This window comes from Xenopus laevis, chromosome 5L (genome assembly GCF_017654675.1).
Source record: "Xenopus laevis strain J_2021 chromosome 5L, Xenopus_laevis_v10.1, whole genome shotgun sequence".
In the NCBI taxonomy this organism is placed as follows: Eukaryota; Metazoa; Chordata; class Amphibia; order Anura; family Pipidae; genus Xenopus; species Xenopus laevis.
The window spans coordinates 41,329,467-41,451,362 of record NC_054379.1 but is presented as its reverse complement, the minus strand read 5'-3'; the positions used below and the strand labels follow the sequence as shown (position 1 = coordinate 41,451,362).

At 38.5% G+C, this 121,896-nt stretch overlaps 2 protein-coding genes across 3 annotated transcripts; both read right to left on the bottom strand.

Annotated features, from left to right (window-relative positions):
* Nucleotides 1-1,266: 1,266 nt before the first annotated feature.
* On the bottom strand, nt 1,267-17,529 carry LOC108716644 (centromere protein H). The gene is made up of 10 exons (XM_018262927.2): nt 17,440-17,529; nt 14,764-14,904; nt 11,753-11,808; nt 10,916-10,958; nt 7,417-7,488; nt 6,023-6,079; nt 3,686-3,749; nt 3,539-3,590; nt 2,148-2,305; nt 1,267-1,442 (listed from the first exon to the last, which is right to left on the bottom strand). Exons 1-10 carry the CDS (start codon nt 17,475-17,477, stop codon nt 1,353-1,355), a joined length of 771 nt encoding a protein of 256 aa, XP_018118416.1. The 5' UTR covers nt 17,478-17,529; the 3' UTR covers nt 1,267-1,352.
* Nucleotides 17,530-27,602: 10,073 nt separating this feature from the next.
* On the bottom strand, nt 27,603-73,643 carry actn2.L (actinin alpha 2 L homeolog). Of its 2 annotated transcripts, XR_005961219.1 has the most exons (22): nt 73,292-73,643; nt 61,187-61,301; nt 59,355-59,474; nt 58,754-58,840; nt 56,935-57,022; nt 55,306-55,384; nt 52,245-52,326; nt 50,634-50,719; nt 49,259-49,351; nt 48,846-49,076; nt 47,959-48,106; nt 47,064-47,214; nt 46,525-46,633; nt 45,196-45,336; nt 42,702-42,884; nt 34,919-35,053; nt 32,908-33,087; nt 31,818-31,964; nt 30,743-30,808; nt 29,861-30,019; nt 27,916-28,140; nt 27,603-27,755 (listed from the first exon to the last, which is right to left on the bottom strand). XR_005961219.1 is itself a non-coding variant. In XM_018261958.2 (21 exons), exons 1-21 carry the CDS (start codon nt 73,415-73,417, stop codon nt 27,982-27,984), a joined length of 2,685 nt encoding a protein of 894 aa, XP_018117447.1. In that variant the 5' UTR covers nt 73,418-73,643; the 3' UTR covers nt 27,818-27,981. The 2 variants fall into 2 exon arrangements, 1 of the variants encoding a protein (XP_018117447.1); XM_018261958.2 differs by lacking the exon at nt 27,603-27,755 and having other exon boundaries at nt 27,818-28,140.
* Nucleotides 73,644-121,896: the final 48,253 nt, after the last annotated feature.

Genomic DNA, 121,896 nt, shown 5'->3' with positions numbered 1-121,896 from the left:
TTACTGAGCTTAGGGACTGACTCACAATATACAGTCCACATAGAATATAAATGTAACTATATAAGGCTGATTAGTAATTAATAGATAGTTACTATATGGCAGCACAGAAACCAGTGCAATTAGCATCAGACTTTAATTAGCCCTGTTGCATCAGTTTATTTTAAAGGCCAACCTCATTTTCTGCTTGATAGTTTGTGACAACCCCTAAGCTTAGCTTCTCAACAGCTGCTCAGAGCCCACTGAGCATGTGACTGTCGCAGACACTTTCCAAGATGGTGACCCCCTGTGACAAGTCTGGACCATTGCTGCTACTGAGAAGCTGAAATTTTAGTCACAAAAGGAGGCGAACACCAATTTGTGTTTTTTTTATTTATTTTTTTAATCCCCTGGCCACCAATGTATTTTAATATCCTATAGGCCCCTGCCACCAATGTTTATTTAAAAAAAATTCTTTGGGGCCCAATTTTTCTTTTTTGCCTGTAAGGGGTGTCCCTGGCACAATTTTTTTTTTTTTTGTTAAATATTCTTTGGGGCCCCAGTTTTTTTAACTTGTAAGGGGCACCAATGGTTTTTTTAAAAAAATTATTCAGTTTTTTTTTTTTAACTTATAAGGGGGCCCTGACCATCAATAGCTTTTTATAACGTGTGTGTGTGTTGCCTTTTTTAGCACTGATGTCTGTGTGATCTTTTAACTGTTGTATGGAGTGGGCGGGATCTGGGGTGGAGCTTGGGGGCTGGGCAGGGCCCCTTTATTTCTAATGGCGGCCCTGATAATGACAGCTCTGTGCTTCTTCCTTGGAAGTTTGTTCCTTGCACTACCAATATATGTTAGGGACAGGGGTCTTTACCCTCATGACTCCAACAAGGATATCATTTTCTCTGGGAATACAAGCAGTGAAACTCAAGGACAGAAAGATCTCAGAAGGGAGATCCTCATCTCTCAGCCCTGGTTGACTGCGGGAGATGGAGTACATTGCACTTAATCCCAAATAAAATATAATTGATCTTTATTGGAGGCAAAACAGTTCTGGGTTTAATTACGGTTTAAATTATTTGTTTTTTGAAAGAGAAATGACGGCACAGTCAATGGCTCTCATAATTCAAAGCTTTTTGGATAACCAATCCCATACCTGTATTAAATTCACTCTGAAGTTAATGGAGCTGTTTCAACACAACTGGCGCATATACAGTTTTGTGGTTTGCCGGAACTTCCAACCCACAAGAGGGTTTCATTGCAACATTTCAGTCACATAACAACAAAGCACAATCACTTTATACTTTTATTCGTTTCCAATAGTTCAGAGTTTACAGACAAAAATATTGTAGAAAAATATTTCAATATATACAGCTGGTCACTGAAAAGGAGACTCCTTCATCTTCAACAGCAGACATGTTAGATGTGGGTCTTGTGACCAATCTATGTGTGCGCTCAGAATGCACCTCTGCCAACCAAAACAGATATTACTGATGAATGCGGTGATATAGAGGTGACATCACCTGTAATTAAATTGGAAATCTCTACCTGGAAATACTTGCATGTTTAGATATGTGCCCATTCTAGGAGCAGGGATTCTAAACACTGGGGAGTGCCCAACATTTGGGCGACTGCTTAGGCGATCGAAGGGGTTGTTCACCCTTGAGCTAACTTTTAGTATGAGGTAGAGCCTGATATTCTGAGTCAACTAGCAATTGATTTTGTATTATTTGTGGTTTGAGTTATTTCATTTTATTCAGTCGCTCTACAGTTTGCCATTTCAGCTGTTTGCTAGGGTCCCAATTACCCTAGCAACCATGCATTTATTTGAGTAAGACACTGGAATAGGAGAGGGCCTGAATAGAAAGAGGAATAATCAGAAGTAGCAATAACAAATGTGACCCCCATTTGAATGCTGGAAAGTCAGAAGAAGACAGCAAATAATTATTAAAAAAATAAATAAATAAATAAATTGTTGCCTAAAACTGGCAATACTAGAATATACTAAATGTTAACTTAAAAAGTAAACCACCCCTTAAGGTGGTTAGGGAGAACTGGAAAGTGGGAGGGGCATGAATAATGGAAATAAAATCAAAAAAGCTCCAGGCAAGAGCAGCACTAGCCAGGCCTCACATTTCTGTAGCCGTTGTATTTTGGCTTGCTATATTCATACCTGGAAAATCTCTTGAATTATGATCACTTTGTTGGCAATGGTATCCATGTTTTCCTTTCCCACAACTTGGGTCTTCATTTCTATCTCTTGCAGTTTATTTTTCCTTTCTTCAGTTACTTTCACTTTTTTAAAGAGCTCTTGTTGCAAAACTCGTGTTTCTGTAAGCGGAGAAATCAGAACACAATTCGATTTCTAAGGCAACTGATTTTTAAGCAACCGAGTTCAAGGCACAATCATGGTGGTCTCTGTTGCAAATGCTCACACTCTGTATCAAAAATACAATTTGAAGGTCAACTGCCCCTTTAGCCATGTTTAGTCTGTATTTAATCTCCTCGGGTGAGGTATGCGGCCTGATCTTGCTGCATGTGAAGATCTGGCACTAGCTTGAGTCTCTTGCAACACAGGAAAGTTGGCTAGATTATGTCAAAACTGCGTTGCCATAAAAGAGAGCCAGGTCAAAGCAATACAACTTGGCCTGGTGCACAGGTCCGGACTGAGAATCAAAATAGGCCCTGGCATTTCAGGTACACAGAGGCCCAATCAGCCCATTAAATACCGACTTTGTATGGCAGCTTATAGCAGCCCCTCTGGCATTTGCCAGAACCCACAGTTCGGGCCTGCTGGTGCAGCACCAGCCTGCCTTTAGAACCCACAAATATCCCTCATAATAAAGATAGACCTCTCAGTCACCCACTTACTTTACTTCCCAGTCACTCACAATGAACTTGCGAAATTCGACCATCGAATTGAAATACTACGAATTCGAAGTTTGTTCACCGAATTTGGCAATCGTACGATCGAATTAACGGTTCGAACGATTTAAGCGTACCATCGAAGGGTTTTTATTAGATGTGTGAAGACTTTAAAAAGATTTGTAGAAGGTCCCCATAGGCTAACATAGCATTTCGGCAGGTTTAATTTGGCATAGTATTGAAGTCGAAGTTTTTGTAAAGACAGACTACTTAGATTATCGAACATTCGAACGATTTTTACTTCAAATCGAAGTTGAAGTAAATTTGAAGTTGGGGTATCCTATTCGATGGTCGAAGTATCCAAAAAATGACTTCGACCCTTAATAAATCTGCCTCTTAGTATGTTATAAGAAAGGCCAACTCTACAACAACTTTTCAATTGCTCTTTTCAATTCAATAGTTTTTAAATTATTTGCCTTCTTTTTCTGACTCTTTCAAGTTTTCAAATGGAGGTCACTGACCCCATCTGTAAAACAAAAGCTTTGTAAGGTTACATACATGTAAGGTAAATCTGACGTTTTGGTCCTTGAGTCAGATCTGGCACTAGCTTGCGTCCTTGAGAAAGGTCCTAATAAGAATACATGCAGAGGGCCTTGCCTTTGTCTAGCTGGGAGATGTAAAGAAATGGAGAATGCTTACCCATTCTGCTTCTGCGAACATCAGACAGCTTTTCCGCCAACATCCTGTTATTCTGAGAGGCAAGACACAATTATTACTAATCAGCTTCTGCTACATGACAAAGTAGAGCATATACATAGAGGATATTTAGTATTAGTAGTCACTTACTGACTGCACAGCCTGAATCGTCTTACAAACATCAACTGTATGACTGATCACTGCCAGTATGGAACTGAAAAAAAACAAAAAACTCTAGCCGAAACATCAGTTCTTTTCAATAAATAACCTTTTCATTCTTCAAGACCTAAGAGTGCGGACATTGTTATTTGATTATTCTATTTTTTTAGGACCGCACTCCGGAAAAGTAATTTGGTCAAAACAAAAATCACTTTGCATGGCGGAAGAAGAACACCTGCTACCTACTGTCAAATTTGGTGGAGGTTCCATCATGCTGTGGGGCTGTGTGGCTAGTTCAGGGACTGGGGCCCTTGTTAAAGTCGAGGGTCAGATGAATTCAACCCAATATCAACAAATTCTTCAGGATAATGTTCAAGCATCAGTCACAAAGTTGAAGTTACGCAGGGGTTGGATATTCCAACAAGACAATGACCCTAAACACACTTCGAAATCTACAAAAGCATTTATGCAGAGGGAGAAGTACAATATTGTGGAATGGCCGTCACGGTCCCCAGACTTGAATATCATCGAAACTCTATGGGATGATTTAAAGCAGACTGTCCATGCTCAGCAGCCATCAAATTTAACTGAACTGGAGAGATTTTGTATGGACATATGGTCAATAATACCACCATCCAGAATCCAGACACTCATCAAAGGCTATAGGAGGCGTCTAGAAGCTGTTACATTTGCAAAAGGAGGCTCAACTAAGTATTGATGTAATATCTCTGTTGGGGTTCCCAAATTTATGCACCTGTCTAATTTTGTTATGATGCATATTGCATATTTTCTGTTAAGCCAATAAACGATGTCACTGCTGAAATACTACTGTTTCCATAAGGCATGTTATATATTAAAAGGAAGCTCAGCCAATGATAAACATATATATATATACACACACACACACACAGTACATAGATATACACACAGAAACAGAAAGCCTATTTAAAACCAACAGAACATACTCATCTGAAGCAAAGTCTTAAATATGTACACAGTTATGTAGCCTAGCAGTTGCTTTCTTCCTCATAGAGCCTCCATGAAGGCGAATTTGTTGAATACCCCAATCGTCATCCAATGTAATGGATGTCTGCTACGCAACAATTCTGACAGAACATGCACCTTACAAAGGGTTTTGCTGGGCCCATTCTGGCAAAGATGAACTAGAGCTTCAACACTTCATTTTTGCTTCTGCTTCCTCTAGTAGCCATTAGTGAAAGCTAAATAACCTGAATAGTAGCCTGGTCCTTTTTTATAATTTCATCTGATCTGACACAATTCCTGTCAATAGTAGGAATGTGTTCATCATTTAATCATTTTTAACGTGTTTTTTTTTTTTTTAAAGTTTTCTTTTATTCAGCAAAAGGCAAATTGACATATCAGTACAAATCAAGTAGACACGTGTGATCAAAAATATACAGTCCACATATTATATGCCAGCAGGTATACCAATAAAACAGTACAGTCATCAAGGACAGGTTTGAAATAAAGCAATCACTGAACATTGGGGTTAGGATATACCTCAAGCCATCTCTCCCAGATTTTCTCAAATTTAGTTGAGGAGCCACGCGCTTCATAAGTGAGTTTAATAAGTGGTAAGGTGCGGTTGACCAAGGCAATCCAATACTGGACTGAGGGAGGTGCAGGCTGAAGCCAATGAAGTATGACGGCTTTTTTAGCATAGAACAGCAAAGTACGATACAAAATTCTAACGTGATTTTGTGGAACCATATCCTCCACTACTTCCAAAAGACAGGCTTCAGGAGAGAGGACTTGAGGCAGCTCCATGTCATCACTCAAACATTTAACCACCGCACGCCAAAACCGAGCAATCTTGGGGCAGGACCACAAAATATGTAAAAAATCTGCGGATTGGTCTTGGCATCTGGGACAGGCTGGAGATTTGTCGGGGAATATATTATGCAATCTGAGGGGTGTAAAATAATAGAGGTGGAGAACTTTAAAATTAATTAACCTATCCCTAGTAGAAATAAGAAAACTATAGCTAGAAGCAGTGGCTTCCTCCCAAATATCATCATTAATCACAGGTAGTATTGATTGCCATTTACGGCAGGCACATTTTTAACGTGTTTAATCTGTAGATAGATAACAGAATGAAACTCTCATAGCTAGGAGGGGGAGGGGTGCTAAATTAATGACAGGGCTGCCAATGGAAACCCTCCCGATTCTCTACAATCCTGTACAAGAAGATTAATTAAGCCCCTGCTGAATTTTTAGCATCTGTAGAACTGGCAAATCATTTGATGGAAAAAAGAAAAGCATACATGTAACAGTATAAGAAGTTCATGAGGTTGGCTATCCACTTACCTATTTTGTTCATGATCCTGTTGCAGGGAATTCAGTACAGCATTGAACGACTGCATTCTGGACAACAGAAATGGATAACATGAATTACAATAGATCAACACAAACCATTTGAATTCTAGAACCACTGGCAAGAGTAGAAATTAATTCTTCATTTACTAGAACTTTTTTGGTTTACAAAAATAGTTAAATAGAATATATTACAAGGGAAGCACAGTGATATTTAAATTTTTTAAAAATATGTTTTATGAAGGCATTGTTTAAATAGTAGAGTCCAGGCCTTCCCACAAATCCAGGCTTGATTCTTAAAAGTATAAAACACCCTATCACTGGCTATTCAAAGGAACTTCACTAATTCTTAGGCTGACTCTAAGCCAGAATTTTCAACCAATTCAAACCTTAAAATTTCGTAGGGATTATACTATGCAGCCCACTGGTGTAACTACCATACAGAAGACCCAGTGGCTGCGGGGAGGACCCAGGGAATAAGGGATTCTGCTGTATGGAATAACCTTCTTCAAGCCCCTTCTGCCTCCTAATTTTCCTAATTTTCACAAGCACAGGCAGTGGACAGCTTGGCGGGAGGTGCTGACACAGAGCACCAGGGCCGGGATTCTAAAGTTTTTTCTCGTGGGGGTGGCCCGGTTATGCCACTGATGCAGCCTATAGGTCTATCCTGCAAAACCTTGTACCAGACGTGTACATAGGGGTCTATTTATCACGCCGTGTAAAAAGTGGAGTGAAGCATTACCGGTGATGCCTGGAGCAACCAATGAGGACTTTGCTTTGCTGTTAAAATAAAATTGCTGATTGGTTGCTCTGGAACCTCACCAGTAATGCTTCTCTCACTTTTTAGACCCCCTAAACTACGCTGGACCCCCCAATAAAAAGATTTTTTCAGAAAATGATATATCTATCTACGGTCTGCTTTTCCTCCCCCCGTTACTAACACACTCTCACTGCGTCTGGACCCCCTGCAACCTTTGGGTCCGCTTCCTCTATAGTTTGCCCAAAGAAATGCTGCATCTTTGTATCTGGCTTGTATTTCCCGCTGTGCCCACAAATATAAATTATGACTTATGAAGGGTCAAACTATCCACAGTGCATCCAGTATAGTGTTTTTGGAGGCCATGTGAAATGTGTTTCCTTCTGAACGTTGGAGAAGTAGTTCATGCCGCCTTACAGGCCCTGATTTTGGGCTTGGGTGCCCCTAGGTCCTAGCACCTGGTTGCCTGACGAGTGCACAACCCCCCCTTCCCGCGTGCCGGATTGCTGGGGATTACGCATATAGGAGTATGCGTCCCCAGTGCTGCTTAGGTTGTGGCTGGGTGGCATGTCATCCCCTAAGATCTTGCCACCCTAGGCCCGGGCATTTCAAGAAACAAGGAATCGCTTACCGTGCAATGGCAATTTCCTTATTTTTCATGGAACAGATTTCAGCTTCTAAGGGCTGGAAGGCCATGCTTAGGCTAAAGAAAAGAAAGTAAGGTTTAACAGCCAACATATACTATTTTTTTTAGGAGTAATTTGCATCCATCGACTGTGGAGCACTATACCATATTAAATACAGGGTGAAAAGTGCGGTTACATTAGTCTGATCAGCTAATTATTAGACACAACTGGGTGTATTAACAAAAAAAAATGTGGATGATTTAAGTACAAGTCTAAACCACTGGAAACTGATGTTTAACTGTTAGCACTGTGCACGTGGTCCAGAAAATATATACAAACAACACTAAAACGAAATTCCAAAAAAAACTCGAATTGCTTGAGTTTTTGGGCAAACCCCTCCTAAAAATATACTTGATTACAAAGGCTATTAACATCTTCAAATGTTCAAGGGACCTCTGCCATTGACTCCTACATGATCTTGACAGGTTTTAGATGGTGCATTTTTGGATTCGAGCTACAGAATTTCCAGGGTCGGGGTATAATAAATTTTAGTGTTTTTTGTTAAAGGACAAGGAAAGGCAATTATAAAATCCCATTTTTACTTTCTTTAATGAAAAAGAAACCTATCTCCAATATACTTTAATTAAAAAATGTGTACCATTTTTATAAAAAACCTGACTGTATGAGTGAAATTCTCCCTTCATTTACTGCTGTGGATAGGAATTGTCAGATGGTCCCTAACTACTGAGCAGGGAAGCAGCCCAGACCACATTGAGCATGTGCGGGGTCAGGAAAAGATGTTTAACAAAGTTACAAGATGACAGCCCCCTGTGGCAAACTTTAAAAGCATAAATCATTTGTTTGATTAGGCTTGTGGTGCAGTAAGTTCATGCTTATGTTTAGTATACAAAATACAGCATTTCTAGCCTTATTCTATTTTAGACTTTCCTTGTCCTTTAATCCAATTTTTTACTCCAAAATAACCTTGAAAACTCAAAATATTTTCATGGAAAACAACTCTAACCTTAATAAATTTGCCCCTAATTGTACACATAACATACCAATTCAAAACAATAGGTAAGTCAAATTTAAGTATGGTTGTCCATTCAAATTAATTGACTCTTGATACCATTGTAGCTTAACAATGGGCAGATTTATCAAGGGTCAAAGTGAAAGAGAATTTTGAATTGTTTTAGTTTTTTATGGCCAAAACTGTCAGAATAGGGAATTAAAATCCAATTCAAGTTTTTTTTAAATTAGATTTGAGATTTATCATACACTGGGCCTTTAAGAACTATTCGCCACCTAAAACCTGACGAATTGCTGTTTTAGTCAATGGAAGACACCTAGGAACAATTTGGAGTGGTTTACAGCCTTCATGACTTTCAAAAAACTCGAATCGAGTTTTTAAAATATGAATTGAATTCTATCCATGTTTTCGGGTTGATCCTATTCACCCAAGTTTTGAAAATTCAATTTATTTTTAAATAAAATATCGATTGGTTGAATTCAGAGTTCATGGGAGTTTGAAAAAAAAAAAAAAAAACTACTCCCATGAATTCGAAATTTGACCCTTGATAAATATTCCCCCAAGTGTTTGTAGTAGCCCTTTCCCTGCTGAAGACCGGAGAAAGGCAACATGCTTTTGCTGAAGGGCACTTAACCTGGCAAAACACTAGCAGGTAAAGCTTTTAAGCAACAGAAAGCGGAGAGAGGAACATTTTAAAGGTAGAACCTCAATCTAAAGCAATTCTAAAATAGTCCTGCAGCACAAGAGTCAATGCCAAGAAAAAAAATAAATAAATAAAAAAAGGAATTAAAAAAAAAAAAAAAGTGGTGAGAAAATCGTGTATCATGGTAGTTATTCATATTTACCAGACCTTGTCAGTCAGCTCAACAAAAATTGTAATTGGTTATGGAAATGTGTGTGGCAGGTCCGGACTGGGAATCAAAATAGGCCTTGGCATTTCAGGTACACAGAGGCCCAATCAGCCCACACAGAGGCCCAAACAGCCCCCACCAACCCACTAAATACTGACTTTCTATGGCACCTTATAGCAGCCCCTCTAGCATTTCCCAGAACCCACAGATTGCCAGTCCAGCCCTGTGTGTGCCCTATCAAGACTTTAACAGCAGCCCCCACCAAGACCACCACCAGAAATCACAGGGCCCTGTATGACAACATTTTCTGGGCCTCCTGGGCCCTACCCACCCCACCAGACAAGAGCGTTAAAAACCCATTGGTGGCCAGGGTCCCCCTACAAGGTTAAAATAAATAAACTGTATAAAACTATATTTAGTTAGGCAAAAATGTAATGTATAAAGGCTGGAGTGACTGGATGTATAACATAATAGCAAGAACACTACTTCCTGCTTTGCAGCTCTCTTGGTTACCAGGCAGTAACTGATCAGGGACTTGAGGGGGGGGGCACATGGGTCATATCTGTTGCTTTTGAATCTGAGCTGAATACTGAGGATCAGTTGCAAACTTACTGAACAGTTATGTCCCATGTGGCCCCCCCCCTTCAAGTCGCTGACTAACTCAGAGTTATAGAGCTGAAAAGCAGGAAGTAGTGTCCTGGCTATTATGTTAGACATCCAGTCACTCCAGCCTTTATACATTACATTTTTGCCTAACTTACTATATTTTATGCACAGCCTATTTACCCAGTTTTTATTTTTACACTGAACGGTTCCTTAAAGTTCAGCATGTGATCTTCATTATCCTCAGCGATGGCAGCTTCTTTGGCGGCTTTGGTTCCTTTGGCGATGCCTTGCTTTAATTCAAGGGGGTCCCCTGGCTAATCCAGGAAGTGCAGCACAGCAAGGCCCCATTTAAAATTAAATCTGCCAGGCCCAGGCTGACTGTCGGCCCTGCTCCTCGCTACATATTAACTATTTTATATTATTACTTTATATAGGGAATAAAGTTCCCCTAATGTATGTTTCATGAACACATAATAAAGGGTTGCATCAACATTTCAATGCTATTCAAATACTAGTTAATGAAAATTTGGCGGAAGGGGGTTGAGTGCCTCTATGCTGGTTATTAATCTCAGACTACTAATATCCATATCTTTTACAATAGGGGCCCCCCTTTTTAATAACAATAATAATTAATAAGCGAGTTTCACAAATTAGATCACTAAAAACAAATGATAATTTAACAAACACCATATAGAAGGATCTACACTGCAGGATATTTTTGTCTCTTGTGTATTATATAAACTATATTAGAGCTTCTGCACAGACTTTTTTTAAAAAATTTTATTAGTGCAGGGAATAGTACATTTTAAATGTAAAGAAACCCCTTTCGTTGTGTTAGTGGCCTTCAAATACCCATCCTGTATAGCTTATTTGGATATACGATAATGCAGACTGAACTGGGCAGCTGTTATGTTTTGGTAGCCGAGGATGAGTAGAGTATAACAGTGCTTTATTAGGAGGTTCATGCAGCCATTAGACAACAGACAGCTATGTTTATTTTTAAGCAATGTGACTTACCTTATATTGAGAGGACCATCAGCAATTTCTTTGGGGAGTCCTCCTAAATACACAAAAAATTAGGTAGATCGTACAAGATGCATTAATATACTCTCACATTAACACTATATAATCATTTTGTAACATTATATGATATATTACATGATATATTATACAAGTATGGGACCAAGTATCCAGAACACTGAGGACCTGGTGTTTTCCAGATAAGGGGTCTTTCTGTAGTTTGGATTTCCATAACTTAGTCTACAAAAAAAAAAAAATCTAAGCATTAATTATATATATCATCATTTTTAGATCTTCATTGGGATCAATCGATTTTATAATTACAGGTAAATGAATTTCAACATTTTGAATTATTAGATTATAATGGAGTCCATGGGAGATGACTTCTCGTAATGCAGGACTTTCTGGATAACAGGATAATGGATCCCATACCTGTAAGCAGTTTGTAATGCATACTACTTTACTGTGCACACGGGTAAGGTATTGAGCAACTTTCAATCATGAATTCAGTTAAAATTTTAAATATTTTATGAATATGTTTTTTTAAGTTATTTGTAAAGGTAAGTGCTATTTAAAGTATCAGTCTGTTTATATTCTATGCTCTCCGGTGGCACACTGGAGCTGTGCTTGGGGAGAACCAACTTCTGCTGTTTGTTTCAAGAGTCAGAAACCGAAAACAGAAGAAATAAGCAAATATGGTTTGCAACTGTAATAACATTTTACAACTTGAAAACCATTAAAAAATACTAACCTACTGTGCATTGGAAAGTTGCTTATTAGCATTTTTTTCATTATGAAGAAACCCATACTATCCCCACAATAAGAACAACATACTTATTTGCAGATCTGTCTTCATATCAGTTAATTGCTGTTTGATCTGGTTTCTTAAACTGCAAAGGAAGGAAAAAGATAAACAATGCAAAAATGTTTCATTATTGTAGCCTGTGATTAAAGTAGAAGGAAAGTCATCTTGCACTTAGGGGTGCAAAATGTTTGGCACCCCCAAGTGTTGTATTTACTCCTATCAGGCGAAAACTGCACTGGCCCGGGGTTATACCAGTGAGCACCACAGAGCGATCCTCTTCCGGCTTCTTCTTTCTTCAAATTTCCCGGGGCAAGCGCATGCGCAGTTGAACGAAATAACCGACTTTTTAGTTCAGCTTTTTGTTCTACTGCGCAGCAAGAGGAAGCCCGGAGAGGATCGCTCTGTGGTGCTCACTGGGCTAGTGCAGTTTTCTGCCGGGGTTTCAGGTAAGTAAATATATTCACTTGGGGGAGCCCAACATTTGGCACACCCAACTGCACGAAGACTTTCCTTCTCCTTTAAAGGGGGGTTCACCCAACTTTTAGCAAGTTATACAATGACTAATTCTTCATTTTTTTTTTTTATAGTCTTAATCTAAATGTGAACAACCCCTTTAATCTCCAGTAGCATAATTACAGATCATAAGTGCTAGTTACGGTTTAAAAGCGGTGGAATTTGACCATTAGTAATGTGGCCATAAAGAACGTGCACCCTTTATCCACTCTAGAGAGTTTGGCTTAAGGTCTACAGATAAGTCAGTTCCTGAAACATTACTACTCCTTTATTGGTATGCTCTTTGCAACTGGTCGCACTTTAAAGAAGAATGTATTTTTTCGAAAAGGTCCACTCTCTGTATAAACTCAGTAAGCTAGGCCAACAAACGTCTAAATAGTTAAATTGCAGCACATTTCTCCACAGAAGCAGACAAATCCTAGGAATTGGAGAGTGAGTTCTGTTAGCTCTGCACAATCAGTGGGGAGAAGCAAATTTTATAGGATAGAGAGCTTTTAATATAATAAATTAGCAATCCCTGTTATGCAGTCTTAACGTTTCAGGATGCACCAAAAATTCATCAGTTAGTGAATTGGATCAGCTATAAATCCTTGGTAATCACGGGTTGACTTTGGTTACTCCAACATTGGTCGTTATGCACCAGGTCAAGTGACAATCCAGTATCACTTAAAAACCAAGAATGTTGCATTTTCCAGCAAAACAAGCTTGTCAATACAGTGCATAATGTTTATTCCCTTGGATTTTGAATGGACGAATATCTAAAAAAAAAAAAAAAAAAAAAATTCTGCGTCCCAGAGAGCAAGAAAGCCTTAAAGGGGTGGTTCACATTTAAGGTAACTTTTATTATGTTATAGAATGGCCAATTATAAGCAACTTTTCAATTGGTTTTCATTATCTATTTTTTATTTTTAGTTATTTGCCTTTTGCTTCTGACTCTTTGCAGCTTTCAAATGGGCGTCGCTGACCCGTTCTTCAAAGCAAACGCTCTGTACGGCTACAAATGTATTGTTACTTTTTATTACTCATCTTTCCCCGAGTACCTTTCTGATTTTGCAATACCTACAATGTGCTTCCCGTTGAAACAATTATCCGAAACCAGAATTTATCTGTACATTGTAAAATCATCCTATAAATAAGTGCAAATCAAAATCTTTGTTTAATCCTACAGGACTCAAGGACCTCAGTCTGTGTATCCACTGTTCCTCTCCCTTTTTTCAAAATCATAGTCCGATCCCCTCCTGTACGAGGTTGTGGAATATGTTGTATATGTCTATAACAGGACCGCCAAAGGTATTACCTGTCAAGACATAACATTGTGCACAACCCCTACAACAGAACATTCCATCCCAGGGGGGACCAAAGAAGGAGTATTGTCTTGGAGAGGGATTGATGTCTGCCCGTACCAGTTTTTTGCCTACAGTGCACCCCTTTCTATAAGACATCGTGGGCGGTTGCTTGAAATCTTCCACTGTAGGATATGCATCTTTCAATAAATGCCAGTGTTTTGCATAACATATGTCAAAACTTTTTCACTTTGAGCATAATATTGGCCTACAAATTTATACGTTGTTTCTCACTTTTATTTCCAAGTTTGTTTGTATCTTATGTTGTGTTATATACGATATATGACAGCCACTATACTATATATTGTAAGGTCCATAATAATGCTTGTATACAAATATTTGTGATTTGCCAATAGATTATCTGCCAACCGACAAAATGGCTTTTAGCCCATGTAGTACATGGAAGTCTCCATGTTGCTGACGTCTAAGACAGAATGACGTTATCTGCATCACGCGGTCAGTCATTGATGACGTTGACTCGGCCGTATGTAGATGCACAACAACGAGATAATTTCTCTGCACAGATGAGTATATACCCAATCTGTTTGCGGACATCTTTTACAAAGCAACAGTAAATGCTACTTTGCTGGATTGGATATAAAATTAAGTATATATATATATATATATATATATATATATATATATATATATATATATATATATATATATATATATATATATATATATATAGTGAATAAAGTACCCCCTCTTGTAAAATATAAGGATATTATAAGTTACCAAGGTTATTATTATAAGTTACCATATTAAAACATGAGGCCAAAGGCCAGTCATGGAACTCCAAGGTAACTACTAATATCCTCATATTTTGCAACTGGGGGTACTTTATTTACTGTAATACACAAGTTTCAGTGACAGAAATAATATCAGAACCCACCGTTTATAACGGATGACATCAGAACTCACCGTTTATAAGGATATAATTTACAGCATTCATGGCATAATATTATATATATATATATATATATATATATATATATATATATATATATATATATATATATATATATATATATATATATATATATATACACACACACACACTCATCTGTACAGAGAAAGTATCTCATGGTTGTATAATTTACACAGATATTGGGATAAAGGAGCACTAACCAAACAAGCAATTTTAGTGAATGAGAGCAATACTACATTTTATAGAACCTAACTCGATTATCTGCCCACAGGTACTGATTGGTGCGATAGAGTCATGTGTTTCTTCTTTGTCTTCATGTGCATTGCTTATAGTGCTTTGCAAACAGTTTGCACTTAAATCCCGAAGCCTTGTGAATATGCGAGGAGGCCCCTCCCTGCAAATAATAAATCAAACCTTTATTATGTACAGACACTAAAATAATTGCTAATCTGTAATTCTTAAAAAATTAACATTCATAATCAGTATAAGCAGGCATTGTTTTGAAAAAAACAGGGGTTGTTCACTTTGAGATAACTTAATATGATTTAGACAGAATGATATTTTGAGGCAGTTTGCAATTAATTTTCAATTAATTAAGGTTTTTCAGAGTCTGGGAGTGGGTCTAGAACATGCAGTTACCCACAAAAAAGCAGGTAAGATTTGAAGATGCGGGTCTGGGGTTAAGCATCTTACCTATATTCTTATCTCTATTCTACTGCCCCCGCCCACTTCTGATGACATCACTTCCAGTTTGCAGCAACAGCACTTCCTTTTTAATGGTGGTCAGCAGTGTCAGACTGGCCCACCGTGATATCAGGAAAACTCCCGGTGGGCCTAGGTGTCAGTGGGCCCTTCTGCTTCTAAAGATTTGGCCTATTTCATTGCAATTAACCGTTTCTATGAGAACAATGAGGCTAAATAGATGGAAAAATAGATTCTAGTATGTACAAACGCAGGTTGAGACGCAACATGCTGCATATTTCCTGCGTTCATCGCCTACACGCGCCTGTGCGAGTACAGCCCCATTGAAAAGAACTTAATGCGTCTATTCCAGCGCTCCCCTGCGGCTGAACGCAGAAAAACGGAACGCAGGAGAGCGGAGCTTCAACCGCTCGTCAGTAAGAGCCCTTAGAACTTTATTTTCTTTCATTATACAAAACAGTTTTGGGTAAAGGTCCCCTTTAATTAAGACAACATTTCCTTACCCATATACGGCTTATTAAAATGAAGAAATGATTCCAATATTTAAAAAGGAGTTGTTCACCTTTCAGTTAACTTATTATGACGTAGAAAGAGGATGGTAAATGTATAGTAATAGATTTGTAGCCTTACAGAACATTTGTTTTCAGATGGGGTCAGTGACCCCCATTTGAAAGAGTCAGACAACAAATTAAAAAAAAATAAAAAAAATAATGAAGGCAAAATGAAAAAGTTGCTTAGAATTGGCCATTCTAGAACATACTAAAAGGTAACTTACAGGCAAACCACTGCTTTAAATTTAGGGATGCACCGAATCCAGGATTCGGTTCGGGATTCGGCCAGGATTTGGCCTTTTTCAGCAGGATTCGGATTCGGCCGAATCCTTCTGCCAGGCCGAACCGAATCCTAATTTGCATATGCAAATTAGGGGCAGGGAGGGAAATCACTTGACTTTTTGTCAGAAAACAAGGAAGTAAAACATTTTCCCCCTTCCCATCCCTAATTTGCATATGCAAATTAGGGTTCGGTATTCGGCCGAATCTTTCACGAATGATTCGGGAGTTCGGCCGAATCCAATATAGTGGATTCGGTGCATCCCTATTTAAATTTCTTATCAAACTGTTTAAGGGAATGAGTGCTGCATCAGTAATTAAAAAGCATTAGTTTAATGTCACACACGGGCCAGTCCCCCATCCCGATCATACTAAAAGAAAAAAAGTTTTTTTTATGTGCTGTGCAGCGCCATTTGCGCATGGCACCTTTTACTGAGGAGCGGCGCCTACACGCAGGCGCACCGAGCAGCGCCTTCGTGCAAGCGTGCTCGGTGCGTCATAGTAGGGAGGCAGGGGGGTCGGAGGGGGCCCTGGACATTAGTCTTGGTAGGCCCTGGGCTCCCCAGTCCGACCCCATTTACCCGGCCTATTTTTCTACTCTTAAAGGAAAACTATACTCCCAAAATGAATACTTATGCAACAGATAGTTTACGTCATATTAAAGAATCTTACCAAATTGAAATATATATTTTAATAAATCTTGCCCCTTTCCATCTCTTGCCTTGAACCACCATTTTATGATGGTCTGTGTGCTGCCTCAGAGATCACCTGATCAGAAATACTGCAGCTCTAACTGTAACAGAAATACTGCAGCTCTAATTAACAGGAAGAAGTGTGGAAGCAAAAGACAATGCGGTCTGTTAATTGGCTCATGTGACCTAACAAGTATAGTTTGTTGGTATGTTTGTGTGCACAGTGAATCATATGATCCCAGGAGGCGGCCCTTATATTTTAAAATGGCAATTTTCTATTTTGGATTACCCAATGGCACATCCTACTAAAAAAGTATATTATAAAAATGTTTATTTACATGAAGCAGGGGTTTACATGAGCCGTTTTTTTTTTTTTATAGAGAACTACATTGTTTGGGGAGTATAGTTTTCCTTTAACATTTGGGAGTAACTTCCTTGAATTCCTCCCTCAGTTTCTTCAAAAACAAACTCAGACTATTTGGAGCACTTGCATTCCCACCCACTTAGATTGCAAGCTCTACAGACAGATGGCAAACCCTAAATCTAAAGAATGATCATATAAAATTAAAGAAAATAAAGCCTTAAGCAATTCTGCTTGGAAGTTTCAGATAATCGTCATTGAACAAAGCATGGATTTGGAAAACCAAATGAAACAAATCCAAATGGACTCTTGAACACACCCCTGACAATCTAATCCCTGCTGACCTTTCCTTTCTTTGGGATGCCTTTTTCCTAGACGTCATGGTGAAAGCAAGTAAACCACGACTCTGTCTGCACCAGTGCACTTTATACACACACAGCCCATCCTACCCAATAAAATCAAGCTTGCTTGTTACCAACAGGTATTTAGCCAATTATCATGTTAAATGTGTTATTGGGACGACTACACATGGTAAATAAATTATACTTTGACATGTTCTTAAACAAATAAACTAAGGGACCTATGGCAATTACCAAAGTGAATAGCTCATTACAAATTATTTGATGTCAGTAATCCATGGCTGTATAGAAATCAGTGTAGTCTGCAGCATCAAATCAACTGCAAATTAGCCTTGCAAGATGTGCAAGGATGTATATAGCAAACCATTTAGGACTCTAAGGGCTCTTACACACGGGCGTTCCGACCTGCGCTCCCCTGCGTTCCGTTTTTTGGCGTTCAGCCGCAGGGGAGCGCAGGAATAGACGCAAGTCATTATTTGAAATGGGGCTGTACTCACTCAGGCGCGTGTAGGCGCCGAACGCAGGTTCAGACGCAACATGCTGCATTTTTCCTGTGTTCGGCGCCTACACGCGCCTGTGTGAGTACAGCCCCATTGAAAAAAATTGAATGCGTCTACTCCTGCGCTCCCCTGCGGCTGAACACATAAAAACCGAATGCTCATCTGTAAGAGCCCTAATATGAGCCTTTTTAACCTGAAATACAATCCCCAGCAGGGTCAGAATTTGGCTACATAGCAATCTGTGCAAAAATGTAATTTAGGGAACCCCCCAAAACACAGTCAATGACATTAGTATTGCTGCTGTTTTTACCAAGCTGGTGGCGGCTAATGCTGTAGCCTTTAGCCAGGTACAACTCTCATGGCAGGAGGGTGATAATGATCTCATCTGGGCAGTTTTGATACCTTATTTCATTTTGGAGTGTGAATGAATGGGGTTTATCATTATCATCCTAATAACATGAGATTATCTGACATCTATGGTTGTCTCATTTGCATTTGCCAGTTTCTGCCATTCCCCATGGTGCCATTAGGGGTTGCAGATCTGGATATGAAAACACCAGACAATTACTTAAAGGGGTGGTTCAGCTTTAAGTTAACTTTAAGTATGTTATAGAATGGCTAATTCTAAGCAACTTTTCAAGTGGCCTTCTTATAGTTTTTGAATTATTTACTTTCTTCTTTGGAAATGGGGCTCACTGACCCCATCTAAAAACAAATGCTCTGCAAGACTACAAAGCAAGGATAGAACTCCACGGACTATTTTACCTGCGATACCTTCCATTCCGACGCGATGCGACTAATCTCAGGCGTCTAGTCGGATGCGCCGAATCAAATGTGAGTAATACAAATGTCACACGTAGAAGCTGATTGCATTTGACATGACACGTCGGATGCGAACGCTGCATTTTGCGTCTTCATCCGACAGTCATGTCGGATGCAATCAGCTTCTAGTTGCGGCATTTGTATTACTCACATTTGATTCAGTGCATCCGATGTGACGCTGCGATTAGTCTTATTGCATCGGAACAGAAGGTATCTCAGGTAAAATCGTCCGTGGAGTTCAACCCTTAGGTTATTACTTCTTTTTATTATTCATCCTTCTATTCGGGTCCTCTCCTAGTCTCTCATTCAAATCATTGCCTGGTTGCTAGGGTAATTTGGGCCCTAGCTACCAGATTGCTGAAATTGCTGCTGAATAAAAAACTAAATAGCTCAAGAATCACAAATAAAGAAACAATTGTAAATGGTCTCAGATAGAATATCACTCTCTACATCATACTAAAAGTTAATTTAAAGAACGGACAACCCCTTTATTTGAACAGACATTCAGCCTTGCTTCTACAGCTTTGTATCAGCCACTGTTATGACCATTATAATATGTTATTAGTGGCCCCCTGCTCTGAATGTGCATTAATGCTTGTGCTGATACTAGAGTGTCTTTGTGAGTGTCACTGTTTATCTGTGTGTGCAACAGAGTGTTCATATGTCTCTAAGTGTGTATGTTGCACTGCCTTTATGTAACTGTATATACCATGTGTATGCACCATATCTGATTGTCAGTACTGGTATAGGACCTGTTATCCAGAATGCTCGGGACTTGTGGCTTTCTGGATAACGGATCTTTTCATAATTTGGATCTTTATACCTTAAGGGCTGAAATACACAGTGCACCTTCTTCAGATCCGACACGATGAGTGGAAGCACATGAGACTAGACGGATGCACCGAATATAATGTAATTCATAAAAAATGTTAGACCTACAAGCTGCATGCATCCATCACGACGCGACTGTCGGGTGCCAACGCCGCACGCTGCGTCTGCATCCGACAGTCGTGTCGGATGCATGCAGCTTGTAGGTCTAACATTTTTTATTACTTATATTATATTTGGCGCATCTGTCTCATCACATGCACTTCCTCTCGTCGTGTCGGATCTGAAGAAGGTGCACTGTGTATTTCAGCCCTTAGCCTACTAGAAAATTATTTAAACATTAAATAACCCCAATAAGCTGGTTTTTACTCCAATAAGGATGAATTATATCTTAGTTTGGATCAAGTACAAGGTACTGTTTTATTATTACAGAGAAAAAGAAATGATTATTTGTCCATAAAATGGAGTCTATGGGAGACAGAATTTAGTTAATTCAGAGCTTTCTGGATAACAGGGTTTTCGGGTAACAGATCCTATACCTGTACTGCATTGGTTATTATCCTGCACACCCATGTTGGACAATGGTCTCAATATACACAATCTTCATTGCTGGCTGCTAAACTGCTACTGCATGCAGCTGTGTTGTGCAGCAGGCTTATCACTTTGGTCACTGAGCAGTGGATAATATATGATAATAACTGTGCTAATATGAACTGGCTAAAAGCACTAGGGGGTTATATGGAAATAGTTTTTTTTTAACTTGTTGGTACTTTACCCCACCACTAGCCACAGAAAGATTATATGAGTCAGAGGGCAAGTGTAGTGCTGAAAATTGTTTTATAGTGATAATACATTTCTAACAGCTCCCATGCCTGTACTTATATTAATGTTCTATTTTGTGCATAGGTGTCTTCAAATGGAGGAAACATACTTGTTAACAAACACAGGATCAGTCTAGGAAAAGTTGATACTTTGGGCATATCTGGTAAAGTGAAGATTAATACAATTGGATTGTTAACTCAACCAGTAAATATGAATTTTTATATTTGTAGCACATGGATCCAGTACCTTGGTCCTTTCTTACTAGTATTACTTACATAGCAGCTAATACATGCAGGCCACAAGTCTAAAGCCCCGCAGTGGTTGAAATTAAGGTGTTTACCTTGTTTATTAACAGAACGTGAATGCACATAATGTTTTTTAGTGGCTCATGGCTTCCTGAGAGCATGCAGTAGCCACCAGTAATCCAATTTTCTTTCATTATAGACACTTATAGGCTCACAGCCAACATCTCTTGCAGGAAACAGCATAAAAGGAAATAAGATAAAATATTTTAGACATTAGAATAAAAGACAGGGTGTAACGTAAGGTATCCCAAACCCAGAGCTAACTCCAAGGTTCTGGTCACGTCCCACTCTTCTGCTGCCTTTGGCTTTGGGTGGAGCCCTCCGCAACTCAGATTCCGCCAGGATTTATTTTGGGAGAACCAGGGAGAGAGTTCTGGGCAAGTACCGGAACCGAACGTAAGCGGATAGGATGTGGGATTAGTCAGCAAGGGGTGAACAGGCAGGGTCAATACCAGACAGGTAATGTGGTACCAAACGGATATCAGGAGCAAGGTCGGGGTCACAGGTCAAGGTCATTCACAGAGAGTAGCGTAGTACCAATCAGGCAGAGGTCAGTTCAGGCAGCAGGAAGGCAGAGTCAGGGACAGGTAAGGGTCAAACACAAAATCTTAAACAGACTAGAGCACCCAGGAACCAGAAATGAACCTTTATGTTGGGCCATGTAAAAAAAGGCAGATGTGGCTTTAAATATTTGATTTTTTACACCAACCGCGATGACATCACGCAGAGCTCCGAATAAGCGCAAAAATAGCCAAGTGACCCGGTAGCAGCTATTCAATGCAGCGACGAGAAGGCGTTGATCGTCCCTGCAGTGAGTGCAGCAGGTGTCCACGCCGCCCCACTAGACCACCAGGTACCCTTACATAGGGATTCACAAGTTCTTATATCTCTCTTATATCTCTTATCGTTTCTTCTGTTTTTATTTACAAACAGGGAGGATCTGAAAAAAACAGCGGAACTTTGTTTTGCTCTTTTGAGCAAGAAAATAACACGGGAAGGAGTAATGAACTCAAGCCATAAAAAATATATATATATATTTAAATATTTCCAGCTTGCAAAATCCACAATCAGAAATACCATTAGGGAATGGAAGTTGAAGGGACAGTATAACCTCCTTTTCATAATGATTGTAATGAATAGGGATTGTGCTGAATATACTTTTTGACTATTGTTGTGATCGTAAAAACTGTATGGTTTTGGTTATCTGTGTTTTTTTGAAGTAACCAGAAATGAAAGCTTCTCCATGTTAATCCATGTGTGGTAGATACTTAGATATACCAGTGCATTTCTATTCCTTCTGCATCAGTGTCGGACTGAGATGCCAGGGGCCCACCAGAAAACTTTAGACCATGGGCCACTTTCAAAACTATTATTCCTCCTCTCCTCGCTCAACCTCTTTATTCTCCTAGTCTTTTATCTCTACATACTATACTCTGTTCTTCCCATATTAAGTCTCTTAAAGAAATAGGGAATGGCCATGAAATAGGCCAAATGGTTAGAATCAAGAGGGGCCACTGACACCTGGGCCCACGGGAGTTTTTCGTTCCCGGTGGGCGTGTCCGCCCTGCATAAAAGGCTTATTTTTAACTGTGTGCTGGCAATCTAATGATTTACTTCGCAAGGACCAAACATGTAACTTCAGATTAGCTGTTTAGCCAAGTGCAACTATAAGGAAGTGCAAGGAATGTGTTTGGACACAAGTACCATTGATTAAGGCAGTTATTATGTCTGTTTTTGCTCAACAGCATTTGTGGCTCATTGTAAAGAATCTTTTATATGTAACTCAACATTTATATTATGTAATCCAGCTGCTGTGGTTTCATAACTGTAAAAGTCAGTCAGGGGCACATTTACTAAGGGTCGAAGTGAATTTTAAAGTAATTTTTGGGTACTGCGACCATCGAATAGGCTGAAATTCGATTTGAATTGGAAAAACTTTGAATATTCGACCATTCGAAAATCGAGGTACTGTCTCTTTAAAAAACTTCGACTTCGACACTTCGCCACCTTAAACCTGCCGAATTGCTATGTTAGCCTATGGGGACTTCCTAGAACCTATAGCCAGTATTTGGCTAAGTTTTTAGAAGTCAAAGTTTTTTCTTTGAAAATTGTTTGATCGAACGATTTGAATCCGATTGAAAACGGCTAAATTCACTCCAAAAAGACCTTCGACTTTCAAATTTCTACAATTCGATGGTCGAATTTTGAAGTTCTACCACTTCGAAATTCGACCCTTAGTAAATGTGCCGCTAAATGTGCAGAAATCAATACAACATGTAACTTCTTATTTGACCAGTGGTGATTAGTGCAAGGGATACCCGTGATGGCTCGTTTTTATAGTAACTCTCTGTACTGACTGTGAGCAAACATAGGAGGCAGTTCCTGCTGTATCAGAATAAATTATTACCTGCCTTGTTTGGCTATGTATGTGTCTTATCGTGAAAATTTGTATTCAAAATCTTTACTGTTTCAAAATGATTAATACAAAATATAAACTAAAACAAAAAACGAGAGACGAATGCTTTAAATGCTTAAAGGGGAACTATTGCGAAAATGAAAATTTAATATAAGCTTCAACATAATGAAATAAGAAACGTTCAAATACAAACAATTTAAAATTCTGCCCTGTTTCTGAAATAATCAAGTTTATCTTCACTATCCCTCTCTCAGCATCTGTTTCTCTTCATTATGTCTTCATGCAAGAGTTGGGTGTCAGATATTCATTGACAGTTAGATCCAATATATCTTATAGGGGGGGGGGCTCCTTTTGCCTAAAAGATGTATTAGAGCTCATTCTATTGAAATCACCAGAAATGTTCACGATAGTTCCCCTTTAAAGAGGAGCCCTGCTTTTTAGATGTTAGGATTTTTAAAATATCAACAGTAAATATAACTGACCGGCAGTGGCGTAACTAGATATTACTGGGCCCCACAGCAAAATGTTTAGCAGTTGATAGATTTACCAATATTTATTGAAATTGTATATTAATAAAGGCCTCATGGGGCCCCTATACCTCCTGGGCCCCCTGCTTCTGCTTCCTCTATAGTTACACTCCTGCTGACGTGCGTAAGAGATGGATTTGTGCATGTTTATGTAAAGGGACAGTTCTAACAAACAGTCAACCTTACATTTTCTCTTCTCTTATTTTTTGAACTATTCCTTAGGGTAGAACTAGGCGAGCGTGCTCCACGCGATTCTGTCGCATCCGACACGCTGTGCCAAAATGCAGGCCTCAAGTCGGATACGACGGAAAATAAGGTAAGAAATAGAAATGTCGCAGCATTGATCAGGCGCGACACGACTGTGGGATGCATATTGCAATTGCAGCTGAAGAAAAATTCTGATATACATGAAATGTATATTCTTAGCTGTGAATCACACACACAGGGGCGTAACTAGAGGAAGCAGACCCTGCGGCTGCAGGGGGGCCCAGGAGGTATAGGGGCCCCATGAGGCTTTAGTTCATATACAATTTCAATAAATATTAGTAAAAAAGGACAATCTCTGGATATGTTGTGGACCCTATAATTAATTTGCTGTGAGGCCCACTAACATCTAATTACGCCACTGATAACATAGATCATTTTTTTCCTTTAGATGCCCACAGAATAGTGCTCCTTGTCAGATTTATAATACTGCTGTAACTAGGGATACATCAATCCAGGGTTCGGCTTATTTTTTATTTCTCAGCAGGATATGGCCAAATCCAAGTGCCTGGCTGAATAGAATCCTTAAAATCATGTGACTTTTCAGCACACAAACAAGGAAATTGCAAATACATTTCAACCTACATTGAACCCCGGATCATCCACAAATTTCTTATAATAAATTGAAAAACAGAGAGAGCATTAAAGGAAACTTTATTAAATCAATTTTTTCACAAACCTCTAATCTCTGTATTTCTGTAAAACGAGAAAAAAAATCTAGATTTATTAAGTGTAAAAACCACGAAAAACTCTAATACAAAACTTTGCCAGGTAAAAGTTGTCGAGGTCCTATAGGAATCAACGGGAGCTGCGCTGACCCTATTGGACCCTTTCAGGTTTTTATTTGTATTATTTTTTTTGTGCTTTTTAAATTTTGTCTTTTAAATAAATTTTATGACATTTGTGGTTTTAAAGAATGTGAGTTTAGAAATGGTTTCAAAAACCTCTAAAATGAGACTGTTGATAAATAGGCCTCTAAATTAGGGATGGGTGAATTTTTTCGCCGAAAAAATGACGCCCATAGACTTGTATGGCAGAGTGCGTCCAAAAAAAAATTCGTCCATCCCTACTCACCATACATAAGGATGGAGAACAGGTACGGCTCCTTTTCCATAATCACAATCGACAGTGTTTTTTGCAGCCAACCTTGAACACGTAGAATTGTTCATTTCAATAGTGCAACCTAAATCATTAACTACTCACCCCTTATTCTGACTGGAGAACACAATACACCCAATAAAAAAAAAGAACACCAATACCTTTGTTTGCTGCAAATCAGGGTGTTCCCAATATTTATTCCATGGTGCTACAGACACTCAGCAAGGATCAAACGCAGGCCTGGACTGGCAATCTGTGGGTTCTGGCAAATGCCAGAGGGGCTGCTATAAGGTCCCATAGAAAGTCAGTATTTAGTGGGCTGGTGGGGGCTGTTTGGGCCTCTGTGTGGGCTGAGTGGGCCTTTGTGTACCTGAAATGTCAGGGCCTATTTTAATTCTCAGTCCGGACCTGATCAAACGTTTCTGGACCACATGGCCCTTCCTCAATTATTCCCTAAACTGAACATTGTGCATTATAGGAACATAATACACCACCACCTACGGAGGCTCTCCTGAAGGCTTCTGCTTTCTAAGATTTTGGTATAATTGAAACAAAACCGCAGGATACTTGAGCAGGTCCTCTAATTCAACTCAATACATTTAGAGCAGGTATAGCTGTAAGAGAAAGCTGTGTTTAATACTGTGATCATTGCTTGTTTGCTCTTGTCCTGTCTTTTGATTTTAATTTGAAGTCAGTTTTTTACCTTTATTACTTCTGCAAAACCAGTGCATTCTGAGGACATTTGATTTTTTTCCCACCTTCCCCAAAGCTCTGCCTGTTTTTGTGCTATTTTGGGATATATTAGGCTGCATTTTCACACTTAGCAAAGGAGGAAGTTAATAACAATTCAGGTGCAGATTGCAGGGCTCAGGTGCCAACGTTTTTGACTGGATGAATTAAAAATAAGGTGGTTGTCAAAGAATTTGTATACGTTACTATGCAACATATCATGTCTTTGTGGAGAGATGTTGGGAGGCAAAAAAACATCCACAGCACATATATACTGTGGAAGTTGCTCCTGGCCACAGCAATAAACATATAGGGGCAAATATACTAAAGGGCGAACCCGGCAAAATGACTAACGCTGGCGAAAATTCGCCAGCGTGACGTCATTTTTACTAACGGGCGATGGTGTAACTTCGCTAGCGAAGGAGATAGACTCTAGCGGTACTTCGCACCCTAACACCAGGCAAGTTGTGCTCTGGCGAACGAACATAACTACGGAAATTCACTAAGATGCGGATTTTACTGAACGTTTTCTCTTGTGCCAGACTTGCCTTCGCCAGCTCAGACCAGGCGAAGTGCAATAGAGTAGATAGGACTTCCTCAAAAAAATTTTCTATGTCCCAAAAACCAGTATAAACCACTTAAAGGGGTTGTTCACCTTTAAAATAACTTACTAACGTTAAACCTATATTACGTAGTTGAAGTGCTATTCTTAGACAATTTGCAATTTGTTTTACTTTTTTATTATTTGTGGCTTTGCGTTATTTAACTTTTTATTCAACAGCTCTCTAGTTTGCAATTTCAGCAATCTAGTTGCTAAGGTCCAAGTTACCCTAGCAATCATGCATTGATCTGAATAAGAGACTAGACAGAAATACGAATAGGAGAGGGCCTGAATAGAAAGATTTGTAACAATGCAGATACAGCATTTGTTTTTTTTAGATGGGGTCAGTGACCCCCATTTGAAAGCTGGAAAGGGTCAGAAGTAAAAGGCAAATAATTCAATTATTAAGAAAGAAGGCCAATTAAAAAGTTGCTTAACATGAGCCAGTCTATAACATACTAAAAGTTAAAGAAACAGTAATACCAACAAATTAAAGTGTTTTAAAATAATGAAAATATAATGCAGTGTTGCCCTACACTGGTAAAACTGGCGTTTTTGCTTTAGAAACACTACTACAGTTTATCTAAACACACTGCTGTGTAGCCATGTGGGCAGCCATTCAAGCACAGGACACATAGTAGATAACAGATAAGCTATATAGAATCCCATTGTATACTATAGTGTTTATCTGCAAAGTGATCTGTTCCTTTTCTCCTTTTTCAGCTTGAATGGCTGCCCCATTGCTACACAGCAACTTGATTATATAAACTATAGTAGTGTTTCTGAAGCAAATACACCAGTGCAGGGCAACACTACATTATATTTGAATTGCTTTAAAACACTTACATTTTTTGCTGTTAATGTTCCTTTAACTTTAAATTGAACCACCTATTTAATGGTTAATTTTCTGCTGTGTAATCTAAAGAGATAATCATGTTAACACAAGATTACCCATGGCGGGCTGTGTCTACTTTCCTGCATATTAAAAGCTTATTTAGATAGACGGCAAAAAAGAAAACACCAACAAAAGTTTTAAAAAAAAAAAATTTAAAAAAATTTAAAAATACATGTATGAGAACTGTTATCCAGAACGCTCGGGACCTCAGGTTTTCTGGATAATTGATCATTCTGTAATTTGGATCTTCATACCTTATGTCTACTAGAAAATCATGTAAGCATTAAATAAACCCAAAAGACTGGTTTTGTTTCCAAGGATTAATTATATCTTAGTTTGGATCAGGTACAAGATGCAGTTTTATTATTACAGAGAAAAAGGAAATCATTTTAAAAAATTTGGATTATTTGGATAAAATGGAGTCTATGGGAGATGGCCTTTGCGTAATTCGGAGCTTTCTGGTTAATGGGTTTTCCGGGTAACAGATCCCATACCTGTAATAAATAAAAACCATGTTAAAGAAAATCATAAATAAAAACAATGATACTCCTTTAGATAGTGATTCTTTCAGATATAAATTTAATGAAAGAATGTCACAGCACCTCTAAGTTCTAATATTTGTAAAGCAGGTCTCAGGCAGAGCTCAATACATGCCTGTAAGCTTTATTTTGTATTCTTCATTAATACTGTTTTTTTTTCAAGTGTGCAAATCAAAAGCAGCTACAGATCACTTTCTCCATATAAAGCTGAGGAAAAACACGTAAAGTCGAGTGCTCCGGGGACGGCACCAGGGCCGGTGTAAGTGGGCATTTTGGATATGCAGTATTGAGCTTGTTCCGGAGGCAGTTCTCTGCGGAGTTCTTCTGCTAATATATAAGGCTGAGGAAACAAACAAAATCATGAGTATTTTACAGGATGCTATAAGAGAATTTATGAGAAAAATCTTGAATGTTGAAAAAGTGGCAGAAGTTTCCTCTGTAGATTTACAGCAGAGCGCAATACTTATGCCAACAGGTGTGTACTGGGTGAACAAAGATTTGTGTGCCATCAAAGTGATGCCAATCTATCAACAATTGTGAACACATGCCCACCATTAGTATCAACCAAAGAGAGGGGTTCCAAGTAGGGACGCACCGAATCCAGAATTCGGTTCGGGATTCGGCCAGTATTCAGCGTTTTTCAGCAGGATTTGGCTGAATCCTTTTGCCCAGCTGAATCCTTTTGCCCAGCTGAACCCGTATCCGAATTTGCATATGCAAATTAGGGCAGGGAGGGAAATCGTTGGACTTTTTGTCAGAAAACAAGGAAGTAAAAAATGTTTTCCCCTTCCCACCCCTAATTTGCATATGCAAATTAGGGTTCAGTTCTCACCCAAATCTTTCGAAAAGGATTTCGGGGGTTCGGCCGAATCCAAAACGGTGCATCCCTAGTTCCAAGCATGACTCTGATTTAAAAAGGTAAATGATAAGTGCATTTTTAAAAGCAGGATTAATCACAGGATTCATTTTGAACTTCTAGATCACAAAATAGGTTTCGTGCTGACAAAAAAAATATGGTGACTTCAAAATTATTTTTGTATGTACAGAATGAATTTTGTGCTACCATAATATAATTTGTGGCTGTGGAATGTATGCTGTAAAAAAATAATATGAATAATTCTGCAGTCACATCAATCATATGATAGCATTGGCGTATTTATGAATTACCGGGCCCCCAGCAAAAAAAAACCCTTCACTCCCAATCCATGCCCAATAATTGGACAATGGAGCGACAGGCAGCTGAGCAACAAATTTCACTGCACTGGTGTGTGGGGACTACCACACAGCAGACCCCACAGCCATAGAATCTGCTGTATAAGAAAGAAGCCAGGTTGTGTGTAAAACTGTGGTTTCCTGTGTAGGTAAATGGGCAGAGGGGTTATTTTGTATCTGTCTGTAATTTCAATTAAATTAGTGGTTCACCTTTAAGTTAACTTTTAGTATGTTATAGAATGGCCAATTCTAAGCAACTTTTCAATTGGCCTTCATTTTCCCCCCAGATTTCAAATGGGCCATTGACCCCATCTAAGAAAACAAATGCTCTGTAAGGCTACACATTTATTGTTATTGCTGCTTTTTATTACTCCTCTTTCTATTTGGGGCATCGTCTATTCATATTCCAGCATCTTATTCAAATCAATGCATGGCTGCTAGGGTAATTTGAACCCTAGCAACCAGATTGCTGAAATTGTAAACTGAAGAGCTGCGGAATAAAAAGCTAAAAACCACAGTAATAAAAATTAAAGCCTAGAGCAAATTGTCTCAGGATATAACTTTGTACTAAAAGTTAATTTAAAGGTGAAAAATTCCTTTAAGGCTAATGCAACACAGGGCTGGTTCTTGGCCTGCATTGGCCACGATCTCCTGTGTCCCCACCCTGAGTTACTGCATCAGAATGGGTGCAGATACAAGCAGAGGATTTCAGCAGTATACAGTGGTGTAACTAGATGTTACTGGGCCCCACAGCAACAGACCTATATTACTTCCTTTTTTTCATTTTGTAATTTCAAAATATGCAACTCTTTTGTACATTTTACATGGTATCCCTTTATACTACGAACCTTGTCAGCAGCTAGGATCCTGAATGCAGCAATCACTTGTTCTGATGTGTCTGTTTCTGCAGTCTCCCTGGTCATGAAATCAATAAAAGACTGGAAAGAGATTGTTCCTGTTCCAGTGGGATCTACAAGGGCCATAATCCGAGCAAATTCTGCTTCTCCCTTTAAAATACAATAGAAAACGAGTAGATTACATCAAGTTCTCCTTTTCCTCCCCAAATAAATAATGTATTGTGCAAAACAAGTTTTTATATTGTTCAAAAGACAATATAAAAGGGGTGGCTCACGTTTATATATTATATATTCTATATATTATAGAATGGCTAATTCTAAGCAACTTTTCAACTGGACTTCTAATTTTTATTTTTAATACTTTTTGAACTATTTGTCTTCTTCTTCTGACTCTTTCCGGCTTTCAAATGGGGGGTCACTGACCCCATCTTAAAAAGCAAAAGCTCTGTAAGGCTACACATTGTTTTTGCTACTTTTTTATTACTCATCTTGTAAACCGGAGAGTTATTGATCCTCTGCCCTTCCCAGCTACATGAAGGGGTTACAGGAATGACATAACATTTCTTCTTTGAATATTGGACTTTTTCAGTTTAGCTCCCTATATGTAGTCTAAAATTTGGCCAGGGCTCCCTTTACCACATAACAAGGTTAAGTACAGTTAAAGACAATGTAGCTTTAGCCATCCTGCTTTAGTTTCAAGAATATCTAGGACAACAACCAAAGTGGACCTAATACAGAACCCTGCAGCAACCCCTCTAAGAACCCTTTTATACATAGAGAATTACCATTGACAGTTACCCCCTTTATGTGATCCTACACTTTCTCCCATTAGTTGTAAAGATTAATATACGTCCATGTACTCTGAATTCTTACCAGATCATAACCCATTGAAATTAAACAAGCCCTGAAGTCATCGTGTTCCATCAGCCTGTTCTTCTTCTGTCAAGACAATTTGTATATACGGAATAAGTTCCATGTTACATCCCGACAGGAAAGCACGACATGAAGAAAAAAAAAATGAAAGTTGTTAGAAAGTGAAAAAAATTAAAGTTGTGTCCAGAAAAAAGAACCACTCACCTTCATGTTGGTTGGAATTGGGGACTGCAGTGTATTTTGCTTATTGGAAAGCCCAAATTAATTGGGCTTATGCTGAACATAGTTTTTGCCTATTGTTTTAATCAAATAGATTTACAAAAAAATCTGTAAAAAAATGTATAGAAAAATCTGTGGTTTATGTTATTTCCTGTGCTTGATAGAGCAACTAGAGAAGTTGGATGTTGCTACATATTTATGCCTTGCAACGTAGATTATCAATATGAAAGACTCTCCCTTCACCCTCTGTTGTTTCTGTTTTGTCAGCAGCATTATGCTGGGGCCACCATCGGCCACATAAATATAATCTTTCCCAGACTAACTTACATAGTCATAGGGGTAAGTTTTGAGGCATCAGAAGGCGCAGCCTGCACCGGGGGCCTGTGTTTACCTCCCCACCCTGTTTGGAAAGGAATATATGTAAAATGTTGTTTTATTCAGGTTTTGTGCTGACTTTGAATGATGTATAAAGGCATGGTAAACTTTGTAGTTTACTAAAGAGGTTGTTGAATGCAGATGTGTCTATTCCACAGTTAAAATAATTAGATCAAAATGTGGTAGTAATCTTCTCTGGCTAAACTTTCCATTATTTACATGATTTTTAATAATACTGGGAACAAAGAGAAATTATTTGTCACAAGAGTTTACTAATTCACACACCAAAAGATTTTATTATTTGTCCCCTTTGTAGTCCTCAAATTTTAGCCAACTGAAGCAGGCAAAATATTTCAATTGTATGTTATGGGTCAAGCTACACAGTCTACAAATTACAGCATAGTAGTACCGACCGCATTTGCATTCTCAAAGTGTCTGCTTTAAAATAAATCTATGACCAGTGTTAAAGCAGTTTATTTACCTTATCAAAGTGGTTAAACGAAGAACGAAATTCGTTGATTTGCTCCTGGGTGATCCCTTTTGCATCCCGTGTAAGAATTTGGGTTTCAACCTCATTGATGGTTCTAGCTACTGTAGTTAGCATTAGCTCCCAACCAACGCGGATGTGCTGCAAAGAAACAAGGGAGTCATGTTACCCCCACACTAAGGGGCAGATTTAGCAAGGGTTGAATTTCAAAGTACAAAAAACTTTGAAATTCGACCATCGAATTAAAAATCGTCGAATTCGAATATCGAACTCAACTTTTTTTCAGCAAATTTGGAAATCCTGCGGTCGAATAAAAATTGTTTGATCGCACGTTTTTAGCGTACGATCAAACGATTTTTATTCGTTTATTATTTTTATTTAGAAAAATGTTGTAGAAGGTCCCCATAGGCTAACATAGCACTTTGGCAGGTTTAATTTGGCGAAGTATTGAAGTTGAAGTTTTTTAAGAGACAGTACTTCGATTATCGAATGGTCAAATATTCAAACGATTTTTACTTCGAGTCAAAGTAAATTTGAAGTCGTAGTATCTTATTCGATAGTCGAAGTATCCAAAAAATTACTTCGAATTTTTTTACTTCGAAAATTCCCTCGAATTCACTTCGACCCTTGATAAATCTGCCCCTAAGAAAACTCCAGGCAATAGTTCCAACATTCATTTTCCATCCAGAGGTGGATATTTCTAGGGACCTGGATAAAGCCTAACCTAATCACTACACTGAACTAAACTTGGATCCAGTAATACAGCAATTCAAAAAGAGTCTAGATATCTGAATTTCCCCACTTATGTTCTGGCGGTATTTATTTTTATATTAAGTGATCAGTTACAGGGATTGTCTAATGATCCATTAACAACAACACACAGAACATATTTAACCCGAAATTTTCCTTTTTTTACTTCTTGTACCCAATCATTGTTCAAATTATAAAATATCCCTACACTCTTTTTTTACAGATGGTAAAAAAAAGATTTTATGTCTTTATCTTTTCTGGTTGTTATACAGAAGTCTAAAGCTTTGTGCTTCAACTTTGTGCATCACCAGTAAAATACTACAGCTATTCATACCTCCATTGAATAACTTGTGTGCTTGTTATCAAATATGAGGGATTCCTGAATCATCTGGTGATCACCTTCCAGCTTGTCCACATTGTGCTTGTAATTAACAATGTTGTGTTCAAGCATCTTCAGACTGTTCATCTGATCTTCCAGGGTGCCTGTAGAGTCAAGGCAGCTGCGTCCAATTTCCTGGGCAACACATGTTATTGTAAGACAAGGCAAGCAGCGATAAAAGACAACCATCCATGTCACCACACATTGCACCACAGTTAATTCCAAAACACCACAACCACTTAGGCTTACATATATAGTAACTTGAGTTAAAAGGAGCACTTGCCTTTTAAGTCAAACCTATCATCAAAGAGTTTATATTTAGTTTCCAAATGATCCAAAAAATGCAGATGAAACCTCCTTCCTTCTAACTAAAAGGGATGAACAATCTCCATCCTGACACTATCCACAAACAGTTTCAGCTGATATATTCTGCTTTATTTACTGGCAGTTCCCCTTCTTTGGACTCCCTAGTTACATGATTACTTTTCTATGTAGACAATACAGTGTATATTTTGTACTGTAGCAAGTTCATTTCATGTTGTAGTGATTCCCATGTGTAAGGTGGAGGTGGACACTCAATTATGATCATGAATCATGCCACAACTAAAGGTATCTCAAGATACTGCAAACTGAGTTAAGTCTATTATATACTATTGTTTCTTGGTGCTTTGCCATCAAGAATTCCCCTAATTTAATATTAAACAATTTTTTCACACTGCCCAACCATCTGGACATGTAGGTAGGAGCGAAAGAATTATTCCTTGAGCCCTGGCTGTGCCTCACTACCCTCATATCCAAACCATATCCCTTCTCTGGCTTAGCCACCCCATCCACAACTAATGGAACTAGGCCTCCAAGTAATTATAAACCCACCATCAGCTACAGCTCCTCTTCACTTACTGTACAGGCAGATATGATTGAATGGATCAACATATTTAAGCCATCCCTTTAATTAATTTATTGGGCACCTTAAAGGAGAAACAAACCCTTGCTAAAAAAAGCCCTACCCCCTTCCCTACATAGACCCCCCTCTCTCCTCCCCCCCAGCCTAACTGCCCCCCAAGCAAATGCCCCTAACTTTTTTACTTACCCCTCCGTGCAGATTTTGTCCAGTGGAGTTCACGGGCGCCATCTTCAGCTGCTTTGATAATATTCGGAATGAGACGCGCTTTGGCAATTTACGTGAGTTTCAGCGCATGCGCAGTTGTCGTGAAACACAAAATTTCTCCAACTGCGCATGCGCCTCTTCGCCAGTTACCGAAGAGAAAAAGATGACGCCTGTGAACTCTGATGGACAGAATCTGCATGGAGGGGTAAGTAAAGAGTTAGGGGCATTTGCCCGGGGGGCAGCTAGGCTGGGGGGGAGGAGGGAGGGGGGTCTATGTAGGGTAGTGGGGTAGGGGTTTCTTTTATTAAGGGTTTGTTTCTCCTTTAAAGGGACAGCCACTGTATGATCAACTTCAGAAGATACAGTTACCATTGGTCACCAATGAAAAAGCCTATTTTACCACAGAAAGCTGCTGACACAAAAAAAAAGTTCTAATACTTTTACCAGACTTTTGACATAAATAAAGGAAAGAATTTTATTCCTAAGGCACTCAGCTAAGAATTTGGGGACCATAGGCAGAGTTCCCCACAGAAAAAAATGGGCAGGGTGAGAAAGAAAAATAAATAAATAGCTACACTGCTCCCTGCCCTCTACTGCTCTAAAATGCTTCACAAATACCTACTGGCTTCTATATTAAAATTTCTGTTTTGTGTGCAATGTAGCAGCGGAGCAGGGACAGAGTGGAGCTGGGTGGCAGCAGAAACGGCCTGGGGAGAGCACTGGACATGCTACATATTAGATTTCCCTCCTGGTCAACAGGATTACATTTTGATGAAGAAAAAAAACGAGAAATTAATAAATAATTACTGTGTATCCACACAAAGGAATAAAGTGGGTCAGTAAGTCAGTGAGTTGTACCTCCATCCTGCTTTGTATCCAAGGGCCTATAACATTTGCTTGTGCAGCAAACTGTCGGCGCAAACGTTCATTATTTTGCTGGCGAGCCAACTCTTCTTGTAACGTCTGATCTCTCATGGGCACCAATTGTTTCACCTAAGGCAGACAAGAGTCAGGAATATTTTTAATATCCAGCTAAAAACCAGAGTGGCACCAATAGTTTTTAAGAAAACTAAAGTTGATAAGGCGTATATGGAACCCTTGGGAGAAACATAATTAGGCCACATCTACTGCCCAACTTCCTATTTACTGTCCTTCAGAAAACCATGATGATGATAGAGAGATTTTTGTACTTACCGTTAAATCTTTTTCTCTTGTCCTATATTGGGGGACACAGGCACCATGGGGATGAAGATCCTGCAGCTGGAGATGGACACTATGTTGCAAAAAATGACTCCGCCTCCTGCTCTGGGCTTCATCCCCTGCCTCCTCCTATTACCCTCAGTTTCAACCGAAGAAGGAGCAAAACAGCCCAAAACAGAAGAGAAGTTCAATAGAAAAAACACCCTCTAACAACCATTCAAAAACATGAATGAGAGAACAACTGAAGAAAAAACCGGCACAACGGTGCGAGAAAAAACAGTATCAGAATAGGGAGGGAAGGCCTGTGTCCCCCAATATAGGACAAGAGAAAAAGATTTAACGGTAAGTACAAAAATCTCTCTTTCTCTTGCCTAATTGGGGGACACAGGCACCATGGGGATGTCCCAAAGCACCCCCAAGGGTGGGATACTGGCCACTACGGTGCCTAGCATGGCTGCCCGGAGCACCTTCCTCCCGAAAGCAGCATCGGCTGAAGCGTGCGTGTGGAGCCTGTAGAAGCGAGTGAAAGTATGGAGGGATGCCCACGTGGCCGCCCTACATATTTGGTCTGCAGAAGCTTGGTGTCGGAATGCCCACGAAGTACTGAGTGAACGTGTAGAATGGGCATTCATCTTGAGCGGTGGAACTTGCCCCCTGATAGAGTAGGCTCTGGAAATGACGGACCTGATCCACTTGGATAACGTCGTCGTGGCTGCCGTGGTTCCCCGTTTGGCCCCGGTAGGGATAATGAAAAGGGCAGCCGTTTTCCGAATAGATGCAGTGGCTTTTAAGTAGCATGATATTGCCCTGACGATATCTAGGTTGTGCAGCTTGCGCTCGATGGGATGCTAGGGATCCGGGCAGAGGGAAGGTACAACGATGTCCTGGTGCAGATGGAATTCTGAGACAACTTCTGGCAGAAAGTCGGGTGTGGGTCGAAGGACGACCTTGTCCATGTGAATAACTGTGAATGGAGAGTTGCAAGAAACAGCCGCAAGTGCAGAACTCTCCGGGCTGAAGTGATGGCTAAAAGGAAGACCACCTTTGCATGAAGGGTTGACAGAGGGATCTGTTCCGGTGGTTCAAAAGGGTCTTCCTGAAGGACAGAAAGCACGAGATTGAGGTCCCACGGAGGTACGGGGCAACGATACGGTGGAATTAAGCGGGTCACCCTTTGTAGGAAGGTTCTGATGTTGGGACCCAGTGCAGCTTCGTCTGGAGGAGAATGGACAGGGCTGAGACTTGGACCTGCAATGAGCTCAAGGCCAATCCTTTCGTAAGGCCGTCTTGCAAAAAAGAGAAGATCTCCCTTTCCCGGTCTGGGGGTTCACACCCCGGTGTTCGCACCACGTTATGAAGGCGTTCCAGACCCTGTGGTATATCTTAGCCGAAACAGGTTTCCGTGCGCGAAGCATGGTAGGAATCGCATCCCGTGGTGCTCCTGAGCTCCGTAGAATCAAGGCTTCAAGAGCCACGCCGTTAAAGCCCATAGACGAGAATTCGGGTGGGCTATGGGAACCTGTGTGAGGTCTGGTCGGTGAGGAAGATGAAACGGGTCCTCTGCCGCCATGGTCACTACGTCGGCGAACTACGGCCGCCGAGGCCAAAATGGTGCCACCAGGATGGTCAGAGTTCCTTCTCTCTGTATTGACTTGACGACCTTTGGAAGAAGGGCGAGAGGTGGAAAGATGTAAACCCCGGAGAGTGCCCGGGGATCACTAGCGCGTCTACTGCGTGAGACAGGGGGTCCAGGCTTCTTGAGATGAATCCTTGAACACGTCTGTTGTTCCTGGACGCCATGAGATCAATGTTCGGTACTCCCCACTTGTCCGCGACGAGTTGGAACACCTCTTGGTGGAGACACCAGTCCCCGTGATCGACAGTCACCCTGCTCAGATAGTCCGGCTATCCAGTTGTCTACTCCGGGTAAGTGGACCGCGGAGATTGCCGGAACGTTGCTCTCTGCCCAAGTTGGGATCTCTTGGGCTTCCTTGAGGGCCGCAAGACTTCTGGTTCCTCCCTGATGATTTATGTAGGCTACCGCCGTCACATTGTCGGACTGGATCCGTACAGGCTGTCCCCGTAAGAGAGGTGCCGTGCTTTCGAGGGAGTAGCGTATGGCCCTGAGCTCCAGAAGGTTGATGGGAAGAGTCCGTTCCTCCTGAGTCCACAGGTCCTGTACTGTGGTTTGGCCCAGGACGCCGCCCCACCCCCTAGGCTGGCGTCCGTGGTCAGGACCCTCCAGTGATGGGATGGCAAGGGATTTTCCCCCGGCAGTCCGAAGCGGGTGGAGCCACCAGCGTAAAGAGTGGAGCACTCGACTCGGAATGGATATCAGGCGATCGAGGTTGTGCGATCTCTGCGTTGGTGCAGAAGAATGAGGTGCTGGAGGGATCTGGTGTGGGATAGTGCATAGGGAATGGCCGGAAAGGAGCTACCATTGTGCCCAGCGTCTGCATGGCCGACCGAAGTGGGACGGTGGAAGAAGACATGAGTGAGCGAATTCGACGCTGCAGAACCGTGGTCGTCTCTGGTGGCAGGAAGGCTCTCCCGCGTTCTGAGTCCAGCACCAGGCCGAGGTACTCTATAGTTGAGTCGGATGCAGGTGCGACTTGTTGAAGTTGATTGTCCACCCCAGGTCGGTCAGAGTCTTCAGGACCAGGGTGGTGAGGAGTAGGCTGGCGTCCGTGGTCAGGACCCTCCAGTGATGGGATGGCAAGGGATTTTCCCCCGGCAGTCCGAAGCGGGTGGAGCCACCAGCGTAAAGAGTGGAGCACTCGACTCGGAATGGATATCAGGCGATCGAGGTTGTGCGATCTCTGCGTTGGTGCAGAAGAATGAGGTGCTGGAGGGATCTGGTGTGGGATAGTGCATAGGGAATGGCCGGAAAGGAGCTACCATTGTGCCCAGCGTCTGCATGGCCGACCGAAGTGGGACGGTGGAAGAAGACATGAGTGAGCGAATTCGACGCTGCAGAACCGTGGTCGTCTCTGGTGGCAGGAAGGCTCTCCCGCGTTCTGAGTCCAGCACCAGGCCGAGGTACTCTATAGTTGAGTCGGATGCAGGTGCGACTTGTTGAAGTTGATTGTCCACCCCAGGTCGGTCAGAGTCTTCAGGACCAGGGTGGTGAGGAGTAGGGTCACGGGTGCAATAGGACCCTTGACGAGAAGATCGTCCAAATATGGGATGACGATAATTCCCTTGAGACGTAGCTCCGCTAAGGCTGCTGCCATGACCTTGGTGAATGTGCGTGGGGACGACGATAGGCCGAACGGGAGAGCAACGAACTGCCCATGTTCCCCGTTTGTGTAGAACCTGAGAAAGCCATGATGGGCGGGATGGATCGGTACATGGGGATAAGCGTCCTTGAGGTCGATGACCGTCATGAACTCGTTCTCTTCCATGGAAGCTAGAACCGGCTGTATGGACTCCATCTTGAAATGGCACTTCCTGACGGAAGGAGTGAGATCCTTGAGATCTAACGCCGGCCTTAGAGAGCCGTCTTTTTTGGGGACCATGAAAAGGTTGGAATAGTATCCTCTTCGCCTGGCCCAATAAGGGACAGGTTGGATGGTGCCCGCCGTTGCGAGGACGTGAACGATCGACATGAATGTTGTTCTGTCGGAAGCTTTGTTTGGAAGTCTGGATACGAAAAATCTGGTGGGAGGTGTATGGGTGAAATCTATCAGATGTCCCTGTGATACCACCCGGAGAACCCACTGATCTTGAATCCTGTCTTGCCATACCTCCCGTAAGGATTTGAGTCTGCCTCCTAAGGGGATCCTGTCGGGAGGGGGCACACCTACATGCGATGTGAGGTGTGTCTTGAGAGGACTTGGAAGTAGTCTTGGCGGATGACCAGGATTGTCGTTGTTTGCCCTGGAAGCGGGAGCGAAAATTCGAGGTGGACTTGTCCGATTGTGACCTCGACCTTTGACCTTGCCTGAAGGGACGAAAAAAGGGTCTCCTTTTGAAGGGTGGTCTCGTAGCTCGGTTTTGAGGTAGGAGTGTACTCTTACCCCGGTCGCCTGGGAAATGATCATGTCTAGTTCTGTGCCAAAGAGGAGTTTTCCTTGGAAGGGTATGCTTACTAGGGAACGTTTGGACGTCAGGTCGGCGGACCAAGACTTTAGCCACAAAATCTGCGAGCAGCAACTGACTGGGCTGAAGCTGGAGCGACCAGCCTTGCTGCGTCAAGTGCCGCGTCTCCAATGTACGTAGTGGCGTCAGCGATTTGGGAAGGTAAGTCGTCTGTGGCTGGCTCGTCGGATCCAATGAGTTGAGCCACTTGTTCTACCCAGACCTCCATGGTCTTAGCCACCAGGCTACAGCAAAAATCGGTCGGAATGCAGACCCAGAGGCTGTGAAGGTGGATTTGCAGTAACCCTCTAGACGCTTGTCTATGGGATCCTTGAATGCGGCCGCGTCGGCGACCGGAATGGTGGTATTTCTGGACAGTCTAGAAAATGGAGGATCAACTGCGGGAAGGAAGACCAAAGATCAATGCACTCTTTGGGAAAAGGGGATGTCTGGGTGAAAAGTTTTGAGAGTTGTACCCTGTGGTCAGGATTTTTCCATTGGGACTTGATAATTTCGCCGAGCTGTTCGTAAGCGGGAAATACGCATGACCTCTTCTTATGTCGTTTAAAATGTTCTTAGCAGGTTCAACTGAGGAAGAGGCATCCTCTATGTTCAGTGTGTTAAGAACGGCTTAGATAAGTCCTTCTACTTCTCCTTGCGGTCTAGGAGTGTCTAAGTCTGGATAAGGATGATCCTGTTCAGAGTCGTCAGTAGAGAGTACCTGACCTTCCTCGTCAGAGAGGGAGATTTGCGGACCAGGTGAGTCCGGAGGGGATGTGGCCTGACGTTTTGATGTTCCCGGTCGGAAATCAGAATGTGCAGGTTGAGACAAACGCTCGAGAACTTGTCTAGTGTCTCGGGAATGCGGGCTAGATGCTGAATGCCTGCTAGTGAGAGGGAAATGGCCCTAAGCAGATCAGAGTCTGAGTTAGCTGCCGCGGGTAGTGAGTCAGGTTTTCTGCAGACCCCAAACAAGATTCAGCCGAGGCCGTAGTAAATATGGTTTTACAATTTGAGCAGGCTAAAGCAAGAAACCTGTGGGTGAGGGTGAGCTGAGGACTTGTTGGTCCTGGGCTCTTTTGCCTAGTTAGCCATTGTGCTCCTTCTCCGTAGTGAAAGAGGAGTATGGCGGAGGCTCCAAACCAAAAATTTTTTTTTTTTTTTTTTTTTTTGATTCATTTATTGGAGGCAGGGGTAAGTTGGACTAGGCAAAATGGACTGGAGTAACTCCCCTTGGCGTTTGGTAGCCTGTGGAGAGAAAACATACACAGACTAATGTCAGTCCCTCAGTCCCATTCACCCTAGAGAATAGGCAGTATAGAGGATAGACCCCCAGCACAGTAGTGTGGTATACAATAAGGATATTGTTAGTTCCATGGAATACATCCTCATAGACCAGTGCTACTCAGAACCTTTAGGTTATATGAGTATTATGAGCAGTAGAAATAGGCATGTGAGGGTAGAGAGCGTGCATAGCAAAGAGGAAGAGAAAGCACTTAACCCTGGTAGGCCACTTAACCCTGGTAGGTACGGGGAATCGTGATGGCTGCCAGTGTGGTAATATGCGCATAATTAGCAGAAAGAGGGGACAGCCTGCTCAGGAGCGTCAGTAAGGAAGGGGCTAGGATAGAAGAGACACGGTAAAAAACAGACCTGCACCGTAGGAGAAAACCGCGCTCAGGATGAGCAAGAGCGCGAACAGCAGGGCGCGTAAGGCAGGAAGTGAAGGCGCCGGAAGTGGAGAGAAGAAGGCGCGTAAGTGAGTGGAACGCAGGAGAGGATGCGTGTCACTGAAAAATGGCGCATAAACTAATGGCGCCCGGGAAAAAACGATGCGCCCTGTGGCAGGAGCAGGGAGGGTCCCCTGAGAGAAGGGAAAAGGCGAAAAGAGGCTAGAGGGAAGCAGGGAGAGATAGATGAATGGGTTACTCACCTAAGAAGCCAGCTGAACAATGCCCTGTGAAGTTCTCCCCTGTAAAGAAACACACAAATAAATATATATATATACACAAGTGAAATATATATATGTATATGCATGCTAATATATACCCGGGTGGGTATATACCGCTGCTGCAGGCCTCCGAAGAGCGGGAAGACAGCGCAGGGGGTGAGGAGCAAGCCTGCAGACCTCCGGAGAGCGGGAAGGCTGAAGGGCAGATAGTAATAGCTGGAGAGGCTCTTGAATAATTCAGTGGCCCCTGAGTGTGGCGTGATCTTAGACCGGGGTCATGATCAGTGCTCCAGCCACATAGATTCTGTGTCTTCTCCTTCTGAGGACACTAAAAGAAACTGAGGGTAATAGGAGGAGGCAGGGGATGAAGCCCAGAGCAGGAGGCGGAGTCATTTTTTGCAACATAGTGTCCATCTCCAGCTGCAGGATCTTCATCCCCATGGTGCCTGTGTCCCCCAATTAGGCAAGAGAAAATAATAGTATTCTCTATGACATTTTTGAAGAGATCGTATGCGATCTCTTCAAACATCTTCAAATAACTTCCCCTGCTGATTTCATAGCTCTTTCATAATATGGAATGGGGCAATCTTATTGGTTACATGAGCAAACCTGTGATTTGGAGGTACATGGATAGCAGATTCAAGTTCAACTGCACCAGCCCTAGGTACATGATTTGTTCTTTGCCACAATGTGAAGTTGAGTAGTTCTCCCATACTGTTAAATGAATAGTAGAATCAAGCTCAGCACCCTTAGGTGCTTTGTTGCATTTAGTGTTTTCCAACGAAATACCAAATTTTGATACATAGATAAGGGGACAGAGACTTTGTAAACAAAAAAATTGTTGATCTCCTCCTGGATGAAAATACAGTCTCTGCAACGTTTTTTTTACATTCCATGTCCAAATGTGGTAACATGAAATAACAATGCAGAAGGAGCTCTGTGATACCCCAGGTCACTACAAATGGGGGTTTAGTCCTTTGGTCTACTGCTCATGTGCACAGCCAAGGGCTGCAATCAAGGGGTAAGAAACAAGATGGTGGTACTGGAAAACCATCTAATGATTCATATTTTCCTTATCACAGTACTATAGAGGAATGAGAAAATAAAAGTTAGCTGGTTACAGCAAATCAATCACAACCAGAATGAACTAATAATGTATACAGAACTACAAGTGAAAAGTATCAACATCAAAGGCATTGCTGAGCTCACTGGCAACCCTTTCCCACCCCCTGCTTACCCTTTCTGAAATTCCGAACCAGGGCAAGGATGGGGGGTTCATTGTTAAAGCAGGGACTGTTCCCTGAACTAGAAGAGACAAAGTTTAACTTAAAAAACAAAAAAATTGGGATGTTAAAATGAACAGGGGCAGCACTTTGCCAGAATCGCCATTGACATACAGTCTCCTTGTACCTTTTCCCACTTGGTGCGAATTTCATCCAGTGTGATGGTGCTGTAAGGATTGTGAGAGGATATTTTTATGTTATAGCTTTGAATCACTTTTTCCACTTCGTTTTGGATGCCCAGTATAGCCTGTCTTTCACTGTCTGCTTCCGGCAGCGTGGCTTTAAATTGTTCATGGGCAGTGATCAGTTTCTAAAAACAAGGGAACAAATGGAAAAATAAATATATAAAATGCTGGAGAGTTAAGCACAGTTATATGTGAAAGTAATTTGATTTTCTCATACTGTATAAAATATTGATACAGGTATAGGATATGTTATCCGGAAAATGATGAATTATGGAATGGCCATCTCCCGCAGACTCCATTTAATCCAAATTTTTTTAAAATGATTCCCCTTTTCTTTCAGTACCTTGTACTTGATCTAAACTAAGATATAATTAATCCTTATTGGAAGCAAAACCAGCCTATTGGGTTTATTTAATGTTTAAATGACTTACTAGTAGACTTACTAGACACCAGAGATACTGACACCAGAAATTAAATTATCTATCATAACATTGCCTTTGAAAGCAACTTATAAGTTTGCCATAAAGTATTTGCACAATGCTTTTACATTACCTGATGCCCCATGTTCCTGTATGAGGGGGCTGCCATATTTGTGCAGCAGGAGTCCATTAGCATTAGAAACTTTAACTGACAAAAACAGTCAGGTTTAGGAACTTTAACTAACAAAAACAAACCTCTAAGCAAAAAATGATCAACATGACCTATAGGTAACTTTTAATATACATTCATATTTTAAAAAGTAGTTTTTTAGTGTTAGTATCACTTTAAGGAATGAGCATTCTGGATAACAGTTTCCATACCTGTACAATGAATTTATATAGGGAATAATGTATAAATACTGAGATGTTCAGTGATCATATTAAGCCACAAGCCGTGTGTGTTTATACAGCTCACTAGTACAGGGATACTGATCTTAAACATTACAGCCCAGGGTTTAGTTTTCCCTAAAACTACTCTCAATAGATCACAGAACATTATTCACTAATTGTGTAAAGTAGTGTGTTTCTTGGTACTTATATCACTGCCTCTACTTTCTCACAGGCAAAACGGCAGTAGTCTTATCTGTCTTTATTGCTTGGAGTCTAGATAACGTAGGGTATGAGCACTCATGTAAAACTATATCAGTTACTCTTTATCTCAAAGGCACATTTCCATGTTCTACACGGTTGCCTGGGAATTCCACATTATACACTGTTACCTAGGAAGGTACTTGCCTAATTTAGCTACTTAGCAATTAAGCCTAACACTATATCCTTTAGTGGGATTCATTTGTCTGACTGGTTCAAGGGCTGACAGTTCAATTCTGACATCCACCTTCAAAGTCGGGTCAGGCTGGCCAGTCACCCTAGGCAACCTGGCCGGTCCCGGCCCCAGGGGGGCACGTGTGTGCAATGATGCTCATGTGCATCTGCACGCAGTGACGCTGGTGATGAGCACACATGCACGAACTTAGGGCTCTTACAGACGAGCGTTTTTAGCTGCGCTCCCCTGCGTTCTGGTTTCATGCTTTCAGCAGCAGGGGAGCACAGGAGTAGACGCATTGAATTATTTTCAATGTGCCTGTACTCACACAGACGCATGTAAGCGCCGAACGCAGGTTGGGACGCAGCATGTTGCATTTTTCCTGCGTTCGACGCTTACATGCGTCTGTGTAAAAATGCTTGTCTGTAAGAGCCCTTAAAGGGATTTGTTCACCTTTGGGTTAACCTTTAGTATGATGTACAGACAGTGTTGGACTGGGACACCAGGGGCCCACCATAAAACCTTAGACCAGGGGCCACTATCAGTGCTATTATTCTTCATCTCCTCAATCAACCTCTATTCTCCTAGTCTGTTTTCTTTATACTATAATCAATTATTCCACCTATTTAGCGTCTTTGTTCTCATAGAAATAGGGAATGGCCATGAAATAGGCCAAACGTTTAGCAGCATGAGGGACACTGTGTACAGAGTGATATTCTGAGACAATTTGCAGTTGGTTTTCATTTCTTATTATTTGTGTTTACGTTATTCAGCAGCTCTCCAGTTTGCAATTTCAGCAGTCTAGTTGCTAGGATCCATACTACTCTAGCAGCCGTGCACTGATTTAAATAGACTGAGCTATAAATATTAAGGGAACTGAATAGAAAGACAGGTAATAAAAAGCAGCAATAAATTTGTAGCTTTACAGAGCATTTTTGTAGGTGGGGTCAGTGACCCCCATTTGAAAGCTGAAAAGAGCCAGAAGAAGAAGGCAAATAACTATAAAACTAAAAAAATAAATAATGAGCACCAACTGAAAAGTTGCTTAGAATTAGCCATTCTATAACATACTAAAAGTTAACGTGAAGGTGAACCACCCCTTTAAATGATACATAATATGTCACAGAAATCTTATTTTATAAATCAATACATTTACAGTATAATGCCATTCATTCCATTAAAAAGTCAAGGCACCTGAATTTCTTCTACATTGTGCACAATAAACATATCCTGTAGATCTTCCATTGCTCCCTCCATCCAGATGTTGAAAGGTCCAGCTCTCTTAATGAATTCTAAATGCAGTTGGTCAACAGTCTCTAAGAGCTTCTCGGTTCGCTGTTAACAAAGAGAGGTAATTAAAGGGGAAGTAAAGTCTAAAATAAGGCTAGAAATGCTGTATTTTGTATACTAAACATAAACTTACTGCACCACACGTCTAATCAAACAAATGATTTATACTTTCAAAATTGGCCACAGGGGGTCACCACCTTGTAAATTTGTTAACCATCTTTGCAAGACCAAGACTGGACACATGCTCAGTGTGGTCTGGGCTGCTTAGGGATCATAAATTATCACAACAGCACAAGCCAATAATATCTGCCAGAAGTCGATACAGCAAGACTGATTAATAATCAGAATATACAGACTGCACAATGTCTTGTGTTGTCATGTAATCGAATGTGAATTTTATATTGTTTAATACAAACTTTCTCCAACTCTGCAGAACCAGTGGCTGCAGCAAATTAATCCTCCAAATAGTTTTATCTGTTTAATCTGGCATGATCTTTGTCCCAGCAGCTGAAGTTGGAAACAGTAAAGGGGATGTAAAGGCAAAAATAAAATCCATTATAAATCTCTACACAGTCACCGACTGCTCTACAGGGAAACAAACAAAGCTGCTTGAGTTCTGCATAGCTGGGAAGTTCTGCTGTTTATAAGTATGATTGTTTCCCTGCAGAGCAGTTAGGGACCGTCTGACAATTCCTATCCACAGCAGTAAATAAAGGGAGAATTTCACTGCATACAGTCAGGTTTCTTATAAAAACGTTACACATTTTTTTAATTAAAGTATATTGGAGATAGGTTTCTTTTTCATTAAAGAAAGTAAAAATGGGATTTTATTTTTTTGCCTTTATATGCTCTTTAAATATAATTTAAAAAAAAGCAAACAGAAATTAATTACATGGCGGGGCAATATGCAAAGGGATCCCTGACGAAATATAGGTGTTCATTTCATTGTTGCCTTTTCTCTGTATGCCCCATATTTTGTACTTTATTCAGAAAAGCAGAGGTAACAAGGATTAGCAACCAAGTTATGTTCTTTGGCAGACACAGTGGTTAGACATTTTTCTAACGGCTTTTTCAAATGCTAGAAATGACCATGAATCGCTGCCTATAAAAATAAATTTTTATTATAAACACAAGGCCTTTAATTCTATTCTCCATTTAGAACATGAGCAAAGTCCGATGATAAATGTGATTATCTGACTGACTTCATATAAGAAGGACATTTAGGGCTCTTACCTCGAGAGCTTCCCTTCTTTTCTGTGTTAAGGTTCCGAGGCGATCCCATTGGTCACATATTTTCTGACATCTTTCATTGATTCGGGCTGCATCATAATAATCAAGCTCACTAGGAAAATAGAAGAATATTAGATATTTAAGAAAACAAAAAATCACATGAATATCTTTGGGTTATCTGTCAGAAAAAAGTGAACATAGAGATGAACTTAAGCTAGAAATGATTCAGGCTCTTGGAGTAATTTTTAGTAAAATCTTAGGGAGGATTCTCTCTTTAATTTTGATACTTTTGCCCCAATAAACGCAAAGCTACAGAATAACCATTAAAGTACACCGAGCATACGATCCTCTATGTCAAGAAATTTCCACATTTCAAATGACAAGTTCTAAATTTAGCAGAAGGTTTTTGACAAGGCAGAGATAATATCCGTACAATACTATGCCAGGAATTCTTTGCACAGTGAGTACAGCATTATCAAATTCCATGAAATAATTTTTATCAACTAAACTTCAGCAGCTGTTCGTCTGTGAGTGGAACATACTTGAGCTCCTGTGCAATGGCAGCAATCTGTTCTACCCGGTCTTGGCGTGCGGCCAGATCATTCTCAAATGCCTCGTGTTTCCTCAGCAGGGCGCGCACTTCTGTTAAAGATGCCGTCTCATAGTCCTTCTGGGACAGCAGTTGCTCTTTCCCTAATTAGACAACAAAACAATTACACTGAACATCAGAACAGCCTTGTGTAAGTTACCATCTACATTACTAGCCAGCAGCCAAACAGACACCAATAACAAAAGGTCTTTTTATCCTATGCTGTAAATGCAGATTAAATTGTATGTGACAAAGGTAAGTTAAAAATCGAAATACAGGTATAGGATATTTCATCCGGAAACCCGTTATACAGAAAGCTCCGAATTCTGCGCTAAAGATTCAGCAGAATACAGAACCAAATCGGGGGAAAACATTTTTACTTCCTTGTTTTGTGACAAAAAGTCACGCAATTTCCCTTCCCGTCCCTAATTTGCATATGCAAATTAGGATTTGAAAATTCAAATTCATTATTTTGAGTTTATTTTAGTGCAATTCGACTAGGGAATAGCCCAAATTTGATTTGAGTTTCAAAAAAAATTCAACATTTATCATGTAGTGTCCCTTTAAAAATTCAAATTTGACTATTAACCATCTAAAACCTGACGAATTGGTGTTTTAGCATATGGGGGACCTAGTACAATCAATTTGGAGTTTTTTGGTGGACTTTGAAAAAAAAAAAAATTTGTTTTGGTGTGAAAAAACTGGAATCGAATTTAAAATTTGATTTTTTAAAATACATTTCGATTTGTTTTTTCGAATTTATGGGAGTTTTTAGATGGTAAAATAAAAACCTTAAACATTTCTCTAGTATATTCCCCCAAAACTTGCAGCATTTATATTCATGTTACCGGCAGTCCAAGATTCATGCAAGGAGGCTTTTTGCCTAAATTTTTCAGCCAAGTGCTCCACTCTTTCAAGTCTTCTCAGCTCATTAAGCAGCCACTCTTCATATCCCTTTTCTCCCTGCTCCAGCCTTTGCCAGGCATTTGTAATATCCTGCAGAGCAATGGAAATATTTGGATTTTTACATAGCCATCCTATTATCTTACAGGCTTCATGTACAGATTACCTGTTCTAAGTTTATTTAAAACCATGAATTACCCATTCTATTTATATGTTCTTTGCCTATGGTATGTTTTTTTCACTTGCTATCCATTTGCTTTTTAAAATATATGTTTTTCAACTCACATGTTCAGTATAAAAAAAACTGAGAATAGACCTGAACAACATTGGATAAAACAAGATACAATAAACAGTCGTCACTGGAATGAATACACATGTAGGTATATTGGATCTTATCATGTCAATGGAAAAAGATTCAGGGTGATTCGTCGCCAGGCGAAAAATCGCCTCTTCTTCGGGCGACTAATCTCCCCGAACTGCCTTCCTGCCGGCTAGAATCTAAATTACCGGCGGGGTGGCACTCAGATCGCTTCATTTTCCGAAGTTGTCCGAAGTTGCCTCACTAGGAAACTTCGAGTGACTTCGAAAAACAAAGCGATCCGAGTGCCATCCCGCAGGCGATTTAAATTCTAGCCAGCGGGAAGGCAGTTTAGGAAGATTAGTCACCCGAAGAAGAGGTGATTAGTTGGTGGGCGACGAAATCTCCCCGAATCTCCACATGTGTCTCTGCCCTTATAGTTCTACTGCATTATTCATCCAGATGACTAAAAGCTTTAATAGGTTTATCTTACTGTTCATCGTTAACCCTATAGAGTTTCGGTAATAAACTTACTGAAACCATCTTTCCCTCGGATGGCATGAATGCTGGCCTATTGCTTATTCTTAGCTTTGTCTGTAAGGTATTAAAGTTGATCTCCAGCTGACACTTCTCCTGCACCCTCGGTGGTTTGTGCTTGCGCCGATAATCTCTGAAATCCTCCAGTTTCTTCAGCATGGCTTGCATGGTCTTCTCTGGTGTGCGGTTTTCCAGCCAGGGAATCGTCCGACGAATCCATTCTAGTAGCTGTATCAAACAAGTGAAATTGTTGATTTCACAATATGGCTGTCACACAGCTTCACTGGAACAGCAGTTGTTAAGAATATTAAAATATGTAAAATATAAAATATCTGCTTTTATGATAAGTTTTATGAAAACTTATTTCATCAACATGTATATATGTATGTAGAACTTTATTACCGTATTACCTCACTTGTAAGTCTCTCATACTCTTCCATCATTCTTTCATTTTCTTGGTTCACAGCCAGGACTTTACAAATTCGATTAGCTGCTGTTTCTGCCTGTGAAACACATATATATTATTAAACAGTGATGCATCGACTGACAATGCTGCAAAATCACTGCTGCTACTAAAAGTCTGTTATTCCCTCAACAATGACTGTCCCACAATTACAGGTATGGGACCTTTTATCCAGAATGCTCGGGTCCTGAGGTTTTCTGGAGAACAGATCTTTTGTACTCGTCTACTAGAAAATCAGGTAACATTAAGTAAACCCAGCTGCATAGTTGGAATATACATGCATGGAAATAACAGGGGACACTCTAGTGCATATGATAACTAGAAGCCAAATATGTTCTCCTGTACAGGTATGGGACCAGAATGCACAGGGGTTTTCCGGTTAACGGATCTTTCCATAATTTGGATCTTCATACCAATTCTAGTAGAAAATCACGTAAACATAAAATAAACCCAATAGGCTGGTTTTGCTTCTAATACGGATCAATAATATCTTAGTTTGGATCAAGTACAAGGTACTTTTTTATTATTTCAGAGTAAAAGGAAAAAATTGGATTATTTGGAGAAAATGGAGTCTATGGGAGACGGCCTTTCCATAATTTAGAACTTTCTGGATAACTGGTTTCCAGAAACAGTTACAGATCCCATACCCGTACTAGTGATTGCTGAAGAATTAAACTGTGCCTGTTTAAGCTGATGCAGAACATAATGACACATGATATTTACTATTCATAAAGTACAGCGGGTCATTATATAGTATTAGCATTAAATTGTATGGTAAATTTTAGAATAAAATACAAAAGTCCCTTTGCTGCAGCAATTTTGTCACTACAGGTATAGGACCTGTTATCCAGAAAACTGTTATCCAAAAAGTAGGGAAACTCAATTTTAAAGAAATAATTTACATTTTTAAAATGATTTCATTTTCTTTGTAATAATAAAACTATACATTGTATTTGATCCCAACTAAGATATAATTAATCCTTACTGGATGCTAAACATTCCTATTGGCTTTATTTAAAATATGTTTTAGTAGACATAAAGGGGCACATTTACTATGGGTCGAATATCGAGGGTAAATTAACCCTCGATATTCGACTATCGAAGTAAAATCCGTCGACTTCCAATATTGAAGGATTTACCGCATTTCCTTCGATCGAACGATCGAAGGAAAAATCATTCGATCGAACGATTAAATCCTTCGAATTTGTGAAACAGTGTGCATTAGCTCCAACGTCTCTGTTGTTTATCTGCACTGCTACTGATGCACTGCACAGACTTCCTATCAGCTATGTGATAATTGCAATGATAAGTGTGTGAGTTACCTGTTCAGCTCCGGCGAATGCATGGTAAAAGCATGACACATAAGTCATAATAGCTCTTTCATCTGGTTTAGCCGTATTTACAATGTCTAAAAGAAATAAACAAGACAAGTAAGTACAGGGCCGAATTTACTGCTTGTTGCCCCTTCCCCTTCACTCGAGTGCAGGGTCAGACTGGGCCAGCGGGACACCGGGAAAAAACCCGGTGGGCCCAGTCCCTCACCTCTAATGGGGCTCCCCTGCCGAGCCTCATGAAAAAAGTGTGCAGAACAGTATGCACCAGTGTTTGTGCCGGTGTTTGCATGCTTGCGGGGGGCCCTGGAAGTGTAGAACCCGGTGGGCCCCCAGTGCTCCAGTCTGACCTTGCTCATGTGCATGTGCAAATTTCCTTTGCACTGGGGAATGCACATGGGAAATTTAGAAAACAATGAAATCTCCTGTGTATCCCCAGTGTTTTTGAAGCAATGCAGATGCAGCTAGATGACATGTCGCCCCTAAAATCCTGCCACCCTAGGAATCAGTTAAGTGAGACAATGGATACAAACATAAGCATACTAATCACAGGACAATTACATTAACCTTGTTTGTTCGATACATTTATTGCAAACAGAGTTGGCTGGGGTTTTAGTTGTTAGAATAGAAAAAGGAGTTTGCAACAAATCCAATATGTGCATGGGCTCACCGGTCAATGCTGTGTCATTGCATTAATGGGGTTGTTCACCTTTGATTTAACTTTTGGTATGAGCGCTATTCTGATTCAATTTGCAATTGGGTTTTTAAGTTATTTAGCTTTTTATTGAGCAGCTCTCCAGTTTGCAGTTTCAGAAATCTGGTTGCTAGGGTCCAATTTACCCTAGCAACCATGCATTGATTTGAATAACTGGAAAATGAATAGGAGAGGGCCTGAATAGAAAGACGAGTAATAAAAAGTAGTAATAATACATTTGTAGCCTTACAAAGCATTTGTTTTTTAGATGGGGTCAGTGACCCCCATTTGAAAGCTGGAAAGAGGCAGAGGAGGAAAGAAAATAATTAAAAAAAAACTATTTGAAAAGCTGCTTAGAATTGGCCATTCTATAAAAAAAGTAAAACGTTTACTGTAAGGCGAACCCCTCCTTTAATAGTATGTATCAAATCGGCCTTTGCTCCACCTGCATAGAAATAAATGTGGAGAAAACACCACTTGCCTTAGGGCTGGGCAGCCTTGGGTCCACAGACTGCCCAAGAAAAATTCCCTATGACGTCCACCACTGATTACAAGAAAGCAATTAGAAGTACATAAATATGTATTATTATATGCTTTAGCATATCTGACTAATATCTATATTACTGTACATCTAAATGGCATGTCTATGGGATGGGGAGTATCCTGTCCCTCTTTTATTAGATTCATTTTCACTATTATTAGATTAATTGCTTCACTTATCTATCCCTATATGTATATATGCATACATACAAATACATATATTTATATATACATATACAATTTCATTGTGTTGTATGTTTTGAATGTTTTCACGCTGCCTTATGAACAACATGAGCTTCAAGCATCATTGAGCATCTGTCCAAAGCTTGTCTCCCCATATTGCACTGCATTTTATAATAGAAGTTTACCTTCTGCATCCAGCATCTTTGGAATATCCAGGTATTTTTCTGCAACTTCCATAGCTAGGTTAATGTTTCCAACAGCATCATCCTGTTTGGAAAAATAAATTGATACAGACTTGAAAAAGGTGCATGTAGGCATTATACACTGAATATCCACACCCTTCAAAACCATATAATCTTATTTCCAAATATAAACCACTTAAATGTAGTTCCAGTAATTAGAGAGGATGAAATTTAATTGATTTAAGAAATGCAGCAAAAGAACTGGTAAGTTTAGGTGATACAGGTATGGGATCCTTTATCTGGAAACCCATTATCAAGAAAGCTGTCTCCCATAGACTCCATTTTAATCAAAGAATTCAAAGAGGTGGTTTACCTTTAATTAACTTTTAGTATTTTATAGAATGTCTAATTCTAAGAACTTTTCTGTTGGACTTTATTATTTATTTTTTATAGTTTCTTAATTATTTGCTGCCTTCTTTGGACTCTTTCCAGCTTTCAAATGGGGGTCACTAACCCCATCTAAAAACAAATTATCTGTATTGTTATTAATACTTTTTATTGCTCGTCTTTCTATTCAGGCCTCTCCTATTCATATCCCAGTCTCTTATTCAAATCAATGCATGGTTGCTATGGTAACTTGGACCCTAGCAACCAGATTGCTTAAACTGCAAACTGGAGAGCTGCTGAATAAAAAGCTAAATAACTCAAAAACCACAAATAAAAAAAACGAAAGTCAATTGGAAATTGTGTCAGAATATCACTCTCTATATCATACTAAAAGATAACTCAAATGTGAACAACCCCTTTAAGAATGATTTATTTTTCTTTGCTATAATAGCAAAACAGTAATACAATTAGTCCTTATTGGAGGCAAAAAATCCTATTAAGTTTATTTACTCTTTAAGGGGCCGATTCATCAAGAGTCGAATATCGAGGGTTAATTAACCCTCGATATTCGACTAGGAACTAAAATCGTTCGACTTCGAATATCGAAGTCGAACGATTTAGCGCAAATCCTGCGATCGAAGGATTATTCGATCGAACGATTAAATCCTTCAAATCGAACGATTCGAAGGATTTTAATACAACGATCGAAGGAATATCCTTCGATCAAAAAATCTCAGGTAAGCCTATGGGGACCTTCCCCATAGGCTAACATTGACTTCGGTAGCTTTTAGCTGCCGAAGTAGGGGGTCGAAGTTTTTCTTAAAGAGACAGTACTTCGATTATCGAATGGTCGAATAGTCGAACGATTTTTAGTTCGAATCGTTCGAATCGAAGTCGAAGTAGTAGTCGAAGGTCGAAGTAGCCCATTCGATGGTCGAAGAAGCCCAAAAAATACTTCGAAATTCGAAGTTTTTTTAATTCGAATCCCTCACTCGAGCTTTGTAAATGTGCCCCGATATGTTTTTTTTTTAGCAGACGTAAGGTATGGTGATCCAAATTACGGAAAGATCCGTTATCTGGAAAACCCCAGGTCCTGTGCATTCTGGATAACAGGTTCCATACCTGTCTTTGAGATTCAACGGTAAATAGCAGTTTTCATTAATACAATCACTACAGAGATAAAAACACCATAAAATATTCTTCTAAAGCAAGGGTTCTATCAATAGTTTTTATGAATTTGTGCTCTTTCAAATAACTGTCTACTTAAAAATAATTTAAACATTAACTAAGCCCAACAGGATTGTTTTGCCTTCAGCAAGGATGAATTGTATATTAATTGGGATCAAGTACAAGGTATTGTTTTATCATTACAAAGAAAAATTAAATTCTTTTTCAAAATTTGGATTATTTGGATAAATTGGAGTCTATGGAAGATGGCCTTCCCGTAATTTGGAGCTTTCTGGATAACGGGCTTTCAGATAACAGATCCCATACCTGTATAAAAAGAAATGCTTTTATTATAGGTTCACTATGGGGGCCCTAAGCATTGGATGTGAGAGTCCAGTCATAAAAGATTTGGATGAGATTTGAGTTGAATACATATTTGTTTTCTTAGTTCTAGAATCAGTGAGAAGGACAATCAACAGGATATAAAATAGGCATTTAGGTGGTTATTTATCAAAGGCAGAGTTTTACAGTTTTTTAGGCCTCGAATGAACTTGAATGAATTCACAACTCGAATGATTTCTAATTTAAGAAAGAAACTCGTATGGAAAAAACTTGAATCAGCAAGCTTGGAGTTAACCACGAAAACTCGAATTGATCGATTTTTCGAGCGAAACCCTCCGAAAAAAACGTGAACATCATGAAGGCTATTAACATCATCCAATGGTTCAAAGAAGGGGCCTCTGCCATTGACTTCTACATGACCTGGACAGGTTTTAGATGGTGTGTTTTCGAATTCAAGCTATTTCCAGGGTGAGGGTATAATAAATCTAGAAAAAAATGTATTTATTTTTTTTAAAATAAAACCTCGAAAAATAGTATTTTTTTAATCCGAAAATTCGATTTTTGAACCCAAAATAACCTTGAAAACTCGAATTATATAGTTGAACAAAATTAAAAAGTTCCTTGTAGTGTCCTTTCTGTGTTATGGTGCAGAAACACAAAAAGTTTCACCCCCTTGACATCCCACATGGCACAAAGTCCACCCTTCCTAATGTACATTCTTATAAAAAGTATATATTTTATATAAATAAAGGCTTGACATATCTAACAACCAGTGCCGTAACTACCAGAGGTGCAAAGGGTGCGATTGCACCGGGGCCGGCACCCCCTTGGGGCCCGTTGGAGAAGCAATGGCATCTCATCGTGGGCAAATCTCTGGAGAGGTTTGGGTGCCCATGTGTCAAAAGAAGATTGGGAACGCTTCCTGCAACCAGGCCCGACCAATTGTAGTTACGCCACTGGTAACCACTTTACAACTATATTTTATAAATCTAGTATTAATTGATAATTATCAGGAATAAAAAACTGAACCTACAGAAATGGTTGATTCATTATTACTTGCTGGAGAAATACAGCATTGGTCAGACAGATCAGATGGCAGGTTAGTAGGTTTGAATGGAGGAGGAGATAAAAGGCCACTGCACACAGGTTAGCTTGGAAGAATGTTGACCTTATTTAGCTTGGAGTAATCAATGAGGTCAGGACGATGTCTGTGAATGAGGGCACACAGCCCAAGACCATCTTTCCAGCTTCACAACAAACAATGCAAAAACAAAAAAAACAACAGTTAAAGAATAATAAAATTAAACAGTGCAGAAAGTGAATTGAGAAATATTTTCCCCAGGTTGCAAATTTGAATGTATTTTAATTTAAGCCTGTGTATCTTGGATGCATAACATGAAGAGCTTGTCTATCCATACAGAAGTATATGATATGAGGAATATGGCTATATTTGTGCCATGTCACACTAAGGGATGTTTCAGACACTTTAAGACGGACATGTTCCAGTAACATGGTGCTAAAGTGCCTGAAATAGCTGCCCACAGATACTGAGGCTGCCATTACATATGCTCACTGGATCCTTTCAATGTTAATCTGTAGGGCACTGTCCTGGTGATTTAAGGTGGCATTTTTGCAATTTTTTATACTACTCCTAGTCTATGGAATGAATCACCTGTTGCCAAGATATTATTTAAATAAACAGTCAATTCAGCATGTATTTATATTATACACATATTTCCTAGTATAGATAAACGCTTCATAATTAGCCCCACCCTCCTCTAGGTGCCATTTATTGCACAGGGGATTTTGCTACATTCTTCCATATTACCATGTGCCGAAGTGGGAAGAGACCATTTAAAACATAACAATTGTTTAAATCACCATTTGAAGAATATTTTTCAGCATGATCTGGCTATACTGTAAATTATTTTCTTCTAAAAATAGCAGAAAACTGTAGGGACCCATAGGTTTAGTAAGTTCATATGGCTTTAAATCCCTACACTTCCTTATCCCCCTAGTTGCTGGGCAGATGCCCATGTATCTATTTGTTCATTTACATATTTGTGCTGTTGGCCTACAGGCCTTACGATCGCTTCCTGACACACACATAGTGCTTGGTTAGGGGTTCCTTTTTGGCTTCTGGTTGCTGACCCAGCTGGATGAGTTCCAGGGAGCCTGAGTACACCAAAGCCCAGTAAAGCCATTCTGCCTTAGAGGAACCTGTACCTCTAGTGATAAGTCGGGAAGCACTGACCCTGTGAATGCGGCTTAGTCAGACACAGGTTAACCCTTTCCTAGCACTATCTAGGAGAATAAGATAGGTAGTTTAAATAGCATGAGCAGCCTGTAGTAGGGAGTAGCTCTCCCCTAGGCTCTAAGTTTGCCTACAGTGAAGGGGCCGCAGATGGATAGGGTATCAGGCTTTAGATTTATTCTCCCTGATTAATCCACTGTTTGAGATTAGGGTCACTTTTGAGGCATTCCATCCTAGAAGTGTACCTTATTAATTACCATAACTACGTCCACATGGGGCTACATTGTGCTGTCGCCACACTGACTGTCCTGGCCTTCTAATAATTGTCTGCATTTGCCTCTGTGGAAGTGTGAGTATAACCCTGCTGATAAATAAATTGTTCTGTTTGCCGCGAGAACCTCCTGGCGTTCTTTATTTTATTTTTAAGCACAGTAGCCTTCACCCTTCCTTTATTTCTTCTTCTACTTAGCAAAGGCCCTGCCTTAAGTGTTAGAGTTAAATGTAACCCATGGCCTAAAATAGCCCAAAAGAGCGTTATAATACCTTGTGTGGAAATTCTGAATGTTGACATTGCGATATGGAGCAGTCTTTCGCTGGCACCATAACAGCAAACCTTCTTTTGCAGAGGTTTCTAATAAATAAGAAAAATGGCAGATCTATTTTACAAATAATAAAAGGAGACCAAAGGCTTTTTCACTACAACGCCGCTCTCAGGCAGAGCCACATCAGTCTAAACACACTCCCCGACCTGTCATTGTTCATTTTCAATAGGAAAAGCTCGGCCTATGACGTGGGCAATAAAAGATGAAGGTCCGATTGGCAAACACAGATTTTGGTATTTGGTACTGAAAGCAGTAATTGCTAGTTACGAAATAATGATGCAGAAGCCAGTTGTTAAGCAGACCTATGAAGAGGCATCCAAGGTATTGTGGGGATAGAAGACATAGCTAGATTAGAATTGGATTCTGTTACATTTTTTTTAAGAGTCAGAACCAGCAATGCAGAAAGTGAAAAACTAATACTGTTTGCAATAGCAATTACAAATAATTATATAACCAGTGCCACAAAAGAAACTAATTGTAAGCAACTAATTTTACTGTTAGAATTAGTTGCTTAGAGTTAATTTCTTTCATTATGCAAAAAAACAATTCAGGTGGAGAACCCCTTTAAGGATAAACTGGTGAATGTGTCCATGAATGAATGCTTTTTATTGTGCTCTGAAATTTAAAGGAAATGTGAACCCTAAAAAAATTGCTCTGTTCTAAGCACTTTTGCAATGTACATTAATTAGAATTTCAAGAAATTAGTCATTTTTAAATGGCTAATATAATGAATTTGTAATAACAGCATCACTTACTTGTCATTTTCTAATATCATGAAAAAATTAAGAGTTGTTCACCTTAAATTCACTTTTAATATTATGCAGATCATTTGCAATTGGTCTTCAATTTTTATTGGTTGGGATTTTTTAATCATTTAATTTACAGTTCAGCAGCTTGTTGCTAAGATAAAATTTACCCTAGCAACCAGGTTGTGGTTTGAATATGAGTAGATGAGGTCTGAATAGAAAGATGAGTAATAAAAACTAACAATCACAATAAAATTGTAGCCTCACACAGCATTCATTTTTGGCTGCTGGGGTCACTGACTCCCATTTGTAAGATAGAAAGAGGCAGAAAAAGACACAATTTAAAAACTATGGAGAAAATTACTATAATTGAAATGTTGCTAATGGCCCGTTCTCTAACACGGTAAAAGGTAATCTGAAGGCGAACCACCCCTTTAAGTCTGAGAAAATCAACCTGGTGTGATGTTGATCTGATTAAAACTGACCAGAGAAACATCAGATTACTCTTATTTTAGGGCAGAGACACACGCTGCTATTTCGGGAGATTAGTCTCCCAGCGACAAATCACTTCTTCTTCAGGAGCGACTAATCTCCTCGAACTGCCTTCCTGCTGCCAATCTAGCCGGCGGGAAGGCAATTCGGAGAGATTAGTCGTTTGAAGAAGAGATTTGTCGCTAGGCAACATCTCCTGAAATAGCAGCGTGTGTCTCTGCCCTTACTCTTCTAAATTTTTTAAGCACAGCAACATCATAAATGGTTTCTTTTCTCAGACTAAAAATCAGATGACATTATTCTTACATAGGTATTATATTAGCTTCTTAAAAATGGCTAATATCTTGCAAAGGAAAAAAAATTATATAAAAATGACAAAAGTTCTTATTACACTTCATTTAAAACTTCCTGAATCTGCATAAAACCCCCAAAATATATAATTTACAAATGGTGAGATTTGTTTTGCCATTGATTTTCCTTATTTCAATCCCTCCAGCACAGCAGGCTTGTTCCCAGTCTTACCTTCTACAGAGATGTCCTGAATAGCAAAGCGAAGGATTATGGTCCAGATCATACCCAGTGTCATCTTTATATTCCCATCAACAATTTCTTAAAGAGAATAAAGAGAAACATATTTGATTTACCTACACAAGCCATTTCCATCTTGCTTATATTGTATAAAACTCGTAGAGGGATGTACAGTGTGATGCAGCCCTCTACTTTCCACTGACATATGGAGTCAGGGGTGCTGGGAGTTGCAGTGGGTAGCAGGTTGGATAGCTAATCAAATTAGAAACCAGCTTTACTGCATCACCAGGACCATCATGTATAATTCTGGCTGTCCTAACATTATTTATGCAAAGCTTGGAATAAGATTGTCATAGTAAGAATATTTGTAGATCTAAAGGAATCCAGATAAACAGCACATTATGGTATATCATTGATAGGACCTAAGTGTGCTCTATTATCTGGAATATGTTTTTGATTCATTTTAAGCAGATTGTCCTTTAGCTTTTTATCCCCATGAACATATGTACTAAAATGAATGCAATCTGGACATGGTATTGCCTGGCATTTACAGTAGCAGCACTTAGCTGGGCCTCTGAATCAATCATCCAAATACCTTCTGCTCCAATTGATACTAGTTTTACTCCTTTGCTGGCAATGAAGTCCAAAGCTTTGTTGACATTGGCAATTTTATGGAAACGCATCTTTCCTCTGTCAGGTTTTGGCAACCGTTGTCCTAAAGAAAGAAAGTAGCAAAGTGACAGTCAAAGTGCGGTTATAAAGTGGCATGATTTCTCTGATCCTTAACCCTGCTCATCAGTAAGAAGAAACAAACACAGACAGATATGAATGTTGCTCATAGATCCATCTAATTGGATGCGGGTCCTCAACTATGCTGGAAAGAGTTACAATTATCTGGCAGATATATAGTGAATAAAGTACCCCGTATTGTAAAAAAAATGAGGATATTATAATTTACAAAGGAGTTCCATGACCATACATATTTTTATACAGTTCATGGAACTCATGGACTTCTAATATCCTCATATTTTGCAACAGGGGGTACTTTATTTATAATAATACACACGTTTCAGTAAGTCATGTGACAGAAAGGACATCACTAAGCTCTGATTATAACCGATGACATCACTAAGCACAGTTTATAAGGATATAATTTAGCTTTAAGGGGTTGTCCATCTATAAATTAACTTTTAGTATAATATAGCGAGTGATATTCTGAGACAATTTGTAATTGGTATTCATTTTTTATTATTTGTGGTTTTTAAATTATATTTTTTTTTGCAGCAGCAGCTTTCCAGTTTGGAGTTTCAGCAGCTATCTGGTTGCTAAGGTCCAAATAACCCTAGCAACCAGGCATTAATATGAATCTATGAATGAGACACTGGAATATGAATAGGAGAGGGTCTGAATAGAACAGTAAGTAAGAAAAAGTAACAGTAACAGAGCAAAAATGTTTTGGCTGCCAAAGTCATTGACCCCCCATTTGACAGCTGGAAAAGGCCAATGAAGAATGCAAATAATTCAAAAACAATAAAAAGGAAAACATAAAGACCAGTTGAAAAGTTGCCTAGAATTTGCCATTCTAAACATACTAAAAAGACATACATGCTAAGGTGGGTATTTACAAAACCTCAACTTGTTAACTCTAAAAAAAAAAATTAAAAAAAAAGACCAAACTCTCAAACCAAATCACCAACAAAATAATGTGTCAATTCACATTGTGCAACTTTTTTAAATTGACGCTCTGAAAACTCGTTTATTTTTTTGGATTTTCGTACGAAAACCAGCGCACATCACAATGTCAACAAATATCTTAGGGACATCTGCCATTGACTGACTGACACATGTGGCATCTTAAAAGTAGTTGTTGGTATGACCAATACAGCACAGAGTACAATGACCTGTTAAAGCAGTAGTTCACCTTTAATTATGTTATAGAATGGTCAATTCTTAGCAACTTCAATTGTTCTTCAGCTTTTATAGTTTTTGAATTATTTGCATTCTTCTTCTGCCTTTTTCCAGCTTTCAAAGGGGGTCACTGACCCCAGCAGCCATAAAACTATTTTATTGTTACTTTTTATTACTTACCTTAATATTCAGACCTCTCCTATTCATCTTCCAGCCTGTCATTCAAACCACTGCCTGGTTGCTATGGTAATGTGGACTCTAGCTACCAGATATCTGCTGAAATTCCAAACAGTAGAGCTGCTGAACGAAAAAGTCATTCAAAAACCACTAAGAGCAGTTGCCAATATCACTCTCTCTACATCATACTAACAGTTAATTTAAAAGTGAACAACCCCTTTGATATGAAACCTCAGGCATAGATAAGTGAATGAAACATGCTAGTGTTTTTAATTAAAGGATAAAATTAAATGTAATGATTATGGAAATCATAAAATAAAAATCGTAGCCTTTGAGACTTACCTGAAATTACTTCGAGAAGAAGCATCAGCTTGAGGCCATTTCTGAAATCTTCTTCAATGTTCTCAATCATTGTTCCTGCTTTCCTTAAATGTGAATTGCACCAGGCTGTAAATGTCTAAAAAAATAAATATATTTAATGTTAGAATCTTAAAACTAAAAACTTCAAGCTAAGCTGTCACAGAACCTGTTTTTCAGCCTTTTTTTCTAAACATTTTAAATGGTTTTAAATGTATATATTTAATGAAATATATATGTTTCTGGCCGTTAATATGCTATACACTTCTAATTCTTGACTGCTGAAAAAATATAGTGGAAGCCAGTTATTTACAAAACCAGAAGGAAAATGGACTTCTGCTACTTTTCTTTTAAGAGTCAGAACAAGAGAAAAGAGGGGTAAACAAATACGGTTTTAGTTGCAAATATATCTACAAATACAACTTAAACTACAGGTATGGGATCAGTTATCCGGAAACCCATTAAAAATGATTTCCTTTTTCTCTGTAACAATAAAACAGTACCTTGTACTTGATACAAACTAAGATATAATTTATCTTTATTGGAGACAAAACTATCCAATTGGGTTTATTTCATGTTTAAATGCTTTTTTAGTAGACTTAAGGTATGAAGATCCAAATTATAAACCCCTGGAAAACATATATATATATATATATATATATATATATATATATATATATATATAGATATAGATATAGATATACATATATATACACAGTCGTATGAAAAAGTTAATTCTTTGGAGTTTTGTTTATCATTGGCTGAGCTTTTCAAAGTAGCAACTTCCTTATATAATATATATCCTAATATATAACATGCCTAATGTAAATTTCAGCAGTGGCTTAAAGTTTATTGGAATAACAGAAAATATGCAATATGCATCATAACAAAATTAGACAGGTGCATAAATGTGGGCACCCAACAGAGATATTACATCAATAATTAGTTGAGCCTCCTTTTGCAAATGCAACAGCCTCTAGACTCCTTCTATAGACTGATGAGTGTCTGGATTCTGGATGGCGGTATTTTTGACCATTCAACAAAATCTCTCCAGTTCAGTTAAATTTGATGGCTGCTGAGCATGGACAGTCTGCTTCAAATCATCCCATAGATTTTCCATGATATTCAAGTCAGGGGACAATGACAGCCATTCCAGAATATTGTACTTGTCCCTCTGTATAAATGTCTTTGTAGATTTCCAACCCCTGCGTAACTTCAACTTTGTGACTGATGCTTGAACATTATCCTGAAGAATTTGTTGATATTGGGTTGAATTCATCTGACCCTAACAAGGGCCCCAGTCCCTGAACTAGCCCCACATCCCCACAGCATGATGGAACCTCCACCAAATTTGACAGTAGGTAGCAGGTGTTTTTCTTCCGCCACGCAAAGTGCTTTTTGTTATGACCAATAACTAAATTTTTGTCTCATCAGTCCAAAGCACTTTGTTCCAAAATGACTGTGGATTGTCTAAATGAGCGTTTGCATACAACAAGCGACTCTGTTTGTGTCGTGAGTGCAGAAAGGACTTCTTTCTCATCACCCTGCCATACAGATGCTCTTTGTGCAAATTGCACTGAATTGTAGAACGATGTACAGATACACCATCTGCAGCAAGATGTTCTTACAGGTTTTTGGAGGTGATCTTTGGGTTGTCTGTAACCATTCTCACAATCCTCCGCATATGCCACTCCTGTATTTTTCTTGGCCTGCCGGACCTGGGTTTTTACAGCAACTGTGCCTGTGGCCTTCCATTTCCTGATTACATTCCTTACAGTTGAACCTGACAGTTTAAACCTCTGAGATAGCTTTTTTGTAGCCCCTAAACCCTGATACTGAACAATCTTTGCTTTCGGATCTTTTGTTGTTTTAAGGATTCCATGTTGTCTTCAGAGGAGAGACACTCTTCAGAGGAGTAAATTATTATGCAGGCTGACAGGGGTTCCCATACTTTTTACATATAACTCTCTCTCTCTCTCTCTCTCTCTCTCTCTCTCTCTCTCTATATATATATATATATATATATATATATAGGAGGATTGTCGAAAGACCCCAAAGAGGGTCGAAACGTTGGAGACACTGTGAGTTTTGAATAAACCATTTTGACTTTCTTGGAATCTTGGAACACGGAGTGCTGGTCCTTTTTTGCCATTTTTCTATATATATATATATATATATATATATATATATATATATATATATATATATATATATATATATATATATATATATCCCCTGTGGGGCATCGAAACGATGAGTCCAATAAAGACCTGGGGCTTTCCGGATCTTTCTATAATTTGAATCTTCATACCTTAAAGGGGAAGGAAACCTCGTCGGCGCTAACCCCCCTCCCGTGTATTGCCCCCCCTCCCTCCTCCCCCCTGGCCTACCCCTCCCGCTGGGCAAATGCCCCTAACTTGTTACTTACCCTTCTGCGCAGGTCCAGTCCAGGGAGTTCACAGCCGACATCTTCTTCCACGCGATCTTCTTCCTCCTTTAACCGGCGCATGCGCAGTAGGATCATTTCGCCGGTACGATCTACTGCGCATGTGCGTGACTTTTGGCGCATGCGCAGTAGATCCGTACCGGCGAAATGCTCCTACTGCGCTTGCGCCAAAACGCCGGTCAAAGGAGGAAGAAGATCGCGTGGAAGAAGATGTCGGCTGTGAACTCCCTGGACTGGACCTGCGCAGAAGGGTAAGTAACAAGTTAGGGGCATTTGCCCAGCGGGAGGGGTAGGCCAGGGGGGAGGAGGAAGGGGGGGGCAATACACGGGAGGGGGGAGGGGGGTTAGCGCCGACGAGGTTTCCTTCCCCTTTAAGTCTACTAAAAACATGTAAACATTTAATTAACTTAATAGGCTGGCTTTGCTTCCAATAAGGATTAATTATATCTATTTGTATCAAGTACAAGGTACTGTTTTATTATTACAGAGAAAAAGGAAATAATCTTTAAAAATTTGTATTATTTGGATAAAATGGAGTCTATGGGAGACAGCATCCCGTAATTCGGAGCTTTCTGGATAACGGGTTTGGATACTGGATGCCATACCTGTATATATATTTAAATATAGTTTTTATCATCAGGTAATCACAATAGTTTTATGTTATTCATATTCATGGTGTGTTAAGAGGTATGGCCATTGCTATGACCTTTATATTCTGTATATTTAAAAAGGCTTGTTAAAACATATTAATAGATAGGCAAGCCTAACAACAGCATATTAGTCAGATCCCTAGAACTACAAGCCTCCCTAGAGTTCTTCCAAAAGGATTTACTGTACTGTAAACCTAGTTACAAAAATATAGACATCATAGTGTTCAAAAACATCCCTCCTCATTGAAAATGTGTGACCCGAAATAACACATTTAAATACAACTGGCATTATCTGAGCTGGGCTCCAATATTATTCAATCTATTTATATGTATATTATCAGGTATTCATAACATCATTTGAGACAAAATATGCTGAACCATGTTTACATACAGGGGCAAATTGATAACAAAATTCTGAACTTTTTCCCTCATGAGAGGAACCCCATTTTTCCAGATATTTTAAAAACATTTTTTATATTTTTCAGGCATATATTATTATTGCAGGAAATTTACAGTCATGGAAACCTTTGTATAATTTATTGCTGGGTCAACAGCATTTTAGTCTGCTGGACCAGAGGGCAGTACAGGTATGGGACCTGCTATCCAGAATGTTCGAGACCTGGGGTTTTCAGATAATGGATCTTTCCGTAATTTGGATCTTCATACCTTAAGTCTACTAGAAAATTATGTAAACATTAAATAAACCCAATAGGATGGGGTTGCTTCTAATAAGGATGATCTTTATCTTAGTTTGGATCAAGTACAAGCTACTGTTCTATTCTTACAGAGGAAAAGGAAATCATTTTTAAAAATTTGGATTATTTACATAAAATAGAGTCTGTGGGAGACGGCTTTTACCATAATTTGCATCTTTCTGGATAATGGGTTTCTGGATAACAGATCCCATACCTGTAACTGCTTCTTGGCCATAATGCTGTAAGGGTAATGGCAGAAATCCTTTTCCTGCTAGGGGTAACTGCTAGCTACACTTTTAATTCATAGGGATTATAGCCTTTATACATCACTAAATTTGACAAAAAATTGACAAATGATTGACAAAACTAGAACACAATTTTGCCTAAAAGAAAACATTCTTGATATACATTTATTACAGTGGTTTAGGGGTCCTACACACAGGAGTTTCTTCCTGCATTCCCCTGTGTGGATTATTCATGTGTTCTAGAAGTGACAATGTCACCCACACCCAACCCTTCTCTATCCACACCTGACCCGACCCGCGGGTGTGACTCTACTTATATAACCGAGCCGGCCCACTATCAACTCTGATATCACGGAAGGGGCGGGCCAGGGTTAGCTGCGGAATGCAGAATTGGGGCAGAGATATGATGTGAGCAGGAAGAGAGGCAAGGTTGGCAGGAAGAGCTTGGCCTGAACCCGCCTGCGGCCTGAACATTTTGTGCGAGTGTTGGACTGAGCCTGCCTGAATCTGTGGGTAAACCTATAGGTCCCGCAGACTTCAGGCCAGCCCACACATCACTAATGTGTTCTAACAGAGGGGTAAGCAGGAAGAAATGCAGTCCATTCTTTCCTGTCACTCTGTACTCAATGAAACACAGGTGAAATGCATCTAGTGTTTTGAATATAACATGTAACGTTCTTCAAAACTAAAAATAGTCTTATGTAAGGGGATGCAATGGTCTGCCTCTTCTTCAACATTGTTTACAGGAACGTAAGACTATCTTACTGTAAAGTCTGGGAACAAACATTGCAGTAAAAATAAGTAAAAGTCTCCCAATTACCATATAACCCTCACTGGCACCTGAAAGCACTTACACCTGTCCTCCCCTGATGGTGGCTCTGCCTATATTCACCCCAGGGTGCTTAACCAGCTTGGCGCTGAGTTTGACATACCACTTTACTTGATTTTCCATGTTTCTTTAACTAATGGTGTGGTAACACATTTCATGTAATATATATTTAATTTATATAGAGCTACTTGTATATGAAGAACTGATAAAATTGAAAATACTTTAATAATGAAAGCAGAATAGGCCAAATGGTTAGAAGCAGGAGAGGCTACTGACACCAGGGCCCACCAGGAGTTTTCTAGGGTTCCCGGGGGGCCAGTGTGATACTGAGCAGATGCAAAAGAGAGTGAATGCAGACACAGGCCCTGTATTTACTATCTGCCCTTTTACAGGTGGATTTTTATCCAGTGCAGAGTGCAGCCAGACTCTGGGCAGAAGTGCTCTCTGCAGGGGCACATGCTCTTCTAACCAGGATTTTAATAAAGTAAGTATAGGCCAGCATAGTTTTATGCCAAATATATCCTACCAGACAAGTCTAATTGCCTTCTATGAGGGTATGAGCAGAAACCTAGATGTTGGGGATACAGTGGTATAACTATACATAAAGTTTGTGTGATCAGCTGGAATAAAATACTCTCCCCCACATACGATTTGTTAGAAAATGCACCTATATTATTTCTGCCACTGGCATCGGATGTCTGTGCATGACTCCTTGGGTCCAAATATACTGCACCTATTGATGGAAGCCTCTCCGGGAGCCCTGGATATACTATTACCTTAGAGCTGTCAGTAGCTACAGAATTCCCCTGGTGGCCCTAGGCCGGGACCACTCACCACTCATCAGTGCCCCCTTCACCTCCTCCCTTCATATGCATGCACACACACACGTCAAAATGAATCAGTTAATATTCCTGCTCCAGCAGAATTCTGCACTGAAATCCATTTCTCAAAAGAGCAAACTGATTTTTTTTATATTCAATTTTGAAATCTGACATGGGGCTAGACATATTGTCAATTTCCCAGCTGCCCCAAGTCATGTGACTTGTGCTCTGATAAACTTCAATCACTCTTTACTGCTGTACTGCAAGTTAGAGTGATATCATCCCCTCCCTTTTTTCCCCCCAGCAGCCAAACAAAAGAACAATGGGAACGTAACCAGATAACAGCTCCCTAACACAAGATAACAGCTGCCTGGTAGATCTAAGAACAGCACTCAATAGTAAAAGCCCATGTCCCACTGAGACACATTCAGTTACATTGAGAAGGAAAAACATCAGCCTGCCAGAAAGCATTTGTCTCCTAAAGTGCAGGCACAAGTCAAGTGACTGGGGGCAGCTGGGAAATTGACAAAATGTCTAGCCCCATGTCAGATTTCAAAATTGAATATAAAAAAATCTGTTTTCTCTTTAAATGGATTTCAGTGCAGAATTCTGCTGGAGTAGCACTATTAACTGATGCATTTTGAAAAAAACATGTTTTCAGATGACAGGATCCCTTTAATGTGTATTAATTATCTTTCTGTTCATGCCCATTTTTAAATCTTCCAGCCTGTTATTCAAACCATGGCCTTTCTGCAGGGTCATTTAGACATTGCAAATATTGAAATACTTTTAAGAACATTTCCAGTCACACAGGTAAACTGAAATGGATTGCAAAGTAGCCATTTGCTTTAATTAGCTATTTATCAGCTCCCAAATAAACATAATTCTCTTTTTAATTGCCCATTTCAAGGGTGTAACAAAAGGGTAAACAGAAAGAGACAATAAAAGCTGAGAATTTGGCCCTTCCTAACGTCCAATATATTACTTGTGGCTGACAGAGGGCACGACTGCACATGGGTCTGCTCCCTCATATGGCAGCATGTAAAATGGTGCATTGTGGGGGATGTGGCTTGTTCTTGAACACTCCTATTTTCCTTTAAATAAAAAATATTTATTCATGAGCTACAAACCTATCACCACAGATAGATTAGATCACACATATGTGCTGGTAGAGGAGTGCGGCCCGGTCTAGGGGTAGGTAGAAGAGGTAGCTGCCCAGTGCCCCCCAATCGTTGCGCCCTAGGCAGCTGCCTCTTCTGCCTACCCCTAGTTCCGGCCCTGAGTAAGTTAACAAAGTTTGGCTAGGAAGGAATAACGCTAGAGAAAATTCGTTATGAGATTTTCACACCAACGAAAGTACGCCAACGTTCTTTTACCGAGACATAATTATGCGTTTTGAAGAATAAGTTAATTCATCACAAAATTATGTCTGATGTAGTTGCGGAGAACTCCAAAGTGAAAATTTGCAGGCAAGTAAACGTGCCCCTTCATTCCATTATTTCTACTCTTTCTGCTGCAGGATGCAAAGGCATTATATTGAAAAGCGTCCATAAGGGTGGAGACAATAATCCTGAAAAATTTGTGATAGTTTAGTATAAAATCGGATTTTTAAAATATCTCAAATTTTTCGGAATTTATTATACCCCGAGGATGGAAAAGTCCGAATCAGAAAATCTGGCATCTCAGACCTGTTGAGGTTGCAAATAAGTCAGTGGGAGAAGTCCCAAGCAGTTTTTTGACGTGCGCTGGCTTTCGTGCAATGCCCTCAAGTTTTCTGAGTTTTCGGGTAAAAAGCATGAGGAATCTGAGTTTTCGGGTGAAAAATTCGAAAACAATTGCGAAAAGAGATGTTTTCCCGCAAAGCAAATTTTTCGGAAAAATCTAATAATAAATACACAGAAAAAACCCTGTGCGGAGTCGATCAGAGTTTATGGCTGGAAATGTTGATATAAATTCGGACTTTGATAAATAACCCCCTAAGATTCTGGGGAGAATAGTCACCCAGCGAAAATCTCCTCTTCTTCGGGCGACTAATCTCCCCAAAATGCCTTCCCGCCGGCTAGAATGTAAATTGCCAGCGGGATGACACTCGGAACGCTTCGGCTTTCCGAAGTCGCACAAAGTTTCCTTGCGAGGCAACTTCGTAAAACAAAGCAACTAATCTCCCTGGAATCTTAGCGTGTGTCACCACTCGAACAGTTGCTTATGTGAGCCCCGTTTCTCATTAACTGTTCAGATAAGATGCACACAAGTGAGAAAGCACATGTATGATGAAATTTAAGTGTCATGGAAAATAGTTTTTCTCTGGATCCAAGGTATAACTGGGTTCCAGAATGTCTGCTTTTGCTCCAACAAAAGAATCTGAAATCAAGACAGCTGGATTACTGGAGACTATGATTCCTCACCAACTGTGGCTAAAATTAGCTATCTCATCCATTGTAATCCAGCAAACTTTATCATTTGCTACCAGCATCTGTTGACAGATTTCATACCGTGAATATCAGCCAAATGGCAACAGTCTAGAGCTTGCTGCCCACAATAGCAACAATGGCATTGATATATCTCTTCTCTTCCAGGAGATTGTCTCATAGGACATACATGTGCAAGGACTGCCAGAAAATGCTGGGAAGGCTTACTGTTCAATGTGATATTAAGTGTATCACGGAACTACTGACAGCATTTTACTCAGTTTTATTTAAGTACACAAGTAACAAAGTTGTAAAAAAAAAACATTCTTCGAAACATGTCATATAGTATGCAAGTTATGTTTCTCATTGTATGCCTTTGTATTTTTAAAGGAATTTTATCATGATTTTTGAGATGTATTTTTTATTTCTAAATGACACTGTTTACACTGCAAATAATTCACTCAACAAAAAAAAATTCCATTCCTGGACCAGCAAGTGCATTTTTTTAGTTGTAATATTGGTGTGTAGGCAGCCATCTCAGGTCATTTTGCCTGGTCATGTGCTTTCAGAAAGAGCCAGCACTTTAGGATGGAACTGCTTTCTGGCAGGCTGTTGTTTCTCCTATTCAATCTTATTGAATGTGTCTCCGTGGGACCTGGACTATTGAGTGCTGTTGTTAGATCTACCAGGCAGCTGTTATTGTGTTTTAGTGAGCTGCTATCTGGTTACCTTTCAATTGTTCTCTTATTAGGCTACTGGGGGGAGGGAGGTGAGATCACTTCAGCTTGCAGTACAGCAGTAAAGATTGACTGAAGTTTATCAGAGCACAAGCCACATGACTGGGGGCAGCTGGGAAACTGACAATATGTCTAGCCCCATGTCTAGGGTTGCCACCCGGCCGGTATTTTACCGGCCTAGCCGGTAAAATACCTGCCAAGGCCGGGATTACAAATTTACCGGCAACGTAGCTGCCGGTAAATTTGTAATACAATCAAAAGGAGCCCTCGGCCTGCCCCCAATCCCCCGCAACTTACCTTTTTTTGCCTCTTCTAGCGTCCGCGGGTCTCCGTCGCGTGGTCCCGCCCCTTTTGACGTCACGCCTGCCCCTTTTGACATCACACCCCGCCCATTTGAGGCCCCGCCCCTCAGCAGCCAGTAAATTTTTTTATAAAAGGTGGCAACCCTACCCATGTCAGATTTCAAAATTAAATATTAAAAAATCTGTTTGCTCTTTGGAGAAACAGATTTCAGTGCAGAAGTCTGCTGGAGCAGCACTATTAACTGATGTGTTTTGAATTTTTTTTTTCCCCATGAAAGTATCCCTTTAAGGATCACTAATGTATTGTCTTTTGTATTACCATGTGTTTTCGTATTATAAAGGGATTATTAATTTTTCCTATATGAATATCTGAAAATGTATTATAATTCTTTTACTACATAAAGGAAGCATGCTGAAAAGAATGGGTTATAACACTATATTGAGCTGTTTGGGCTAAGAAAATACAAGGTAATACTTCCAGTAGCTCTTTTGGCACTGAGTTAGCAACCAGTCTTACTGAGCTGCTACTATGAAATTTGATAGAAAGGAAAACTAAACTGATTACTTTTTGAAAAGTAAAATTTGAAATATCATTATTCATGGAGTACTGTTGGGAAAAATACGTTTTGTGCAGATAAACTACCCCTTTAATGGCAATGTCTGTGACAAAGTATAGTAAATAGGTACAGTATAATGCATGCCACTGAATTTCAGGGGAGAGTAACCTGCCCTTGATTATAGCCACAGATAATGTCAAATTCTTTCTGAAAAGATGATTACTGCCCCCGTAGTTTTACATGTGTATTAATGTATTATTAGGTGACAGTGCCAATAAAGCCCTTAAGGCAGCTTTCATGTTGTGACTGGTATTGCTGAACATTTATTTACAGAATTAGATTTCTAGTAGTTATAGAATTAGTACAATAAATCAACTGTCATGCACACAATGACCAAAAGATTACAGGTAAAACCATTTTATCATACAGTAGGATAGAACATTTCACTGTCCATTTGAATAGCTTTATGAGGGATAGTTTTAAGATCATATAAGATCATATAGAAAAATGATTGGTGCAACATAACCATGGGTGGTGCATTAGCATAGTGGTATAATTTATACTGCAGTGCACAATGCTCAATATTGGATGCAATTTGCAATGGTTTTTATCTATAGTGAGGATCCCCCCCCATAATTCCAATGCATTAAAAAACTTGCAATTGCATGTGCACACTTTTGTTGACAACTCAAAAGTTGTGCTCAACATTGTCTGAATTGCATTATTTCTGGTACTCTGTGTGATTCTTTAGGTGTAAGTCTGCTGCAGCCCACAGTCGGGACACGGAGGTATCACCACATTCAGGGTGGAGGTAACTTCAGTGTTCCCTTGCATCAAATTGTTATATAAAATGGCGCACATAAATAGAAGTGGGAAGTTTGTGTTTGGGCTCAAGTACCTGGAAACAACTGTATCCATTTTAGAGCTACCACACTTGGTAAATGAGCCCTTACTACGTTGCAGCACTGGGTCATGAGCTCATTAGATGCATATCCTCTTTAAGGAATTTCTATGCTCTCACTGTCCTTGCAAAGGGTGTCCTCCGATATGCTGGAAATTATATATATATATATATATATATATATATATATATATATATATATATATATATATATAAATAATAATTATTGGTTCTCAATATCTCACCCTAGTGAACATGAAGAAAATGTTTATATAGTCAACAGGACTCCTCTGAGATTATTCTTTATTCAGTCCTTGCCCCATTGAAGCTCAAACTTTAACTTTATTATCACATTTAAAGGAGAATTCAACCCCCCACGGTGGTAAGTCCCCACTGGCCCAACTCTGCTAAGTGTTTCCCCAGAATTGCGTCCCCTGTAGGATTACTGACAGTACATGCAGAGTATGCGCATCGGAGCTCACGGGTGCCATCTTCCGGCGCTTCGCAATTTAAATTTTTGGCATGCGCAGTTGTTGCAAACCGGAAGATTGGTCTAACTGCCAATACGGCGCTCACTTCACAAGGATTAACGTAGTACTGAAGATGGAGCAAGTGAGCTCTGCTGCGCTCACTCTGCATGTACTGTCGGTAATCCTACAGGGGACACAATTCTGGGATAACACTTAGCAGAGGGAAGGCAGGGTCCTGGCCCAGTGGGGACTTATCAACGTGGGGGGTTTAGTTCTCCTTTAAATAACACATACTACAGTCAGTTTCAACAGAAGACAACTAAACTGCCTGTATGTTTCTGGAATATAGAAGGACACCTATGCAGACTGAAGGAGAACATACAAACTCCTTAACAGTTGCACAGGTTGGCATCCCAGCATTGCAATGCATTAGTGCTAACCACTGAGATCTCTACAATGTAGATTATTATGTAAATAAACTATAATAGCGGTGCTAGGAAATCCATTTGCAATCTTTCTGCAGCAATTACCAAGCAACTTAATTTTTTGAGCCTTTATCAATTCATGGTCAGTTCTCACCTAAAGTTCTCAAAACTGAATGATCTGATCCATTTCGAGATGCTGGAGGTTTTGTGCATATCTTCTTTGATTGCTGACTGGGAAATGTAAGCAGTTACCGAGCAACAACACAATATATATTTACTGCCAACTTTTAGAAATGTAAACAATGAATTAGAGCATAATTGAACCCACAGGAACGAGAAAAATATTTGGGTTCATATCCTATTTTATGAGGAAATATCAGTTTTAAATTGTAAGAAATGTCTGTCAAAAATAGCAAAAAAACCAACGCAAATACTATATTCCAAGTTGGTCCCTTTAATAATCATTAAGCAGAGTAATAGCCCAGAAGACAAAAGTTCCCCCCCCCCCAAAATTAAAGACCCAGTGAATTATATTAACAGAATACATTATAATACAATCAAAATACAAAAACTATTCAATACACTTATTTGACATTCTCCCAACCTTTCTCTGCTGTTTTTCCCATGCTGGATCCAAAAGCATGTCCCGATCCCAGTCTTCTTCTTGATTCATATACTCCTCACCCTCATAGCTGTAGTTGTATGTTTCATTGGTCACTGCTTGGGTCATTGTGCTTGCTAGAGTTGAAGCTGTTCAAACTTTGATTTGTTTGAAAACTTTTGGTTCTTAAATGTTTGCAGTGTGCGAGGATGGAGGCAAGGATAAAGATGTGATGCTGAAGTTGGAAGAGATGACCTTTGTTAACTTTCACGCTCAATTCATTTGCCTTCCTCCTGAACAGCCGTATCTGCCTTCCTAGTGCAGCTCACTCTCAGCTATGCAGCTGTCTATTATCCCTAACAGCCACGTAACATGCCCTTTAAATAAAGCCCGATAAGAAAACACTCCCACTGGAGGCTATTTTAGAACTTGCACTTATCACTGTAATATCTTATAACAATGTGCTCTTCATAGTGTGATCTTAAAGTCCTGATAATCACTTCATAGTTTATATTCGCCAGCTGTATTACTTTATCCAGGATTTTGTCAGGACAGCCCTAAACACATTGTTTTTCAGTACATCACCATCTATTTTGAGCAAATATCAAAAGGTATAAAGACTGCATGACATGTGGAAGTTAACAATCGGATATACAGTTATTTGACATCAAGGTAGTCCTTTTGCTCAATATTAGATGAAGTGTGAGAGTTTTTTTTATAATTTATTTTACAGTAAATATTGACTCTAGGAACATTAGTGGCCCTTACTGACATCAAAAGAAGAATGGGATGAGCTGGGCTGGCAGTATATATATGTGCATAATGCAGTTTTTTATGGAGTAATGAGGTGATTCGAGTTAGTGACCATAGTTGAGTGAACTGGAATACAGAAAATACACTATACATTAAAAATCCAGGCTTCTTCTTCACTGAGGAACAATGCAGTTTTAATTAGTACAGCACAGCCCCTATGTCCCAATCAGATCAACTCAATACCACTGGAACCTGGGCATGCACATTAGAGCTTAATTCTAAATGTCTCTTTTGTGATCTTTCCACTTATCATGGGAACAGTCCATTTTGTTTAATTTTTTTGATAGACCGAATTATAATTGATGGATGGGTGACTTTAAAAAAGGACTTAAACATGTGAAGATAAACAAATGTCCAGGACTGTATGGGGGTTCATCCCAGAGTACTGAAAGTGCTGTGCTCTGAAATTGCCAAATTGGTTTACTTAATTATCCAGAATTCTTTGAGGTCTGGCATGAGAGAGCAAGATTGGTGAATTACTACCATATGCCATTATTCAAAAAAGGGTCCCGTTCACAGCCTAAGAACTATATGCCTGTTAGTTTTAAATCACTTGGTGGGAAGCTTTGTAAGGGGTAATAAGGGATAAGTTACTTGAATAAATTGCAAATCTTGATACTATGAGTTTGTGCCAGCATAGTTTTACTCGCAACAGATTGTACCAGGCAAATTAAATTGGCTTCTATGATGAGTTGAGCAGAAACCTAGACATTTTTGTGGCAATGGATATGATCTATGTTGTATGTGTTTGATACAGTGCCACATTGAAGGGTGGATCATATTTGTATTTGGACAGAGGACTGGCAAAACAATAGATTACAAAGAGTGGTGGCAAATGGAACAGGACCAGTGTTATTAGAGGAGTACCCCCAGTGATTTTAAAGCCTGGAAGTTGACATCGAAAATACTGTTTCTAATTTTGTTTATGATCCTATACTACGCAAAACTAAAAGTTTTCTATAAGATGCTGCCACTTTGCAGAGTGATTTGTCTAAACTGGAGAACTGGGCAGCAAACTGGCCAATGAGGTTCAATTTTGATAAATGCAAGGTTAGGCACTTTGGTAGAAATAACAAATGCATGTTATATACCAAATGGTAGTGTGTTAGGGACCTCCTTAACTGAGAAGGACTTCTGTAGATAAACTATGTAACCTTTAAGGTTTTCTTCCTATGGTTACATAGTTACATTGTTAAATTTGGTTGAAAAAAGACAAAGTCCATCAAGTTCAACCCCTCCAAATGAAAACCCAGCATCCATACACAAACCCCTCCCTACTTTTAATTAAATTCTATATACCCATACCTATACTAACTATAGAGCTTAGTATCACAATAGTCTTTGATATTATGTCTGTCCAAAAAGTCATCCAAGCCATTCTTAAAGGCATTAACAGAATCAGCATCACAACATCACCCGGCAGTGCATTCCACAACCTCACTGTCCTGACTGTGAAGAACCCCCTACGTTGCTTCAAATGAAAGTTCTTATCTTCTAGTCTAAAGGGGTGACCTCTGGTACGGTGATCCTCTTTATGGGTAAAAAGGTCCCCTGCTATTTGTCTATAGTGTCCTCTAATGTACTTGTAAAGTGTAATCATGTCTCCTCGCAAGCGCCTTTTTTTCCAGAGGAAACAACCCCAACCATGACAGTCTACCCTCATAATTTAAGTCTTCCATCCCTCTAACCAGTTTAGTTGCACTTAGTCTCTGCACTCTCTCCAGCTCATTTATATCCTTCTTAAGGACTAGTCCAAAACTGCACTGCATACTCCAGATGAGGCCTCACCAGGGACCTATAAAGAGGCATAATTATGTTTTCATCCCTTGAGTTAATGCCGTTTTTTATGCAAGACAGAACTTTATTTGCTTTAGTAGCCACAGAATGACACTGTCCAGAATTATCTACAAAAACCCCAAGATCCTTCTCATTTAAGGAAACTCCCAACACACTGCCATTTAGTGTATAACTTGAATTTATATTATTTTTGCCAAAGTGCATAATCTTGCATTTATCAAGATTGAACCTCATTTTCCAGTTTGCTGCCCAGTTTTCCAACTTAGACAAATCACTCTGCAAAGTGGCAGCATCCTGCATGGAACCTATAGTTCTGCACAATTTAGTATCATCTGCAAAAATAGAAACAGTACTTTCAATGCCCACCTCCAAGTCATTAATAAACAAGTTGAAAAGCAAGGTACCTAGTACCCTGCGGTACTCCACTAACAACACTGGTTCATTTAGAAAATGTTCCATTTACCACCACTCTTTGTAGTCTATCTTTTAGCCAGTTCTCTATCCAGGTACAAATACAATGTTCCAGGCCAACATTCCTTAATTTAACCAGTAACCTTTTGTGTGACACTGTATCAAATGCTTTAGCAAAGTCTAAGTAAATCACATCCACTGCCATCCCAGAATCGAGGTCTCTACTTACCTTCTCATAAAAAGAAATGAAGTTAGTCTGGCAAAATCTATTACGCATAAAACCATGCTGGCACAAACTCATAGGATTACGATTTGCTATGAAGTCCAGTATCTTATCCTTTATTAACCCTTCGAAAAGCTGTCCTACCACTGACGTCAGACTAACTGGCCTATAGCAGGGGCGATCCTGGCCCCTCCGCCGCCTGAGGCAGAAGCAGTTGCTGCTGCCCCCCCTCCCCCGAAATTCGCTCTTAAAGTACCAGGAGCAGCATTTTTGCCGCCCCTGGTACCTAGTGGGGCGCTGCCGCCTGAGGCGACAGCCTCAACTTGCCTCATTGGCGAAGCGCCCCTGGCCTATAGTTTTGAGGCTGAGAACAGGATCCCTTTTTGAATAGCGGCATCACATTAGCAATTCGAATATGGCGCCTGTGAACTCCGATGCCTTGAATCTGCACCGATGGGTAAGTAAAGAGTAAGGGGCATTTACCAAAGGTACCATCTAGGCTGGGGGGAGCAGGGAGGGGGTCTATATAGGCTAGGGGGGTAGGGGTTATTATTAGCAAGGGTTTGGTTCCTCTGCAAGGCTTTGGTTCTCCTTTAAAGTTTTCTTCCTATGGTTGTGTACAGATCTATAAATGACATTTCAGCATTGCCTAGAGTAATGGCACCCAGTTTTTTTTTTATCACTTCTGGGTAATATAGCATGATATTAAAATATATGTCTGAACGTTACTTGGCCTTTAAAGAAAAATCTGCATCTTTGAGCATGATAACCAAAGGTTGGTACGTGCTGCTGACTGCTGTCCTCTGCTGGACATATTAGGAGTTAACTGTGTAGGCTCAGTGTTAATAATGTGGTTTTCACATATTCTGAAACACAACTAATTATTGCAGGTTATTTTAACTTTAAGGGTCCGATTCATCAAGAGTCGAATATCGAGGGTTAATTAACCCTCGATATTCGACTAGGAACTAAAATCGTTCGACTTCGAATATCGAAGTCGAACGATTTAGCGCAAATCCTACGATCGAAGGATTTTAATCCAACGATCGAAGGAATATCCTTCGATCAAAAAAACTCAGGCAAGCCTATGGGAACCTTCCCCATAGGCTAACATTGAGTTCGGTAGCTTTTAGCTGCCGAACTAGGGGGTCGAAGTTTTTCTTAAAGAGACAGTACTTCGATTATCGAATGGTCGAATAGTCGAACGATTTTTAGTTCGAAACGTTCGATTCGTAGTCGTAGTCGAAGTAGCCCAAAAAACACTTCGAAATTCGAAGTTTTTTTAATTCGAATCCTTCACTCGAGCTTTGTAAATGTGCCCCTAAGTATTGTATGCAAGTAGACTAGATGTTGCTGAGTTCTGCAATCTGCCACCCTCTTCTGGGTATATACAGCTCCAAATTCAACAGGATTTATTTTTCCGTTGTTAATAAAATACTTTTCCGACCATATCATATAAACATTCTGTGCTGTGAATTATCAGTGCTGTTCAGTGAACTCCTCCTGATCTGTAAGCCATAACACAGACAGTAAAGACAAATGAGGGATTCGTTTATAGAACTGCCATTAGCTCTTTTTATTACAGCGGAATGGAGGAGGAAGCAAGGTAAAAAATAAAATAATTCAAAGAAGTCTCATGTTTAGTCCCTTTAACAATGTCAAAAGAACTAAGTTCACTGGTTGGATATATATTCTCTTAATCAACCACTGATGTAATACCTGGTACTTCTCTGTCACTGTTGCTGAAAAAAATGATTTACATAAATTCCATAATTACAATAAATTCCATCCAGGATGTGGCATCCTTGTAACAGGATCTTGACAAACTGGCAATCTGGGTAGCTAAGTGGCAAATGGGATTCAATGTTGATAAATGTAAAGTCATGCACCTGGGATGTAAAAATATCCAAGCCACTTATACCCTTAATGGGACAGCACGAGGCAAATCCATTATGGAAAAGGACCTTGGAGTCCTTGTAGATGATAAACTTGGCTGTAGCAAGCAATGCCAGTCAGCAGCATCAAGGGCAAATAAGGTTTTGATCTGTATTAAAAGGGGCATAGAGTCACGGGAGGAGGGGGTCATTCTACCACTGTATAGAGCACTGGAAAGGCCCCATCTAGAATATGCCGTACAGTTTTGGTCTCCATCCTCAAACAGGACATTATTGTATTAGAGAGGGTACAGAGAAGGACAACAAAGGTATGGAAAATCTTAGCTATGAGGAAAGACTGGCCAAATTGGGGATGTTCACGCTGGAGAAGAGGCGATTAAGGGGAGATATGATAACTATGTATAAATATATAAGGGGATCATATAATAATCTCTCTAATGCTTTATTTACCAGTAGGTCTTTCCAGCTGACACAAGGTCACCCATTCTGTTTTTTACAGAGAGAGCTGTGAAGATATGGAAATCTCTCCCATGTATCAGGCTGATACATTAGATAGCTTTAAGAAGGGGTTGGATGGCTTTTAAGCAAGTGAGGGAATACAGGGTTATGGAAGATAGCTCATAGTACAAGTTGATCCAGGGACTAGCCACTGAGGCAAATTGGAGAGGCTTCAGATGGGTTTTTTGCCTTCCTCTGAATCAACTGGCAGTTAGGCAGGTTAAAAAAAGTTACAAGGTTGAACTTGATGTGTTTTTTCAACCTAACTTACTATGTTACTGTATTTTATAGAAATACCCCATGAAGTCTCGCTGGATGAGTTGAAGTGTAGTTCACGGCCACTGTAACTAACCACTCCAGAGTCTAAATCCGCACAACGTGGATCTCAGCTTGATAATATGTGGATCTCAGCTCCAGATAATATTTGTTTACAGTTTGGCTTTTCCTAAGGCTTTTTTATATTTTTTAAATACATTTTTCTCTAATACTATACATAAAAGTTGTCAAGTTTTTTCCTATCTAATGAACCACATTACATCTTTACACCTAAATATACTAAACAGAAAGCCCTATTCTGCACTAAAGCAAGAAGCAGCACATGCCTTAGCTGGGTTTCAAAGCCATACTATGGTGGAATCTTGGTATATGTACCATACAATGTAAAGTCTTTGATATTTGCATAAAAAGACAATAGTAGATTCTACGTTTAAGTTTATACATACACTTGTGCTAAAAATGTTACTCCACTTTTCACACCCACTCTTATAATGTTACCATGCAATGCCCATGTAACCTTAAATATTGCTGTATGAAGACAGTTCAAAGTTCTATTTAGGCTTTTATTTAGCATATTTGATTGCCATGGGTCATGAGCTTACATACACTTGGCTAGTGTTGCTTAACTTGAATCAAATTGATGAATTAGTTCATATGTCAATATGTAACAAAACACAGACCAGACTGTGACCACAGGGATCCTTGTATAACACACTGAGCCGCTTTTTCCCCCCAGAAATGATCTATGGGGGCAGACTTTGACATCTGGTTTCTAGGATCCCATTAAAGCTAACAACCAGACTAGAACACAGAGTCTCTTTCAGCAGTCCCAAAGAGCCGAAAATCCGAAGTCCCAATGCCACGAAACGAGCCGAAGCCGAAATCCCAAAGCCGCGAAAAGACCCAAAGCCGCGAAACGAGCCGAAGTTAAGGTCTCGAAGCCGCAAAAAGACCCCAAGTCACAAAAAGAGCATAACTTGAAGTCCAAAAGCTGTGAATAGACCGAAAGTCACGAAAAGAGCCGAACTTGAAGTCCTGAAGCCACAAGTTAAGTTTTACTGAACACCAATGTGTGTTTTTTTTTAATTTTTTTAAACCCCACAGCCACCAATGCATCATTTTAATACTCTATAGACCCCTGCCACCAATGGGTTTTTTAAAAATATTCTCTGGGGCCCCATTATTTTTAACTTGTAAAGGGGGCCCTGGCACCAATGTTTTTTACAAAATCTTTTATGGGGGGCCCTGGCACCAATTCTTTTTTCAACTTGTAGGGGGTCCTTGACCACCAATTTTTTAAAAAAAAACTTTTATGGGGGGCCCTGGCACCACAGTTTTTTTTTAAACTTAGGGGGGCACTGACCATCAATGGCTTTTTATAACCTGTGGGGGGGGGGGGTTTACGGTTTTAAGTGCTGATGTCTGTATGGTCTTTTAACTGTGGTGTGGGCAGGATCTGGGTGGGGCCCCAAAATTTCTTTTGTACGGGGCCCCATTATTTCTAATAGCGACTCTGTGAGGACTCGTGCAATACACTTCTGGTAAGTAAATAGTTTATGTGTACACAGTTTGAAACCCCTCTACTCCAGTACACTATATACACACACTCATAGCTTCTTGTTTATACACATATAATATATATATATATATATATCAGTATGTCTACTAATGGTTTAGTACCACAATAGCCTTTGATATTATATCATCCAAGCCACTCTTAAAGGCATTAATAGAATCAGCCATCACAACATCACCGGCAGTGCATTTCACAAACTCACTGTGAAGAACCACCTACACTGCTTCAAATGAAAGTTATTTTCCTCTAATCTAGAGAGGTGGCTAATTACATAAGGATTATTAATGCACTATTGTGCTTTCTTATGAAATTTGGGTTTGGCTATGTGTGGTTTATTTGGCCAAGCCCTTAAGGTGGCCGTATACAGGCAGATTTACTCTGCCGATTCAGGCCCTTTAAGGTGGCCATATACGTTATACAATTACAATCTTTCCTGGAAAAGATCCAGGAAAGATCATTTGTTTTAATACACCTGTGTAGCGCTGAATAGTCAGATATACAGGTAGAAACAATAGAACTCTACCTGTATCTGACAATTCATCACTAACAATGTTCGTGAGCCTTCAAAGGCACCAGATCAAAATTTCCTGGCCAGCTCGATCAATGAGCCGATATCCAAGTCTTCTGCCGATATCGGTCAAGTCATCCCCCACCTTAATGCCACCTTTAGATTGATTCACCAGTGTATATTCTAATGTATGCTGACCTCCTACAGGCCTCCCTGACTGATATCTGGACAAAAATCAGGCAGATGTCCTCTACCTTAGGAGGTCATATCAGGGAATGATCTTATGGTGTATAGCCATCTTTAGTGTGCTGATGTAACAGTATTAGTTACCAGATTAGTAACACTCCAGGTAACATTCTACTAGTTTTAGGGCTGCTTCCACAATTCATATTAGCATTAGGTCTGCTTCCACAATTCCGTTTGACCAGTGCTTAAGACTGACACTGCCTGACAATTTTGTCTTTTATTTTTAAGTCTTCATTTTTAATTTTGCATATTAAACAAGAAAAGAGAGAGATAAAAGAAAATAGCATTTTTTACTGCAGAAGAAAAAGGAATACATGAAATTGCTACTTTGGGAGGGATTTTTTTAAAATATATCGAAGCAAAAATACAAGCATATTTAACATAATTGAATCACTTAAATAGTATGTGCTTGCTTCATACTTTCTTAATACATTTAGCATGTTTTTGTGTGTTTTTTTCTGATCTTTAACTATAATTTGAATATGTTTTACTAAACTATTGCAGTGATTTTGCACCTCTATTATATTTTAGAGAGTTAGAAAAAACTGAAGAAATAAGGTATGTATGTAGGTATGCATGTAACAATATGCAAAGTGGATGCATTCTATGTACAATAATTAGCAGTAGATAGTCCATGTTAGAAATTGGATGTTCCCTTTAGATTGTGCTTTAGCTCTAGCTTTATAAATATTTATGTAAGCCAGGATCTTTCATGTTATATTTAGATGCATCTTGTAGCAAGGGAATTGTAGCATAACATGACCTGTGGTTAGCCACAACCTCATCTCTGTTAAGAAAAGCACACTTAGGCGAAGAGGGACAGCAAGGCTCCAGGCTTTAATCTAATGTGGGATTACCACTGCCTGCTGCTCTAAGATAAGTATTTGTGGGGAACGTTGGCGTATATTGTTAGCTTTATATAGGATAAAGCATTAAAAGTTTCTTTAAGGGGCTAATTTTATAATTGGTGAGTCCTAGGAATACATACTGTACCAGCTAACCAATAAGTTGAAAGCACTGATGTCTGAAAGCAAACAGGTTTGTATGGATTCCTAGACACCCAACTCCAAGGGGCTCATATATAAACTCTGGGCAAATTTGACAATGAGGTAAAAAAATGGCTCCAAGCATTTGATTGGCAGCCATGGGTTACTTCCTGGGTGCAAAGTTGCAGAGTGTATGTATAAATGAGCCCAAAGAGAGTAGCTGTGCATTACAGTTAAACAATAAGGGGCAGATTTATCAAAAGTCGAATCTTGAATTTGAAAAACTTCGAAATTTGAATTTAAAAAAACTAACCAAAATTAAATCTAAGTTTTTTTTTCCAGAATAGGTCAGTTTTCGATCGAATAGGTCAGTTTTCGAATTGGTACAATTTTATGTTTTCCCCAAAGAAAAAAGTTGATTTTTCAAAGTCCACCAAATGACTCCAAACAGGTTCTAGGAGGTCCCCCATAGGCCCCCACGCTGGGAAGAGATTGAGAAGCAGTTTGCTCTTTACCTGGGAGCTCAACATCCCATCCTAGGGGCAAATTCACTAAAGGGCGAAGTGGCTAAAGCTAGCGAAAATTCGCCAGCGTGACGTAATTTTGCCATTTCGCCGATTTACTAATGGGTGCTTGTGTAAATTCACTAGTGAAGTAGACATACTCTAGCGATACTTCGCACCCTAACGCCAGGCGAAGTGGTGAAGGGACGTAACTGTGCTATTTCACTAACGTGCGCATTTTACTGAACATTACCTCTTGCTCCAGACTTGCCTTCACCCTCAGACCAGGCGAAGTGCAATAGAGTAGATAGGACTTGCTTCAAAAAAAGTTGAAATTTTTTCTAAGTCCCAAAAAACACTGGCGTCTTTTACTTTTTTAAGAGTGATAGGCTGAAAAAAAAGAATTTTTTGGGGGGGGTACCCTCCTTCCCCCCTACATTTCCTAACATATGGCACCTAAACTATACAGTAGGAGTAGGCACATGTATAGGGCAAAATAACAACTCTATTTTATTTTATGAAGCTTTTCCAGGCTTGTGTAGTGTAATGTATTTGCTGATACATATAAGCCCATTGTACTTTAACTTGGCGCCGTATGCAAATTAGGTATCGCTAGCGTAACTTTGCTTGACGAATTAACGCTAGCGCAACTTCGCTACCTTTCGCCTCCCTGGGCACAACTTCGGATATTAGTGAATTTGAGCAGCCCTGGCGAAACTACGCCTGAAGAAGTGCGGAGAAGCCGTCGCTATCGCATTTTCGGAGCATAGTGAATTTACCCCCTAGTGAGTGCCCTGTGGAAATATAACAAATTCTTAATGCAGATCTAACCATAACCAGACTTTTAAATGATTGCCACTGCATTTTTCCCTCTTCTCATGGTGCATAACTGCAATTGTTTACCAGTGTTGGTAGCAGCCAATCCAATTTTAACAGAAAATCATGACCACATCTGCAAACAACTTTGAGACCCAAATCTTGACTGCAATGTTTTCATTCTTTATGAGTGCAGTCTGTTGACTCGCAAGTCCCATTTTTGGCCTATGAATGTAGAGTTGCACATTTATAAATATTTTTCATTTACATGGCAAATGCACTTTTAATAGAGGGATGTGTTGCTTCTTTTCCTGTATTTGGAGGAAATGTTTGCACCAGTCAGGTGTGTGCCTGTTCCCTACAGGTAAGAAATATAAGAGGCAATGAGAAAGAATCCCTTAAGAACTTTCCTTTCATGTTTCTTACCTGTAGGGAACCAGGGAAACACCTGAGTACAGCTTGGCACAGATGGGTTTATATATTAGCTGTCTAAAAGGGATAATTAATTGTTTGGATACCTGGAATATCTGTGAGAGGGGATCCCTTCATTTGCATTTTCTGCAAATTTTGATATAAAACGCTTGCAAAAACAGATGCCAGAGTTTCATTTCATATCACAAAGGGAAGTTTACCGAAGTAACATGCTTAGCACAAGTCATATCAATATTGTGTTTAAAACAAATCATTCTTCATTATTACTCATCTTAAATGTATTTACCCTTAAATATACTAATGTATGAGAGCATACAAAGTATATACAACCTGTAAGTGCATGTGATATTCCTTATCTGCTTTTGTGCTTGTACACAGCTATGGTAGTGTTGTTTTGAAAAAAATCACCATAAGAAAAAAAACTCCAATTGACTTTAATGCATTTCCAGAAAAGAGTCACCATAAGAAAAAATGCCCATTGACTTGAATGCATTAAGAGAAAAAAATCGCCATAGGAAAAAAATGCAGCGAAAAAACGCCCATGTGCAATTTTTTTTTAATACATTTGGCGAAACATTAATTTATTTGGAGGCAAAAAAATCGCCATAAGAAAAAAACACCCATTGACTTTAATGTATTATGACAAAAAATTCACCAAAAAAAATGCCCAATGACTTTAATGCATTTGGAGAAAAAAAGTCTGCATAGGAAAAAACACCCATTGACTTTAATGCATTTGGAAGAAAAAAAAACGCCAAAAAAAAACGCCCATTGACTTTAATGCATTTGGAGAAAAAAGTCACCATAAGAAAAAACGCCCATTGACTTTAATGCATTTGGAGAAAAAAGTCAGCATAAGAAAAAACTCCCATTGACTTTAATGCATTTGGAGAAAAAAGTCAGCATAAGAAAAAATGCCCATTGACTTTAATACATTTGGAGAAAAAAATCGCCATAAGAAAAAATGCAACGAAAAAACGCCCATGTGCAAATTTTTTCAATACATTTGGCAAAAAAAGTCAGCATAAGGAAAAACCGCCAATTGACTTTAATGCATTTGGAGAAAAAAGTCACCATAAGAAAAACCGCCAATTGACTTTAATGCATTTGGAGAAAAAAGTCACCATAAGAAAAACCGCCAATTGACTTTAATGCATTTGGAGAAAAAAATCACCATAAGAAAAAAAACTCCAATTGACTTTAATGCATTTCCAGAAAAGAGTCACCATAAGAAAAAATGCCCATTGACTTGAATGCATTAAGAGAAAAAAATCGCCATAGGAAAAAATGCAGCGAAAAAACGCCCATGTGCAATTTTTTTTTAATACATTTGGCGAAACATTAATTTATTTGGAGGCAAAAAAATCGCCATAAGAAAAAAACACCCATTGACTTTAATGTATTATGACAAAAAATTCACCAAAAAAAATGCCCAATGACTTTAATGCATTTGGAGAAAAAAAGTCTGCATAGGAAAAAACACCCATTGACTTTAATGCATTTGGAAGAAAAAAAAACGCCAAAAAAAAACGCCCATTGACTTTAATGTATTTGGAGAAAAAAGTCACCATAAGAAAAAACGCCCATTGACTTTAATGCATTTGGAGAAAAAAGTCAGCATAAGAAAAAACTCCCATTGACTTTAATGCATTTGGAGAAAAAAGTCAGCATAAGAAAAAACGCCCATTGACTTTAATACATTTGGAGAAAAAATCGCCATAAGAAAAAATGCAACGAAAAAACGCCCATGTGCAAATTTTTTTCAGTACATTTGGCGAAAAAAAGTCAGCATAAGGAAAAACCGCCAATTGACTTTAATGCATTTGGAGAAAAAAGTCACCATAAGAAAAACCGCCAATTGACTTTAATGCATTTGGAGAAAAAAGTCAGCATAAGAAAAAACTCCCATTGACTTTAATGCATTTGGAGAAAAAAATCGCAATAAGAAAAAAAAGCCCATTGACTTAAATGAATTTGGAGAAAAAAATTGCCATAAGAAAAATAACCCATTGACTTAAATGCATTTGGAGCAAGAAAAATTGTTTCTCGTAAAAACTCCCATAGACTTCAATGCGTTTCTCGAAATTTCGCAGTTTCGCAAATTGGTCAGCGTAGCGAAACGGGACAGATTCACTCATCACTAGAAATGTCTTATCATGTCACAATACATCTTGTAATTTCTTTCCCATTAATTATTACAGTAAAATAGAGTTTGATAAACAGTGATTTACTGGATAAAAATGTTCACCATTGACTTCCCATGCCTTTGTTTATTGACCATTATGACATCATTATGATCCTTTGACCCCAATGACATCATAATGATCCTTTGGCCATTGTGACATCATTATGACCTTTTGACCCCATAACATCATAATGATACTTTTCCATTATGACATCATAATAATCCTTTGCCCTTTATGACATCACAATGATCACAGTAAGGCTTAAGGTTTGTCAGGAAATTGCTGTCATTTTACACTTGACTTAACACGGAAACAGACAAGATGAATTCTCTCTGTCTTTTTTCTTGTTTTTTCTCTCAACCTTATTTTTAATAACATCTATTCATGGAACAACAGGTATGTATTTAATATTTACTTATTAATACAGAATATAGAACTTATTGCCAACATTTCTATAATAAATAGAATATAAGCGTTTCTAGGTAATATCTTGACAGCTATACTTATAGCCATTCCCATTATTTTTGACAATAGGGCCTTATTAACAAAACTGCTCATTTCCTTAAAATTTTCTAATAAAACAAATCCTTTAGATGATTGGATCTAACACTGTTATCTTCACAGCATTCAACATAATTTAACCATTTATTTTCTTAAAACTGTAACTGTAGGAATAATATTAAGTAACCAGTCCCTATTGTGAACATACTTAGTTTACTTTATATTTATTTGTGTGTCGAAAATGTTAGATTTTAGCTAACTAAGAAAGTACAGTAGTGGATGATTGGTAGTGTTAAGTTTTACATTAGATATTGGTTTGACTAGGCAAACACTGGATATGAGCATGGAGCTTTATTTCTCTTCTTTCTAATAAATGGCATCTTACAAATTATTTTTGTATTACAGAATCAAATGATCAAAAGAAAAATGAATTATTTCAGAAGAATGAATTACTGAGTCCGATTATTTCAGCAGTTAACTTTGGTAAGATAAACAATATTTCATTAACCTTGCTGTGAACATTTGTTATTACTGTACTACAACTACAGGTATTTGGAGAAACACCAGCATAAGGGTTTCCATGCAAAGCTAAAACACACTGGGGCTCATTTATAAACTTTGCGCAGGGCAGAATGATTTGCCATGCATATGGTTATTTGGAGGCAAAAAAATCGCCATAAGAAAAAAACACCCATTGACTTTAATGTATTATGACAAAAAATTCACCAAAAAAAATGCCCAATGACTTTAATGCATTTGGAGAAAAAAAGTCTGCATAGGAAAAAACACCCATTGACTTTAATGCATTTGGAAGAAAAAAAAACGCCAAAAAAAAACGCCCATTGACTTTAATGCATTTGGAGAAAAAAGTCACCATAAGAAAAAACGCCCATTGACTTTAATGCATTTGGAGAAAAAAGTCAGCATAAGAAAAAACGCCCATTGACTTTAATACATTTGGAGAAAAAAATCGCCATAAGAAAAAATGCAACGAAAAAACGCCCATGTGCAAATTTTTTTCAATACATTTGGCAAAAAAAGTCAGCATAAGGAAAAACCGCCAATTGACTTTAATGCATTTGGAGAAAAAAGTCACCATAAGAAAAACCGCCAATTGACTTTAATGCATTTGGAGAAAAAAGTCACCATAAGAAAAACCGCCAATTGACTTTAATGCATTTGGAGAAAAAAATCACCATAAGAAAAAAAACTCCAATTGACTTTAATGCATTTCCAGAAAAGAGTCACCATAAGAAAAAATGCCCATTGACTTGAATGCATTAAGAGAAAAAAATCGCCATAGGAAAAAAATGCAGCGAAAAAACGCCCATGTGCAATTTTTTTTTAATACATTTGGCGAAACATTAATTTATTTGGAGGCAAAAAAATCGCCATAAGAAAAAAACACCCATTGACTTTAATGTATTATGACAAAAAATTCACCAAAAAAAATGCCCAATGACTTTAATGCATTTGGAGAAAAAAAGTCTGCATAGGAAAAAACACCCATTGACTTTAATGCATTTGGAAGAAAAAAAAACGCCAAAAAAAAACGCCCATTGACTTTAATGCATTTGGAGAAAAAAGTCACCATAAGAAAAAACGCCCATTGACTTTAATGCATTTGGAGAAAAAAGTCAGCATAAGAAAAACTCCCATTGACTTTAATGCATTTGGAGAAAAAAGTCAGCATAAGAAAAAACGCCCATTGACTTTAATACATTTGGAGAAAAAAATCGCCATAAGAAAAAATGCAACGAAAAAACGCCCATGTGCAAATTTTTTCAGTACATTTGGCGAAAAAAAGTCAGCATAAGGAAAAACCGCCAATTGACTTTAATGCATTTGGAGAAAAAAGTCACCATAAGAAAAACCGCCAATTGACTTTAATGCATTTGGAGAAAAAAGTCAGCATAAGAAAAAACTCCCATTGACTTTAATGCATTTGGAGAAAAAAATCGCAATAAGAAAAAAAAAGCCCATTGACTTAAATGAATTTGGAGAAAAAAATTGCCATAAGAAAAATAACCCATTGACTTAAATGCATTTGGAGCAAGAAAAATTGTTTCTCGTAAAAACTCCCATAGACTTCAATGCGTTTCTCGAAATTTCGCAGTTTCGCAAATTGGTCAGCGTAGCGAAACGGGACAGATTCACTCATCACTAGAAATGTCTTATCATGTCACAATACATCTTGTAATTTCTTTCCCATTAATTATTACAGTAAAATAGAGTTTGATAAACAGTGATTTACTGGATAAAAATGTTCACCATTGACTTCCCATGCCTTTGTTTATTGACCATTATGACATCATTATGATCCTTTGACCCCAATGACATCATAATGATCCTTTGGCCATTGTGACATCATTATGACCTTTTGACCCCATAACATCATAATGATACTTTTCCATTATGACATCATAATAATCCTTTGCCCTTTATGACATCACAATGATCACAGTAAGGCTTAAGGTTTGTCAGGAAATTGCTGTCATTTTACACTTGACTTAACACGGAAACAGACAAGATGAATTCTCTCTGTCTTTTTTCTTGTTTTTTTCTCTCAACCTTATTTTTAATAACATCTATTCATGGAACAACAGGTATGTATTTAATATTTACTTATTAATACAGAATATAGAACTTATTGCCAACATTTCTATAATAAATAGAATATAAGCGTTTCTAGGTAATATCTTGACAGCTATACTTATAGCCATTCCCATTATTTTTGACAATAGGGCCTTATTAACAAAACTGCTCATTTCCTTAAAATTTTCTAATAAAACAAATCCTTTAGATGATTGGATCTAACACTGTTATCTTCACAGCATTCAACATAATTTAACCATTTATTTTCTTAAAACTGTAACTGTAGGAATAATATTAAGTAACCAGTCCCTATTGTGAACATACTTAGTTTACTTTATATTTATTTGTGTGTCGAAAATGTTAGATTTTAGCTAACTAAGAAAGTACAGTAGTGGATGATTGGTAGTGTTAAGTTTTACATTAGATATTGGTTTGACTAGGCAAACACTGGATATGAGCATGGAGCTTTATTTCTCTTCTTTCTAATAAATGGCATCTTACAAATTATTTTTGTATTACAGAATCAAATGATCAAAAGAAAAATGAATTATTTCAGAAGAATGAATTACTGAGTCCGATTATTTCAGCAGTTAACTTTGGTAAGATAAACAATATTTCATTAACCTTGCTGTGAACATTTGTTATTACTGTACTACAACTACAGGTATTTGGAGAAACACCAGCATAAGGGTTTCCATGCAAAGCTAAAACACACTGGGGCTCATTTATAAACTTTGCGCAGGGCAGAATGATTTGCCGTGCATATGGTTATATTTATAAAGCTGGATAATAGTGGTGTATTAAGGGGCACATTTATCAAGGGTCAATTTTTGAATATGAAAAACTTCAAAATTCGGATTTAAAAAGACCAACTGAAATTACGTCAGTTTTTTTGGCCAAATAGGTCTGTATTCGGCCAAATTCAAATCGTACAAATCGAAGTAATAGTGCATTCGATAGAATTCCGATCAAAGTTTTCCCCCAAAAAAACTTGCTCATAATTTGATTTTTTTTTTTTAATTTGAAAATTCACCTCGACCTTTGATCAATCTTCCCCTTAATGTGCAAACAGAATTGTGAATTTTTTTCACACGGCGAATGTCCATAAGAGCTTTTTAAATATGTCGAAAAATGCAAATTGCAAATACTCTGTGCCTGAGTTACGGCACAACTTTGGTGGAGGAGAAAATGTTCTCAAAACAGTGTTGCAAATTGTGAATTTAAGTTATTGTCAACGTTATTTTCGCGCACAACAACCTCTCACACTGGGCGCACTCACGCAAACACTCGTCTCATTTGTGAAAATGTATTCATAATGCAAATTCGCAAAAAATGGAAAGACGGGCACAGCAGTGCAATATATTAGCATTCAAGAAAAGTCATGAGCAATACAACCGTTTGCGGGAACTTTATAAATGACCCCTACATTCTGTTGTTTATTTTTGGTGCAGGCTTGTTTGTCCTTTTAGATCAGTAGAACTAATGAGATATTTTTGTGATTTTACAGATGGCAGACCCACGAATTTTAAAAATAAAGAAAATGATTTGCCCCCTGAAGCACAAGAAAAAGGTAAAATATTTATTATTTGGATCAGCTAACCTGTAACATTGTCCATACTGCTCTAAGAAAGATACATAACATAGGTTCATCTTTTATTAATTTACCCTTTAATTGTACTACTGTAAATCACAAGGCCAAGTTGAGCAAAGTACGGTATAATTAAAAACACTCTAAGGGGGTTATTCACTAAACTCCAAATGCAAAAATCACAAAAAATTCGTGATTTTTATTTATAAAATTTTTTGGAATTTATTAAACCCTGAGGATGGAAAAGGCCCAATCAGAAAATCCAGCATCTCAGACCTGTTGAGGTTGCATACAAGTCAATGGGAGAAGTCACAATGATTTTTTGATGTGCGCTGGGTTTTTGACAATACAATCAAGTTTTCAGGCAAAATTCTGTGTTTTAGGGTGAAAAATCCGAAAAATCATGAATATCGGATTTTTTCCAACAAACAACATTTTCGGTAAAGTGTATTAATAAATAAGACCAAAAAAACGTGCGGATTTGGTCTGAGTTTTTGTCAGAAAATATTGAGTTAAATTCGGACTTTGATAAATAACCCCCTAAAGATATTAAAGCATGCAAATAAAATTATTGTTCTATGTTATTACAGCTTCCATGGTTCAGGGACTGCAAGACAAGATGAAGAAGGTGATTCATACGGTAAAAGGCAAATTCAGGAAAGGTAAATCCTTCAGCAGTTTCAATAAAGTAAAATAATTATATTTTATATAGATGATGGATAATAGGAATAGTTTTTGGGCTGTAGCTAATATAACTCCCTATTCTTAATTCTAGCTGTACACATTAACACACAAGCAGCTTATTATGTTCAAAATTTTGTTTCCCACATACAAAAATAATTAGAGCTGCCATACTGTTATCTCATATAAATTATAATCCATAGCCTTGCTTGTATTGTATTTTATATGGCCTAAAATAAATGCTTGATATATTGCTATAATGTGTGGCTTCATAGTATAAACGACTGCCAGCCATAAATATAAAGGGAATATGCGGACATGGAATATTTTTTGTACTTAATAATCTATACTGAGTTATATTATTATTAAACATTACGGGGCAGATTTATCAAGGGTCGAATTTCGAAGTAAAAAATACTTCGAAATTACTTTGAATTCGAATATCGAATTCAAAGTTTTTTTTACCGAATTTGAACTTTTTGCGGTCGAAGTAAAATCGTTTGATCAAACAATTAAATTGTTCGAATCGAAGATTCCAGCGATCGATCAAACTATTTTACTTTGACTACAAAAAACTACGAAAAATGCATTAGAAGGTCCCCGTAGGCTAACATAGCACTTCGGCAGGTTTCATTTGGCGAACTATTGAAGTCTAAGTTCTTTTAAAGAGACAGTACTTTGAATATCGAATATTCGAACAATTTTACTTCGAATTCGAAGTAAATTCGAAGTCGTAGTATCCTATTCGATGGTCGAAGTATCCAAAAATTAATTGAGTTTTTTTTACTTTGAAAATTCCCTCGAATTCACTTCGACTCTTGATAAATCTGCCCCTGCCTGTCGGTGACATGTTTGTTACATCTCTAGTATTGTGTTGTCTTCCTTTCCATAGAAATACCAGTACCGAAAACCACAGATGCCTCAGCTACACCTGTAACAGACTCACCTGGATTACTACAAAGTAAGTACATTTTTGCCTTATGAAATTGTATAATGCTTGTTGAAAGCCATGGACCTTTGTATTACACTTAGGGGCAGATTTATCAAGGGTCGAATTTGAAAATACTTCAAAATTCGACCATCGAATTTAAATACTTCGAATTCAAATATCGAATTAAAATTCGAACGATTCGAAGGATTTCATCGATCGATTGAACGATTTTAATGTAATGTGTAAAGACTTGGAAAAAGTTTGTAGAAGGTCCCCATAGGCTAAAATAGCAATTCGGCAAGTTTAATTTGGCAAAGTATTGAAGTCTAAGTTTTTTTAAAGAGACAGTACTTCGATTATCGAATGGTCGAATATTCACACTACTTTTACTTCGAATCGAATTCTAGGTACAATCGAAGTCGTAGTATCTTATTCGATGGTCGAAGTATCCAAAAAATTACTTTGAATTTAGAATTTTTTTACTTCAAAAATTACCTCGAATTCACTTCAACCCTTGATAAATCTGCCCCTTAGGGACAGATTTAGGGTTGAATTTCGAGGTGATGGGAGTTTTTTTAAACTCGAATAGATTAGAATAAAAAAAGACCAACCGAAATTTATTTTAAAAAAAAAAGAATCAAATTTTTTTTTACTTCAGGTGAATAGGCAGTATCTGATCGTTCGATTCGAATTTAGATCGTATTTGAATCAAAGTATTTTCAAAAAAAATTTAATTTTTCAAAATCCACCAAATGATTTCAAATTGGTTCTAGCAGGTCCCTCATAGGCTAAAACAGTAATTCGGCACGTTTTAGATGGTGAATAGTCGAAGTCGAATTTTTAAAGAGACAGCACATGATAAATTTCAGTATTTGAATTTTCAAATTTGATTAGAATTTGGACCATTCCCTAGTCGAATTCGAATCAAAGTTTTCCCCCAAAAAAACTTTGATTTTTCAAAGTCCACCAATTGACTCCTAATAGGTTCTAGAAGGTCCCCTATAGGCTAAAAAAAATGATTCGGCAGGTTTTAAATGGCAAATGATTGAAGTTGAATTTTTGAAGAGATTGGACTATTCCCTAGTTAAGGTACACAAAAATAGCTTCTATATTCGATTTTTTTTTAAATTAGAAAATTCACCTCGACCTTTAATAAATCTGCCCCTTAATGTGCAAACAGAATTGTGAATTTTTTTTCACACTGCGAATGTCCATGAGAGCTTTTTAAATATGGCGAAAAATGCAAATTTGCGAATACTCTGTGCCTGAGTTACGCCACAACTTTGGTGGTGGAGAAAATGTTCTCAAAACAGTTTTGTAAATTGCGAATTTAAGTTACTGTCAACTTTATTTTCGTGCACAGCAACCTCTCACACTGGGCGCACTCACGCAAACACTCGTCTCATTTGTGAAAATTTATTCACAATGCAAATGACTCCAAATAGGTTCTAGGAGGTCCCCCATTGGCTAAAACAGCAATCCTGAAGGTTTTAGATGGCGAATAGTCAAAGTTGAATTTTTAAAGAGATAGTACATGACAAATTTCAATATTTGAATTTTCAAATTTGATTAGCATTTGGACCATTCCCTAGTCAAAGTACACTAAAATTACCTCTAAATTTGAATTAAATCTGCCCCTTAATAGTATGAAGTACATATTAAATGTGTATGTACTCAAGCTGATTGGGTGCCTAAGGGATAACCCCACTGATATTACATGGCCAATGAACTTGTTGATTGCAGGAAATGTTCAAATTATCTTTGTGTGGATTCAGTAATACTAATAATATTTTATTTTTATTTTAAAGAGGGCAAAGCCAAATTACAACAGATTGCAGCGAAAGGTAATATCTTAATCAATTCTTATACACATTAGTGTCCTGTGACTTTTTAGTTAAAAAGGATAGTAATAGCTCTACCTATGTTTTTTACACATAAAATACCCCATTTAGGTGTACAAAGAGGTGTATTTATATAGACTGCACTTAAAGCAATTAGAATATGATTATTGGAAATGCACAAAATCTTTGCAAATCTTTGTTTACACTAAGGGGCATATTTATCAAGGGTCGAATTTCGAATTGAAAAAACGTCGAAATTCTAATTCAAAAAGATTAAATTAAGTCGACGTTTTTTTTGGTCGAATAGGTCTGTTTTCGATTGGATAGGTCCTTATTCGACCGAATTCTAATCGTTCGAATATAAGGAATATCGCATTCGATTAGAAATTTTCCCCAAAAAAACTTTGATATTTTCAAAGTCCACCAATTGACAAATGGGTTCTAGGCGGTCCCCCATAGGCTAAAACAGCAATTCAGCAGGTTTTAGATGGCGAATGGTCAAAGTCGAATTTTTAAAGATACAGTACATTATAATTTTTTACAAATTGAAATCGAATTTGGACTATTCCCTAGTCGTAGAAACTAGCGACAATTGACTCACATTAAAATCAACGGGCATCCGTTTAATTGTCGCCGGAACTGTCTCTGGCATTGAAACTGTCGCCAGCGTAAATGCAAATATGCAAATTAGGGTTCAGATCCTAAGCGGTTTTCAGTTGATTCTTTTGTGGATAATGATTCAACATTCGGCCAAGTCCAAAAATTCCAAACCAACATTAATTTAGATTATTTAATTGCTATTGTTGTCAAGGCTCTTTTAGATTCAGCATTAATCATAACATTATTGTGTGCTTTTGTTAGGCGAGTCTGCAAAGAAGAAAATTACAGATATGATAAGTGATCTCAAGAACATCAATGGTAAAACTCTCATTTTTCATAAAAAAAAGTTCAACTAGTTAACAGAAATTTCTATAATTAAACACTAAACATAATCTGATCCCTTATATTTATGTGAAGTTATGCCCCAGAGAACTACAGTTACAATATTTTATGTTAAATATTGCTGGAATATTTTACTCTCATTGAATATGCAAATTAGGGTTCAGATCCTGAGTCCAAACATTCCGGATTTGGTCCATCATTAATGTCTAATTTCATATGAAAAACCACATAGAACATTTAATTACAATTGTTGTCAGGGCTCTTTTAGCTTCAGCATTAATAATAACATTACTTTGTGCTTTTGTTAGGAGCTAATGCAAAGAAGAAATTAGCAGATATGATGAGTGGTATCGAGAACAGCACAGGTAAAACTCTCAATTTTCATAAACAAAAGTTTAATTGGCGTTTGTCACACACTTTGCAATATTAATTTAAATAAATGTATGTAAAACAGTGAACTAGTTTTACTATAATTGCAATTATTTGGGCTCGTATGTCTTTTAACTTTAGTAATATTTGTTCCATTTTATTACAGATTCCAAAATCCAGGAAATCAAAGATACAATGACGAAGTTGCTTAATACCATTAAAAACAAATTCAGCAAAGGTAAACCCTTCAGCAGTTTTATAAAGTAAAATGTTTATATTTTCATATTGTATATAAATCTATATATTTATCGAGTTGTCTAACTACTCGTTTAAGTAAACACTGGCATGTTTGTGACACACTTGCATTATTAATATCTGTAATTCTTCTACTGTGTATACAGTTCATTTCATTTTTGTACAATATTTTACTCAAAGTCTTTGAGCAAATGAGCTCCTAATAACCACTTTACTTGTTTGTTTTTATAGGTGAAATAAATACAGACCAACCAGTAGAAGGTAAGAACGTTTTTTCATCCTGTCCCTTTACTATGTTTATTAAAGATGAATTTAAAAAAATGCTCACAAGTAGGGATGCACCGAATCCTGGTATCGGTTCGAGATTCTGCCTTTTTCAGCAGGATTCGGATTCGGCCTAATCCTTCTGCCTGACCGAACCAAATCTGAATTTGCATATGTAAATTAGGGATGGGGAGGGAAATCACGTGACTTTTTGTCAAAAATCAAGGAAGTAAAAAAATGTTTTCCCCTTCCCAAACCTAATTTGCAAATTAGGGTTCGGTTCGGTGTTCGGCCGAATCTTTAGCAAAGGTTTCGGCTGAATCCAAAAAAGTGGATTCAGTGCATCCCTAGTCAGAAGTCCCTGGTCCAAAAGCCAACTTATAGGGGCAGATTTATCAAGGGTCGAATTTCAAAGTGATAAATACTTCGAAATTCGACCCTCAAATTGAAATGCTTCGAATATCAAAGTCGAAGTATTTTTCACCGAATTTGGCCATCGTCCGATCGAAGTAAAATCGTTCGATCAAACGATTTATTAGTTCAATCGAATGATTTTACTTCGATGTCCAAAGACTTAGAAAATGGTCTAGAACGTCCCCATAGGCTAACATAGCACTTCGGCAGGTTTAATTTGGCGAAGTATTGAAGTCGAAGTTTTTTTTAAAGAGACAGTACTTTGATTATAGAATGGTCGAATATTGGAACGATTTTACTTAGAAACGAAGTTGAAGTCGTAGTAGCATATTCAATGGTCGATGTATCCAAAAAATGACTTCAAAATTCAAACTTTTTTTACTTTACTTTAACTTCGAAAGTTCACTCGAACCTTAAAATAAAGTTAATCTGCCCCTACGTCTACAATTTCACCAGTAAGCTGCTATGGGTTAATGGCTTAAAAGTAAGTGTTTATATTTTATTTTTCTGTACAAATATTGCAAAAGTATGAGTGTTTATCTTATTATAGAAAAGGTATGCATTTGACCCCATAGACAGAAAACATATCCATAAAAGCATACCGTATATATTCCAATTGGTAGATCAAGTTGCTTACTACATAATTATCTTTTCCAGATATGCTAACAGAAGCTTTTGAAAATCTGGCAAAGCAAAGAAAAATAAGCACAAAGATTGTCTGCTCGCTTATCCTGATTTGTGTTGGAATTATCGTGTGTGTTGCTGTATACAGAATTTGCCACCGAAAGATGTAGGTGTTATTTCAATACATTTCTTTTTATTGTCAACTTCTGTCCAAAAATATAACATTCTATTTCTAATCTTGTCATACAGCGAAAAGGATAAAGTAAGCAAAATGGAGCAAGGCAATTCATAAGACTTAGAATGACTCAAGACAAGAAAGCAACACGGTCTCCCACAGATTCCTCTATGAACAACTAGAATGGAGTGATCTCATAATCTTCAAGACAAATCTCCCAAGGCTTAAGGAGCATTTTTAGCAACACCGAACGTTCATTTTCACCAAGAACAATCATTTTCACCAAGAACAATAATTATAAGCAATATAAACAATATATGCAGGTGCATATACATTTGACATACAATAAAAATCCATAAAACTACTCTTGTGTGAAGCATCATTATTAATCTGACAATGGAAAGAAACTGGGTTTGGAAGGTAATAAAGAACAGGCCCATGTAAATATGTAAGGAAGGCTTATTATATAGGATAAAAGTGCTGAATGTAAATGGAATAAATTCTGCAGTGAGCTGTGTTTAAGCTCATATGGTTCAAATCAGAAACAAAATATATACACAAAAATGCATAGGTTTAAAACCTCTCATCCTATCTAGGCCAGGTTCTTATCAGAATATAATTTGTAAGTAATGCTGAAAGGTTTACTAAGTCAAACAAGTAAATTAATAATTTCTCTTCCAGAGTTGCTAAAGAAATAAGCACCATCCACAACACTGTATAATTATATCCCATCCCACAGTTTGGGAACAGATTCTTATTCTCTATTACAAGGGCTGATATCTTTTTAAAACTGGTTTAGCCCACAAGACATAATCACAAACTGCACTATTTATTTTGGGGATAAAAAGGTCACCCTGATTGCAATGGAAGTGGGAATCTTCTGATATTGCCTATCATCTTATAACCAAAAAGGGGAATCATAGCTAACAGGATTTTCGGTCTCGAGTGTTTAACAGAAATTATTTTATCATAAATTGTCTAACTTTAGCCATGCAATAGGGTATATTAAATTTGCCCTTTAAGTCAGTGTTTTACAAATATTTTGAGAATGTAGTAAAAGTGAAGTGTTTCTCCCAAAACAATTCCACATTCATCTAAAATTAAAAAAAACTAATACATGTATCAATCTCCAATTCATAAAAAGACAGATTATAACTCAAAAGAGTGTTAAGAAGGGCAACAAAAGCAATAAAGAGAATGGATGATTTCAGTTATGGCCAAGTTAGTATCGTTTACACTAGGTTACATAATGGAAAATATGATTGTTTTATATAACATTGGCAAATTTCATTTGGGGGAAATCAATCTCAAGATATTATGCTATCCCTTGAGGAGGTGGCGATTTTATCTTTAGTTTTAGATTTTTACCCTTAGTTGCAAAAGGGCATTTTTTTTCTCTGTGTCACTTTAATTCAGTAGAACTAAACCACCAAGTGACTCATCTACAAAAAGAGGACCCTCTTTAGATTTTGGAGAGGGGCTAATCATGAATTCTGCCAAATTTCTATTAAAAAAGGCAAAAGGGAGAGTGGGATGAAGGATGCAATTTCTTTCTTGGTGTTTGTTCCTACACAATATGGGTACAGAACATGGGTTAATTAACCCTCGATATTCGACTGCCGAATTGAATTGAAATCCTTCGACTTCGAAGTCGAAGGATTTAGCGCCATTCCTACGATCAAAGGAATAATCGTTTGATCCACCGATTCGAAGGATTTTAACCCATTGATCGAAGGATTTTCCTTCGATCAGAAAATTGTTAGGAAGCCTATCGGGACCATAGGCTAACATTGGCCTTGGTAGGTTTTAGGTGGCGAACTAGGGGGTCGAAGTATTTTTTAAAGAGACAGTACTTCGACTATCGAATGGTTGAACGATTTTTACTTCAAATTATTTGATTCGTAGTTGAAGGTCGAAGTAGCCTATTCGATGGTCGAAGTAGCCATATTCGACCATTCGAAATTTGAAGTTTTTTTGTTTTAATCCTTAACTCGAGCTAAGTAAATGGGCCCCTAGATGTATAGCTTAAATCCATAAAGACAGACTGCTGAGATTCAACCACTTGAGCATAACACTTGGGGGGGATTTACTAAAACTCAAACTCCCATCCACGAATTTAATTCATTTACAAAAAAATCTGCTTGAAAAAGTCTTTGTGGGAAAAGTCTCAACAAAATTGTAGGACAATTCAAATCATACATATTTTTCAAGTTTGACACCCAAATACCTACATTTTTTCTAGTTGTTGCCCGAAAAAACTAGAAAAACCAGTGCAGTGTAGTTCACAATGTCAAGAAACATCTTCAGGGACCCCTGCCATTGACTTCTACATGACCTCGACAGGTTTTAGGTGGAGTATTTCCTAATTTTAGATTTCTAACAGCTTTTTTTTTTCCCTCTAAAAATTCAAGTTTTCCCTTCAAAAACACGACCAGAAAAAAATTGAGGTGGAAGGAGAACCCTGGCGGCCAGTTTTGTTGCTAAAGTGTTTTTAATATTGTCACTCTTGCAGACAGCTAAGATGTTGGAATGACTTTAAGTCCAATCTTGTCAAGGTGGGCAACCTAATTAAACACAAAATATAATCATCAATACAGGGCCTTTTCAATGACTGTGCTGTATGGCAATATAATGAAATTGTACAGAAGTTGATTGGGATTACTTGTATGTTTCCAGGTATCATAAATAACAAAGAGTTAACTACCCTATTAAAAGGCCTTTGAACTCTGTTGCTAGTTTCTTTGAAACCATCCAACTCCCAATCAAATCACTCAAATCTGCAGTCGACTTTGTTGCGACTCCCCTAAATACCATAATTATTTTACTGAAACATACCAGTGTACCAGTATAATTACTACAAAAAAAGGACAATGTGCATATTAATCTCATTCGTACCAGTATAACCATTGGATAAACTGGATAAAGAGCACATTAACCCCAGATGTGCCAGTATTATTACTGCAGTAAAGCCGATAATCAAGATATTATCCACAAATGTACCAGTATAATTCCTATAGAAAATGGATAATCAGAATATTAACCCCAGACATGCTAGTAGGAGTGGAAGGCATGCCCATCTTGGATATTTTTCTAGAGGAACAGGGAGAAAAGAACGTGCAGGACATTTAAACTACAATCTGGGACAGCGGGCCGTGTTCTTAAAATTGAAAAGCAGGACAGCTGGGAGTTGCTGATACATTGCTGTGCTCATAATGCAATGCCTCCTGCCATCAGAGCCGACTTATTCCAGCATGCTTAAAACTGATGAGAACCAACCCTTACTCTAACCTACTGGCGTTTTGTAGGCACAGTATTGGGGAACCAAATGATTTGTGAAATAATCTTACTCAAAGAAAAATAATTAAAATTAAATTACATTTTAGATAAGCATATGTGATTTTCTATCTTTCTGCATTCAAACCCCCAAACAAACAAAAACAAATTAATACCGAGTAGCAAAACATCTCCAACATTTGTATTAATCATGGCTCCAAGGAAGTGAAGCAGAGTCTCCACCACTTTCTGCAGTGCAGTCACAGTGCTGAGAAGATGTATCTCAGTGGTGAACAATTCATTCTTATGCTTCAGAGTAGACAACAGAGCTGCCATTAATCTGTAACGTTTAGAAAAATGAGCAACTGTTACAAGGGCACACTAGAAAAATAGCTTCAACTTTCTATCTAGTATTTGTAAAAAGTTGTAAGACAGATATTGATCAATTAATAAAAAGAGTTGTCCTTAAAGGGATACTATCATGAGAAAACATGTTTTTTCAAAACGTATCAGTTAATAGTGCTGCTCCAGCAGAATTCTGCACTGAAATCCATTTTCACCCCCCCAGAAGCCTAACAACAGAACAATGGGAATGTAACGAGGTAGCAGCTTCCTAACACAAGATAACAGCTCCCTGGGAAATCAAAGAACAGCACTTAATAGTAAAACCCAAGTCCCACTGAGACACATTCAGATTCATTAAGTAGGAGAAATAACAGCCTGCCAGAAAGTAATTTCATCCTAAAGTGCAGGCACAAGTCACATGACTGGGGCAGCTGGGAAACTGACAAAATGTCTAGCCCCATGTCAGATTTCAAAATTGAATATAAAAAAATTGGTTTTGAGAAATGGATTTCAGTGCAGAATTGCTGGAGCAGCACTATTAACTGATGTGTTGGAAAAAACATGTTTTTCCATGACAGTATCCCTTTAAGAAATGGCATCTGAAAGTGTACCTATTCCAACACATGAATGCTTTGGCTTAAATGCAAGTGCATCTGGTAGTTTACAATAAATTTCACAGTGTTATTGCATTTTGAACAGGCATCAAATGTATACAAATCAAGCGTGTTGATATTGGTACGATGATGGCAATATTCAAACCTGATGAGCAAACATGATTTTTTGTAACCAGTTGTCGTCAAACTAGTCATAGAAAACTTTCATAGGGCTCCACATAATTAAATGGACAATTCAATGAATGATAATGATCATTAAACGGTCAGTTAGGTATCGGTTAGTGATGCAAATGACACGGTCAGCAAAGACTCTGGTGGGGGCCCAGAGAACCTTTTCTGGGAGAGTGGGACAGGCACCTAAAGGGAACCAAAGTGCAACCAGAGTGCGGAGGGGGAGCATACATACAGAGCTGGTCCAAAGGGTGTCCATCTCACTGCAGGAGGCACTTTCCTTAAGCATTACGCATTACATCCATTTCTTAGTCTTGAGTTGTTGTTTTTTTATAAAAAGACCGGAGGAATTATTTATTGAACATCGGCATCTAGAATACTCACATTATCGGGAAAGTAGGATCAGCAGCAATTGACTTGTAACATCCAAACAATGTCTCTAATTGCTGGGCTGGCTCACAGTCTTCATAATTACATTTGCTTTAAATGGATTAGAAACTGGTTCATTTGACTTTTTCAAACTTTCTGCAGAGTTGCTTGGGGTCTCGGATGGATATCCTGAAGAAGCACATAGCTATTAAACAGAAGCAAGAGATCTCCTCTAAACAGTCTCACTGCTTTTTTCTTAAAGGCCTTGGATTACACAGCTAAATATTCCAAGGTCATTTTTATAGATGTATATCATTACTGTTTCGTATATATATAAAAAAAAAGCATTTTACACATTGTATACTAGTAATTTGCAGGCCGGCCTGAAACCCACGAGTCGGGCGGGTGCAGGTTGGCTGCCACATCAAATCTTCGGGTTGTGGGAGGATTCAGGTTGAGCTCTCCCTGCCCACGAACTAACACATCTGGCTCCTCCATATATATATTTGCGCCTGCCCCGCCCCTTTCGTGAGGTCAAGTCTTTAAATGGAGGAGCTGGGCCGGATGAGGGTGGGTTAGGGTCAGGTGTCACTACTTTATACCATTTAGTGACTGCATTAAGGAAAGATGTTACTTTTCAGTATAGCACAGGGGTCAGCAACCTTTACTATCAAAAGATCCATTTTGCCCCCTCTTCCACTAAAGAAAAATAGTCTGGAGCCGCAAAACATAACACAACAAAATTTTAAAAGTTTTAACCTTTTTTAAATTTTAACTATTACAACAACAGAATACAACAAACAGAAGTGCAGTGTGCATGTGTAGGCCTACTTTGAAATAAATTAAACACTTAATAGCACTATTAAATGCCAGTGTTTTCATCTGTTTAATGTGACTTCTCTTTATGAAGGTCCATACTGATCTTCCTTCTCTTGTCTTCAGTGTGTGACCGCGGTAAGGACCATGATGAATCATCTTGCAGAGGCTTAGTCTTGCTTTCATTCCTGGGACATCTATACAGTTCTCGCACCTGCTGGTGGCTTTCTGAGTGTGCGACAGCAGTAAGCTAACCGTTAGCTTACCGTGGTCGCACACTCAAGAACGCGACAGGCAAAGCAGCAAGACCGAGCTGCAGCAAGCAGGATGAAGAGCCGAATGAAGCTCCAGAGCCGCGGGTTGCCTACCCCTGGTATAGCAGGAAAATGTACCAAGCCATTGGACAATGAAGTCTATTTAAGTATGTTTGTTTGGGGGTATCCAATTTTTCTGGCAAACCCACTTCGCTGAAAGTGAATCTGGAGCAAGTGGATACCAATGAGGGCCATATCATTAACTGTCTACTCATTATGGTGATGAAGCTTTCAGAGGTCACATTCAGACCGCTCTTCTTCAAGGTAAGGCAATATAGATGTTAGTCACTGCTTCACTAGTTTCTAGCATATGCATCTTATTCACTGCAGCTTTTTGATTGGGCAAAAACCGATGACGTAGTCTGGCAGACTGTATCGCTGATAAACTAAAAGGGCTCTTCACTCTGCAGGCCTTCACTGAAATCCTGATTCAAACAAATACTATAAAAATAGTTATGTTATATTTCAAAATTAATTTGAATGGTGGAATTGTCAGTTACTTACAAATGCAGTGAAGGGAATAAATGCAAGATTAGAGCTGCCCTTTTTGATAATCTTCTTTAACAAGGGGCAATAAAGCAAAACATTTTTGGAGGTTAAACATGACTCCCCAATGTATAATTTTCTGCAAATAGAAGATGGACTTTTCTTTTTTCAGTATAAGTCCACCCTGTATGTAAAAGTGACACAAATATCCTCCTAGCTTAGTTTTGAATTGTATTCTGAAAATGTTGTTTTAGTGATATCATAGTGTAAGAAACTGACTTGTATAAACACTAGTGTTGCAAATTCAATTCACATACTCTGAGGAACTTTATCCAATCTCCTAACTGTTTTCTCTCATCAGATAAACCAGTTTTGACTCAAAAAAACAACACTGAGAAGAGCTGCTTGTTACTGGACTCATCCTGCACAAAATCTTTCTGTATGATAACCAGCATTTTCTGAGCAAGGAGAGAACAGAAGCATTAATGATGCCATTGGTAGATCAGGTAACTCTTATTTAGTCTGTTTTATTATTGCAATTTGCTCATTGACCTTATCTGGAAATATAAATGAATTCAGGTATAATGTAGTGTAAAATGTGGAATAAAGCTTTTTAATCGGCACGTTGCGCGATTCTACTGGCCAGTGGCAAACGAGCAGAAGATTTCTCACCCACAATTATTTATACACAACTGTGAGCAACAAATCTCCCAAAAAGGTGTCTCCATTGGAAACTTCGGGTGACTTTGCAATATGTTGGTTTTACCACCAGCAATTTCCGTTATTTCCAATGGAGACGGACTTTTGTGAGATTTGTCATCCGCAGTTGTGCATTTTTGTCGCAGGCGACAAAATCTCCCCATTGGCCATGCCCTAAATAATTGCAGGTGAAATCTCAGTTGGTCACTGCCTTAAGTTAGATGCTTTTGGTTAAAGGAACAGTAACACCAAAAAATGAAAGTGTTTTAAAGTAATGAAAATATCATGTAGTGTTGCCCTGCACTGGTAAAACTGATCTGTTTGCTTCAAAAACACTACTATAGTTCATATAAACAAGCTGCTGTATAGCATTGGCGGAAATCTAAAAACGGCACAGGTTAACGAATGGATAACAGATAACACATTTAGACCGAGTTTATCTGCTATCTGCTGTGTAACCTGAGCCCTTTCTCCTTTAAATGGCTGCCCCCATTGTTACACAGCAGCTTATTTATATAAACAATAGTAGTGTTTCTGAAGCAAACACAGCAGTTTTACCAGTGCAGGGCAACACTGCGTTATATTTTCATTCCTTTAAAACACTTCTATTTTTTGATATTACTGTTCCTTTAAAGGTGAAGACACACAGAGATACTAGTAGCAGCGACTTGATGTGGCTACAAAATGCCTAAAAAATACCCTGCTATAAAGACCATACCAAAAATTGTCTCTGCCTTGATGGCCTTTCCACCAATGTGGGCCTGCATATTCTTCATCATGTTCTGTACCAGTAGTGCTGAAATTACATTTTGAACTGGTCAGGGATGGTTTCACTGTAATTTCACTGTTGATACTCCAATGATTGGGGTAGTTCTGTGTAGGAACAAACCTAAAACAAGGAATGTGGGCTTTGTGTCTTGGTGCAAATTTCATATGGGACCTACTATGCTTTTTTTCATATTTTTCATCCAGAATTTTTCTGATTTCTGCAAAAAAAAAATTTCTCGAAGACTGCTTGCAGATTTCCCTTTGTTTAGGATATGTCAGCTTGTTGATCAGAAAAGGCAGGACTGGGCTAACATTGCACCACAGAACATTTGAAAAACACTTGCTTAAAGGGTAAAGACCATATTGACAGAAAATCCTGTTGGCTACGATTCCCCTTTTTGTTGGTTAGCGGATAGGAAATATCAGGAGATTCACACTTCCATTGCAATCAGGGGGACCTTTTCAACCTCACAGCCAAACAGTGCAGTTTGCGGTCATGACTGGTATCAGCCCTTGTGCAACCAATTTAAGAAGAGTAATTGTGAATAAAAACATGTTCCCAAACCTTGGGATGAGATGTAATAATTATACAGTGTTGTGTATGGTGCTCATTTCTTTAGCAGCCCTGGAAGACAAATTGTTAAATTATTTGACCTAGTAAATCCTCCTGCATTACTTACAAACCATACCATTCTGATAAGGAGCTGGTCTAGAGGGGATAAAAATAACTTCTCTGGGTGTAACCCTTCCACGCATCAGAAACCCGCCTCCACTTTAACATCACCTCAAAGTTACAAAGAACTCTCAGAAAATTCATTACAATAAATAACTCAATTATAAATTTATTTTCAATAATATCATTACAATAAATATGCCGGCAGTATTACTTTATATAACTGCCAATCCAGCTCCTGAAACAGCAAAACCTTCCACAGACAGACTATCTCGTTAAAAAAGCAATTAAAATAGCACTGTTCGTTTTGGCACTAAAGTATCTAATCGTTTTATCCAATATGTCTCGCGTTGTGGCAACATTTCGGACCTACCCCCCTCTCTTCTGGGTTCAGGTACATGATTGATACCAGTGTATTTAAAAGTAGGTGATCTATGGCCCATTTCAAGATAGTGCTTGGCCACAGGCTTCACTGTCTTCCCATCCCTGAGTGCTGTGCTAATGGCAAATCTATGTCTAGCCATGCAAATTCTTAGGGTTAAATCCGTTTTGCCTATATATGCTAAGCCAGAAGGGCAGGTAACCATATATACAACATGTGTGGTGGTGAATACAATTAGGACATCTGAAACCCTCCGTTTACCAAACTTGAGCCAAGACGACTGTTGTCTTTGGTAACATTTCACCAGGTCCGTTAAGATCAACAACTCACGTAAATGTTGTCCCCTTGTGTATGCCATCACCGGGTGATCCTTGTCAGCCCTGATGATGGGCCAATTGTCCCTTACCATGCGACTTACTCAGTCCGAGGCCGTGTTGTACCTGATGACAAAAGTCATTTGACTACTATTAAACTTCTCACGTGGGGTTCTTATCCTTTCACCGGCAGATTCTAATGTTTTTCTCAATCTCTCTCACATTTCACTGATCTGGGTTTCACACCTTTCTTTGTTTGAGTTATATCGTAGGACCCGACAAAATTGCACGACAGGAAGGGATTTTTTAAAGTGTTATATGGTGACAACTAGATCTATGTAGCAGAGTATTCCTGTCTGTGGTCTTCCGGTACAGGGAATAGTGTTACCTATCATTTTCACACTACACTTCCACATCCAAAATCTGCACAGTATGTTCATCACAAGGAGCACTTTTATCCTTTATAATAACCTTTCCTTCAGAATTTAATGGTCCTACCAAACCCAGTTTTTTTTTTCTATTGCCAGATTAATAATGAAGCTTCACACAAGAGTAGTTTTATGGATTTTTATTGTATGACAAATTTACATGCACCTACATATATTTTTATGTTGCTTATATTTATTGCTCTATAGCAGGGATCCCCAACCTTTTGAACCCGTGAGCAACATTCAGAAGTAAAAGGAGTTGGGGAGCAACACTAGCATGAAAAATGTTCTTGGGGTGCCAAATAAGTGGTGTGATTGACCATTTAGTAGGATTGTCACCCTACATTGAGGTTCTGTTTGGCAGTACATCTGGTTTTTATACAACCAAAACTTGCCTCCAAGCTAGGAACTCAAAAATTAGTATCTGCTTTGAGGCCACTGGGAGCAACATCCAAGGGGCTGGAGAGCAACATGTTGCTCACGAGCTACTGGTTGGGGACCACTGCTCTATAGCTTGTGTGTTTCTAAATATGCCTTGGAAGATTTGTCTTGAAGATATCAGGCAACTCCATTCCTTGAAATAACTCTCTCCTGATCTGTATTCTAGATTCACCGAAGTAGGACCAGTTGAACTTATGAAGTGCCTTGCTCCATTTGGCTTACTTTATCCTTTTCACTGTATCACAAAATTAGGAAAATAAAGTTACATTTCTGGACAGAAGTTGACAATAAAAAGAAATGTATTGAAATAACACCTACGTTCTTCGGTGACAAGTTCTGTATACAGCAACACACACGAGAATTCCAACACAAATCAGGCTAAGTACGCAGATGATTGTTGTGCTTATTTTTCTGAGTTTTTCCAGATTTTCAAATGCTTCTTTCAGCATATCTGTAAAAGATAATTATGTAATAAGCAGCTTGATCTACCAGTAGGAACGCTAATATATATGCTTTAATGGGTATATTTTCTGTCTATGGGGTCATATACATATAAATAGTTTTTCTATAATAAGACATACGATCATACTTTGCAATGTCTGCCAGGAAAAAATAAAATATAAACACTTTGTGTAAAGTCATTATCCAGTAGCAGCTTAATGGTAAAATTATAGACTATAGTTCGGTTTTGGACCAGGGACTAGTGAGGAGTTTTTAAAGTACATCTTTAATAGACATAGTAAAGGGACATGATACAAAAACTTTCTTACCTTCTACTGGTTGGTCTGTATTCAGTTGAAAACTTCCTATAAAAACAAACAAATAATGGTTGTTAGGAGTTCATTTACTCAAAGATTGGTAAGGATTGGTTTATGTTTTACTGAGACAGAATGAAATTGGAGCAGTTCAAGAATTCATATTTGACAAAAAAATGTGTAAACAGCAGCATACTTTTAATTATAAAATATTCTACGAATATGAAATTAACTGTATATACAGCAGAATATCCATATAGAATGATATACAATAATATACAATATGCAGATTTAAATAGTTTATTAAATCTACTGAAAAATTTACCTTTCCTGTATTTCTCTTTCATGGCATCAAGCAACTCCTCCATCGTATCTTTTATTTCCTGGACCTTGGAATCTGTAATAAAATGGAACAAATATTACTGAGCGTAAAAACACAAGAGCCCAAATAACTGCAGCTACAGTAAAAGTAGTTCAGTGTTTTTAATATGTTTATTTGCATCCATAATGCAATTGTGTCACAAACATATTGGTGTTTACTAATAAAAAGTTAAAGCGTTTTACCCTTGCTGTTCTTGAGATCACTCAGAATATCTGTTAATTTCTTCTTTGCAGAATCTACAAAAGCAAACAGTAATGTAATTATTAATGCTATTGTAATTTAATATTCTATGTGGTTTTTGCTTATGAAATGAAACATTAATGATGGACCAAATCTGAAACTTTTGGGTTTGGCCGAATACTGAGTCATCTCCAAAAATGCATATATAGGGGCAGATTTATCAAGGGTCAAAGTGAATTCGAGGGAGTTTTCGAAGTAAAAAAATTCGAAATTTGAAGTAATTTTTTGGATACTTTGACCATCGAATAGGATACTACGGGGCCCATTTACTTAGCGCGAGTGAAGGAATAGAGGGGAAAAAACGTTGAATTTCGAATGGTTTCGAAGTCAAAGGATTTAACTTCAACAGCCAAATATCGAGGGTTAATTAACCCTCGATATTTGACCTTAAGTAAACTTGCCCTTACAACTTCGAATCTACTTCTAATTTGATTCGAAGTAAAATATTTAGAATATTCGATAATCGAAGTTCTGTCTCTTTAAAAAAACTTTGACTTCAATAGTTCGCCAAATTAAACCTGCCGAAGTGCTATGTTAGCCTATGGGGATCTTCTAGACCATTTTTCTAAGTCTTTACACATCAAAGTAGAATCGTTCGATCGTACGCTAAAATCGTTTGAATCGTTCAAACGATTTTACTTCGATCATTCGATAGCCAAATTTGGTAAAAAAAGTATTTCGATTCGAGGGTCGAATTTCAAAGTATTTATCACTTTGAAATTCGACCCTTGATAATAAAAATATTCCATTAATGTTGAAAAAAACTAATTACACAGTGGTTCTCTAGAGTGTTATTCTACATAATTATAAGGAATCTGATTCAGTTAAGACAAATAAGGACCCTGCAAATTATTGATTAGTATATAAACAAATAATGACCTATATTTTAGAGAGTTTTACCTTTGGTGTTCTTGAGATCATCTATCATATCTGATACTTTCTTCTTTGCAGCATCTCCTAACAAAAGCACACAGTGATGTAATTATTAATGCTGAATCTAAAAGAGCCTTGGCAACAAATGTAATTAAATGATCTATCTACTGAATACCATACTGGACCTGAACCCTTCTTTGCATATTAAATTAAATAGTAAAATTCAATCAATATTGAACATAAAAAAATGTAACTTTGTGGTTGTCTAGAGCGTAATTACTAGAACGACCATTATTTGCATATTCAAATTCAGATTTGGTTTGGTATTCATCCAGATTTTTCATGAAGGATTCGGGGATTCAGCCAAATCCCAAATAGTGGATTTGGTGCATCCCTAATTAATAATCACAAATATACGTCAGTGGTTAATTATAGAGATATATGTAACATATTAAACTTTTGTTTATGAGAGTTTTACCTTTGCTGTTCACCAGATCTGTTATTTTCTTCTTTGCAGAATCTAGAAAAGCACACAGTAATGTAATTATTAATGCTGAATCTAAAAGAGCCCTGACAACAAATCTAATGTAATGATCTATGTGGTTTTGCATTTGAAATTAAACATTAATGATGGACCAAATTCAGAATTTTTGCATTTGGCCAAGTACTGAATCATCCTCTGAATAGTTCACTGTATCTAAACCCTAATTTGCATATTAAGTATGGGTAAAATAAAAATATTCCATTAATACTGAACAAAAAATTTCAATTGCAGTTGTCTAGAGCGTAATAATTATAAGGGATCCTTTCTAAATCAGAATCCTGCAAATACTAATATTTGACTAAACCACGATTCATATTCTGGATTTGGCGCATCCCTAATAAACATATTCCAATTGATTTAAGTGTACCCTTTATAACACGTGTTTTGCATACGTTTATTTGCATCAATAATGCAAGTGTGTCACAAGCATGTCAGTGTTTAATTATAGAAATTAATGTTCACATGTTAAACTTTTGTTTATGAGAATTGAAAGAGTTTTACCCTTGCTGTTACTGATATCACTCATCATATCGGTTATTTTCTTCTTTGCAGAAGCTCCTAAAAAAAGCACACAGTAATGTAATTATTAATATTCTAATTAAATATTCTATGTGGTTTTGCATAGGAAATTACACATTAATGATGGACCAAATCTGACATTTTTGGTTTTGGCCAATTGTTCAATCATCCTCAAAATAATCTACTGAATACCGTACACATATTAATTTGATGGAATAATTAAGCCATAAAATGACGGTTTTGAGTCTATTATTAACATGTATATAGTGCCAACATATTGCGTAGCACTGTAAAGTAAATGTGATTATACAAGTAAATCACATGAATTATATACATAGAACATATGGAGTTACATACATCACAATCAATACCGGTACAAAAGGTGAGGAAGGCCCTATACAAAAGAGCATACACTCTAAAGGGAAGGGAGTAATACACAAGGTGTGGGAGTGGGCAAGATCGAATTAAGTGGGTGAGAAATGTGGTACTGTATGTGGTGTTGCATTTGGTAATTAATCAGTGTGAGGGTAGGCTTCTCGAAAGAAGTGCGTTTTAAGAGATTTCTTGAAAGCAGAAAGGTTGGGAGAAAGTCGGACAGACCGTGGGAGAGAGTTCCAGAGGAGGGGTGCAGCCCTTGCAAAGTCTTGAATGCGAGCATGTGAGGAGGTAATGAGAGAAGAGTTGAGTAGCAGGTCAGTAGAGGAGCGTTGAAAGCGGTTGGGTGAGAATATAGAGATGAGTTCAGAGATGTAGGGTGGGGCAGAGTTATGAAGTGCTTTGAATGTCAGGGTCATTAATTTGAATTTGATTCTGAAAGGTAATGGAGGCAAGTGCAGGGATTGACAGAATAGCGAGGCAGAGGAGGAGCGGTTGCTGAGGTGTATGAGCCTCGCAGCAGTGTTCATTATGGACTGGAGAGGTGACAGTCTCTGGAGGGGAAGACCAATTAAAAGAGAGTTACAGTAGTCTAGACGTGATATGACGAGAGTGAATAAGAATTTTGGCAGCATCTTGGGTGATAAATGATCGTTTTTTGGATATGTTCATTAGGCGGAAGTGACATGATTTAATAAGTGACTGGATATGAGGAGTGAATGACAGGGTATAGAGTTATTACTATTATTTTTAACTAAAAATTCACAGGGCACTACTGTGTATAAGAATTTATTAAGATATTACCTTTCTCAGCAATTTGTCGCAAATGGTCTTTGCCCTCTAAAATAATAATAATAAAATGTTATTAGTACTACTGAAAAAATTTACATCTATAAGAATTATATGCAAATGTTCATTTCTAAATATCTGCAACTTTTCTGTAGTCTGTGTACACCCATGATTTTATCTGACTAAACAGTTATAATACATCTTGAACATTTGCTGCAATCAACAAGTTCACCAATATCAGGGAGGTTATCCCTAGGCGCCCAATCAGCTTGACTACATACACCTTTAAAAACACATTTAGGGGGTTATTTATCAAAGTCCGAATTTAGCTCAATATTTTCTGAAAAAAACTCAGACCAAATCCGCACGGGGTTTTTGGTCTTATTTATTAATACACTTTCCCAAAAATGTTGTTTGCAGGAAAAAATCCGATATTCACGATTTTTCACCCTAAAACACAGAGTTTCTGAGGTTTTTTCTACCTTGAAAAAACTCACAACCCAAATGTAAAAAATTTGATTAAAAGCAATCAGGTGAAAAAACACAACTATCTCGAATTATAGGCTGAAAAGCCTTGAATTTATTGAGTTTTCGAGCGCAAACCACAGAAAAAAACCTGAAAAGCAAAAAAACATTTTCAAATGGTTAAATGGACCTCTGCCATTGACTTCTACATAACCTCGACAGGTTTTAGCTGTAGTGTTTTCAGATTCAGAATTTTAGCAACTTTGTGGCATAATAAATCTTGGGGGAAAAAATTATAACGAAAAAAGATTTTTTAGTGACTACCCTTGAAAAAGTCGAATTTCTAGGGGAAAACACAACTCGACCTTTAATAAATACCCCCCTTAATGTTGGTTTTATATGAATAGGCTTAATGTAAAGATGCATAGCATTAGACAATTTCATAAAGCAAATGTACTTACTTTGTAGTAATCCAGGTGACTCTGTTACAGGTGCAGCTGAGGCATCCCTGGTGTCCGGTACTGGTATTTCTATGGAAAGGAAGACAACACAATAGTAGAAATGTAACAAACATGTCACCGACAGGTAATGTTTAATAATAGTATAACTCAGTATAGATTATTATGTACCAAAAAATTCCATGTCGACATATTCCCTTTATATTTATGGCTGGCAGTCGTTTAAACTATAAAGCCACACATTATATGTAACACAGTCTGCATTTATTTTAGGCCATATAAGATACAATGCAAGCAAGGACTATGGATTTTAATTTAATGAGTGTGGCAGCTCTAATTATTTTTGCGTGTAGTAAACCACATTTTGAACATAATAAGTTGCCTGTGTATTAGGGTTTACAGTTAAAATTTAGAAACGTGAGAACTAAATCTTACGTGAGAATATGATGTAAATTAATTTTACGTTATTGAAACTAGGGATGCACCAAATCCAGGATTCAGTTCTGGATTTGGGCAGAATTCAGCGTTTTTCAGCAGGATTCGGCCGAATCCAAATTTCCATATGCAAATTAGAGGTGGGAAGGGAAATCAGGTAACTTTTTGTCACAAAACAAGGAAGTAAAAAATGTTTCCCTTTCCATCCATAATTTGCATATGCAAATTAGGATTCGGTTCAGTATTCGGCCGAATCTTTCCCGAAGGATTTGGGGGTTTAGCCAAATCCAAAATAGTGCATCCATAATTGTAACTGCTGAAGGATTTACCTTTCCTGTGTTTGCCCTTCACTGTATGAATCAGCTTCTTCATCTTTTCTTGTATTTCCTGGACCTTGGAAGCTGCAATAAAATGGAACAAATATTACAGAAGCTGAAGGACATACGAGCCCAAATAGTTGCAAATATAGTAAAACACGCTTATTGAATATGGTTATTTGCATTATACTGTTACAGTGTTAACTCAACATGCTGTTTTAAATTTAGCTGCATAAAGGGGTGTTGATTTTAGGGATGCACCGAATCCAGGATTTGTCTTGGGATTTGGCCCTTTTCAGCAGAATTCAGCAGAATTCGGCCGAATCCTTCTGCCCGGCCAAACCAAATCCTAATTTGCATATGCAAATTAGGGGCGGGAGGGAAATCGGGGGACTTTTTGTCACAAAACAAGGAAGTAAAAAATGTTTTCATCTTCCAACCCCTAATTTGCATATGCAAATTAGGATTCGGTTCAGCCGAATCAAAAATAGTGGATTCGGTGCATCCCTAGTTGATTTAGTCAAAATCTGATCTGGCTATAAAGTATATTAATGCTACTATTATCAACTATATTTAGGGGCATGAAAACAATATGACTTATATAGGACATCAACCATGCCCTTAATAAAACCCTTAAATATTCTGTTTGTGTGCATTTAGTTGCATAGTTTTTGAATAAATGGAGAATTCAATAATTAGCTGTTGTAGACGATTTCTGTGTTACATAATATAAAGCAAATTTAAATGTGTTTCAGTCACATTAGAATATTACAGAATGCGTGCAATTATGCAATTAACTACCGGTAAAGGATAATTGAGTAATATAAAGTGTCACTGGGTCTCTTAACTAGAATGTTTTATTCTGTGTTTACTTAGTTCTGGGCAAGCAAATACCTATGGCCTTATGATTTACAGTAGTACTATTAAAGGGTAAAAGAATAAAAGATGAACCTATGTTATGTATCTTTTCTTAGAGCAGTATGGACACTGTTACAGGTCAGCTGATCAAAATAATAAATCTTACCTTTCTCTTGTGTTTCAGGGGGCAAATCATTTTCTTTACTTTTGAAATTCGTGGGTCTGCCACCTGTAAAACCACAAAAACATCTCATTAGTTCTACTGAACTAAAAGGGCAGACAAGCCTGCACCAAAAACACATAGGGGCAGATTTATCAAGGGTCGAATTTCGAAGTAGAAAAAGCTTAGAAATTCGACCATCGAATTGGAATACTTCGAATAGCGGAGTCGAAGTTTTTTTACATTGAATTTGGACATTTGCGATCAAAGTAAAATCGTTCGAACGAACGCTTCGAAGGATTTCATCCATCGATCAAACAATTTTTCTTCGACTTCAAAAAACTTATAAAAATTCTCTAGAAGGTCCCCATAGGCTAACATAGCACTTCAGCAGGTTTAATTTGGCGAGGTATTAAAATCAAAGATTTTTTTAAAGAGACAGTACTTCGAATTTCGAATTTTTTTACTTCAAAAATTCCCTCGAATTCACTTTGACCCTTGATAAATCTGACCTATAAAGTAAACATGTATGTTTTGGCTTGGTAACCCTTAAGTTGGCCATATATGTAACAATTACGATCAATTTCATTAAAAAAGTTAAGAGCTGAATCCTCAGATAAACAGGTAGAAATAATAGAATTCTACCTCTATCGGACAATTAAGCATTATCCCCTGCCCGATATTTGGGTGCCTTCAAAGACACGATATCCAAGTCTTGCAGATATCAGTTTGGCTTGTTTCCCACCATACATGCGCCGAATGTTGTAGAAAACGAAGTTTCTATCTGTGCATATATTGCCTCCTTTGATACTGGTGTTTCCCCAAATATTTTTATTACAGTAATAAGAAAAGTTCACAAAATGTTTAATAAAATATTGTGTATCTTACTAAAGGTAAGTTTCAATTCCTCAATATTTTGACTTAGCAAATCCTTCTTCTGTAGTAATTCTTTCCGCTGTAGATCATTAGGTTCTGTAATAAAAAAAACATGATTTGCAAAATGTCTTTTATGAGAGAAATACATCTTCATACTAATATCCAGTGTTTGCCTAGTCTATAGACTAAAAATGATTCCTTTGATTTATATTGGTTAAATGATGTGGGGTGCAGTGAAGGTAACAGCGTTAAATTCAATAATATAAGGTTTTATTTTATTTGCAAATTTAAAGGAAAGGAGCAATCTTGTTAACAATTCCCTATTGTCAAATTTAATGGGAATGACCCGTAAGTACAGCAGTCAAGATATCACCTTCAAACACTTATCTTCTATCTATTATAGTAGCACAGAAATTTTGACAATAGGTTCTATATTCGTAAATATTAATTATATTAATAAGTGAATATTAAATAAATACCTGTTGTTCCATTAATAAATGTTGTTAAAAATAAGATTGTAAATAAAAAAAGACAGATCGAATTCATTCTCTCTGTCTCCGTTGAAAGTCAAGTGTAAAATGACTACAATATCCTGCTGAACCTTAAGCTTTACTGTGATCATTATGATGTTATAATGGTCAAAAGATCATTATGATGTCATAATAGTCCAAAGATCATTATGATGTCATAATGGTCAAATGATCACTATGATGTCATAATGGTCAAAGGATCACTATGATGTCATAATGGTCAAAGGATCATTATGATGTCATAATGGTCAAAGAAATAAAGGCATGAACAGTTAAAGGGGTTGTTCACCTTTGTAAAACATGTGTTAATATGAAAGTTCACATGAAAAAAACAATCTTTGCAATATAAACAGTTAACAGAAAATGTGCAGATTAAGAAATATTACTTCTGAAACGATCCCTTTCCTGATCCTTGACTTCTACGTGGACCCGATGATGGGAGGGGTCGGCGACCCGTCTAAACGCTACACTAGCTATTTTACTTCCTTGTCTGACGTCACGAACAGTACAAGATAAAATGCGCATGTGCAGATAATTCCACAAGGTAATTCTGATTGGCTGTACTTGCTGTCAGTCTGACTTTGATCCCTGGTCCTAGAGAACAGCGCCAGTGCTCAAAACACAAAGCTGCAGCTATTCTTTTTTTCATTACAATCCGTTTCTTTCTTTTACTTGCAAAAGGTAAATGCATTAGGAAGAAATTCTAGTACATGTTCAGGGGGCTGGAGGCAGGTGGGTAAAAAACTTTTTCGGTCTGCTGGGGGGGGGGATTAGTATAGAAGGAATGAATGGATGTGTGTGAGGTACAAGGGCTGACAGGAAAAAAAAAAATTCGGACTGCTGGGGGGGGATTAGTGTAAAAGGAATGAATGGATGTGTGTGAGGTACAAGGGCTGACAGGAAAAAAAAAAAGTCGGACTGCTGGGGGGGGGATTAGTGTAAAAGGAATGAATGGATGTGTGTGAGTTACAAGGGCTGACAGGAAAAAAAAAAAAAATCGTCCTGCTGGGGGGGGGGATTAGTGTAAAAGGAATGAATGGATGTGTGTGAGGTACAAGGGCTGACAGGAAAAAAAAAAAAATCGGACTGCTGGGGGGGGATTAGTATAGAAGGAATGAATGGATGTGTGTGAGGTACAAGGGCTGACGGGAAAAAAAAGTCGTCCTACTGGGGGGGGGATTAGTGTAAAAGGAATGAATGGATGTGTGTGAGGTACAAGGGCTGACAGGAAAAAAAAAAAAAGTCGTCCTGCTGGGGGGGGGATTAGTGTAAAAGGAATGAATGGATGTGAGTGAGGTACAAGGGCTGACAGGAAAAAAAAGTCGTCCTGCTGGGGGGGGATTAGTATAGAAGGAATGAATGGATGTGTGTGAAGTACAAGGGCTGACAGGAAAAAAAAGTCGTCCTGCTGGGGGGGATTAGTATAGAAGGAATGAATGGATGTGTGTGAGGTACAAGGGCTGACAGGAAAAAAAGTCGTCCTACTGGGGGGGGGATTAGTGTAAAAGGAATGAATGGATGTGTGTGAGGTACAAGGGCTGACAGGAAAAAAAAAAAAAAGTCGTCCTGCTGGGGGGGGATTAGTGTAAAAGGAATGAATGGATGTGAGTGAGGTACAAGGGCTGACAGGAAAAAAAAGTCGTCCTGCTGGGGGGGGATTAGTATAGAAGGAATGAATGGATGTGTGTGAGGTACAAGGGCTGACAGGAAAAAAAAAAATCGGACTGCTGGGGGGGGATTAGTATAGAAGGAATGAATGGATGTGTGTGAGGTACAAGGGCTGACAGGAAAAAAAAAATTCGGACTGCTGGGGGGGGATTAGTGTAAAAGGAATGAATGGATGTGTGTGAGGTACAAGGGCTGACAGGAAAAAAAAAATTCGGACTGCTGGGGGGGGGATTAGTATAGAAGGAATGAATGGATGTGTGTGAGGTACAAGGGCTGACAGGAAAAAAAAAATCGGACTGCTGGGGGGGGATTAGTGTAAAAGAATGAATGGATGTGTGTGAGGTACAAGGGCTGACAGGAAAAAAAAGTCGTCCTGCTGGGGGGGATTAGTATAGAAGGAATGAATGGATGTGTGTGAGGTACAAGGGCTGACAGGAAAAAAAAAATCGGACTGCTGGGGGGGGGGGATTAGTGTAAAAGAATGAATGGATGTGTGTGAGGTACAAGGGCTGACAGGAAACAAAAAATTCGGACTGCTGGGGGGGGGGATTAGTGTAAAAGGAATGAATGGATGTGTGTGAGGTACAAGGGCTGACAGGAAAAAAAAAAAATCGGACTGCTGGGGGGGGATTAGTATAGAAGGAATGAATGGATGTGTGTGAGGTACAAGGGCTGACAGGAAAAAAAAATTCGGACTGCTGGGGGGGATTAGTGTAAAAGGAATGAATGGATGTGTGTGAGGTACAAGGGCTGACAGGAAAAAAAAAATTCGGACTGCTGGGGGGGGGATTAGTATAGAAGGAATGAATGGATGTGTGGTGAGGTACAAGGGCTGACAGGAAAAAAAAAATCGGACTGCTGGGGGGGGGATTAGTGTAAAAGAATGAATGGATGTGTGTGAGGTACAAGGGCTGACAGGAAAAAAAAGTCGTCCTGCTGGGGGGGATTAGTATAGAAGGAATGAATGGATGTGTGTGAGGTACAAGGGCTGACAGGAAAAAAAAATCGGACTGCTGGGGGGGGGGGATTAGTGTAAAAGAATGAATGGATGTGTGTGAGGTACAAGGGCTGACAGGAAACAAAAAATTCGGACTGCTGGGGGGGGGATTAGTGTAAAAGGAATGAATGGATGTGTGTGAGGTACAAGGGCTGACAGGAAAAAAAAATCGGACTGCTGGGGGGGGGATTAGTGTAAAAGGAATGAATGGATGTGTGTGAGTTACAAGGGCTGACAGGAAAAAAAATTCGGGCTGCTGGGGGGGGGCATTAGTGTAAAAAGAATGAATGGATGTGTGTGAGGTACAAGGCCTGACAGGAAAAAAAAATTTCGGGCTGCTGGGGGGGGTTTAGTATAGAAGGAATGAATGGATGTGTGTGAGGTACAAGGGCTGACAGGAAAAAAAAAATTCGGACTGCTGGGGGGGGGGGATTAGTGTAAAAGAATGAATGGATGTGTGTGAGGTACAAGGGCTGACAGGAAAAAAAAGTCGTCCTGCTGGGGGGGGATTAGTGTAAAAGGAATGAATGGATGTGTGTGAGGTACAAGGGCTGACAGAAAAAAATATTTCACTTCTGATCCATTATGGGGTGCAGGTGGAATTAAGGTGAGTGAGTGAAAATAATAGTCAAATTTCGGGGGGGGGGCGGATTTTACTGGTTACATAGTTAGTTAGTTAGTTACATAGTTAAATTGGGTTGAAAAAAGACAAAGTCCATCAAGTTCAACCCCTCCAAATGAAAACCCAGCCCCATACACACACCCCTCCCTACTTTTAATTAAATTCTATATTCCCATATCTATACTAACTAAAGAGCTTAGTATTACAATAGCCTTTGATATTATGTCTGTCCAAGAAATCATCCAAACTCTTAAAAGCAGAATCAGTCATCACAACATCACCCGGCAGTGCATTCCACAACCTCACTGTCCTGACTGTGAAGAACCCCCTACGTTGCTTCAAATCAGTTCTTTTCTTCTAGTCTAAAGGGGTGGCCTCTGGTGTGGTGATCCACTTTATGGGTAAAAAGGTCCCCTGCTATTTGTCTATAATGTCCTCTAATGTACTTGTAAAGTGTAATCATGTCCCCTCACAAGCGCCTTTTTTCCAGAGAAAACAACCCCAACTTTGACAGTCTCCCCTCATAATTTTACTCTTCCCTCCCTCTAACCAGTTTAGTTGCACTTAGTCTCTGCACTCTCCAGCTCATTTATATCCCTCTTAAGGACTGGAGTCCAAAACTGCCCCCATACTCCAGATGAGGCCTCACCAGGGACCTATAAAGAGACACAATTATATTTTCATCCTTTGAGTTAATGCCCTTTTTTATGCAAGACAGAACTTTATTTGCTTTAGTAGCCACAGAATGACACTGCCCAGAATTAGACAACTTGTTATCTACAAAAACCCCTAGATCCTTCTCATTTAAGGAAACTTAACTGCCATTTAGTGTATAACTTGCATTTATATTATTTTTGCCAACGTGCATAACCTTTATCATTTATCAACATTGAACCTCATTTCCCAGTTTGCTGCCCAGTTTTCCAGTTTAGACAAATCACTCTGCAAAGTGGCAACATCCCGCATGGAACCTATAGTTCTGCACAATTTAGTATCATCTGCAAAAATAGAAACTGTACTTTCAATGCCCACCTCCTGGTCATTAATAAACAAGTTGAAAAGCAAGGGACCTAGTACAGAGCCCTGCGGTACTCCACTAACAACACTGGTCCAATTAGAAAATGTTCCATTTACCACCACTCTTTGTAGTCTATCTTTTAGCCAGTTCTCTATCCAGGTACAAATACTATGTTCCAGGCCAACATTCCTTAATTTAACCAGTAACCTTTTGTGTGACACTGTATCAAATGCTTTAGCAAAGTCTAAGTAAATCACATCCACTGCCATCCCAGAATTGAGGTCTCTACTTACCTTTTCATAAGAGAAGGCAAGATCTATTACACATAAAACCATGCTGGCACAAACTCATAGTATTATGATTTGCTATAAAGTCCAGTATCTTATCCTTTATTAAAGCTTTCGAAAAGCTTTCCTACCATTGACGTCAGACTAACTGGCCTATAGTTTTGAGGCTGAGAACGGGATCCTTTTTTGAATAGAGGCACCACTTTAGCAATTCGCCAGTCTCTCTGCACTATGCCAGATCTCAATGAATCCTGAAAAATTAAGTAAAGAGGTTTGGCAATTACAGAGCTAAGCTCGCTAAGTACCCTGGGATGAATACCATCTGGCCCCGGACCTTTGTTAATCTTAACATGTTCTAGTCTCTTTTGAATTTCTTCATGTGTGAACCATGCATCATTAGTTGTATTACTAGAATTGGGATTATTAAGAAAGAAACCTTCACTTACTGGTTCCTCATTTGTGTAGACAGATGAAAAATATGAGTTCAGAATCTGCGCTTTTATTTTGTTTTCATCAACCAGCTGACCCCCCTCTGATAGTAAGGGTCCCACCCCTTCCTGCTTCATTTTTTTACTATTAACATATTTAAAAAATAATTTTTGATTTTTTTTACTGCTTGCTGCAATATCCTTTTCTATAGCAATTTTAGCTTGCCTTATAGCTTCTTTGCATGATTTATTGGCCTCCTTGTACCTTATAAATGATTCGGCTGTCCCAGCTAACTTGAAAGCCTTAAAAGCACGTCTTTTCTTACCCACCTCAACACCAATGCTTCTATTGAACCAAAAAGGTTTTGCTTTGCAACGACGTTCCTTGCTTACAAGTGGAATATACTGACAAGTATATTTATTAAGCAACATTTTAAAGACTTCCCATTTTTGTTCTGTGTTTAACCCGGCTAAACACATTTCCCATTTAATATGTTGCAGAGATTCCCTTATACTGTCAAAGTTTGCACGTCTAAAATTTAGTGTTTTAGTTACTCCCTTATAGAATTGCTT

Excerpts from the sequence above, each read along its gene's own strand:
- LOC108716644 (XM_018262927.2), bottom strand. The coding sequence starts at position 17,477 with ATGACGTCTAGGAAAAAGGCATCCCAAAGAAAGGAAAG. Across the intron at positions 11,809-14,763 it reads ACCTGTGGGCAGATAATCGA|TTTAAGAAACCAGATCAAAC; the intron begins GTTAGGTTCTAT and ends CTTCCTTTGCAG. Across the intron at positions 10,959-11,752 it reads GAAGACAGATCTGCAAATAA|GAGGACTCCCCAAAGAAATT; the intron begins GTATGTTGTTCT and ends TTGTGTATTTAG.
- actn2.L (XM_018261958.2), bottom strand. The coding sequence starts at position 73,417 with ATGACCCAAGCAGTGACCAATGAAACATACAACTACAGCTATGAGGGT. Across the intron at positions 58,841-59,354 it reads AGTATCAATTGGAGCAGAAG|AAATTGTTGATGGGAATATA; the intron begins GTATTTGGATGA and ends ATTCTCTTTAAG. Across the intron at positions 48,107-48,845 it reads CCGAGGGAAAGATGGTTTCA|GATATTACAAATGCCTGGCA; the intron begins GTAAGTTTATTA and ends ATTGCTCTGCAG.